This window comes from Falco cherrug, chromosome 12, assembly GCF_023634085.1.
Source record: "Falco cherrug isolate bFalChe1 chromosome 12, bFalChe1.pri, whole genome shotgun sequence".
In the NCBI taxonomy this organism is placed as follows: domain Eukaryota; kingdom Metazoa; phylum Chordata; class Aves; order Falconiformes; family Falconidae; genus Falco; species Falco cherrug.
In genome coordinates, this window is record NC_073708.1 from 9643428 (window position 1) to 9768420 (window position 124993).

A 124993-nucleotide genomic window follows, 5' to 3' on the forward strand; every position below is an offset into this window, starting at 1 on the left:
ATCCCCAGCACTGCTGGGACAGCATGCCGGAGGCTGTCACACCATCACCTCCTTCATCTGTCGGCAGCACTAGGTCCATCTCTGCAGCAGGAAACCATTGCCTTCCCATCAGCTTCTCCCATCCTGGGAAAACCGCCCCGGCAGCCGGCAGAGCAGATAAGTGGGGCCTTGCGTGCTGAGATTGAGCCCCCGCTGCGCTGTGCTGTGCCGCATCGCGCCAGAGAGGCTGGGATAAGCTGCCTGGCGTCCGACTCACCCATGGCCAGGCGCCAACCCTCCGCAGCGCCAGGCATCTTGTGTCAGCTGCGCCCACGGGGCTGCGTGCCGGGGGAGCCGTGGGGCTGGGGACCAGGGGACACCAGCCAGGAGGGCAGCCAGCTTGGCTCTGGGGCACCGCGGGGCTGGCCTGGCCGGCGGGATGAAGAGGTGGCACACAGGCTCTTGGCATGCCAGCATGGCGTGCATCCCAGCTGCTGCTCCTGTGCCAGGTGGTGATGCTCACTGGCTGGGGTGCGTTGGCTGGGGGACAGGAGCCCAGAGCGGGGATGATGGGCAGAACCACCCACTGGTGCGTGCGCTGGGTGCTGCAGGAGAGCCCTTGTCTCTGCAGCGGCAAAGCAGGCAGCTGTCCCCGGGAGGAGAGGCCTAGACAGAGGAATGTGTGTGGGGACAGGGATGGCTTTGAGCAGGGTTTATGGAGTGGTCAAGAAAACAAAGGAAATTGGCTGCAGCTGAGGGTCCTCCTGCCCGGAGTTTGCAGCAGGGACGGGAAAATAGACAAGTGATGTGTCACGGAGGCACCAGACAGCGCCTGATAGCGGCAAGGTACGGAAAGCCACGAAGGATGCCAAAGACAGCAGAGGATTATCCAGGTCCGATAAGGCTCTGGGCAATAAAAAAGGACTTTGGGCTTTTGGGAGCCAAAGACAAGGAACCGTATGGAGATGCCAAACCTGTAAGGAAGGAGAGCAAGGAAGCAGATAGAGATTGCTGAGCTAGAGCTGGACAAGGGATAAGGAAAATGCTTTCCAGGCCATTAGGAATGAAGGAGGATGTGAGACAACAGCTGCTAGAGGAGATATTTTAAAAATCCTTAAGCCTGGGTAACTCACACCCAGGGGTCCTTTCAGGGCCGGCTGGAGCAGCAGCCAGGATCTGCAGGACTGGGAGAGCAGCGATGCAGAGCTTGGCGTCGGGAAGGGCTGCGCTCCCCGGCACAGGGGTGGGAAGCAGGAGGGGCAGCAAATAGAGGGAAAGAGTGCAAATGCAGTTCACGTTAGCAAGCCGGCTTTGCTGAAGGTCTCGTTGGACCAATGCAATTTCTCTCCTCATTGCGAGGAGCCATTTGGCTGCAAGAGGTTGTTCCATAGCTGGAAGGGATTCCATGTGTTGTTTCAGGCTGCAAGGGGCTGTTCCATAGCTGGATTTCATGTGTTGTTTCACGGTGTTCAGATATTGGGGGTGGGGGTAGGGGGAGAAAAGTATCACAGTAGATAAAAGCATCACACTAGATTCATGCATAGTGTGTTAAATGGGTTGTGAACTGGGTAACTGGCCAAGAAACCATCAGTGAGCGGGGGTTCTGAGCAGGTTTGGTGTACAGGCACAGGCAGGGGCCCGGCTGTGCGGGTGGAGCAGGCCAGGTCCCTCCGCAAGGCCCGCAGCTGGAGCCCACCTCAGGGCCAGGCTTCTGCCAGTAAACCCCAGCCAAGAGGTGGCCTTCCCACCCCAGTGACCAAGGCTATCTCCCAAAGGGCCGCCTCCTCATGCCGGATTAACCCCTGGGATCGCTCCAGTGGTGAGCTCACCCGCGGGGGAGGCAGGCTGCCTGCGCCACCGCCCCTGGCGCCGAGAGGAAGGCGGGGAGCCGGGGGACAGGCCTCGGCTCCCATCGGCCGAGGAAGGATTTCTTGGTCTGACAGCAGCAGAGGAAGGATTTCTTGGTCTGACAGCAGCACGGAGGCGTTTTTCGGAAAGCCGAAGCGGGCTGTTGCTGTTTCCAGCCAGGAAGGGCGGGGAAGCGGCCGGCTCTCCTCAGGGCCTGCGGCCGGGCGGGCGGTGCGGCCTGGCCGTGGGGGAGGCGTGCCTTGCGGGGGCGACCGTCCACCGGGCGCTTCCCACTCGCGCGGGGGGTCACTTGCTGGGGGAGGCAAGAAGCGAGCTCTGCCCTGCAGGGGAGAACAAACAAGGGGCAGATCAGCGCGCTACGAGAGGGCATGGCGGCAAGGCGCACTGGCGCGGCGGTGCTCCCTCCCGGCCGCCAGGGGGCGCCGCAGGGGGCGGGCTAGCGAGGTTGCGGCCGACTGCGCATGCTCCCGCCGCGCGCCGGCGGAGGGCGGGAAGCGGCGGCGGGCGCGATGAGGCGGCGGCAGGAGCGGCGGGACCGGGCGCTGTCGGCCGCCGTCGGCGCCTTGTGCCGGGCCCTGCCGCCCCCCGCCCGGCCCGCCCCCGACACCCTGCGCCGTGCCAGGTTCGACCGGCCGCAGGCGGTGAGCGCGGGCCGCCCCGGGGCACCCCTCGCTGGCGGCCCCGGTTGTCGCCTGGCAGCCTCCGTGGTCTCGGGGTGGGTGGGCGGTGCAGCGGGCCCCGCTGGGGGGACATCACTGTGGGCGGGCAGGGGTCCTCCCCGTGTGGGGTCGGGTCCTGGGGGGGGACGGGACGGCGGCACCTAGGTGGGGCTTGGCCTTGGGACAGGGGCACCTGTGTGGAGCCAGGCCCTGCGTGGGGGGACCGTGGTGTGGGCCCCAGCCGGCGTGTGTTGTGTGAGTCCTGGAGAGCTCGCTGCGCTGGGAAGGGCTTTCTCTTACTGCGGTTTTAACGCAAAGCATGATACTGCACCGTGGTCTGCAACACCTTTCTAGTGCCGCCTGAGGTGTGCTTCCCTTGACTGTACACTTGCCTGGGTCTTTCTGTTTCAGGGCTTTACAGGGTGATGAGTGCGAGGCCTTCAGCTCACATGCAGGGTGCTCCACTTGCTCAGATAGCTATTTTAAGCATTTTACGAGTGTTGGCTGAAATTCTAGCTGTAAGAATCACTCTCAGTTTGTCAGCATGCTGTCCTTGTGTGGCCAAGAAATGATTTCCAGTTCCAGCTCACTGTGTGCTGCCTCTTGTTTGTGAGTTTTTGATACTATCATGGTCAGATCTTTATGGTGTCTTCAAGTGCTTGTTTGACTGTGGGTGAGTTGTGCCATATGTGGTTATATCAGAGCAGATATTTTAGAAGCTGTGGTCCTGGACGCATGTGCCTCAAAGTGGAAGTGCTGGGTCTTGCTGTGCAGCCAGCATTAGTAGCCCTTCTCTTTCTGCGTGCACCTTACTGTAGGTAACATTCATAACGCAGCTAATAGGTGAACTTGCCTGATTCTGCAGTGTTGGCAGGGTACTGGTGTGCTTTTCCATGTAAAAATATATGGTCAGATATGGGTTTAAATGTCTAGTTAAGACTAAATATATGACAAATATTTTGCCTACTGTTCTCCCTCCACCCCTCTTTTTTTGCAGACCCTGGATTGCTGGAGGCTGCTCTATGCTCTTCTGAAACAAATCCATGGAAGCAAGTGGACAGAGTCTGATGCCATAGGTAACCTAGTCAGTCTGGGTGACTGCGATCCCCATCTGTCCCAGGGAAGTACTGGGACTGGTCTTGTAGCACTTTTTCTTTTGGGCCCTTGCTCCCTGTCAGGAATGCTCTATTTTGAATACTTGTGCCACCAACTTACTGTTTTACAGCAGCTGTGCAGGCAGGTTTACTCCTCTTTGGCTTGCTTTGTCTAGGGAACTGGGATATTCTTGCATCTGCCAGGGACTCTTGCTTCTCTTTTGATGTTTTACCACAGGTAGATCTGTGCAGTGATCTTAGGCATTCTCATCATCTGCAGAGATAATTACAGAAATAGATTTATTTTTCCTTTGATTCCTTCTTTTCCCATTCTGTATATGACACGTGATTCTGTGGTTAATTTTCTATCAAGTCCTATATCAGGGCTGTGAATTACAGTATATGAACCATAAAGGCAGTGTTCTGAAGTTCTAGACAAAACAAAAAGTGTGTGTATTGTAGAGGGACCATGAATATCTCTGTGGACAGGGCCGCTGCACCAGAGGGAAGCTGAATGCCGGCTGGCTTCTCACAATGATGGAACACTAATTACTATTTAAGTATACATGATTCCAAGTATGATACTACTCCCCAGACTTCTCTCTTGAAAGATGTCTCTTGACCTCTTTCATTGTCAGAGGAAGTTTTGAGAATGGGATTGTCTGTGATGGATAAAGGTCTCCTCGGACCAAAACCACTTAAAATCCACTTTTGCTCTTGAAAGCAAAAAGAACCTAGATTACATTGTTTAACCCCCCGGAGAGCTGGGAATCTGATGGCTCTGTAAACAAGAGTTAAAAAAGGAATGGTGCAGTGTGGAGCAAAACTGCATAGTTTTGCTGGTAGCTCAGCAGGAAATTGGCATGTTTCCGTGTTACTCATAGTACTGCTATTTTTCATTTGGTTGTTTTTGCTTTTCTGCTCATCCACAATCTGCTGTGTATGGCAAGTCGATTTATTGACTGCCTCATACAGCTTTGTGGAGGTGGGCCTGCACAAGTGCAACCTCATTGAATCCTGGCTGTTCCCATACTAGTCGCTTGTAGCATTTGGAGACAGGATTTTTGTGTGCATGTGGCAGGTTGCTGGCTCTAGAAGAGAGCACACCCAGCCTTGGCTGGTAGATTGTGAAGTAGGAATGTGTGGTTCTGCTCAGAACTGCTGAGCTGATTTTTAAGAAACTTATTCATTAACAACTTGGTGATTAAAGCTGAAATTCAGGTTGGAGGGCTGTACTGTTTTTCAAATTACACTAATCACCTTTGCTTGGCCAAGTGAACGAGGTGTTTGCTGTGAACACGATCAATATTTTACTGCCTTCTCTGTCCCTGCTCTGGAGCACTTGTGGTCTTTCAGGTATTTATATAATGTAAATGAAGTGGAGGCCTTGGGCATAGGGACTGCATAATTTTCTCAGGTTTGTACAGGATCCTGTTGCACAACAAGGAATTGAAACAGATTCCTCTAGTCCAAGTCTAGTGCTTTAGTCCATGGATCAGGCTTTCTTTGCTGGTTTATGCAGCCTCTTAATTATCTTAGCTAAAACAAGGCGAGGGCAGCAGTTGCCAGATCCCAGAGGAAGGCTGTGAAGACTCCTTTGGAATACAGGTTACTGTGTGCATATGAACAGCTTTCTGGAAAAAAGCCATACTCAAATGGCCTTGTACCTTTTATTTTTCCAAACGAAACATTGAACTTTCACCTGCAGTCTGTGTGTGGTGTTGGGGTCACAGTGGTTCTCAACACCCTGTAGAACGAGATCTACGTTTCAAGGACTGCTTGCCAGATGTTGGGCCATTTGCAGTTGTGAGGCGCTAGAAGAAAGCAGTGTATTGCAAGGATAGAATGCTTTTACAGATTGGCCCATGGAAAAGGTCAGATTTTTCCAGAACAGTTTTCCTTGGTCTGGGAAGTCCTGTTTATCTAGTGACTTTTGAAGCTGCAACCCAGTGTGTATTTCTGTTTCAAGTTAGTAGTTTTCATTAGTCAGTTTTTGATCTGATCTTGTTGTGTCAGTGAATTTTATAGAGGAGATTAAAATTTGCTTTGATTAGAACAGCTACTAGTCATTTCCTTGTTATGTTTGTGATGTGACATTGTTTAGAAAAACTTTCTGCACCATGTTTTTGAATGGTAGATGTATTTTATTGCCTAGCTAGCAGAAAATAAAATATTTGAAAAATTACATAGAAAAAAATCCAGTTTGATGTTTTCAAAAATGTAAGAACTATTGTGTTCTTGCAGAAAGAAATGGGAAACCGCGCTGAAGCCTGCCGGTCCGTGGTTATAAAATTCTGCAAATGGCTCTTGGTTTCTCATTTTGGAAGATTTTTTTTCTTCACGCAGCATAAAGCACTCACTGTAAACTCCAGTGGGAAGGCGTTAATACACTCCAGCCCTGTAAACATGTTGGAACAATGGGTCTCTCGTCAGTGGAGCACAAGTCAAAGTAAGCTGTGTAATAGTACTCCAGGCATAACCACACTGATGAAGTCATGATTAGTGGTTTGATGCTGCTCTTTCCTCACAGAAGCTGAAAGCTGGCGGACTCGGTTAACAACCTAACAGCCACAGCACGTAGCAGTGCAGTATGCATTTAGATAGTTGGCAGAAATCTTTCTTTTCTGGAGTCGCAATTCAGGTTTTATAGTATGGGGAAGAAGTCTGGAGCTGTAATATATTTTTGTTTGTTTGACAAATGAAGCAGAGAACGTTCTTCTGCAGCAGTAGTTTCCCATAACACCACTACCTATGCAGGTGTTTTTTGCCTGAGTGCATGAAGTACCTGTGCTTGTTCTTGTACTTGATTTAGTGCCTTTCCATCTTAGCCTGCCAGGCTGATGCATAACCCTTACTTGTGTATCATGTTGTAATTCACTGAAAATGTTCTGCAGTATTCATAAAGTGGAAGAGCACAGCTTGAGTATAGTTTTAAGAGAGCTGAAACCCGAGGTTCATCCACAGCTTGGTCTTACTTGCCAAACATACTTCTATAAATAATGTGCATGCAGAAGGGGATTAGCTGGAAGGACTGTGTAGGTCTTTCTCTATAAATTGCCTAATCCTCATGAAATGCCATAAGAAGATGTTGTCAAAGAGGAGATGTTTGAGTGACTGGTGTTAATCTGCCGAGTGATGTTTTTTCATCTCTGAGCTGCATGTTATGAAGGAATCCATCTTGGTCTTGGGGTACTTATGTAGCATCTGCTGCCATTTATCCAAGCACTGTTTGCTTGTAAGCAGAGCACTTTAGAGATGAGGAAAACTGACTTCTCTAAGGTCATGGAAAGGCTCTTTGAGCCCCAGTTCTAGATCCATGCTTTGACTGCTCACCCATTATTCCTGCCTGATACTCACACAATCATACCCTCTTGTGTGAAGGCAGTGTGTTGCAGCGGGAGAGATGAAATAGGGTGAGAGAAAGGACCAGAGCAACACAGAATTTCAGGTGGCAAATGGCCTTGGTGGATCTGGTCCTGAGTGGTGTGTCAGAGCAGGGAAACAGTGATAAAGGGAAAAACCACCTGGCTTGCTCTCTATTCCTTCTCTTTGAGATGTTTTCTTAGGGAGCTCCCTGAACTGCAGGTGGCAGCATGTGATGCTTGTTTGCTTTGAAATAGGTGGAAAGTAAGTACTGACCTTTCCTTTTGGAGTATTTCTGCCTTTACCTGTTATGTTACTTCATTTCTTGACAAATGCACAAAGAAAAAGAAAGGGCAACATGAAAACCTAGCTCGTGCGAGAATGTTCAAGAGCGATCAAATTAATATCTCTAATATCTGAGTTCTCCCCCTGTGCATGAGGGAATGGAGTGCATATCTACAGCAAGATTTTTAGCAAACCATCGGCATTTCTGCCACCCTAGTGTCGTGAAGGGAAGCTGCTTGTTTTTACATTCACAGGTTCTGCAAAATGAGCAGAGTGATTTAGGGGTTTGAGTTTCCTTTTTCTCTGTAATGCAGAAACAAGCTAGGTTCAAAACCATTTGTCCAACTGTCATGTGTTTCTGCAGAAGCTCTGCTATGCAAAACACTAGTCCTGCAAAAAAATAGTAGCTCTGCACTATTGTCACCTGCTTAATCGTGCTCCTGATCTTGTTTTTTGTTCTTCAGTCATGGTTCATGCCTTTGCCAGGAATTCATTTGTAGCTTTCATGTGGCCAACTGTGTATTCCTGCTTCTACTGCTGAAGATGTCTAGTAATCTGTTTAGTAGTTTCAGCTGTGGATTTAGACTGAGGAGCACTCTGGAAGTAGGCATCTCCTTAGGGAGCCGCACTAGTTTCCCTAAATCGTGAAGCTGGTCAGACAGTGCAGACAATATACCTTCCTTTGGTCTGTTAAGGTGCAAAGGGCTTGGTCGCCCGTTGTGACTACCAGCTCCTTCCAGCCTCGGCAGAGCTGTAGCAGTGTACTGCTCCTGTAGGGTTACTAGCATAGTAGGAGCTTGTAGCTCCTCCCTGTGTCTTGGCTTTGTATTACTTTTGGTGGGTAAGACTCCTTTAGCTTTTTGCAAATGAAGTTAAATCAGCCACTCTTCGCTGTGAGAGTCCCATGTAATGAACAAAATCCTTTTGAGAGCAACAGGATTTTTTTCTTGGGTTGTGGTTTTTTTTTTTTATTTTGAAGTTGGTCATTATGTGGTTTTTGAGCTTCAGTGATTGATACCAGACAAAGAAGGATTATGATATGTTTCAGTGCTAGGGGATGTTTTTACTACAAGTGGCAGGGAGCAGGCAAATGGGCATGTAATGTAATGGATTGTTACGTTAATTAAGGACAGCAGTGACAGTCTCTGATTGTGAGAGGTTTGTGCTTCCTGTTACTTGTGTGTGAGTGTGTAGCTTTTTTATGAAACCCAATGGAGATACTGAAGCATTATGCTGGAAAAGGGGAGTAGCTTTCTTCCTTAGTATGTAGGAATGCCTAAAGTGGATCAAACTGAAGGTTCCTCTAGCTCCATCCAGCTGGGGCAGCTGTCAAAAGTAGATGCCCAGGGGAAAGGAAAGAGCAAATATGCTCTGATACTTTCAGGGGAGTATTCTTTCAACCTCTAGTAATTTACTTCTCAGACTTCTCAAACTGGAGAGCGTATCTTTGTATTTCATAAGCTTCCATGAACTCCTGTTCTGTAAATCCAGTTCCTCCTTGGGCCTGTGTAACAGTGCCCAGTGTCCCATGGCCAGAAATTTCAGAGCTTTACTTTGTGTGTGAAGAACATTTATTTAACTTGTTTTGACTTGTGTGCTTGCTAACTTTATTTGGTGGCTTGCAGTTCTTGTATCGAATGTTGTGCAAACAAATTATTCCCTGTTCACCCATTCCACAGCACTCATGATTTTAAAAGAGTTTTGTCATACCCATTCTCAGTCATCTTGTTGGCATATGTTGTCGGTTCTTACAATGAAGCTGTTCTGTACTTGTGATCATACTGATCTTTTATCTTCGTTTTTTTCCCCAAGTTTTCTGTAGCCTTTTTGGAACGGAAGAAATAAAACAACACTGAATTTGAGATGTGGGCTCACAGTAGATATACAAAACAATATAATGTTCAGTTTAGTTTCTTTCTAGATGTCTTACGTTCAGTTTGCCTTTGGATACCTGTGAGAACCAAGTGTGATACTGTCACAAAAGATCTTCATTATCCAAGATTGTGTTCTGAGTCCAGTGGTCAGCTCCAAGCCCATTGCTGTGTCAGTAAGGCTAGGATTGTTTTTTCCCTTGTGTGCATAGTTTTTCATTTTTTCTAAGAAGAATTTTATTATGTCATTTTAAAGATTGGGCTCATTAGGTTCTGCAATCCTTCATGATCTGCCTGAATTCCTTATACTGAGTAATATCACATCGGCACCAAATTTTCTGTTACTGTCATGTTGTCTGTGTGTCATTTTGAGTTGGTTGAACAGCAACTGTGTAGCACAGAGCCCTCATGAAACCACCATTTCTTCCTACCCTCTGGTTCTTACCAGCTAGGCACTCATCATTGATGCAAGGGCCTTCTCTCTCAATCGCAGTGCCTTAGTTTCTTTGTGCTAGTTGAGTCCCACTGGGAAGTCTAAATGTCCTGCATTGGTTGAGTCTTCCTTAATCGCTTGTTGTTGCCTTTGGAGAACTCCAGTAGCCTTTTGAGCAGGACTTCCTTTTACAGCAACTGTTGGTTCTTCCCCAGTATGTATTGTTTATCATTGTGCCCCCTAATTATGTTCTTTAGTATAGTTTTGGCTTAATACAGAGCTGAGGCTTACTGGTCAGAACCTTTTTTTAATAACAATTTTCTCTGTGTCTTGTTCAGTATTTTCCAGTTCTGTAGTGCCTGTCTTGTAGGTGTCAGGTAACATTTGCTGGTGTGAAGGAATATGGATCAGAGCATTCCTGAGAATTAAATAGTCTGTGTGGTGTGCTGCATTATCTCTGCCTGCTCACTGGTGCTCAGAGATTTTACAGCAGGCTGTGAAACTCCTATCTCTATATTTCAGTTTCATTCAGGAGTAAAGTGACCTGGAGTGTTTACTAATTTGTAGTATGCTTGGTGGCTCATAAAACACAAGTGAATTGGAGTCCTGTTATAGTGGGGATGGCTTTTTATCCTTTTTGTCTTTGTTAATCTCCTAGAGGCCATTACTAGTCTTGATCTCAACTTTGAATTTCTTCTTTTCCCTTAGCAGTAGTTCCTAAAGATCAGAATGGGGCAACGTAAGGAAGGTTTCTACCATTTACCTCCTGACCTTTATCAGTTGTTGATAAGGACTGTAGTCCCCATTGCCCTCCACTAATCTTAGGCTTCATTAAAAATCTTCCTCTCAGAGGAGGCAGCAGTTTTTGGAACTGAACTGGTAAATGCGTTGAGTAGTGCAGTGTGTTATTCTTAATTGTTTTCTTCTTTTCAGATAACCAAATTAGGTTTGTAAAATCGGCACTATGGTACCATGGCTATGACAGGCCAGAACTCTACCAGCTCCCCTCTGATGGCTCAGCGGGTAGTCGGGAGCTGCTGCTGGCGTTTTCCTGGCTGCTGCACAGACACAGCCTCTTGGAGCAGCTTTTGGCTCGGAACAGAGTAAAGACTGGGGATGAAACCTCTGTGTGCACGGTGAGCATGCTTGTATCCTTCCATTTTATCTGACCATGAGTAACATCTTGTGACAGCAGCTGTGTTATCACTGGTGTGTAATGCATGATATCTTGGTATCTATGCCTTACTCCAGCTTTAAAAAAACTTGAAGGGGCCAGCATCTGGAACCTGTTTTCTTTCCCTTCTCTGAACTTTTTGTGTGCAGGTGATCTGGATTCCTTCTCTTCTTCAAACTCCCACCTCTGCCTGAATTCCCTGATTTTTATTTCCTGTATAGGTGAGACCAGTGTGGAGGAATGCAAGTAAGTGAATGTCTTTGATCTCTGTGCTTCTGAGTTTTGTGCTTCTGGACTGTAGCATGTGTGGTTCTGCAGTCTAGGCAAACAGGTTAGCTGTGAATGCTGGGTATGTTAGCATTGGGTAGAGCAAATATTCCTAAGGCAAACTACTTTTTAAAACCATCAAGATCTCAAATGGCAGCTAGTGCTCTTGGGGTAACTAATGACCCTGTAGCCTTCTTGAGAGCACAGTGGGGTATGTTGTTGTTTCCATCAATAAAAAAATGTTAGCACATAGCAAGCCTGCTCTGAAATAAGCTAAGGATAGCTGTGTGTCTGCTTTAGCTGCAGTATATATGCATGATAAAAAAAAAAAAAAAAGCCGCCCCCCCCAACTCAGTGTAGTAATGTTTAGTATCACTGCTTTTAAAATCCATTCCTTGCATTTAAGGCCATGTGCACATGTTACTGTATAGACAATTGCTCTGGAGCATGGAGTGAGAAGCTTAGGAGAGAAGTTGATGTTTTTTCTGTTTATACTTTGTTTGTTGTGAGTAAACTGTCCCTGCTCTTAATACAACGGATGATGTAGGCTGAATTTAAACTGACCAGTGCAGTGTGTTAGTGTGGACGAGGCCTGTCTAGATGGTTGTGAGTTTGTTCTAAGTCATCTTCGTCTAGTCAGACTGATTCAAAATGACCAGCTCACAGAATACTGTTTATTTTTTTGGCAAAGGACATTGTAGGTCCGAAACCCTACCTGTGATAATCTCCTAACATCAAAGACCTTGTGGTCTTCATGATCACATACACGTGTTCCCCTAGACTGTAGGCTACCTGGTTTTCTAGAACCTTTAGGAGACACCAAAGCAGGAAAGTGAGTTTTGAGAGCTGCAATATAGATAGTGGTTTCAGAAGGAAAATATTTGTACAAGTGGAAAGCAGTTCAAAGGGAAGTCACCTTTAACAACAGTATTAACAGTATTTTGAGAAAACGGACCACTCTTGCTAGACTACAATTGTTTGCTGTGCAGAAGAGGGAGCACAAGAGGTGATGTTTGGTGCACTAGGTGTTAGTGGTGGTGCCTGCCAGTGATGTGAATGCTGCCTTGAGACTTTAGGAAAAAGACACTTCTGGAGAACTTTTTACTTTAAACTTCTTTTTTTTCATGTGTGGTAGCAGATTACTTTTTGTGTCCTTAATTTATATTACAAAAGAGTAATGAGTGAAGTGTGGCAGTGACAGGAATTCAAGCAATGAGGCAGTGCCTATGTTATTTTCTCTGAAGGTCTTAAGTTTTACATTTTCCAAAAAGAGATGAAAGAACTATTGTAATACAGTGTTATCACTTATGGCCACACAGAGGCATGCTGAGAAATGTATTGCTGCGCCTTTTACTGCTATTCTAACCTGCTCTACCTGTGTTTCTCAAAAAGTGTGCAATACATATTTCATGTTTTTATCCAATAACTTCGTAACTGTCTGGAGCAGTGTTTGGAAAGGTTTACAGGTCTGGAAAATTTTTTTCAATAGGCCACGCGAAAATTTTATACACTGGGAATTGGAGTTAGCAGTTAGTTTATGTAAAGCTCAATGTATTAATGGCAACGTTTCTTGCATGGTGTTCATCTAGCAAATTTTCGTGCTCCAATAAAAATGAATGTTCATAGGGAGAAATATGATAGAATGTAGTTGCAGTGTAACTGGTGTGTTTTGTGATTCTATATCATAAAGTTAAAACAAAACAGAATTTTGAGGGAGAGATCTTATCTTTTATTTGATTAACTGGGAATTAAAAAACAATTAAATTCAACCAGTAAGACCCAACCAAATGAAGATCTAGGAATGCATGGATAAGGACATAAGGATGTAATGGGTAAGAAGAGGACAGGTGGGTCACCCCCCACATTTTGGTTAGTAAGTCAGTTCCCTGTAAACCTCTCATGAAAGCCTGTTGTTTGTTGCATAAAGGTGTGATAGGGTTCTTGTATATTGTTATTTGATAGTTATTTTATGGGTTACCTTCATGTGGCAAAGTCTACTCATCAGTCGGTGTTCAACAGTGTAGCCCCTAAAATCATAGTAAGAAAGGAAGAAGGTGAGGTTGTCAGTTTGATACCTGACATCTTGTGAGTTAAAGTACAACTTGAACAATTGAAGTACTGGAATGTTGACTCTGGGAATGTTAAATATCAGGCATTTGCGATACTTAAGCTGAAGTGTTGGAAGATGTGTAACAGATTGTAAAGGCATTGCTACCTATGCCAGAGATGTAGTCTCTGCAGTTGTAACTCTCTTCTATTTAAGTAAATCAAAGTAGAAAGGTAAAAGAAGAAAAAAAGCTTCACTAGAGAAAGTTCTGTCTCAAAAAGGAAGAAAGAAAAGCAAATGCTCTTTAAAACACCTGAAATTTTCAGCTGAGAAAGAGCTTGAAAAATGTTCCACTGCATGGAGTCTTTTTTTCCCCTCATATCATTATAATAAATTGAAGATATTTTCCTGAAATGAAAATGTTGCAAAACAAAAATCCATGCAATAGCTTTTGGTTCTGTGCATTGCTGAGATCTCTGCCAAAGCAAAGCATGAAAGCCAGTACTTACTGGCAAAGCACGGGTTGGTCTACTAGTGAGAATAAATGTGAATAAAATCCTTACCCTTTATCTTAATCTAAAAAAATGGAGTCTCAAGAACTGTAGGCATAGCTGTAGTTCAAACTGGTATTCACGTGGTTTGCTTTTAAAATTTTCTCTGAAACTACAAAAGTGGACAGGGTCTGTTGCATGAAGAAGACAGAATGCAGCTAATCCCTAAATTAAGGATGCAGTCATGTTCTGACTATTCTCTCAGCCCAAGTTTGAAACAAAGCCTACAGCCTGCTAAATTGCCGATAATATGCCAAATACCCAACATATCAAGGGCCAATTAAATTAATTCCTTTCATTTCAGATTACTGCTCTCTGGCCTTTTTTTCTTTGCAGTTCCTTAGCAACACAGTTTTCTTCCCCTGCAAATTGAACACTTCCATCAGCTCTAAAGGATTTCAGGCTGGTTATTTATAGAGGGACAAGGGTATTCATGACACATGATGGACATGGAGCTCAGCTGCTGTGTAGAATTCATAATCATAAGATCCTGAGCTGGAGAAGGCTTCCACAAGCTTACTTTGACGTGCACTTATGTCTTCAGAATCAGAAGTTAAGGGATTCCTAAAATTATAAAACAAGCAGTGGTGAAAGCATGACGAAAGGGTTAAGGTGGTAGGAAGTAGTGCTTAATGTGGCTAATCTAAATAAAAATATAATCTTGAGGTGGTGTTTGGTAAGGACAAGTATGGTTAATAGCCTAGGATGATTATACGTGTTGACTGTTTTTGTGTGTTAGGTAAGAAAATCCTTCAGGGCAACTCATGTGGCCTCCAGCTGGTTTTTTTTTTGAAAGGGCAGTGCTGCAGTCTCTCCTGAGCCAGGGTACTGCGTGCCTGCTGCAGTACTTGCTCCAGTCAGCAGGACTGAAGGAGCCACCGCACCCTCTAGCCTTCCACCCACAGTGCTCTTCCAGTACGTGAAGTTTGTAAACTGAGCGGGCGAGACAGTTAAAAGAGCAAACTGGAACCCGTGTTGCTGAGCAGGAGAAGGGAAGAGGGGAGCCAGGGTGCATGTCTGACTCTTAATATCTGGCTGCTATAGTGCAGGTCCGTTCTCTGAATCTACTGTGCTGATTGGCCAGCACCTTGGTGACTCCAGAGGCAGTAAGTGAAAGTTCAAACCTTGCATTGGTCAATTCTTTAAAAAAAGTAATCTTTCATTCTGTTAGATCTATAAAGACTTAAGTACAGTCTGAATTGGAGGTTCACATTGATTTACTGAAGTGCCTACTTGGGAATTCTCACCTGTTGTTATTGCCTTAAAGCACTGGGCAATTAATTGATGGACATTGTCCTCAAAGGCTTTTTATACCCCTTGTGGATTTCTATCTCAAATATGCACTGCCATGATGTCAGTCTTAACGTCTTCTGTTGCTTTGGTGATTGTGTACAGGCAGATTATTCTCAAGTGCCATTCATTGATTCCTGTTTACACATGAAAATCCCAGAGTACAAAACAAATCTGAAAACCTGTAGGTGAAATGCTGTCCTTCAGTGAACCTGTAAGGCAGACCTGGGGAGTTCTCATATTCTCTGTCTTTCTGAGAAGCAGATAATTGTTTGATGTAAACCTGCCTTTTTAGCACATTCAGTATTTGACTAATTTTTTTTCCCCCCTTGCTTTTAAAATTTTAGTGTTATCATCACAGCTTTCTCCAGATCTGTGATGGTTTGTGGAGATAATAGCAATATGCTGGGAGCATGTATTATTTCTGTTCCCGGGGAGGAATACTGCCTGTACTGGTGTTATTTCTACAACTGAAATTAATCTGTGTCCTGTAATTTAATTATGTGTGGAGGCTGTTGAATTTTTAGATGGGGGTAGTGATGTTATATCCCTCATTATCACCAGAATGTCATACAAACACTGGTTCTTGGTTCCACTAATTCCCTCTGCCTGCTTCTTGCCCTCTGAGTAAAATTAGGCACCCCCCTCCTTTTGTGAATGTATATTAATCAACAAATAGAGCTATTATGGCTATTATAGTTGGAATTCATGCATGTCTCTCTCATGCCAAAGTGAACTCAGTTTAATTACTTGTGGTGGGGAAAAATGAAATTAAACATGCTTTCTGACTCTTACGTTTGCAATTTGATTAATCTTTTGTTTGTCACGGTCTGGTTTGGCTCACTGGCTACTTACATTACAGCGCAAGGCTTGTGGTTGCTCTAATCTTGTTGAAATGCCTTCTCTTATCAAAATCTTGACTGTCACTGCTGTTCCATAAACCATGTTATTAGAGGAAAGTGTTAATGTAACGGCCAAGCTTGATGTTTACCACAGCAGAAAACCAGGAAACCTTTGTCACTAGTGTCAGTAAATATAAATTTTCTGTGGTTTTTTTCCCCTCTTCACCTATTCCAGTGGGAGTGGAGGAGGGAATTTTATTAACCTATTGATTGTGACTCAGAAAGCATAATTACTTTCCAGATCTTTATAGGCTGTATTAGTCTGTCAGCTTTCATTTCTTGATTTCTCTCCCTTATTCCCTGTGCTTACACTTCTTTTCTCTTTGTCCTCCTATCTTCCTAGTAACTCTCACCATTTATCTTTTGCCCTTTTTTTTTCTACAGTTGTTGCTCTCTTCAGTATCTGCTAAGGAAGGTTTTTTTAAAAGCTGTCCCCGAAACCTAAGCAGAGAAGAAACCTAAAGTTTCTTCTGCAAAATTTCCCTTACACCATTTTGAGCAGCGCTGCTTTGCCTGTGGCAGCGTGATGCGTTTGGTGTTTGCTCAAGTGTTAATTTTTGTGGTTTTGTTTTTGTGTTTACTTACTGATACTGCCTGTAGGCTTAAACATACTTAGTGGTCAGATGTGGTTAAATTCAGAATATGTTTTTGCCATACAAGAACTGGAGCACATTTCAGTTTGGACTCTTAAAAATGCCTTTTTTTTTTTTTTTGTGTTAAAGCACAAGTTACAGGTGATAGCTGAAATTGTCTTAGCTGGAATTGTCTCTGTGTTGTTCTGCGTGTGGGGATGTACATGCTATTCCTTCTGATCTTTTTTGTGTTTTTAATTCCATGCTTTGGACTTGTTGTGGAACCTTTTTCCAAATGCAAAACAATTTCCTGTGCTGCACTGCACTGGAAAACATGGGGTTAACAACATCTATTTTTGCCTGACACAGTGAATACCCTTTAAAGAGTGGGTTTTTTTGGTTGTTTTTTTTTGACAGCATGTCAAGGTAAAATGCTCTAAAAAGGCAAGTCTGAAACTATCAGAAAGGCTTATAATTATTTGAATCTGCTGTTGCTCTGGTAATGTCTGAATTTCAAATAAACGCAAAATTCTTGAACCTGATGTTACAGCTGATGTGTTCTGGATGGTGTTCAGCCAACAGGCAGTGGAGTCACTTGAGCTTCCACATGAGGAGAGGAAGATGAGGTGTGGTGATGGTCATACTGGTGGTACCCTGCTGAAATTCTGTGTGGGGAGCTCCTTGTCTGTTGGGGAAGCCGAGTGACTAAGCTGTTTAGTGCCTCTCCTGCCCTCCAGCGTCAGGCAGCAGCCAGTACCTTTGGTACTTTCTGATTATCTTCACTGTGGCCTTTTGATTTGATTGAGAACATCCTCTGCTTTTGGTGTCTCACTTTAAGTGATCAGGGTTTAACTCTCATCGGCAGACCATTTGAAAGAATGCACTTCTTCCTCAGGAGGACAAAAGGAGCATGCGAAGAAGGGGCATGGCAGGCCTCCTACATATGGCAGGCCTCTGCCTCTCCTCTTCTTGGAGGGCAGTTACTGTTTCTTTGCCTGTGGCCTCTTGCTGCAGATTTGCTGCTGATGTAACTTGCTGCGTCTGTCTTTGCTCTGCTGGTCCTGTCCAGCTCCACAGTGGAGCATAATGGACGTGGACAAGCAGAGCTGCAGGCAGAGGAAATGCAGTGCAAGGAATTACCCATATTGCATTTCTTGAACCCTGCAAAATGCAGTGCTCTGAGTTAAGGTCTATCCTGCCATGTGTTTGTTTTAGTATATTGGTTTCTGTGTTTTGTCTGAATATGTGATGCAGCGAGCTTTGGGATTTAAATGTTATTTTGAAACCATGCAGGTCCAAAGATTAGGCAATGCTGCTGTGCTCTTTTAAAGGCATAGTGCTTTCACTCTATTGCAGAGCTCTTAAGTAACCTCCTGAATGAGTGAGGAGGGATGGGATAAGGGACTGATTTGCTCTAGTGCCTCAGGCCTGTGGCTACTGCCAGACAGGCTTGTTTGAACAAGGCACAAATGGGTAGGAGCTGTGTTCATGTCTTCTGTCTTCCCTCAGCACCTTCTCTTTTTCACTCTTTGCTCAGAGTGAGCTCTTGGGAGTGCTGTTGTGAGTAGTACTTTTTACAAAAGGCACTGAAATTGAAAAGCTAAAAGGCCTTGTGGAAACACAGGATTTTTCTTTTTTTAATTGCTGAATATGCTAGGAGCATAACCTCTATGTTGTGAGCACATAGGTTTGTAGAAAACATATTCTTCTGTGCAAATACCTGGATATTTAATTGGTATGTGCATCGTGTGGGAGTGGGTTCTTACACCATCTTTCTGTGCATATATCTAATCTGGATCCTAACTTGTCTAGAAGGAAATCCAATTAGTGTTGTTGATAGTGCTGTTAATGAAAATAGCGTTGTCCCTTTCACATTCATCTGTTCAGATTGTTCCTTTTCACATTTTCCCCTCCTGCAGATAGATATATGGCTGTATTAATTAAGAGAGCATGTCTGATACTGTTATTTCTGGCTATGGTGTTTAATTTTACAAAAAAATTATGCTCAGTTTAAAGATTTGTAATTACACAGCTTAACATATGTTATGTCACATCAAAACCATTGTCTGAATTATGAGTGGTTCAGAATGAGCGCTCAGTAAAAGCTGCAGAAGCGCTTTATTGGCTTGATTTATGTGATTGCTTTGCCTTTCCTGAGTCCTGCAGCAAGGGATCTAGATATGCATCTTCCCACCTTCGTGATACCAGGCTGTGTGCTTAGTGTAGTTAAGATTTGAGTAGTACCTGGGAGTAAATAGTTTCTCTCTAGACCCAGATTAACTCAGGTGCACGGGAGGAGTGGGCTGGGAGTGTGTGTTAGAGGTTTCAGCAGGCAGTTGTTTTATTTTGCACTGCTCAAGGATTAATGTCAGGGAGTTGACAATGCATACATCCATGGGTTAAACGTGTTAACCGTGTTCTGGTAGGGTTGCTTTTCCATGGGAAGATCAGCAAGCTGTTTGCTGGCCGTCCAAATACGGAAGCAGAGAATCCTTGGAGGGATTTAGAAGATGTCCGGGAAAAGGCGCAGCTCGCAGGGGCTGAGCCGGCAGCAGCAGGGTCTGTCCTTTTACCGACAGATGGCAGCTCCTAGTCAGAAAAGCGCATCTTTCAGGGAACTAGCCCTAAGATTGCATTGTTTTTGCAGCAATGCAGGCAGCATAGGCCTCTTCATGTCCATCATGTGTACAGGACACAGTAAATTTATTAAGTTAAGAATTTATAAGCATTAAGATACCTATATGAATTGGAAAAGTACAGAATGTGTAGAGATGTGGTAAAGTTGCAAAACAAAGGGTTTTCTTTGCAGTATTGCTTGTGACATATTTTGAGATCATCGCTGAATCTACAAGGAATTTTGCTTTAAAACAATTTTTAGAGTTTAATTCAAGGTGTATGAATAGAGCAAGGTCATTCTCATACCAGGTCACTAAAATCCTCAAGTGGACCAACTAATGCAAAAAATGTTTCCTTCTCACATGTCTGCAAACACACTGATGCTTATGTTTTTCTTTGATAACCAGTTTATATGATGAAGTACTTGTTTAATTTATCTTCATCCACTGTTAGTAGAACTGCTCTTCCAGTTTCCAGTAATGTGGGATTGCTTTATATTTCAAACCAAAAAGAGTTTTATTTCTGCTACAAAAGTTGAAACTTGTTAAATCTTTAATTCCTCTCTAACCATGTTAGATGCAAGTTGTTTGCCTAGATGTATGCAACGTAAATGAAAGTTGATATATTGCCATGTCTTTTTTCACACCCTTTCTCCCACCCCTTATTCTTTTCCTCTTAAGTACTTTTATATCTGGTGGCTTTTTTTCAGTTCAGTGCTTCCTGAACCTGACTTGTCTGTTCAGAGCACTTCTGCCATGAGAACTGTGTTGGCTTTTTTTTTTTTGCCCTTGCTGCATTGTCTAACCACAAGTAGATTCACATGTTTTGAGAATGATCCGGCATCTTTTTTCATAACAATTGGACCTGAAATAGCCTAGGGAGGAATGTTTGGGGCAAAACTGGTGTGATGTTGGAGGCTGAATTCTATGCTGCCTTGCAAAGATTTTAAAAACATGCTTTTAGGACATAAACCCTGTTTAGCTCTAACTAAGCTAGAGATGCATTTATGAGCTTGGGGTAGGTTTTGTAGTTTGTGAGCTACCTTAGTTGGGATGGTGATGCATTGTGTCCTGGAACATGTATTTATTATGGGGCTTAGCTGGTTATTTGCCTGGATCTTTTACCACAGGAGAGCTGGGTTTAAGTTCCACCTAAGTGCAGGCAGGGTGATAGCTCAGGCATTAGCTTGAAGAGAGTTCATGTAAATATATGTGTGTCGCTTTATCTGTCTTTGTTGCTTTTCTTAGTCTTGCCAATAAATTGATATTGAGGCTTTCTAACAGCAGTACTTTGAGCTTTTAGAACAGAAAGGCTTGTTTGGGGTGAGTTACAGTGGGAGTGGAATTGAGGGGTTTTGTTCTAGCTTCTGTTTAAGTTACACTAATCACAGGTGCTCTGGTGAGTCCACGTCATCCAGTTTGACCTGGCTAACTCTGATACCACCAGTGTAATGGGTAAAGACTTCGACACTGTAATGAGGGTATCAATACTGTTGATGTGGCTTTTGTACTACAAGCCTGTGGCACCATTCTGTAGCTGGAGTCCATGCGCCTTCAGAACAAAATCAAAGAGAAACAATAATTGCAGCAAACAGTTTACAAGCAAAAAGCTTTTCTGGTAAGTGGCTATGAAATGATCTTTTCCAGAGCTGGTGTGGAGCGTTCCAAATGTGGAGAGGCCATTGAGAGCCCTGGGTTGTTGCTTTGGCTGCTCTCTTTTGACTAAAAAATGTGCACTTCTGTGTCTCAGAAGTGAATGTAGGTGTGTACCCATATTGCTGCATAGATTAGATAAATTCACAGTGATATTTGAAGCAAAGGCTCTAGCTTGGGCTGGTATTTTAGTCATTTTTCTCCCACTGGGAGAGCAGTAAATAGTCTTAGATTGTAAAGATGGGACTAGAAATTGAGGTCATGGTGTAATATGCAAGACCTTTTTTCTTTTACCTTGTTTACTTTATGCCAGGCTAAGTATTTCATAGTAAAAGTAAATTTTTTGTTCAGTGTTTGAAATAAATAATAGAGAGATCTTGCTAAAAAATGCATCGGCTGGCTTCCTTATTTTAATATTAATAAGGCAGGTTGCTACAATAAAATTAGCTGTGCATGGTGTTTGTCACCGTACTGGCAAAGCAATCTAATCTAATGCCATTCCTTCCTGAAATGAATTCCCAGGAGAGCAGTGTTTGTGGCGTTCAGAAACCTCTAACCAGGGAAGTTGGAGTTGAACTGTAAATTATAGAAAATGCAGATTTTAATCTGGGAGTCCCAGGTCTGTCTTTGGCCTTGCAGCTTTCTGGCTGCTTATGTGAAATGTTTAATGTTGTTTACGCATGCATTTTCTCTGCTGTAGTGACTAATATCCAATTGCTTACCTCATCATGTTTATGGGCAACCTGGTAATCATATCTGTATGGTTTCATAGTCCAGAAACCTCTCCTGGTAGGGGCAAGACAATCAGAACCATGAAGGTACTTAGCTAGGACTGCAGTGCCCTAGGGCACAGTGCCTTTTGATTTAGGGGCATGAGGCTGAAGGCATCTGAGGAAAAAGTGACATTGCAGTTGGCACAAAGGGGATACTGTGGTTTGTGTGTGTGTTTGTTTTTTTTTTTTTTAAGATGAATCTGTGTCTTTAAACAGAAAAGCCCTTTACCAACCCTTTGCCCCTGTGATTTATAGCATGAGTTTATTTGAGCCACAGAGCAAAGGGAAAAAACTTGTAATCTTGATACATTTTATGTGACCAGAACAGCATTTTTGTGCTTATAAATAATAGGAACACTTATTGTATTAGAGGCCCTGTCAACTGAGGTGATGGTTAGGTTAAAACAAGCATTAGGGGGTTATTTGATCATGATTATAGATATGCTGCTGCTGAAATATGCATTTAAGGCAAGATTAAACTCTCTTCACTTTACAGTTTTCATTTTTAGTTTAGGATCCGAACTGGAATTACATTTAAGCTTTGCCTGCCAATAGAATCTTTATGAGATTATATTGAACATGGAAGTCTGTGAAGCAGGGAAACACATGTGTTTAAATACTATCAAGGTCTATGGGTCCAAATAGCTGCTTAAATGTTTTCTTGAAAACAGTCACGTTTCGAGTAGGCTTTTTAAATTTCTGCTTTAAAGAAATGTCTTGAAAGCCCAACAACTGGGACACAGTTTCTGAGCTGGCAAACACCTGTTCTGAATAACCAGACTTTTGCAGTTCTGTATTATTTCTACTTATGATATGCTGTAGTAAAAAATCTGGAATTGTGGATTATGTTTATTGTATATACTTTCTATAGACTAGATGAAGTTGACAGCTCAGCCTTACTTTCAGTGGTGTTACTGGCATCAGAAGCAAAACAACCCATGTCTTCCTCCCCTTTTGATTTGCAATCTGCAGGAGTCTTAGCTGAAAATGGAGAGAGATCTGTTTGTAAGTATGAATGATCTCTTTGTGCAAGAGGCTGTGGGAGGTGGAATTCCCCCCATGTTCCTTAAGAAAGATACAACAGAAATGTCTTGCTTGCTTTTATGCTTTTGGCCAAGCAGAAATTTCGTCCAGAAGATGAAGGTGGTTGTTTGGTTTTGGTTGGGTTTTTTGGTTGTGTTTTTTTTTTTTCCCCTGCAGCTGAAGGAAAGTGGGACAAGATGAACAAAAGGTAACTCTGCTTCTCCCTTCTTCCTTCCAAATTACTCTAGAGAAATACAAAACAAGGCAAGACAGATGGTACAACTGTAGCTGGGAGTGCCTCTGTGGACTCCTGGTCAATGTCAGCTGGATGATTGCTTTTTTTTCTCTAGCCTGCAAGAAGGGAAATGCTGGATGGAGAAAAGAAAGGAGCTGGGTAAGCACAGGCCCGCAATTTTGTGCCTATATAAGTCATTGATTTACAAAATAGGGTCACCAAATATAGCCTGCAGCACTTTCAGGAAGACACTGGAGGAGCTAAATCTGTTTATGTTCTTTGACTTATTAGAATCTAGTCAAAATGTGATTTTTTTTTTATTTTTTTTTTTTTTTCCCATCTGGGTAAAGAACATGCTTTTGCTGTCTCAGGAACACTGTGTCTTCCTGGGTACGGAAAATGAAAGACAGGAGAGGAGACAGCTCACTATATCATAGCTGAGAAGCTGGTATTTGTTCCAGACTTCAGTACTTGTTTAGGCTGTTCCCAGTCCTCTATTCTGAAAGGTTACAATTTCTCTCTACTGCTGGAACTTGCTTCCTTGTTTTTTTTTTAAAATCTTTGACCTATTTGCCTTCTATGTTCTTCACTACTGAATGATTTGAAAATATTGAAGCAAACTTAAAACCTTTTGGTATTCTCTTCTGCTTTTAGTGTGAAGATGATCTGCCTAGCAGCCAGAAGGGTACAGCTGAAATAGCACTTGAATATGGGCCAGAAGACAGAGTAGATGTTCGATACCTACAGTGGTTAAACGGGAGACTGAAGTTCCAGTGGCGGAGTTTGCTTGCTCAGCACCAAGAGCAATGCAAACTTTTGCACAAGGTAAATGATTCTTCTAACTCACTATGGCATTGTTTATTATTTAAAAGCCTTGAGCTAGTGCTAAATGTGCAAATTATTCTTGTTTGCTAGTTCTGCATTTTCTGTAGATAAGAGTGAATTACTCTAAATACCCCCATCTTTCCCCAGTGGGGCAGAGCCATAAGAAAATGAAGTAACTTCAGTGTTTGTAAGGTTATAATTGTTGAGTGAAAGTCTCTTGCAGGTTGGCACATTTGTCCCTTCTGCAACCATAGGCTGTCTTTTCATTTCTCTGAGAAAATGCCTGGTAGAAGCAAGACAGAGCGTTCTGGTCCCACAGACAGGAAGTAGTGATTCAGAACTATTAAGTTAATAGGAAATGTAGATTAAAAATATTGAGCACAGATGTTGAAAGTAATAGCAGCAAATAAAATGCAGTTTCCCAGTTCCTTGGGGAACGTCTGAACAGAACCCAAAATCGACCTGCTTTTAAATTGGGAATCAGTAGTGGTCTCTACATTGCTAAGATTGCAGTTCTGTTCCCATTTATGAATGATGTTTATATACCTGTCTGAAAACCACAGGCATCTGGGAGCATTATGTCTACTTAGGATGGAAACAGCCTGCAGTCCTAAAGTTGACAGTGATGGTGACTGCAGAGACAAATTTAAAAAAACGATTCTATAGATAGTCCTAAAAATTATTCAGTAATGTTTTCCCCTAGACCTCCTTTCTCCATCCATATCTCTTCAGGTAACTTATATGGAGCCACTTGGTATTGTACCCAGAACCTCCACAGAAAACCTTTTTGAGGCTAAGAACAGTTCTGAGAAATTTCACCTCAAAAGAACAACATTTGTCAGAAAGCTGCCAGAATTGGAACAAGAGAGTTTTGAATGAAGATGCCTTCTTGGTTTTAATCCTGTGTCTGACAGAGCAATGCTGAAAACTAATGAGGTTACATTTTGTTCTTTACATGAATTGATTGCTAGGGAAGATGTCTGATCGACAGCCCTAGGGAAAGATCAGGTGCTGTGTGTGCAGCATCTAAAATAACCTTTTGCTTCTCATTGCCCACTGTGAATGTGCTTTCCTGATCTGGGAATGAAGATAGCAATTCACCGTAAGTGCAGGTGCAGTCCTTGTCTTTTGCAGTGAGATTACAGACAGTGATGCTGTTGGGAGAGGTGGCTTAGTGATACAAAACTCAAATGAAATGATTGGCATCTTCTCCCCTTGATAAGCTACCTCTATTTAAGGTATGCTGATTTTTATAGTAGGTGAGGCAAATACCTCTGTAACTCATCATCAGTGCTCTGATTTATGTAGTACTTGCAGTAACAAATCATTAGGTAGCTTCAGTACCTCAGCTTACAGTTAATGAGACCAAGGAAGAATTAAGAGCAGGTTGAACCTGGGGCCTCCAGTACAGACATAGATACTCTCAATGGTCCAGGTCAGGCATGGAAATGATGAAGGGATGTGCTGACTGGGCAGCATGCTAAACTGGATGACAGGAGATATGGCGGCCTCCTACGGAGATTGTACTTTGAAATGAACTTGGACCTTTTTCCTCCCTGTGGTTGTCCAAGGAAAAATGTTTGCTAATTAGGACTGTTACAGTCAGATCAATATGAGGCAGGTTAGTTATGCTGTGACTCCCTGGACCACAATTTCCGGAATCTGGAAAAATAAGCAGGAGGGAGAATGTTTCTCTGTTCATCCAGTTTCCCAAAGCTGCCGTTATTGCCTTTCCCAGCAGTCATCACTGGACTAAATTGAAAGTGTAAGCAGTGCTGGTGATGATTCTTGTGATCAGACTAAGTTCTGCAGTGTATGTAGAGGGCTGCCATCATGGACGTATACATAAGAGAATAGATTGGAGCCCACCTCCTCCATGTGTGTTTGCACACTGATATTATGCATGCTCAAATATGTATGTGCAGCTGTGGGAGTTCTGTTCAGAGCTGTAATAAAGTGCAGTGCTCTGATTTATATTTCAGTCAGAATTAAAAGCAGGAAAATTGAAAGGTAAAAGTGACTTTGGAAGGGACTTCATTACAGTGCCACAGTAATGTTAACGTTTATAGTAACACAAAATATAACATGCTTCTACAATTTAACAGCTGCATAAACAATAATTGATATTTCCTGACTCTTTATAGAGAAACTTTCTGTGCTACTGCATTAATTTAAAACTTTGAAACTAGTCTATTAGAAGACTGAGCTGACCCAATATGACCTCTATATGAAGTGCTGCTTTTCTCATATAAACCACGAACACAATATGCAAAAGGCTAATAAGTGTTGTGTTTTTTTAATTATCCTGGCAGGTTTATGGAGGGCTTTCTCCACAAAATTATAATTATGGCTTTTGCTTGCTCTGTTTAATAACTTAACGGGTTATGTATCTCAACTGTGGAACAGTCTTATTTACTGGTGATCACGAGCTGTAATTTTTGCCAAGTAGTGGCGACACTTCCACAGATTTCATTCTGTGACTCACACAGGCTTTAAAATACCATATTCTCTATTTGGGGCTTTCTGAGAAAAACACATCACACTTGGAAAATATGTTCTCATTCAGAAGATGACTGCTTTTCCACTCTGTATGTTTTTCGGGTTTTTTTTTCCAGTATGGATATTGCTACAGGAAGAAAGAATTGTACATAGAGGATCCAGTAAGAGGCTACCAAGATAGTCAAAGACTAGCTAAGTTGGTATGACCTCCAAGAAGAGGTTGAGGGAGTTGGGCTTGCTTGCTCTGGTGGAGAGGAGGCTGAGGGAGAGGGAGGTCATCTAATTACCTGCCTTCAGCTATTTGGGTAGTTTATGAGGATGGTAGTTACAAAGATGTATCCATGGTCGTCTTAACAGTACCAGAAGACAAGGGGAAAGGGCCACTGATTATAGCTTGGCAGGTTCAAGCATATTAAAGAAGCTGCTTTGCGATGATGGACAGTGGTGGAGTTGGTCACCAGAGATGCTGAATGGTCTTCACCCTTGGAGGCTTCCAAGGCTCACACACACGAAGCCACAAACTGATGTTGGCAGTAGGCCTTGTCAGAGCAGGAGGTAGGACTGAACACCTCCAAAGGTCTTTTCCGTTTCTGTGATTTTGTGAAACAATTCTGAATCGCTTGGGTGATCAGGGACATGTACTTTCAGTTTGGAAGTGGTGACTCGTGTCTTAATGAAATAGTACTGTACTGCCTGAAGAAAGGGTAAGGGAGCAGTAGGAGGGAGATATGAGGGGGAAACAGGCAAAAAGAAATGGCTGTTCTTTCTCTAAAGTACATAAATGATAACTGAAACTGATTGCTGGGGCTTTCAACTACTCTGTCCTGCCCGCAGCCACCTAAGGTTGATGGTATGAAGTTCTGCAGTAACCATTGCAGGTTGCTAAAGAAGGAAGCCTCCCTGGAGCTACAGCCAGTCATGTGTTGGGAATTGCTTGTTAGGTGGTCTGACTGGCTGTTCCTCTTTGCTAGCTCTTCTGATGAGCTGCTTTTCAGTGACTTCAGCTCCCAGAAGGCACGTTGAAGCTTACAGTCACACATGACCTGCTGTAGGAAGACTACTTCCTCAGGGAAATCTTAACCTCTCTGTTGCTAAGGAATTTTGCAGCCTGAGGCTATGAGCTGTTGAATAACATTATAGTGGCTTCTCAATGTGGACAGGTTGGCCTGCTTTGAAAGTCTGATATAGTAATACCATCATAATTCTCTCAAAATTCTCAGTGGTACATATTTACCTGATATACCTTCAAATATATGGAAGCATGAAGTATAAAGTACTGTGTTAAGGCATGCCTCTTGGTTCTTTGTGTTCTATTTCTTCCTCTTTTTGTCAAGTGCCAGAGGAATATCTGTCTGCCTGGTTTTTGATCCCTCGTGAATTCATAGGGGAGAGCAGCTGTTTATAGTTAGGCTTTGAATTACTGCTTTGCCTTAAAAAGTCTGAATGAGAAGCCTTGCATAGTTTCAGAAAAACAGGTAGAGACCCCTGAATAGTTTAAAACTGGCATTGTCTTTTGGGTCTGTTAAATGCACTGTGCCACAGTCAGCAAGTGGAAAGAAAAAGTAAGCAAAACCAATGGATTTCCTATGGGTATATTCACTTATCCTCCATCCACTCTAAGTCTAGGACAGAAATTGTACCTGAAATGGGGGATTTAGATCAGGTTCAAAGGTAAACTTTGTTATGCAGGTGAACATCTGATTGTGGACTATGTGTATAGATTTGTAGGAATGAAATGGTATTAAATGAAGCTCTTGAAGGTAAAGGAGTTTAACATAATTGGCATTATCAGATCATGGTAAAATGACAATAATGTTTGTAATATGCTTGGAAACTGTAAGAGCAAGAGTCGTGTTCTGTCAGTAAGAATGCAGAGCAGCACTGGGAAATACCTCCTATGAACAAAGTGGTTTCTTGTGCCTCTGAAGGTAAACTATATAAAATAAAATGTGTTACAATGGATTGGACGGGTTGTATCTATATATCTGATGCTGAAGTAAAAGAGTAAAGGGACAAAGTCTTGATCTCTGAGTAACAGTGGGCAGAGGCTGGTGCAGAGCAATTACCTTGTTGTCAGTAATTTGGGTGAATTAACCATAATTGTTAGGCGCATCTGTATCTTGGTGTGAAGAATCTACCATGTTATTCTGTAAATTACTGCATTGGTTAATTATATCTTGAGATATTTGGTTTGAAAATCTTTGGGTTTTCCTAAAGTGCACTTGCCATTAGATCTCAATAGTGCATTTTGTAATACAGTGGTTTCTCCTCACTGTGCAAGTGTGTGTGTGATGTATGAACAAAGCCCCCTTTTCATCTTCTCTTAGGTGAATTAAACAAGCTGATCTCTCTGCGGGGTGTCTAAGCTCAAGGGCATTTAGGAATTGGTATGGGAAACTCCCCAGAAGGGGCGCTCGGTGGGGGGCTGTGCTTGTACTCTCATGCAAAGGTTAGTGTAAGGTTAATCAGACCTGCCTCCACCTCAGACCGTTCCAGTGCGGTGAAGCATATACACCCGCTCTGTCTCACCCTCTCACCTGCTTCTTTTACCTTGATACTGTTTCTCTCTCTAAGTCTAGCTTCATCTTCAGTATGTTGTGGTTATCACTAACAGATTGTAAAAATACAAATACTGGATTATTCCAGTGTTCATCTAGTCTGGTCTCAGGGGAACATTTTATTGCTCTGTTGTTACAGCTTTAGAGTATTTGTTTTGGGCTTTAGCCAGTGATGCTGCTGCCACATACTTTTGAAGAAGGGCTGAAATTCAGTCCTTGTGCTGGAGGCCCAAAGATTTGGCAGACAGAGTTACACAAGAGTGCAGCAGGGAGAGGAGTGGCAAGTAGAAAGGAAGAACATTGTGTCGGGAGGTGCTCTTTTATTTTTAAACTCACATAGCTCTGCACATGTGACAGATGGTTGTCACCAGAAATGAGTTTTGGCAAAGGAACGCTAAAATATTCTGAAGTTTCAGGGACGGGTTGATAATTACCCAGTGCCTGTCAACTTTAAAATAGTTGTCAATACCCAAGTGTATGATAAAGTTCATATTAGAATAAAGGAAGAAAAGCAGGAAACACTCTCTGTCTTCTGGCAGAAATATTAATGAAATATGAGTGATTGTCTGACAAATGTGCACTGCTATCTTGTTTGGCAGCTGCAGTTATTACAGTAACAAAGGGATCAGCTCTGAATAGGAGGAATTGCTTTTTATTGTTCCCTTGACTAACTTGGGAAGCTTTTTCGTCAAATAATTGATGATACCGTCACTAGTGCAGCTGGGACAAGGTCCCAGTAAGCAAAAGCCGACAATATATAGCACGAAAAGAGAAACTTACTGTAACTAGGTAGTATTTTCTGCTTTAGAGGAAGAAATAAAAAATTATTTTGAGAGTATCCTTCACCTCTGTTAAGACACTTGCTATCTGTGTAAATGGTTTCTCCTTTCATGCTATGCACAAGAGCATGTGTAGTGTAAGGAAAAAGACTTCAAGGCAGGATGAAGAGAGAAGTCTTTCCATTTTACTGTGGCAGCAGCAGTAGCAATTCTTGCATGTGTTTCTGGTAACAATACCAGATGGACCATTTTGTGAGATGATTGAGGTGCATGATCATAATTTGCTGCAGGCTGTTTTGAAAAGGTCTATTGTTGTGTTGGTGGTAGTAGTTACGTTTGAACTTGTCCATTGGGAATGGGCTTGTAACCACTGGTTCACATCACTGTTCCAATCCATGCAGCCATTAAATGGTAGTTAATGATGTTGCTAATGATCTGGGCCTTGTACTGACAAATATCTTTTAAATTAATCTATTCCAGATCCATTTATTCACCAGTGGCTCCCATACAGACCAGATCCTTGGACATCTTTCTGTCACAGAAACGGATCTTGTTAGGCAACCGGAGAACTACAAGCAGGTAATGCTTCTCCTGTAATTCTTGGATGTGCTTATAATGCTTTACACAAACACTGTTCAGCAAAAGACTGCACTCCTTGTAACGTGTTTTAAACTTGGTTTCCAAACAGAAGGGCTTATATATTGGATTGCCAGTTTCCTCTCTTATAACTTGTATTCACCAAATGGTTTCTTCTAGTTCGATGTAACACAGGCCCAAAGGTATTAGGCTAAGTTGTGTAAAAACTGGTAGAGAGGGAGTCGGAAGAGACCTAACTGAAACTGCCACTGAGGAAAAGACTCGCAGAATAAAACATTCTAGATCATCTGGCTGACTGCTCTTTTATACTACCAGTAACCGCATCTGGGCCAGTCAGGCAGAGTATCTGCCTGTGACCTTGCCTGAGTGGACTGCCAGTGAGAACATGGAGAGATCTGGTTTATCTCTCCTGGAGAGCCAAAGCACACCTGATGATTCCTGAGTTGACTGCCTTCTTGGATGGTAGTAAGGGGCTTTGTTTTGGAAATATTTTAGAGGCACAGAATGGTTGAAGTGGGCAGGGATCTACCCAGAACAGGCTGCCCATGCCCATGTCTAGATGGCTTTTGAATATTTTCAAGGATGGAGACTCCACAGCTTCTCTGGGTGACCTGCTCCATGCTCAGTCATCCTCACAGTAAAAAAGTATTTCTCTGTGTGTTCAGACAGAACCTTCTAGGACAGAATCATTTTTCCTAGTGTAGTCTGTTACCCTTAGGTATATATTCCTGCTGCTCTCAAATACCCATTATAATGTTTCAGTTTATTACTTGAAGTAGTACAATTCACTTGTTTTAATACAATGTAATACATTTGTTTTACCTATCACTTTGTAACAAAGTTCGTTCTATGTGAAAATGAAACAAAATTGAGGTTTTAAGCTCGTCCCTAACCAAATTGGTATTTGGCAAATTTCTGCTATCTGTCCAAATCTGTTTACTCAAAGATATTCTTTCTGCTGCCGCCTTAACAGAACTGGCCATTGTAAATACCATGCACAAAGAAATTCAGAAAAGTAGATTTCAAGGTGGGAGACAGTCTTATGTTCAAACTCCCTAAAGTAAAGCGGATGTTAATCTTTCATTACTGAGTATTCCTTGGATGAATGGTTCACGTTCAGCTGTTTAGAACGTTTTCTTGGGAAATTACGTTTTTTCTAGAGTAAATGGCTAAGTCAGCTTGAGATTTCTTTTCCATTTCTGCTTCACAGTCCCCCTCCTATGGTTTGCTCAGCAGCTCAGAGCACACAGCAGCACAGACCTCTGAAGCCTGTACTTGAGAGTCTTCCAGAGCTTAGCAAATGTCTAGAAAGGTCTGATGGGCTGGTACTAGAAACTGCTAGGCTGTGTAGAAGGACTCTGCAACCACCTTTTTCCAAAGCCTTACCCTGAGTATGACACTGGTCTGTTACAGTAAAGCAAAACAATACTCTTGAAGTCGGTTTGGTTTTGAGTCTGCTGTTAATGAATCGTTCCAGGAGTTTTGTTTCTTGCATGCTGCTCCCTTTGCTGGATGTCTGCTTCAGGTGTGTGCTTTTCAGTGGAGGCTCAAGATAAAATGGAAAGAATCTTTTTGTATTTTGAACATTGTGGTTAGGTAAAAGCACTATCGTCTAGAAGGTTTAGTGGGCAGCTGTGTGGCTTAGTTAAAATCTGTGGTGTCTTCATTCCACCTTTCCCAGGCTTAAACAGCAAATACATGAAACAAAGGGCACCTCTTCAAGGGTGATCACTGAGAGGGACGGAGGCAGGGTGGCAGAAGATGTTTTCCGCAAATAAATGAGTGGCCACAGTCACCATCTCTGGTTTCTGGGCTCTAACAGGTACAACCCCAAACAAACTGCAGTGTATGTGTGTTTGAAATTCTTTTCTCAGGTCACTTAACTGCTTGGACTGGTCCAGAATTGGAATTGTTTGGCAGCATAATCAGCTGTGAAGTTCTTGAAGTTCTCAAACCTGTTCAAGAAAAGGGGTTCCTCTAAGCTGCTCTCTTGTGCCCGATTCTAAAATAAACAGGGAAAAATTGCAGGAAATCATCACAACACTTCAATATACATATTTTTGAAAGATTTAAAATTCTTATTGCCATCATTTGAGCAATCTTTGTAGTTTCTGTCTCCCTTTACCCTTATTTCCCAAAAGCAGCTTCCAGAAGTCATACACTCAGTGTGTATGAAAAGCCTTATACAACAAGGTGGTATGGACTTGAAAAGGCAAGGCTGTTTCAAGTGTCAGTTTTCCAGATGGATATAATACTCAATATGCAAAGTGATGCTTCTTTGGAAAATGTAATAAAAAGCATCTAATTTTCAAATATCTTGATAAGATTAAGTAAATTATGCATATTTGAATAGCTTGGTTTTCAAATATTGGTGCAGATGGCAGCACTCTGCCAAATGTTTTTTCCAAAAACTGTGAAATAATTTTTTTCTCTTTAAGTAATGTGACATTTCTGTTAATGTTCCCTCAGATAACAACCTGCTACATGGATCAATAGAAAGAGCAAGCTTGTCAGTATGTTTTACTGTAATGCACCCCTGTTATTGGATGGTTTTAGGAATTCCTTCTCATGTTAGGCACCCTTCAAAGGATAGAAATGTGAAGTGGATTGAAGTGTCAAAAATTAGCTCTCACAGAGAGGACTTTGGGCTGTTTTTATTGAAGCTTAGAGTTCATTTTCATCAAAAAATATCCAACAAGATAAGTTGCTGTGATCCGTAATAAAACGAGATGTTTAGTCTGATGGGAGAAGTGTGATAGGATACAGATAGCTGTGAAGTTAAACTTCAGTTTATGAAATGGAAAAGTTATGCTACTCCTTTTCTCTAGAAGTTGCACGTTAACTTCTTTAAAATGTTCTTCCCTTGATTTTCTGACTATAAAAATCTTTTATTGCTTTTATGTACAGGGATTTTACTGGACATTATTATTCTTTTATCATCATAAACGTCTTTGTCAGATTCATAGAGCTGGAAGTTTTCCAAGCGTAATAGTTTTAATTATATTTTTCTCTAGTGAGGCATGATCAAAATTCCAACTTTTCCTGTGGTTGGCTTGGCTGTGGTTATATATAATGTGTGTGGCTGTGAGCTGCAGGTCACCATCGTGTTTAGTTCCTGTGCCGCCCAGGGTGTCAGTGAATAGGTGGTGACATTTCAGCTGGTGTTCAGTTTCCAGTTGAAGTACATGTGCATGCTCGTGTTAGCTCTTGACATCTACATGTATGTCCTTTCTTTCCCAAGATGCTGTCATGTGTTTTTGAGTACTCCCTGGCTTGCAGTGTGTTGCATGAGAAATACACTGATGGTCATTTTCTCAGCAGAAACACGTCAGTCAGGTGTTGCCATTTGACTGCAAGGCCATGCTAGAGCCTGTAAATTGGGGATGATTACAGCGCGACAGTGTGCAACAGCCTGTGCATTGCTCGGGAGTTTGGATGTTCATTGTGTCTTTTCTTGAAAACCTCTTGCATGTATCAGTGTGCTAGAACATAGTCTAGAGTGTCTTGAATGTCTTGCGTTGTGGTACGTTTTCCAAGCTGTTTTCGGGGCTGCTCATTTTTAAATGGTTCCCCTAGTCAATTGGTCTGGCGGGCTGCTGTTACTTGCCAGTCTGAAATACTTCAGGGCAGAGATGGAGTTCTGGAATCTGGCACTCTGGCTAGAATAGTTTTGAGGTGTATTGGAGAGAATGTGCAGAAGATGTGGCTGAGGGTAAGCAGCGCCTGCCCCAAACTTTCCAGAGCAGTACGGTCTGTCTCTGAAGATGTGGTCACATTCCTCCTTTGACTGTGAGGGCAGTGGTTTTGACATATGACCAACTAGGTAGTTTTTCATTATTGTGAGTATAATAGAATATAATCCCATGCTTGTCTGTGAAATCCATTTACCTTAATTCTACATTGCAGCGTCATTGGTTCTAATGTTTTACCTTGAGCTTGAAAAAAATGTATGTTGCACTTAAAAGTCACTAAATTATCTTTCTCATCAAATTGTTACCATATAGAGATCAATGAACTTTTGAAGCAAAACAGCCTAGTCATTCGGTTTCTTCTGCGTCTTCATATACTACTTCATATGTGTAATTCAGTCTTGCAGGTTTTGTGATTAGCAGAGATTAAAAGTTGTAGTCAGAACTCGGGTCATTGGTATAATGGTGGCTGGCAGTGCTGGAGAGATCATTGAAATTGTAATGAGTAAAGATGACACCTTTAAATGCCAGTAGATCAATTTACTGAGTGTTACAGCAAATAAATAATGCAGCTGTCTGCCAGATGGATGTGGAAAAAAATCTGTGGAATTTGGATGTGAATAGCTAATAACATTGTTTCGGAATTTTGTGAAAAATATTTATACTTGTTGATCATTAACACATTTTAAAGGGGCTTAAGGAACTGAGGTCCTTGACAGCAAGCAAATAGAAGCAAACAAATAGTCTGTCTGACCTAGCGTACATAATGTATGATCAATTCCATGTCCATAAAATCTTCAGGTGAGCTTTAGCTCTCCAAGCAGCAGGGATTGTGTGGGATGGGATAGGATGGTATGGGCATAGCATTGATCCGCTTTCTGGACTGTTCATTTATCAGGGAGGGAAGAGCCAGTGTACAGTCTGTGTATTGCTTCCTTCAGTCAGTCAGGACTCCATAACTTCTTACTGGGACATTCAAGGGGTAAATGATCAAGTTGTAAGATAAGTTGATTGTGGACCCTATATCTCATGAGTTTCCATTTAAAACATCTGTCCCAGATGGCCGTTACAGATGGGTGACACAACAGGTTTATTCTCTATGAGTAATAGCCCGTGGTTTGAATTCATGCAAAGCACTAAAAAGCTTCTGTTCTTTTCAGAACAAGTATATTCAGATTGGAAGCATTAGGAACTGATAGGATTTGAATTTTCAAATATGTTAAATGTGCATTTACTAGTTACTTTGCATGAAATTTCAGTCTTCACTTTGCGTCATGTGCATGCTCATGTGGGCTTGCGCACTTGTGTAAAGCCCTCCTGATCTGCAAGTATTTTATCTGCGTAGGCATGCTAAAATGGTAATATCAACCAGTATGTTCAGTGCACAAACACCAAAAATGTGAAGAGTTTTTTTGGTCCATTTCAGTCCAAGTGACAGCACCGCTTCCTGGAACATACGTCAAACAAAAATGAAGTCTTAATACAAGTTATTCAGCTGGTTACTGAATAATTCCTATGGTATTATATTATCTCCAGAAATGGAGCCGAAGTTGCTGACTGTCTTGGATGAAAGTGGTTTAACTATGGCCGGATAATTCCAGCTGTTGCCAGGCTATATTTGGTGCCCTTGTGCTGGTTGTTTGGGACTTCATGGAACGTTCCCGGGGGTGACAGATGCTGCAGGCAGATGCTAAATGAAAATAAACAGTTAAAACCCTGCTGCTAAGCCCGACACTGTGTCACGTTACTGATTTGACACAGACCTGTGCTAGTATTTTGTATTTCTGTAATCAACCCTGTTATGGTCTTGTATGGTGGGGTGAAGGGTATGTAACCTTATTTGAGTTTCAAAGAGCCTGCTAGGGGACCATCTGATATTTTCTGATGTCCTTCCATCTGCTGTGCAAGAAGCAGTTGAACCAACACATTTCTCAGTGTAGATACCAATGGAAAAAAAATCTCATTTATGCTATAGTCTGTGATGCTGCTGTGTAGAAGATTAATTCAGGAAGCGAAGGCTTGTGCTGCATGCAAATACCAGAAAAAAGATCTGTTCTTTTCTAAAAAAATGACCTTGAGCTTCAAGGACAAGCTGCCTTCAATGGTATAAGTTGTCATAGATTCATTATCTTCTGTGATGTTCTGACAACTAATTCTGTTTGAGCTGGCCCTCAATTTTTATACATTTGTTACTTCATTCCCTTGGTAAAAGCCATAGTTCTGTCATTTCTGTGATGGAACAGGATCAGTATTTCATGTTGTAACTACTGTTCTTATTAAGGACAGCTTTGCCTATTTGTCATCGTGTTTCAGTTTCTTGAAAGGAAAAAAATTTCTCAAGTGGACCTTGCATAAGAAATGATACATCATAAAGTTCAAGAGTAATTGCCTCAGAGCTTGTGAATATTGGTGAAAATGTGGGGGGGTTTGGTTGGGTATTTTTTCCTGTGCATGTTCCATCTGAAATCCCTCCTTGGCCAGTCTTGACTCCACAGAAATTTTCATTTTACTAGGTGTTATGCCAGGCTTTGTGTGATCTCTTCACTGAAGGATTGTAGCATGAACCAATTTTCAAGGTGAAAAGAAGACTGTGTTGCTGTGAAGGAGATTGGAGAGTTGAAGAACGATCTTCCCTAAAGTAATACAGAGGTCTGTGACACAGTTTTTGGAGCAATGGGGCAGAAGAAGTGGCCAGCTCCAAAGGATCTAAACACAATGAGATTTGAGACTTCACACTGCCAGAATATACTCAGTTTGAGTCAGTAGTGACTCCTGACCATTTACTAAATCTGCTCACAGGGCATCAGATGACCAGAGTCCTTGGATTCTGGCATTGCTGAATTTTCAGAACAGCAAGTAAACTGATCGATTCTGTATTTTTCTTTTCCTTTTACAGAACTTTTTAAAGGAACAGATTTTTCTAACCCAATGCATCAAAATTTTTACCTGTTTTTAAGCAAGTTTGGTTTTCATTGGTTGCTACTGGGTGCATCTGAAGTTCTTTAATGATGAAATGAGAAGAAGTTCTAGAACTACTGACCTTTAATAAATTTCAGGGTTCAACAATGAATTGTATGTTCGTGGACACACATGTTTTGAAAAGGTCAATTATGACAAGTTTTTTGAATTTGCATAATTATGCTTGCCACAGCACTTTGAATGAAAATTGCAAATGCTTTGCCCTTTTAAAGTATTCAGGTTTTCCTCTCTTCCCAGGTTTAATTTCCTTTTACTAAGCCATTCTAACATTATTCGTTGAAGAACACAGGGAACATGGACTGACTGTGTTAGGCTGGGAGCAGAAGTAGGGTTCTGGACAGGCAGAGGAAGGGCATAGGATGGACAGTGAAGAGCCTCTTTGCTCTGGCTGTTGTTCAGTGAAGGCAGGAGCTGGAAGAAACCCCTGGACAAGAGGCCTGCATGAGGACATTGGGGAGGCAAGGTGTCTCTGGTGTGAAAATTCAGACTGTCTGGGTGAAAAGAGACTGAGGCACTGAAGAATGGCTGTGGCAGGAAGGGCTGAATATGGGAGGCAGGACTGGGGAGGAGAGTTAGGGTGGAGCTCTGAACAGGGAAGATGAGTCTGTCTAAGGACTCAAATCACTATTTTGCTCCTTGCTCTGAGAAATTCTCTACTTGCAGGCAAATGTCATACCCCTCCAGTGATGGTCTGAGTGGACAACCTACTGTTGCTGCTATTTAGTTTATTGACCCAAGAGTCTGAAGCGTGTCTAGTATCTCTAGAAGTTATGATCTTGCAGATGTACATCAGAGATATCCATTGTGTATCTTTTCAGAAAGGTAATATTCCTCCTGCAACATCAAAGATATTAAGTCTAAATTGGAGTGTGATGTTGTGGTGTAATGTATGTTTATTAGGATATTTTATCCCAGAGCTGTTGCGTTGTTCAGAGAGCAGAGTGCCTTGTTTCTTGAGTCAGAGCTGTGGTGAAGAAAGTGATTCATGAAGGTGAAGAAGTAGTAGTAAGAGTGGGAGAATCATTGGAAGAGGAAGGAAGCCCTAAGTGCTGAGGCAGCAGATCTTTGTCCTGGAGAGCTGCAATACTTCTGTGCCTTTGGGTTCTCACGTTCACTGTGGCAAGTTACTTAAACTAGACTGCATGGTGGACTGCTGATCACATTTTTTATGTGTCAAATTTGATGCTCAGAGATCTGATTTCTGGACATGATGAGTGTTCCTAGCTGCTACTGAACTTGGTGGGACCTCTGCTTGGAGCCCCTCAAGAGTTTCAGCAGTGCAGACAGCATCACCTAGTAATGCTAGCTATAACCCCAGATGGTGTAGTAGGTCCTTGCAGCACACTGACTGCTCTGCTGAAGTATTAGGCTGGATCCTAGTCAGTAGAGTGGTGCGTGTTAATGCAGCCTAGGCCATCTGCCTAGTTTCTTCTGCTAGAGCTGATGAGCTGAGGCGGTGTGCCATGGCTATGTTGGCTCAGGAACTAACTTGGTGAAAACTACCTCAAGCATCTCTGCAAGTTGTTGCGTTGCACTGGGTATCCATGATCTGAAAAATCCAGTCTCAGAAGATTCAGGTAAGGCATCCAAAAGAAATGGAAACATTTTACTTTAATCTCTTTGCTTTCATTTCCCATTTGTAAAATGACAATAATACTATCATCTCATCTCACATGGGTCATTAGGAAAGATAACTTGTTTATGTGGAAGATAAAAATTCTGTCTTCAAAATGAGATTTGAATGATGTATGGCAAATAAGTCCATGGCTTCCCTCTGAAGAACAGACAGAATAATATGCAATTTAAAAGGAAAAGGAATAGCTTCTGGACTGAGCACAGTCATTCTGTGTCCTTGGTGAGGCAGATTATGAAGGGAAATATTTTGGTCACATAATTCTAGTTTATACACTTGGGATGGTCAAATTAGTGTTGTTTAGGCAGCTTGAATTCAGTCACTTTTAAACGTCAAATACTTCAGTTTCCAACCTTAGCACTTATCTTGCTGGATTGTGCATTAGAAGTGTAAAACATACTTACTGCTATGAGCTCTGAATAACACTGACAGTCAAATGCTTCCCCCCCCAGCCCCTGTTAAATTACTTAATGTTTTGTGTTATTGTTCCAGCCAGTTACTTAAGACATTTTACATGCATGGTAGTCAGATTGGTGAGAACTAACATGGGAGCTGACATTAATATTGCAGAAGAGAACAGATCTGATAACATACTGAATTATATATGGAGCTCCAGCACCTAAATGCAGGAGGCCTGGAGGCTCACACAAAGCTCGAGGGAGCTGAATGATCCTGAGTAATCTATTTTTGATGGTGGTCGTTCAAATAAGAAAGAGTGGAGGCTAAAAGGATTTAATATGAAGGTTGTCTGCAGGCTCAAACAAAATACAGTCTTGGTGTTGCTGTATGATGAGCAGGGTCAAGAGCATGTCAGTGATATTTGGCTGGTCTGAGCTGGTTTCCTGACCCTGTCCGAGACTCCTGCTTTCCCCTTGGTGCCCAGGTATCAGTAAGCAGAACAGCGGAGCAAGAACTGGCCTTAAATCCCCATGGGTTATGTTGCTTAAAAGATTCATTCTTTCTCTGTAGAAATCTCTACTTTGGTCTTTTGGTGGTGTAGTGTCAGGAGCAGAGTGCCTGCTGCAGTGCTGTGCGCAGTGAAATCTGCTGTACTGGGGTGGGTAGAGTTTCAGAGCCTGCAGGGATGATGAGCTGTACTGGGAAACCCACATTTTCCTTGTATGTGAGGATGTTCAGCATGATACGTTAAAGTGTTTTGGTCCTCTTAGCAGGACTGCCTAGATCACCTTTAACATGCAGAATACTTCCCACTTGTTGTTTTTCTGGGAGAAGGCTCTGTTGGTTTTAAGGTTACTGAAATTGGAAAAAGCTGTTGATTTTGTTTCTTCTGGCTGTGTACGTGGGAACCCCTCGTTACCCACTACTGGTCCAGTAATTGTACTGTCTTTGTACAATTTGATTTGGTGGTGATTTGGTGGTTGCTATGCTTTTCCTGTAGAGTAGGAGAGTGGTTACTGAGCAAAGAATTTAAAAATGAGATAAAAAAACCCTGTGATTCAGATATCATTTTTCCTTTTCACATTTCATTGCAAGGAAAGAATAAGCACTAAGAAAACAAAGAAACTGTCAGTGACAGCATGTGCTGCCCACCCTGTGCTGTGTGGCAGGAACAAAAGATTTGATTCCTGCTTTTTTTTAATGATTTGCTCTACAAAAGGAGAGGTAGGCTGCCATGTCGTTTTCCTTCTGAAATACCTTAGGCGATTGGTTTTCACTTCATTTGCTGACATTTATCATGTAAAACATGGTTTGCTATAGTAGTTATTAAAACCTGTTGGAAACATTGGATCAGGTACTCATTTGCAAAAATGAGGCAGAGCAGATGCAACCCTTGTTACCAGTGTAAAATCAGGAAGTATTACAGAGGTCAGATGGCTTCAAAGCTACTTTTAGACTGTCTCTACTTGTAGCAGAGTTCCTTATCTTTACGGAGAAAGTGAAAGGCTCCAGCCAGCTGTGCACTGTAGAAGCAAGAGCAATCAAATTGTGCAAGATAATGTATATTAGTATTTCTAAGGCAGATTTGAGTCAATTTTAGAAAGGATGTCTTTGGAGGAAAAAAAAATAATTACTTGCCTTTGGATGCTTTGTGTGATCTCCTGTTGGGGCAGACAGTGGACCAGTTGCCTTGGGTGAGGAACTCCTCTCCTAACTTCCCTAGTCATGCCTACTGTGCTGCTGCTGGAGGTTTTACCCCCTTTTGGAAGCAGCAGATCTTCCAGATCCTATCTGGAAGATTGACAAGGACTATCCAGAGCCAAGAAGCAGCTGGAGGTCAGGGGGGAAGTTTGGGGTCGATGGCAGGAGAAGGGATGAATGTGGGTACCTGTGCGGGAGTTAATTTAGGAAGACTGGAGAGGGTAGAAATGCATGGAGTGACTCTTCCTCATGCTGTAGACAGAAAGAAAGAAGCTTCTGCAGGAGCTAAACTGCTTTAAATATCAATGAATATGATAAAACAGTCTCCTCTGTTTCTCCTTCCCTGCAACTGCAGTGTCAAGCTGTTTTCTGCTCATCTGATGGCTGCTGTTACTGGCTGGTTTAGTTCTGCCTGCTCTGGGTCAGGCACTTTCCACCTCCGCAGTCCCCTCGGATCCTGCTGGTCATTCCCTTTCAAAGTAGTGTGGAGTATCCCATCCCAGAAGGAGCCAGAAATGTGTAATTAAAGAGCTTTGAGAAAGGCACACAGGGTCAGAGAATGTGCCTGCATTTGTATCACTAAAGGAATATCCTTGTAGCCAAGTTGGTTAGAGGTGGGCTGGGTAAGTGGGTGGCAGTGCCAGAGGAAAATGTTTTGGGCCACTGAACTCGAATTGGTGCCTGGTTGTTGTTGTAGCTCTCTGGGATCAGCTTTTGGGGCAGTACTGCTTAAAGTCTTATTCATGGCTTAAATGATGGGGTGGAGCACACCACCAGCAAGTGCGTGGACAGTACCACATTGGGCATAACAGTGGAGGGTAGTGCTGCTGTTCAGGGGGACTGAGGCTGCAGAAATGAGCCAAGAGAAGCCTCAGGAAGCTCAGTAAAGGCTGGTGCAAAGGCCTGCATCTGGGATGGAATAACCCCTTGGGATGGAACAGGCTGGGAGCTGACTGCTTAATAAGCAGCTTTGCAAAAAATCCTAACAAACAAAACCAAAACCTGCCCTGAACCCAATACCTTGGGGGTCCAGGTGGGCAACAGGTTGCCCAGGAGCCAGCAGTGTGCCCAGGCAGCAAAGGCTGACTGCATCCTGGGCTGTGTTAGCAGGAGTAAAGCTGGTGGGGCAAAGGGAGGGATCCTGTTCCTCTGCTCAGCGCTCGTGGGACCGAGTGCTAGGTGCCTGGTGTGGGCTCCCCACCACAAGGACAATGGCATACAGGAGCAAGTCCAGTAAGGCCATTGAAGTGGTCAGAGCTGGAGCATGGAGCAGGCTCTCTTCAGAGGTGTACTACAACAGGAGAAGGGGCAACAGACACAAGTTGGAACGTGAGTAATTCTGGCCAAATATAAGGGGAAAAAATGGCCATGAAGGGTGGTCAAGCTCTGGAAACAGATCTGGAGAAGGGGTGGCATCGCTGTTGTTGTTGTTCAGGACTTGCTGGACAGATCCCTGAGCACCTTGCTTTCAGCAGGAGGTTGGATTAGGGACCTCCAGAGGTCCCTTCCCATCCTTGTGAGTCTGCTGGGCAGCTGACGGTGTTAGCACGAGACCAGCTTCTTCAGCTGACAAGCGCTAGCTTGTCACCCAGCCATGAATCATTTAGTTGTTGAACTCTGTACCCAATTTTACTTTCCCAGTGCCCCTTCTTGGGAAGGATGCTTTATTTTTTTATTACTCCAGACAGTTTTAGTGCTAAAATATTTCTTCAGGTATTTTTTTAAGCAAGGTGGCCTCTGGCTGCAATTAGTGTCCCATTGGAAGAACTGACAGCATTATATAGCAATGCTAAAGCAAATCATTCTACCTCATGGCATTATTACCTTGATCTGAAAATTTCCCCAGGCTGCAATTTGTCACTAATATTACCTTCAGCTAAATTTATCCATAAAAAAAAAAGAGGAGTTAATATTGCTGCAGTTCTAGAGGTGCCATCACCATTTTTTGCGGATGAGTTATTACTTTGTACATTTTATTGACCAAGCATGTAGAGTTCTTGGTCCTTGAAAAATGATGCAGTGGTTCATCACGGACCCCCGTAAATTGTTGGACTATGTAGCAGCAACATCTTAGTCTCCTACACCCTAAGAAAGGAAGAAATCTAAACCATGGTAGATGCATACTGCACTGAAGTAGGAACTGCATTATGTGGATTGACTGATACGAACACTTGGTTGTGATTGCCAGTGACAGGAAAACTGATAAGATGATACTGAGTTTCACTGCTGCTCTTGTGCTTTTGCTTGTTTTATGCTGTACTTCACATAATTTGAATGCTGTGACAGTGACAATGACAGTGATATACTATAATATAATTTCACCTGAGACAATGCAGCTGGAATTAATAAGCTGGAGAGATAAGTCTGAGGTGCTTTGTCATCAGTTGGCATTGGATTTTTGTTTTTGGTGGAAGTGCTAAGAAATCCAGCGGCGGGAGGAAGCTGCCCCAGCTCAGGTGATGCTTTGGGGCCAGCACAGGGAGGCCAGGCAGGCTCTGTGGTCCCATATGGTGCTACGGAAAAGGTGGTGCCAACTTCATATCTGTTGTCTGTAAGCTGAATAATGAAATTCACATTTGTCAGCTGAGGCTGATGTGCAGGGGCACGCGTGGTGTGAAGTCTGTCTTGTCTCCATAGTCATATCAAAATAACCTGGTCATGCTGCCTCTTAACTTTCCTTGGTAGGAGGCTTCAAAGAGAGAGTTGCTTACTTGCTGCCATTCTTTGGTGTTGGACTCTGAAAGGGTCTCATCAGTCCAGCCCAGTGGATCTTAACCGAGGTATTGGGTGCTGAAGGAACAAATTAAATCTCAGGAAAAAAACTTTAAGGTGAGGAGCTTTAAAACTCATAACCAATTTCTTGAATTGTGCCTTGAAGCCAACAGTAGCCACTAGAGAGTGCAGAGCATCTTTGCTTGTGGAGTCTTTACTGTTGTTTTCATCTAAAAGTTATCGGTTATTAGCTTCTAACACAAAATGGACTTCAGGCATGTCACTCTTCTCTTGTCCCCAAATTATGGCTTCTGGTGAAGGCTGATCCTGAAGTGCCCCAGAGCTATGATGATCTTGTGATCCCTCGTTGGGACCTCTGTTGTTCTGCATCCACCACTGCATCAAAAAGACACTTAACCTGTCTAGAAGGTCAAGCAAAATGGGACCACTGCATTCTCTAGCCTCATGCTAATTAAAGAAGAAAACTAGTTAAATTCATATATTGCAATGGCTTTGGTCACAACTGAACTGTTGCTGGAAAGCTGAACTGAGATGAACTCTGCTTTTTAGAGGTGAGAATGCAGCTCAGATTGGGAGGAGACTGGCAGAGCTTTTTTTATAGCCTTGTAAAATTAAACTTTCTGTGCAACTGGCCCATAATGTTAACTCAGCTCTCCTGGCAGGTATTTTTGTTTTTTTAAATAGCCAAGGAAATAGAGTTATAAAATCAGCTGTTACTCATGCTTTGCAAGTGGTTTCAGTATTTGTGGTTCTTTTTAAATGTTTGTCGCTTAATTTAAAGGAGTGTGTTAAGAGACTAGCAAGAGGAATGAATTGACATAAGGGAGACTGTAGCAGACTTCAAATTAGTAGTTTCTCTAGTCAATAATGCGTTTTTTTTAAATGTGTGAAAATACCTGCATGCATGATAGGCTTTGATGGCTTGTCAAAGAAGAGCTAGGCTGGGAGGAACTGTATTCATATCAAGTTGGCAAGCTAAGATTAATCCACATAGCAAATGACTTTTTAAATTCATTTTTTAACTAACATGAACATTTGTGATAATTCTCTGTGCTGTTTGTCTGCAGTGGTGGAAGCTATCCTTCTTTGTGTTTGTTTTTCCTGTCTTTGGGTGAGAGCTAAATTTTGTTTAACATTTATATTTGTTAGTGCTTAGAGGTTGGGTTTCCGTTGCTGTGGATGCTGTAGAAGCCAGTCCTAGTCATGACGTACATCTGCTGGTACCCTGGGAGTGCAGGTGAAGCCATGCAGCTCTGTCTCTGATGAGCAGAAACTGGGGAAGCCCTGGATGTCACTGTTCATCCAGTCCTAGGTTAGGGACCACCTGGTCCTTACGGGCCAGTAGGCAAAGAAGGTGGCAGGGACCTGAACTGGCAGGCACCTGTGGGAAGGTCTGCATCAGGAAGGCACCTCCCTTGTGCCTCTGGGTCCCTCTTCTCGCAGGGAGCAGGAGAAGGAGGCCGGGGAGCCTTACGTGGCCTTTGGGACTGGCAGCCTGTGGTGTATGCAGTTGAGAATACGGAATTCCCCACAGGAGTTTAAGGCATCACTTGTGCACAGCTTGTGCAACATAGCCCTTTATTTTGAAGGGAAAGTACTAAAGTTCAAGGGGAGGAAAAAATAAAAAGCCAAGCCCTTGGCTTAGTAAGTGTTTGCGATATAGGCTGAATTTATTTTTTTTTAAAAAAAAGCATTCCTTTGCTTTTGTGTAAGGGTAGTGTTTTTGTTTGTTCACTGCCAAATGCAGGATAAAGATGTCAAGGAAGGACACAGTAAGTGGATATAATAAGCTGGTGGGAAGGATGGATGGAATGATAAAGGGGAGAGGGTAAAACCTAAACGGTTAGTTCCCCTGCTGAAGTCAGTAGTCCTAACACACACACAAATTAGAAATTGCTTGTTCATGTTGACCTGCGTGCATTTTTGTGGTCTGTTAAAAATACAGGAAAATGGGCAAGTATATGGGGGGGGGGAACCCCAAACCTGAGTATGGATAATGCTTTATTCTGTGTACAGAAACAGTCTGAATAAAAGCAGATGAATAATGGTCTTTTTTGACATCAGCTACATGAGGGTTCTGGTTGGCAGTACAATATGAACAGCTGTTGGGCAGTACTGTGATACAATTTGGTGCTTTCTTTTGAAATCATCTGGCAGGAGAGATATGTCTAAAGTAAATTGTGATTTTTGGTGCTTACTGCATGTGCTTTAACTGAGCATATATTCAGCAAAAGGTACTTAGTACTGCCTGAAAATTTGGCTCTTCAGGTATGCCAAGTTAGGCACCCAAAATCAGTGGTACCTTTTGGGAAGAAAACATGTACCTTCTCTGTTCTTATATGTCTTGATCTTGGCTGTTAGAGTATAAAACTCACACTTCAGTAGTCATCTTCCTGATCTTTTTTCCCTGTTCTAACATGTGCCATTTCCACAGGGAAAAATTCAAAGTGGTCCATTCATTGACCTGTTCGTCTGCAAATGAATGTCGTTGTTAGTGCATCCCAGTTCATTGCCTATCAATGTGAAAGCTGTGGTACAATTTTTACATGCCAAATGCCTCACTTTGTTTGCTTTACATTCTGTTTTCTTTCAGTTTCATTTTAAACAGCTGTTTTCTAAATCCCTCCACAAATAGCAATTAAGTTTTATAATGATGATCTTTGTCACTTAAGTTTTTAACTAGTGGTTTGATTCCCTGTTCTCAGCAGTGTAAAACTGAGATAGCTCAATGGAAGTTCAAGCCATGGTGGTATCAAACTGGTGTCAGTGAGTTGAAAACTCACATATTTTGTTTCAGGAGTTGAAGGTTTTGCACACATCCAGGCATCTGGAATTGCTCTCCTCCACCCAAAACTGCTGTGTTTTGTATTTTATGTATTTTACCTTCTGCAAAAGATCCAAGTCCTGTTTTCCCTTATAGTCTGCATGACAAGAAAAATACCATTACAATTCCGAAAGAGATGATGCTCAGCAGGCACAGAAATACCTGCTTCTGGAGCTACAGAGGGACATTCCCCATCTCTGCTGGTGTTTTGGTCAAGGTTGCTGTGGGGTTTGTAGCTGGTACTGGGAGAAGTTCTCATCCACTTTCGTCATCCAGGAGCCTTTCTGATCCCCACCCACTTTGTGATGGTTGAGCTGTGGTGTTTCTCTTGCTCTGTCTCAACCCACAGCAGTATTTCACAGGCAGTGAAATGAAGAAATGACATGAGTAGATCTTTCTTTGCCTTGAGGCTAGGAGCTGCTTATTGGTCTGTTGGGTTTTGCTGTTTAGCTGCTTGTACTTCACACAACTCCAGCATGACTTCCTAGTTTTCAGGACTCTATTTTTGCTTCAGCCTTCAGGGGATAGCCAGCTCTGCCTCGGAAGAAATCAGTGTGGAACTGAATTTTGGAGCACTGAGTATGTCCACCTACACCATTGTGTGTTTGTCCAGCCTGAGATGTTTATGATATCAAGATTTTTATCTGTCTTTTGATGAAGGGGTCTCAAAACTTGGTCCTATGAAAGTGCAATTTTGGCAGTATGTGCTCTTTTAAACCAAATGTCATCTGCCTAGCAGCCTGCCTGCTGCAAGGCTCTCAGTTATCAAGGTTTGCTTGGGTTTTTTTGGTAAGGGACTTTTGTACTGGTAGCAGAGATGAGGTTGTGTTGTAATTTATTTCATCGGATGCTTGGTTAGGTCTCTAAAGCCTTAATCCCAGTTATGGTTTAGTACAGATAATGTAAATTGTGTAACTTTTTCATGAGTGTTTACTCCTTTCTTTGCATTTTTTGGAAGGAACTTCTCCATTTCTCTCCTGTGATTGTTAGATATTCATAACTAGTATTCATATTACCAAAATTCAAGTTGAATAAAGCAATTTCCGATTGAATAAAAATATGAAATAGTCTCTTGATAGTTTTGTCATATAAGCTTTCACACTAAGCCAACCCTGTCTCAAGCGTTTAGTCGTACTTCAGAGAAATTTGCATTTGGAGTGAGATTTGCAGTGATCTGGAGTCCAGTGCAAGTTTTCTATCTACAGTCATATGTGAATAGGTGATGAATCGGCAGTATTTTGTCTCCGAGCCAAGAAACATAATTAATTGCTGAAAGACCATTTTTTGTCTTGACAATAGGCTGATTTTCTGAATATTTAGGCAGAGCAGTTTTTGATTAAAAATACTTTGCCAGTGATGCGGTAGTTGAATTATGATCTGTGGGCACCAGAGTTTAAATACTTGTTGCAGTGAACTCTCTGGAACTGAGCCTATGAAAAGGATGCATTATGCTGCAAATTATTAAATATTGATTTCTGTAACAGTCTACAGGCATCAATGAACTTAGCAATATGCTAGTAAATAATATGAAAAAGATTAATATCTCAACAGAAAAAGTAATTACAAAGATGTTTAAATAATGATTTTGATGCAAGTTAGATTTGTGGATAACAGAGGACTCAACTTTGGCCTCTTCTTGGTTATCTAAAACCACGAAGATGATAATGTCACCTTGGACTTTTGCAGCTGAAGTTCCCAGAAGAGCTTCCTGAGGTGTGTGAGCCGTGTTTGAAGCTGGATGTTTGGCTTTGGAGGTCACAGCCACATGTCAGAGGGAGCAAGGCACATTCTTTACAGAGTTTGCATTCTTCTGCATCACTCTGAGGTTTCCTGGCATCCTACTCTGAGACAGCTCAGTTAAGCACAGTTTAGCCACTATAACAAAGCTGTTGCTTGCAAGTCATTTGCACCAGTGATGGTTTCTTCATAACGGTTTACAGAAGTTGTTACTGCAAAGTGTTTGCTCTCGGCATTCATTATGGGATTACTTCTCCACAGAGATTAGCAATTTGAATTTGTCATTACTTTTCTGCACAGTGTTAAGTATTTAGAGCAATAACTTCCTCCAGAAGAATGAAGGAAATGGATTTCCTTTTTAATTTTGTGTGGAGGGAAAGACAGTTTTCATGCGTTATCCCTAAGTATCACTTAGATATTCACATGGGGCACATTTTTGACTTGCTGCTTCACTTTGTTCATCAGACAAAATTTATGCTCTTCTGCAGATGTTAGTCTTTAAACTTCAAAGGCATGGCAACATCTGGGTCCTTGGGTCACTGAAAATGAGCAGGCAGCTTTAGTTGCAACTTGTGAATTTCTTTTGCATTTTGAGAGGTTTATATATCAGTGGAAGTGGTACTGCTCATCACATATAAAGGGATCTCTGTGTGAACTGTTGTTATTAGTAAGTTAGAAAAGGTACTGTATTTGGGGAAAATGCAGAGGTACAATTTGGGCTTTGGTTTCCACAATTGCAGTTACAGCTGTAGTACCAGCTGAGGTGTGACTGCAATGAGTGACCTGAGAAGGTGTACACCATCGACCTCCAAGTCACAAAATGTGTATTTTGGTTAAAGAACAATAGATGCTTGTGAGAAGCTTGAGTAAAAGATGAGGTTGGGAGAAGGAAGCTGGCTGATACAAATAGCTGTTCATTCGCTAAGTACAGGTATGCCTGAGTGAAAGCCTGTCACCCCTGGGTCATATGGAGACTGTCCTTGTGACCAAATTCATGGCATGCAGACATGCAATCTCTTGTCCCGTCCTTGCCTTGAACGTTTATTTGCTTTTATGGTTTTTGCTAAGGTATCTCAAGGATATTTGTAGTACATTAGTTTTTATTGTGTTCTGCTTTATTCTCCATGCTGCAATAACATCAAGAGTCTTGCAAGGTCCATATATTGGATGGCAGAGAATGTTGGTGTCCAGGAGCAGTGTCTTAAGAGTCCCTCAGGGCAGAAACTCCAATGTTGGCTATTGCAGGCTGCCTAAGGCTGTCATCGCGCGTTCCAGCAAAGTTGAAAACTGTCCTCCTAGGATGAGCGGTGTAGTCAGCCTATTGCTGATATATGACGGAAACAATGTAGCACACAGTTGTGGGTATTTCCAAGCGTGGTAATGCTTTAGTAAAAGGTGAGGATGCGATAAGTACGTGAGTCAGATGAATGCTTTCAACTGAGCTGCTCATGTTTTGTATAACTAATGGAGCAGGCTTTTTTTTTTTTGTAAAAAAAAAGGCAACAAAAAAAACCCTAAAATACCAAAGACCCTGGAAGGCTCGAGGTTAGGAGACTGCTCAGAAAACTTTGATTGCTGTTAAGGTCAGTTAACTCCAGCAGATTATTTACAGGTTTGTGAAGTTTCAGAACCATATCCTTTCAGTTGTGGTGTGAAAGCAAGTGGCATATGGCGCTTTTAACGTTTGGGAGCTCCTCTAGTGAGACTAAAAGTAAAGATGGTGACTATGGTTTTTACTAAGATTTTTTTTTTTAGGCTTAGAATGAAAAGCTCCCCATTTCAACCTTCATCTCTCTTTAGCTGTCACAAGACATGTTCATACTGCAATCACACACACCTCATGACCACATTACAAAGCTACTTTAAAATCAAGTAACTTCACTGTTGCCTGAATATTTAATCAACTTCTTGGCTGGGTTTTATTGGCAGCACCAGATCTCATAACGTAAGCAGTTTGTGCTGTAGATATACCTATGAAAAAAAGAAGAGAAGAAAAAAGGAAACAAACCCATTCTTCCACCTTTTATATATACCAGCTGAGCTTGAAACTAGCAGAGTCATTAAGCATAATGCCAAATGTCAGTTGTGCGAACAAACGTGTAATAATTGTATTTTGGATCCAGCAGTGTTTTAGAGCAAACTGCTTATAATTTCCAGCAGTTACTCTTGCAAAATGCCTTCCTTTATTTGATTTCTTTATCTTCAAGTTATATCTGTAGAATAAAATTGCAAAGTCAACTCATGCTTCACAGTTACTTAAATTATATTTTATGTAGTAAGTAACTAAACCCAACAAAGTTAGCAGAAGATATTTTTCTGTATAAGGTGGGTTTAACTGGTACTGATCTGGTCCTTCTCATTCTCTTTGAGATCATACACTATTTGTGTGTCATCTTAAAAAGTTGCCTTTGGCATCAGTTGGTGTTAAAATTGTTCATTATGGCAGTACATGGCCAGTACTGAAATTGTTAAAGCTGGTAAGCTCTGATTTATACCTAGTTTGCTCATCTATCATTCTTTCCAAGAACTTTTGTTTTACTGATTTATAAATATTTAGTCTTGGAACGTCTCTTTCTCCATATACATGTGTGCATATATGTTACGTATATATTCATGAAAAATTTACAATTCCTTTAGCTAGAACATAACCTTTATCCTTCATGTGCTCTCAGAGGGAGGGATTCCTCATGCAGCAGATCAGACAATTTATAAAATATATAACGCTTCTTAGAGGGACGACTTCCATGCTGTTTTGGAGCATCAGAGACCATCTCAGTTTGAGTGATCTGAAGAAGGGATGAAAGGTTTTGGGGGAGGAGGTAGAGAGGACTGGAGATACTGGAGTTCTGAGTTTTTACAGGTGTGGGAGCAGCATGAGAAGGAGATATGTTGGAGTAGTAGAGGTACCTGTATATCGCAGTTGGGGTCATTACTGTTGAATATGAGGAGACCCAGTCAAAGCCCAACTGTGTAAGTTTTACCTGAGAGAAGGCTGTCTATGACCTGGAAGAGAAGGTGTTTAGACCTTACAGCCTTGATAAATATGAGTGAATGTATAGAAGGAAAAAAATACTCTTGGAGAAACATAGCTTATTGTTGTAGTCAAGAAGCATAGAAGATTTGAAGGTGGTCATGCATCTAGGCCTTAATATATCAGAATTATGGCTCTTTGATTCCTCAAAACAGTATGGAAACTCATTTATGTATATAAAAGCTGATGGTCTTTGTACATGTGAGGTGAGGAGTAAGTTGGTGATCCTGGGGAAGGTGTTTCACATCACACTTCCACAGCTGCTTTTACAGTATTCTTGTAAAGTAACCCTGTGTTACCCTGTGTACCACTGACGTTCTTTTTATACTTCAGACCAAACATGTTTTCATTTAGGTCACAGGTGAGCAATGTTACCTGATTTTCTTTCCTTTGTCTCCTTTCCTCTAGCTCTTACAGCTTCTGGAGTCTGAAACCATGCAACTAGAAGCCTTTCTGGAGTGGAAGCGACTGGAACCAGTGTATTGGCAGTGGATGGTAATGCATCAAACTGATTTTGAAGGGTGCAGCTTTTTGACTCTAACATAGCTGATCACTTCCAAAGGCCCCTTCCCACAAAAGTAAACGCTGCAAACCAGCTGTTTAACAGCACCCGAGAAAAAGGAAAAAAGCCTTTAGTAAAGTAAGGAATGTTTTCTTAGTTCTTCATCTCTCTGTTTTCTTCAGTCAGGCTCACCCAGCTAAGCTGAGGAATTGCAGCGCAGAGTGGCAGAATTTCATATAGTTAACACAAATGAAAATGTCTGATCTTCATCTCTTAAATGTTTTTTAAACATAGCAATTGTACGTTTTCTTAAAATTAAATGGCTTTTCAGAATAGGGCCTCTAAGCTTTATTGCAGACTTGAGAACAACTAAATTTGTGAGCAGCTGATACTGAAAACATCTTCATTTTTCCCAATCAAATAGTGTGTTGAAATTGCCAATTTCCCCTTGAACTGTGTTGAATGATCATAAGAAAATCAATAAGCCTTTCTCTGTGCATCTTACGATTTCTCAAGTGAGTGTAAACGGTACCATCCATCTCACTTCTCTCTACAACTTTTGCCCGTTCACAGTTGCTGAAAATAATTTTTTAGAGCACCACATTAGCCATATGAGTTTACGAAATTTTGAGAATCAGTGAGCTGACTGTTAATTATCCATATGCCTTGTTCTGCACTAAAAGCAAGGCAAAGGAGTAAAATTACCTGTCTTGAAGAGTGCTTCCAATGCAAAGCCATTCAGATTGTCACTAATTTTATAGTGGGTTTTGCTCTTCATGTCTATCATCTTCTGGTTATTCGGAAAACATCAACACGAGCATAAACCTGGCTCCAAACAGGCAAAATGTAAATGCAAGTGTTACGGCATTTCAGGGTATCCACCACCATTTCCCTCTGACGTGTTGAACAGTGTGGGGACTGTTGTAAGTATTAGTGTGCTTCCTGGAGTTAAGTCCTAAAGAAATACTTGCAAAAAAACTGAGGAGCACGTCTTTTTAAATCGTTCAGTAGGCTGGATGGCAAATTTGCCTTTCTTTTGTTTTGCTGCTGATGGTGGTTGTTCCCGGATTCTGTAAGATGTATGGGAATGAGATGTGCTTTGAGGTACAATAGTTTTCTTTTTCCCTTTAGCCTATGCTTTGCATTGCTGATCTGATGGATCGGGTTGATTCTTGCATAGCTGCTGCTGGGTCTTCCTGATGGTTATGGGCAGGAACATGATAGAGCATGACGTAACTACAGCAACTGGAGTGACTCCAGTAATGTTACTTTAAAATTCTGTCATTTAATGAATTTCAAATAAAACCAGAGCAAAACCCTAAAACCCCACAAACAAACAAAACTTCCCAAAACAGCTTTGTTTTATTTCCATGCAGTTTGTTAGGCGGTTGGTGCCCAGAAAAACGTCTGCATTGTCATGAGCTGGGCTTTTGGTCAGCATGAGCTGCTGGCCTCCGCGCTGTTTTGTGCCAATTTGCAATGCTGATGCTTGCTGAGAAGGAGGTTTTGTAAGGGTGTCTTTTGCTGTTTTACAAAGCTGTGTATTGTATAAGCCTAAAAATCTCTTGCTGTGAATCAAGCCAGAGTTTTTAACCTACCTGCAGAGAAGAGAGAGAAAGAGGGGGGCATTCCTATCCTCTTTATAATGATCTTTATAGAAGTGAAGGTTGTTAGCATGTCACTGCCTTCCCAGTCCGTGTTTCTAGCTTAAACAAAGCTGGTTCTCTCTGTCTCCTTGTAGGCCATTCATTCAAGCTTCTGCTGGTTGCTGCTGCTCTCGTATGGGACTTTCTCTCCCATGTGTCTGTGTTTTACTTCAGGTGCCTCACCTGTATGTCAGTGCTACAGTCAGCACTCTTCTATCACAGAGATTTGTATTTATACTTTCTAAAATGGTACTTGACTTTAACAGTGTGACGTTGGTGACTTCTGGTTTTCTGACGTCTCTTCCAGCAGTGTTGCTGCTGAGCCAGTAATTACGCATCTGGTTTTTTCTTGCCTGTGTGTAGACCATGCTGCTCAACTGCTGAATTCCCTCATACTGTTTTCACATTACTTCTCCAATTTCTAAAGATAATACTGAATGCAAATTATGTCCTTAAAAGAGATTATGACCTCTCCTATTTAATGTCGCCTTGATAAGAATATGGAAATAAATATTTAATATTCTTTGAGCGAGGAAGCCTGGGTCCTTTAATTATGCTCTGCTACCCTGGCTTGAAAACTGTGTTTCTACATAATCTGTGCACCATGGTTTATAGGTACATGCGTTTCAAGGACCCCAAAGTTATTTGGCATTTTTTTTTAGTATTTTGGATAATTGTTGCTATCTCTGAAGGTAGTTGCAGAATTAATTATAGACCCAGCTAGGTGGCCATGGTCAAAGAGAGCTGACAGAGCTCCTGACCAGCCTGGCGCAGAGATCTCTTAGGGTTCCTCAACTTGTAGAGGATGGACACGGGAGAGCCTGTGGGTGTTGCAGCTTACTGTGCTATGTAGCACATGAGGCTCTTCTGAACAATGCAAGCATGTGCCTCCTTCCTGGACATCACTTTGTTGCAAAAGATCATAGAAGTGCATTCAGCCTCAGAGTTTGAGGGGAAAGGGCATATCTGGAGCTTCTGCAGTACTGATGATCTCTGTACCGTGAGTGCTACTTTATTATCCTTTAGTGCAGTGGAGAGTAGCTGACAGTATGCAGTCCTTTCTAAAATAAGCTAGGTTAGCAGCATAAGTTTTCTGTTAACTTAGAAATATGTTAGTGAACTGAGGGGGTTATATCTTAAAATAACTGAAATTGTAGAGCAACTGTACACTGAGATATGGCAGCAGTGAATTCCTAGTTATGAACTACCAGGAAGATGTGTGTGTGGGGGGAAGCACTTTAGCTTCTGCTGAAAAGTAACTTCCATTGTTGTTTTCCTTTAGGAAACTGTGTTAGATAATATGGCTGAAGAGGGAAATAAGTGTGAGTCCCGGGATGCTCATGTAGAGAAAAGCAGGCTGCCAAAGGCGACCTTGTGCTGTCCCTGGGCTGACAGTCTGACTGGGCAAATTGACAGATTATCCAGAGATCTAATGACTTTCCGTGACCAACTGCATAAGCTTGTAACTCGTCGAAAGGCTGCATGGTGTGAGAAGGTAAGGCTTTGGGTGGCATTCTTGGATCATTACTGACTTTTAAGTTCCTGTATTTTTTAGTGTTATCACTATGGCCCATCCTAGGGCAGCTTCCCTGTTGCTGCTGTGTCAACCTTGCTGAAATCTTGATGACAGATCTGCAGTTACTTGTCTGTTTATGCCCACAGCATCCCAGGTACTCTTTCAAACACAAAGTAGGCATCTCTCCCAGAGAGGCAGCATGCTGAAACAAAGCAAGTGTTCTTTTGGAAGGGAAGTCATCAAAGGATAGGGGAGGAGAGGAGAGAAAAAGGAAATCATGGCAGCCCCCGGAGGGGACAGAGGCAGCAGGTTGAAAGCATCAGTAATGGTTATAGTGAGAAAAATATAGATAGACATTTGCAGGGACGGGAGGGTGGGAGAGGCCAGAGCTTGTCATCTTTCACTGAGTTAGTAGTCTTTGAAATGTCTGATGGGGGGAGGAAAAAGAAGGATTTCAAGCTTGTGAAGTGAGAGAAGGGACTAAGCAGAAGATCTGGTGGAAGAACAGACTGGCTGTGGGAGGCTGGCTGCAGAGGAAAACAGGTGATACGAAGGAAGCGTACATGGTGTTCACTGGCATAGGGATGGGGAGACACTGGGAAGCACCCAGAGGGGGCGGTTGGGGCATAAATAGAGGAGCTGTTGATGTAGATGTAAAAGGTGAATGTGAATATTAACATACTGCCAAAAGAAAATACGATGAAGATGAAGGCATGGAAGCTAGTGATTTTTTCAGGCATCAAGAGAAAAGAAGGGTACCAGGGAATCTATGAAACCTGTGGATGCAGAAAAAGTGAAAGGAACAGGTGGGGCAGGTAAAGCAGTAACAAAAATGCTGTATTGCAATTTTACGCCTGTATTAACTAAGGAGAGGCATTTTTTGATTTGTTTTTTTGTTTCTTTTGGTTTGTTGGGTTATTTTAGATAGGATTATAGATCATTTGACAAAATGAAAAGTGGCAGGTTGTCAGATCAAGAGATCTGACAAGTCAGATCAGCTCTTTGCCCAAGAGTTCAAAAGGATCTGGCATGGGAAAAGTGTGTGAGAGCTAATTGTTCTCTTCCACTGTAAGGATAAGAAACTAATTGGGATCAGTTGGATAGGGACAGGCACAAGGAGCTGCCGTGCTGCTTCACACAGGGTACAGAACTTCTTCCGACAGGACACTGTGGATATAACCAGTGTACATGGATTTGAAATCTGTTGGACACATTCTTGGAAGATGAAATCCAGCAAAGATTATCAAATATACAGATACAAATTACAAACTTAAGTAACTGCACGAGTACAAATCATTGCAGGTTGGGGGAATATTCCGAGGAAGTACCTCTGTGTATTTGCTTTCGTCTTACACAGTCTTCTCTGGGCACTTGTTGTCGGTCACTGTCAGTGGTGGGGTGCTGGACTAGGCAGGTCTCTAGCATCATCAGATTTGGTCGCTTTTATGGCAAAATGGGCATGACTGTTGCAGGACAAATCAGACATTGAATTCCAAAAATAAAATTTCCAATGCATGATTTCCAAAGCAAGATATACTCTGACTCCTCTTATATGTATCAACATATATGCTGTTAAATATTATATAACAATCACACTGAAGGTTGTTTTATGCTTAAATTTGGACATGAAGTCCAAAAATATTAACTGATGAATTCTTCATTGTACTTTGAAATAGATGCTGTGATTGGATTTGAATGATGGTCAGTCAAATTCCAGTGTTCTGAGATTCACTGAATGTCATGCGAGTTTATGACTGTGGGTAACAAATGCAGTGCATCTTAAGTGTGCTCTTAAAAGGATGGTTTATCACAAGTGCCTCCTCTTCTATGTGCCCTGGAACAGAATTGTTTTGTAACGCTACATGACAGCTTTTGGAATGCTGGGGGTCAGATGACTCTCCATCAATCCTCTTTATATCAGCCTTTGCTTTGAGCAGTGTTGCTGCTTATGTGATGCTTTCTGCCTGCAGTCCGTCTTTTCTCCCCAGTCAGGATGCTTGCTGAATGCAGGCTCCTCTATCAATTGTATGTTTCTGCCCCCTTCTGTCTTTCCCCTGGAGAAATAAGCTTATCAAATCTTTCCTTCTATATATTTTTTTTAGTCAAACAAAGAGAAAAGATCCAGCAGTAGCTAAAGTGGTCATTATCTCTAACTCTTGTGATACTGAGACATCTGGAAATTATCTTGGCTCTCACAATTGTGCCCGGCTGAGGGACAGTACAGTTTATTACAGCTCTTGTGCCTACTACCTTGTACTTCACAACAAATGTGATAATCCACAGAGTAATTATGTCTGTTGTTACCAGTAGGCCTGATGTTTGTGCCAGGCAACCGAGTAGAAACTGTTCTGAAGAACAGAATGGAGGGCACGTGATGAAATGCGATATATTGGGGAAGAGACAGTACGAGTTTTGCAGAGAGGAATCATGAATATAAAATCGGTTGGAGCTTTTTGAAGGGACTGGTGAGTGTGTGGGCAAGGGAGGTTGGATTGACGTTATTTAATTGCATTTATAAATGGTGTTTGATAAAGTCCGTAAAAATTCTCCACAAAGATAAACTGCCCACCTGTCTGTCTTTCTCTTACCCTCAAGCACACAGCAGAGCAGGAAGCGGAGAGGCAGTGGCTGTCGTTGGTTTGGGGAGGTGGTCACCCCTGGAGCCTTGGGGGCCTGTGCTGCACAGCATGTGTGTAACTGCTCTGGGAAAGGAGGTGCATAGCAAGATGCCCAAGTTTTAAGATGAGACTAAATGCCTGAGAGCACGTGAAGGACAACAGCAAAAGATTGTTGAGGGTCTTTGTACTGAGTAGTGAAGTGGTAGAATGTCAGATAATATTGCGTGGAGATAAATCTGGCAAAATGCATCTGAAGGGAGAATCATAATTTTACATGTTTGGTATGACTGTTATAGCATGTGAATGAGCTCTTGGGGTTATAACAGTGGTTCTGTGGAAATGTCAGTGGTCAGAAACAGTGAACTGAATCCTAAGAATTGTTAGGAAAGCAGAAGAAAGCAAAACAAAATATTCCCATCTGTTCCTGGAATGCTGTGTGCTGTTCTGGTCCCAGCATAACTTTAAAAAAAAAAAAAAAAAAAAAAAAAAAAGTTGAGCTGAAAAGGCACAGGGATGGGAAGCAATGGTGACCCAAGCTGTGAAAGGGTTTCTCTGTGAGGAAATCTACTACAAGGAGCCCCTGCCTAGGTAAAAGAGGAGAGAATGAAGAGGGGCATCACGCTTCTGATGCTCCTTTTCATGATGGGTGAACCTTGAGGGAATTACTGGGCAAATTAATGAAGAATGAAATCATTGTTAAGCAAGAAATACGGAAAGTATTCTCTGGTCAGGAAAGTCCTTCAGTCGCAAACTACTGGAGTTCAGGAAGTTGTGTCTTCTAGTGAGGTACTGTTCCATGTTTGTCTGGTCCTAAACTTATTCCCTAGCTGTTTGCTATTGAAGACTGTCAGACATACTGCTGGGTTAGAGTGAACCTTGATATAACAAGGTACAGTTGCTCTTCCTTTACATCCAGTTTTGAGCATCATAATTCAGAAGAGAAACTGGGGAGAGTCCAGAAGAGAAAAATGAAAGTCATCATAAGTCTGGAACATAACGTCTTTATGTTAAAAATGGAAAGACTGAGGTGAGGTATATGGTTCTTTGGATATGAAGAAGTTTTCTCTGGGGGAAAGATTTTTATTTTTTTCCCCATGTCCTCAATGAATGGGACAAGACTGGATGTAAACTGCAACACAGACATTTAAATTAGATACTAAGGAAAAAAATCATACTTTTTTTTTTTGTGTGCAGACCCTGCATAAAACAGATCATGCAAACATCTGTCAGGGATGGCTGAAGAAGAGTTGGTTGTGGTCTAAGACTGTGGCTTGGGCTTGAAAATCTGTTGAAGTCTCTCACTTATGCAAGCCTGCGATGGATTGATTTATTTTGGATAGAAATATTTCAGGTGTGTTACAGTCATTGCTGTGCCACAGTGCCTGGTTTGTACCACTGTACACAGCTGCTTGTTATTCAGGATGTGGGGTTAGAGTTTATGTGTCTATTTGTTGCAAGCTTGATCATTTGCACACTGTGATTCTAGTAGTTAAAATTATCAAAGTTTTTTAAAATTCAGCAACTTATTTTGCTCCTTTTCTTTTGCTTCTTTCTTTCTTTCCTTATTTTTTTTTGTTTGTTTCTGCCTGCCTCTGCTCTTTCTTTGGTTATGTGCTTAGAATGACCCTGAAACCATTTCCGCTTTCAGGGACATTCACTAGAAGACATCTGAATGTTGCCATGGGATTTGGGTGATTTGTGAAACCCTGATTAATGCGACATTTTAACTGATATCCATCTCTAGGCAGCAATGTGTTCAGTATCTTGGAGGAGAAAAGGCATATGACAGAGGTGTGATCTGAATATGTGGCTTTCTTATTGTTAGCTTTGTTCTTTTCCATGCAGTACTGGGCAAATAATTACCATTTCTTTGACACTTCGGGGATTTGTAAATGATCAAAAAGTTGAGTGAAATAGTTAAGCTTTAAAAATGTTTCTCCTCTTAGAAACAAACTTAACTGTAAAAGATGAAATCTCCTAATTCCAGAAGAGAACTTGTTTGCTTGTTTGCTTTTTTCCTTTCTGAATATTCCCTGTTATTTACCTCTCTATTTGAAAGGGGGATTTGATTTCAGTCTGTTTAAACATTTGGCATCCACAAGCTGGAATGCAGAGTATTTGACTTCAAATGGTGATCACTTCAGTTTTCATCACATAAATGCTCACACCATACTGGGCTTTTGTTAAATTTGGGGTATTGTATTTTGTGATCCTCTGTGTTGACTAGCATTTGAAAGCAAGCCAGATGCCTCTGAGATGGCAGTATGATGGGATGGAGTTTGCTCATGCATGCCCCTGTTAAGCATGGCCCAGAAAGGTTTAGAGCCATTAATCTGAGCTTAAATATGCGCTTTCCACACCACAGTCCTCTCTAGAAATAGTGGTGGCTGTGCTTGCGTGCTTGGCTCATGTTATGCCTGGAGTACCCAGAGCCGACACTTCAAGAGGTTGTAATCCCTGGCCAATATCAGACTAATTTAATGACGGTGGAAGAGCATGCTGAAACCTGCATTTTGTCTTTATTTCTGTGTTTTTCTCCTGATCAGTCACCTCCCCTTCTGTTCAGTAACCTCTAACCTTCCCAAACCATTGCACCTGAGTCCTTGGTAGGGCTGAGGGGATGCAAGGTTGCCCGTTTCAAAATAAATGCCCTTTGGAATTCTAAGGTGTTGGGAAGGGGCTGTATGGGACAAGGATGTTTTGTTTTCTCTTGTTAGGGAGAGGGTAGGTGCAGAGGTGGTCAGTGGTGGTGGCAGGAATGGTCTGGGACACCCCATCAAGTGTGGATGGTGGGGACTGAAATGTAGAGAGGCTTTCATTCCATCCCAAGAGTCCTGTGCTTCACTCAGACTTTTTGCTACTACCAGCTCATCACAGCACACTGCTGGAAACCTTGTAGAGTCTAATAAAAGGGGATTATTTTTTTTTATGGTAAGGATCTTACATTTATAAAAGACTGAATCGTTTTTGATGCACTTTGGTGTAAGGCTTTACTATTTGAAGTAGGGAAGCAGCTCCAGAGGCTGATGCTGAAACATAGTCCTACATCCTTCTGGTTTGGGTTGGTTTTTTTTTCGTTTTTCTTACTGAGGTTGAGTTGAATTTTATCTACCCAAACAAGTACACTTCCACAGTTTTTTTCTATATGCCTCATAAGGAACTGGAGGGGAGCAGGAGGAGCTGTGGGTACCCTAGTAGCCACTGCTAGTGCTTGGTGGCCATGCCATGTGACTAACCTGCATGAAAATAAAAACTTGGTGCAGTGTATGCATGTGGGTGAGGGAAGTAAGGCTCATTGTTTTCTGCACTGTGTGAATGCTGAGGAGCACTGGTGGGGGCTGGACTGGCTCCTGGTGTGCTGTGTTCCTCCCTGCACCGGTGCAGGGCTGGGTTGTGTTTCTGCTGCCTTAAACCCAGGAATTGTGGCAAAGGGACAGCTGAGCTCTCACCGAAGAGCTCTCTGAAGGCTTGTCGGTAGCTCACTTTTTTAAGCAGACTGTTCACGTTGCATTTTTGCTATTTCTGCTGTTCATTCTAGTTCTTTGGGCTTTCTGCTAATATGAAGATGTTAGTGTAGCGAGTAGTTAATTATCCAGGCTGTCTGGGGTGCAGGAAGCGGAGGAGTGGTAGGGAACAGTTCTGTGCTGATCTATTTCCTCAGTCAGCACGTTCCCTTCCGCTGCCCCTTCCCCAGTCCCAGAGTGTGTCTGTGTTCCACTTTGTGTTTGCAAACCTCCATCTGGAGCACTGAGCAGCTGTCAGTAGAGCTTTTCATGCAAAAAGAAATTGAAGAACTAGCAAGGCCAGAGAAGTAGCTTTTGGAAATGCATGGTTGGCTGGACCCGGATGCCTGGGGTAAGGGGCGCAGACCCAGAGAGATCAACAGAAACATCCATCAAAAGGAGCAATGGAGGACATGGGCACAAGGATGGCAAGGACAGACAAGGCTAATGCCTTTTATGTGTAGTTCTTATTTAGTTAAATGTAGGATTAAATTTGTTGCTGATGGAATTGCCATGGTATTAGCAGATTTAGGTTATTGGAAAGCATGCATCTGCTGTAAACAGTAGGAAGTAAGATCCTAATGCTTCTTTTCGCTTTTTGCCCCTGTATTTTCTTACATTGGTTTTTGTCACTCGTCAATATCCCTAGCAGGAGATCTGAGGCTGCTTACTTTTGGTAAGTGCTTGTGGAGATGCAAGTGATTGTTCCTGGAGGGCAGTGTGCTCTCTCTTGTGCTGGAAGGAGGAAAGAAACCACCTTCATGCATTGGTTCTCTGAACAGCAGGATCTTGCATTTGTGTTAGACCTGAAGCCCCTAGTTACTCTGGTTTAAAACTGGCATGCATGTGGAAAATTACTGCAGGTAAGCAGAGCCGGGAGACTTTTGAGAGAATCTTGCTTCTGAGAACTCTGTGCAGGTTGGTCAGACTTGAATAGTCAGTTAAGCTTGCAGCGTACAGGGAGATGAAAAAGATAAGTATTTATTCTGCATTTGCAGATGCAACTTGCTGTGAGATTGCTGAATGAGTGCTGAACTGTGTGAGAGATGGAGAGACTCTGTGTACCAGTTGCTACATCAGCAAACTGATTTCAAACACACAAAAACTGTAACTGAAAATAAATTACCTAGCCTGACATTTTTTGTGGGGCTTATGTATTCTAAAAGACTCCAGGCTCCTTAGGGAAGAGAGAAACATTAAAAACTTGCGTGCCGTCTCCTGTTTTGTATGCAGAACTCTGGGATTTGAAGTAAGCGTGGGTGAAAGTTTTTCTTGCTTTCCAAAAGATGCGGTTTTCCCTTCCTTTGTCGAGATACAGAATGTTTGCTCAGGTGACAGGATCAGTTCAAGTATAATCAATAACTCGTTTTAATATTTTACTCACATTATTTGCCAAGATGTTGGATACTGACCAAGGCAATGAAACATGTAGTAAATGCAGCTGAAGAATTATAGTAAAATTTTAGATGAGCTTTATTTAACAATAAACTGTAAAAAACCCTATTCCAATGAGAGAACGTGTTTTGTAGCCACTGTAAATGTTTTAGTGCATTTTAAAGAAATAAGTATAGTACTTAGGTTCTCACAGTTAAAATGCACAGTAAAACAGGGATGAAGATGAGGAATGCCTGTGGGGCTCAGATGTACAAGGTATATAAGATTGCAGGTCCCAGCATTGCCTCTGTCTTTTTGAATGGGAAAAGCTTGGAGGCTGATGGGTGGGATTTGAGGTGACCACAAGGTTGCTGGATTAGGAGACTCTTGCAAGGGGTGAGCCACTGCAACAAATGTTGTCCTCCACAAGGGCAGTATTTTGGGAACATAGCTAATTCTGGCTGACAGAAGCCATATTAAACACCATAGCCAGTGGCTGTTTTTCAGAGCAGCTCTACCTGAAACACTGTTACTGTGTTTTACAGAACCTTTCAGAGAGGGTTTTGGGGACACTTAATTTCCAGGAGGTATCTGACTTGCTTTACAGCTCCAGGCAGACTGTTGGGACAGGTTCCTCCTCTGACAGTAGGAATTAGAAGCATTGCATACTTTGCAGTACTACCTGATTTTTAGGTAAGTTGATAGAGGTGCTTTTAGAAGGACTGTTTGCATTCATGCATTCAAAGCTTAACCTGAAACGGCTTTTTTTTTTCCTTAGAACCTTGGCCTTGTTCTCTCAGTTGTCTGCCCTGAAATTGAGTGTACTTGATCGTAAGAGAAAAAAAGCATCCAACTCATTTCTGTGTCTTTGTCCCTTGTACTTGTAGAAGAGCTGACATAAAAGTGTATCTGTAATTTAGTATTGTCGCATATCTTCTTCCCAGCCAGAAATGCATCTAAATGAAGCTTTAGTACACTACTGAGCTCAGAATTTCGACTTTTAATTCTTCATTTCGTCAGCTCTCTCAAAGCCCTGAGAGCTGTTTGTTCCCGGCCCCGCCCCCCCGCCCCGCCCCCCCCGCCCCCCCCGCCCCGCCCACCCCCCCCCCCCGCCCCGCCCCCCCGGCTTTGCAGGCTAGCCATAGGACCCAGCCTTTGCTGCAAGAGTCACAGTGACCATTCAGGCAGTTCCACATCCACCTACAGCTGCTACTCACTGTCAAAACTGTGAGCTAATAAACTGCTGAATGTATTTTAAGAGTAGTGGCATTAGATAAGGTCTGCTTTTTCACTGAAACTCTGAAAATGTTTTATGTAGACTGTTCTCCAGCTGAAAGTTAAAACTTCCTTTGCTAAGGTCTGCTTTTTCACTGAAACTCTGAAAATGTTTTATGTAGACTGTTCTCCAGCTGAAAGTTAAAACTTCCTTTGCCTCCTCATGCCATAGTTGTGGATAGGCTGGGTTGCTGGAGTGACCTTTGCTGCTCTGGGTGCACCATTCCTGCCTCCCCCAAAAGCAGGGAGAAGAGCTGCAGGGCTGGGTGCTGGTGGAGGTTCTGCAGGAGTCATGCAAAGCCCCTGGAGGGGACAAGGGAGTGTTTTCTAACTGAAAACTAAACCAGTTTTGGGGTGAAGAAATTCCCTAAAAGTTGTGGTTATGAGTTTTTCATTTTTGTTTTCATTTTCCTAGTAATTTTTGCTTAAGAAAGACCTTTTCCTGAAAATTTGTATGACTAGGTAGTAATACCTTTCTCTCATCTGTGTGTTCTAGGAGTGTTTGTATAAACGTTCCATTGTTTGGCTGTGTATACAGGAACTACCTTGTTTGAATTTGTTTCAATCCTGTTCTCCTAGAGCAGGGCAATACAGAGAAGTGCAAGTCACAAGCAGCACTCTGTTCCTAGTGAAAGTGGCTGCTTTCATGTTGCACAGTGATAAAGCTCTGCTGAACACAAAGTGGGACCCTCCAAGCCTCTGCAAGTCACTTAGATCTGAGATGATACATCATCAGTGTTTGTCTCTGCTGCCCAAGATAAAAGTTTGGAAGAACAAATTGAAAAATAAGTGAGCAATTTATTATATGAAGCAATACATGTCTGTTGCCTTCCTTTGTAATTTGTAGTTGTCAGGGTCTTTTTCAAAGTAGCACTGCAGCCTTTTTGCAAGTGTCTAAATTACTTACACTGACATACCCTGGTTTTCATATCGTGTATTTTCAGTATGTGCCTATTAGTGCATTAATTTGTGTGATCTTCTAATTCAAAGATTTTGAAAAGTCTATAGAGATAAAACTGCAGTTAAAAAGAAATGCATTATAAAAGGCTGGGCTGTTGGAATGGTATTTTTTTTTATTACTGTAGAATGCTGAAGACTTATAATTTAGAGGAGGAGATAGGTATTATCTCTTATTCCCTGTGGTGTGCATTGGGAATTGTGTAGCATTTGGACCTTCACAAGTCTGAACTGTGTCTCCTTATAGTCAATGGTAAATTATCTGCAAGTGTGATGCTCCTGCCTGGAGTTATCCCACCCTCCTGAGAGCAGCAGGACCATACTGGGTGGCCAGATTGCATATCTTCTTGGGAAGTGGCTGAAGAGGTTTAGATAAGCTCCTGGCTCCAGAGCACGGTGATTCTGGCCATCTTGTTGTATGCTGTTGCTGTTGCTTCACGTCTGCTCTTTTTGTACTGGCATCACTGACATCCTTTTTACCTGAATAGAAGTAATGCAGAAATTACTGATTTCTTTGAAGACCATTTATTATTTTAAGACTTGTCCCTGGCTGGTTCTTCCCACAGAGTTGCTGCAATACAATAATCACATTATATTTCTGACTCCCACCTGTTTTGGGTTTGTTTTTTTTTAATTTGAGCTTTAACCACTGGAAAAGCAAATTACTCATGCCAAAACCTCAGGAACAGAGAGTTCAGAAAATATCCATATGACAAGAAACTTTTTTTGTAGCTTTGTGGAAAAGGGATGTATCTCCTGGTGCTTTCAGCCTAGCTGCCTTCGTTCTGGGCTGTTTGCCTCGGATATGTCCTTCAGCAATCCAACCCAAAGGCTGTCCTTGAAGCAGCTGCCTCTCTGTGCATCTCTTCAATGTCAGGATCCAGCGTAGTTCTGTCACACGAGGAGAGCCGGGTGAAGCCCTCGCTGTAAGCAGGTCTGCTCACACGGGCTCATAGCACAGCAGTCACAGAGTTCAGTTGCTTTTAGGCCTAAGAGGATTAATTTCTCTTTTGCTTTGCCTGTGTGATAGATATATTTGTAGGCTCAGCAAACAGGCAGTGGTTTTATCAGTCATGTGCTTTTGTGCTTTGTGTTAATATTTGGAGGTATATTTTGTGTTTTCCTGGTAAAGACCCTGAAAAATCTTTTATGTTGTTCTTTTCCTGTTTCTTAAACCTATATCCTTTTTCCTTTATCTTAAGCTAAACTGATTTTTCTGACTCCTATCAATGTGGTATTTAGATACAGGAGTCTAAATACAGATCCATTCAATTATCTTTTAAAAAAAACAACCCAAAAACAAACAAAAAAAACCCCCAACACAACCCCCAAACCAAACAAAGCCAACAGATATGTTATCCATTCAGTCAAGATCAGGTCAGTCTTTTTTATGAAATTATCTCATTCTAATGCTTTAATTAACTTCTAACTTTCAATTACTATGCTTCCTCACCATCTAAAAGCTTTCCATTGGAGGACAGCGTGGATGTTGTTCTGGAGGCTTACAAAGCGCAGTATTCAATGCGTGATAAAAGGAAGCACAGAGCAGCAGTGCCCTGCCAGACCGTGGTAGCCGTTCTCGTTGGATGCACCTATGTGCGTTCCTGGTATTAAAACTAGAGTTTTTCCTCAGAGGACTCCTCCCCCAGTTAAAAGATGACTTTCTATTCCTAGATAAAATAGGTAGTTGCCTCTCTGTGGCTTCCCTGTCAGTTTGTTTTGGAATGACAATGGGTGGGCCCAGGAGCTAGCATTTTGAATAGTGAAAGTCTTTAAAATGCATAAGATGGAGATGCATACATTCCTCTCTAATTGCAGGAAATTGCGAATCCCAGCGAAGTTTGGAATGCAGCTGCTTGTATAATTACATCTTCTGTCAGTTGCTGTAGCTCAGCTTTACAACCCTTCTAAAATGTCTTCATAGTTTATGGTACAAATAATGCCCTTTATTAATATTACTTTGGGATCACCCCTTTCGTTTATTCACCACCAATGGCAAAGGCCTAAGATTTTTCCTCTTGTTGAACTATAATAATGAATGTTAGAAATTATTATTTAAGGTGACATTTTTCTCTAGCTGCTATAATTGTTAAGCCAAAAGAAATTATTTAAGTTTCTTACTATTGCTGGGGTTTGGGTTTAATAAGAAACCCCCATGCATGTACCTCAAACCGGTTTGATCTGCCTACAGCATCAGATTTTGGGTATGTGCAAACCTTTCCATTTCATGTTCTTATGAAATAGAAGGTAATGGTAATGGGTCATGGAAAAGTTGTTAGGTTATTGGCAGCTAGGTGTTGCTGTCTGCTACTGGTCATAAAAATACAGATAAGATACAGATCACAGTTCAGAGCTTAATTAAATGTGTCGGCCCCACTTACACCACCATTGCAACTGGAAAATGGTTGAGAGGTTGGAAAGGATTAAAGGAGGGGTAATAAAGGAATTACTTGATCTGGCTTCTTGAGAGGTCAGAAAAGCATAATTTAACCAAGGGAATGTTATAACTGGATCACGTTCCGCAAGTTCTGAGACAGAAGAGGAGTTCTGAGGGTGTAAGACTTTAGGTGAAAGATAGTATAAGAAGACCCAGTGGCTGAGGTGGGACTCACTGAAAAGGGGCATATTTTTAACCATAAATACATTTCACTGCTGAGATAACACAGTGGTAAGCGTAATATCTTAAACTGCTAGATCCTGTGTTTAAAATACCAAAATTGTATGTTTCTAAAAGAGACCCTGTAACTCGCTAAAATGTAGTAGAACACCGCAGAAATTACTAGGTGAGATACTGTAGCCTGTGCTTTGTGGTTAGGTTAGGCTAATCAAACAGTTTATGACTTTAAATCCATAAATGCATGAGCATTGCTATTAAATGGGCTATTTCAGAAGAACATCAAGTCTCTTTGTGTACAATCAAGGATCTCACAAGAAGAAAGAGACCTCATTTAGGCAGGACAGTGTGGGAAGTGTTCAGCTATTAAAATAGAAAATGATGGTTTCCAGCGTTTTTAACTGGTTACTCTTCAGTGTGTAGAAATTGCTGCAGAAAATTAAAAACCTTGAAAGCTTACAGCAAAGAAGCTTGATTCAATGAGACAAGTTTTATAGAGCTGCAGTACTAACTCTATAACTTTCTTGGAGGTTTGAAATTGCATTTGGGCAAGTTAGTATAAGACATGAATTTGAAATTAGAGTCGGGGTTTTTTTTATAGTAAAACACCTGCTTACTCAGTGTTGTATTGTTTGCAGAACAGCTGATTGCAGATATTGCTTTTGCTTTAATTTGTGGTTTGGTTTTTTTTTTTATAAGCAGTAAATGCCTTTAGGTGTTTTTCTGAAGGTTGGGGGTCTGCTTTTCTTGGAAGTCACTGTTCTTCGTAGGCTCTGCAGGGTCCTGTTCCCCCCTGCTCACTAATTATTCCCAGAAGTAGGAGCTGCAGGATCCGAGTTTTCCATCACTTAGGCATTCACAGCATCCCTTGAAATGGTGCCTTTCTCTGCTTCTCTGAGGTTGAATGGGTCACTGTCTATAGCTATGGAAGGAAAACATCTGTCATACACGTAACCATGATTGTTCAAAAAAAAAAACGGCAAACACTTTTGTTAAAAGAAACTGGCCCCCTAGCCAAACTATTACTTGTTTATTGTTACAGAAGTGTAAAGCCCTTGCCATACTTATGTGTGAAAAAGGGTTTATTTTTATGCCTTTGGGGACACACAAGCACACAAAACACTTGGGTTATTCATAACTGTTCAGTTCTATACAGAAAACAGTGACAAACATGGACAGCAACAGTGTTGGCTTGTTCAGTTCTTGCTACCTCTAATGATGTTTGAAACAAACTCTGCTTGGGGATCTTCTTTCACAAACAGGCCATGGTGCGTGTTTTTCAGTGCTGCTCTGTGTGCAGCAAGGTACAGAATGCATATTGTATAGCCAGGAAATTGTTGTATAGGAGCACAAAGAGGTTGTGGGTGGGAATTGTGGGATCCCTATCCCTGTGGCTATTTTTATTTTATTCCACTTCTATTTAATGCTTGCAGATCTTTATGCTATGCTATGCTTATAGTGGACTCTGCTTTTCCCCCTTCTGTGTTATTGATACATTTTGCTTATTATTTTATTTTGCTCTCTTCCCTTGTGTACTTGGTGCTGACAAGGAGAGCTTTCTTAAAAGTAGACTGCAAATCCTTCTCTGTCCTGTTTTCTGTATCCCAGATAGACTGTCAGCTGGAATTGCAGTTCTGTAAGGTTTTTCTCAGGGGGTGGGAGGTGGCGGTGGTGGGATAAACCCTAGATACAAACTAAGACAGAAAAAGGTATAAATAACAATCATTTATGAAGTGTTATTCAGGCTTGTACTGATTAAAGACAAGCGTTTGCAAGGTTCAGCCCCTGGACTGATCTGGAATCCAGTCTGGAAACTTAAAATTCCTAAACTAGCCTTAATTTGCCACGCCTGGTTTCCAGCACTCAGCTGTCAGGATTTCTGCGTAGCATCCATGCTGGCAGTCTCCGAGCGATGCCAGTATCTCTGTGCTTATCCTGCTTTCATTTTTTACTTATAGATCTTTATCTATAATTCGTGCTTGTCTGTTGATTGGGAGTCTGCTCATTATACATGGAGACTGAGAGCTCTGGGCAGCTCCTCTAGCCTGGAGAACATCTCTCAGGGCTCGTGCTTGGGATATTGCGATGTGCTGGAGAGCCATTTGGAGCCAGGCAGGTGAGTGCACCAGCTGACCTGGCAGGTCTTTTCTATTTCTGCAGTCTGGCCCCTCATTCATCATACATTTCCAAGCATGTAATATTTCACTGCACCCTTTTCAACTCCCTAGGTACAGAGGGCCATCTTAGATGTGGTAGCTTTAAAATAAAGCTTGGAAATGAGCTTAGGAATAAAAGAATTCTGCAAGTCAAATGCTGTTTGGCATTTTCAGAGGAACCAGATGAGTTTATGAAAGGTGTTGGGTGATTATGCCATGATAGCAAAGGCAGTATGACTTGGTGGCTTGCATATTGCATCCATTTATATTACCTAATTTCCTTTCATTCCCGAATCCAAAAAGACAAGATCTGAGATTTTTCTGTTTGTTCCTTGTGACTCAGAGAACAAAGGAGCAGGCTGCACTGTGTTTTCCAGCAAAGGCAGGCATTGCAGTTTGTAGCATCTGTACAGAATGGCAAGAATAATTTGTATTTCATGCTGTATGCATATGGGGGCCTGTCCCTATTCGTAAGAGAAATACAAAAGAGAATGAGTGGACAGATAGGACTGGAGGCAGAAAATGTGCCATTTCTAGGCTTGTGTAGTTTGTTTTTCTGAACAATACTGTCATTACAGCCATTTCTACAAAACTCCTAGAAGAAGTTGAAGAGACTGTGATTTAAATATAATGACATGATTCTGGTCTTTATCATCCACTTCAAAAGGAACTCCAACAATTTGGTTTGCTGCTCCTTACTCGAAGCTGGCAACAACGCGATCATAAAATGGAAATGCTCCTGCTGTATTTTCTAGTGGCTTCCTTCAAGTATGTAACTGAGAGGCAGAGCATTCATTTGTTTTCCGAGGCTTTCAGGTTGACGTGTGAAGTTTTAACAAGCTGAATGTTGACTTCCAGTATTTGGAAGATTGTCACTTTTGTTAGGTCATTGCTGGGAATGATTTAAATAACGTGATGTGGTTATCTAGACCTCGTAGCACCTCCTTGGCATGTCTTGCATGTTGGTAAAATTCTTTCCAAATATGTTTGCATCCAGCTTGCTTCTTAACAGAAAAAGAACAGTTTTGTGAATATTTTTACTGCACTTTTCATTAGTGAGCTGTTAAAATTCTGAGTCAGATTAGCCTCTTGGGGATGTTTGAGCCATACAGAATGAGACATAAGGCTCTGGGAAGCTTGTTGCCAGCAAGGTGCAGGCAAATGTGAGGGAGCTGAGGAAACCACAGTGGTAATTATGAAGGTCTCCTCTTTGAGGAGAGATCAAATGAGCTACATGTGTAGGTCATATAAGCAGTTGATAGAAGTAGACCTCCCCATGATGGGCAACTGAAAGACTGGGACTGTCGATGCGACAGAATTAGCACATGCCTAGAGGAGGTGAATTTGCGTAATACTGTTCTGGCCTCCAAACTGTGAAACATGCAAAGAAACTGGAAGGCAGCTTGTTTAAAATGTGTGACACATTACCTTTTCCATGATTTGCCCATTGAACTCATTGGTATAAAATTTGTTTAGCACCAGAAGGTTCCCGTGACTGAAAACAGCTGAGATAGCTGTCTGGATGAAAAGAACAGCCAGTGGTATCTTCAGTTAGAAGACATTTCAGAGAAGGTGGGGATGAGGAAGTGCTGGAGAAGTTAATCATGTATGTAGGCATTTGCTGGTTTGAAGTCTCTCTTGTGCATCAGTGCATAAGTTAATCCTCCATGGAGGGGACGGAGCCAAGGTACCTGCTCAGCCTGTTTTTCGGATATGCCTCACCTCATTGCCCCTTTCCAACTCTTTTCTGTTTTGGCTGGGCCGTTTTCAGCCTGAACATTTTTGGAAATGCAGCATCGGTGTTGGCACTGTCTCTGGGGAGGTGGGAAATCCTTTCCACACTTCAGGGATGTCTTGCCTGGCTTAATTCCGCCATGTCAGGAACTGGAGGACACCTGTCTCCTCTGCCCACCCTCCAGCCGACGTTGAAGAGATCTGTTTTATTCTAGCGCTTAGTAGTTGGCATATTCCTGCGTGTGAATCTGCCAGCAGCGTCTGTGCACACTGCAGCCCTTCGCACTGTGCCACGTTTGGGAAGGGCAGCACAGGCTATCTGTCACTTTGGTCCCTTTTCAGTCTGTGATTTAAGATGCTGTACTCCAGTCTGCAACTACACTAGCTCATTGGCTTCTGCTTAGCACATGAAAATTATTCTAGTTTGCCCTTTAGCTTTTAGTTTTAATTACCTTTTGAAAACCTAGGGTGGTCTTTTGGTAGACTTGAGTTATTTTGATGGAAACCATCTAGGAGCACTTGGGGCAGTTTGGCCACTGTCCTGTCCCAGACAGTGGTTGGTGACATGGTGAGGTGAAGAGCTACAAGGAACCCAGTAGGAGTGTTTGCCTCGGTGTACACTCATGGCATCTGTCCATCTGCAGCCCTCATAAGGCTGATGAGGACACTTGTGTGCCATGGGAGGTTCTTGTTAGCTTATCAGTCTTGAGAGTGTGAAACCTGGTAGGGTACACTGACCCTGGAGAGTGTAGAGGGACAGCGTGCTTCCATGAACTCAGTTACAGTGCCTGTGAGTGACTGCTCCGTTGCGCTGTTGTGAACAGCTAACCAGATCAGCACTCGCTGCAGAGCAGGGTATGTTTCAGTTTGAAGATGTTGATTCCTCATCAGTTTATTCTGTCAACGTTTGGTGTGGTTTTTCGCAAAATGCATGGGATCCTTTTGGGATGAGGTTGGTTCTGTGGAAGTGGAAATGATGATGTTGTACTGATTCAGAGAGGATGTGCAGTGGCTGTCAGACGGCACTATGCACCTAATTGGGAATTCACCTTCCAGCTGCTAGATTGAGACTGAAAGGTAGAGCTGTGGGATGGAGATTGGGCAGGCACAAAATGCTGAGGTTCCTAATTACAATATGTTTGTTTGATACAAAGTGGTCTGCTGAGATTGTTTTGCAGTGTAGAATAATCATTGTGTGCTGACTAATGGGAGACAGCAAGCTGTTAAAGAGCATCAATTAACCGTACAGGAAGAGGTTATTGAGTATTTTCACAAGTGTTCAGGATGTGAAGAATAAAGAATATTACTTGAGGGTATCCCTCAGAGATTTTTAGCTATTGAAATCTACAAACCACAACCAGAGTATCTGTGGACAGACATAGGTTGCAGAGCTTACCAGGAGGAACACTGGAAAAAGGAACCTGGAGCTAGCTTTCCAGCTCCAGATTGTGCTGATACGAAATAAAGAGCGCTTTGGTAAACTTGTTCTCTTATTTCATATTCATTACTCTGAAAATTTCCCCTGTTAAATTTGTTTAATGTTGTCCCAGGAAATATTAGTTCTCTTTACAGAAGATAGCGTGTGCAGTGCCCTTCTGATACTCAGATGTCAGAATTTGTTGTATTTCTGCTTCCCCGAGTGCTGAACTGCAAAGCTGTTGTGCTTGTTCTTACAGCTGCTCCTGCTTCAGCGTAGTAATTCCTGTTCCTGCTATTGCTATGAGTTAGAACTCAGTGCACTTAGTCCTGAGAGGAGCATGCTCTTCCATTATGTGTCCTGCACAATGGATAATAAAATTCTCCAATTTTGGCTGTTGGAGAGTATGAAAACCTATGTTTCATTAGGAATACCTTTATACAGCCCTACTAGTATTCTGCCTGAGTGTAATGCAAAAAATAAAAACCATTGTGGGCTCTGTTTGCTGAGTGATTTTTTTTTATTTTTTTTTTCCCCCCTCCTGGATTCCACTGTTAAATCCACTTTGTGCAAACATAATTTTCCATTTATTCACTGGGAGTGGGGAGACCAGATAACATTGAATCTATTTATTTTTTCAGCTTTGTTTCTTCAAAAGTGGTGTTGGAGAATTTGGCCTCAGATATTCTTGTAGCCAGCAGCCAGAGAGGGATGTCCTGGGGTTCCTTGGGGATTATGATAAAGAGGGACCCTTGGTTCTTGGACAAGGGCAAAGATAGACTTCTGTTGGCTTCAACTCTCTATTCACATGCCTTAATCAACAGAGGTCTCCTTTAACAGATGGTTCTGCATCGATAAAGCCTTTAATGTGTTAGGGAAAATTCAGAGAAATTTACTCCTTTTCTGATTTGATTGATTTTCTTAATCTTTTTTGAGTGGGGGTGGGGGGAAGAATAACGCATCAGAAGACTGTTGAGAGGATTAATTGCTTGGCTGCAAAACTCACGAAGATACTCTGCAAAAAGATGTGGGATGAGTGAAGCCCTGGTGGAGTTGGTGTCAGTGGGGAAATTTAACTGTGACTGCAGCCCCCATGCCTGCGTGTTTCGCACCGTAAGAGAACATAAGTTTGGTCCCCTGTATGTCATAAGCATCTGAATTTGTTTCAGTAGTGAAACCCTCCCTACTGATCTGGGGGGAGGGGAAATCCTTTTTTCTCCAGATACGGCAGCTGGTTTGACCCTGAGCAGTTGTTGCTCTACAGTGGCAAAGGCGGGGGGGCTTTGCTACCTTAGGACTCTTGTCCTTGCAGCTGGTGCTGCTTTGAGCTCTGATTGATCTCTGGTGCTTCAGAGAGATGCTAACGTATCCCTGACTTTACAGCAAACTTGTCAAAGCCCTAATATGTGAGACACCAATATCTCAATGCAGATTTAAGCCCCAAGGAGTTGTTCAGCTTCACCCACAGCCAGGGAGGGGAGGGTTGCAGAGCAGTTTCAAGGCTGGAAGGGGGGTGTCATTAGCACTGAGCTTGACCTGAGCTGAGCTTTGGCCAAAGGATTCATCCCTGGAGCTGCAATGAAGCATTTCACGGTTCATTATCCTCACAGTAGGAAACAATGTCTTATTCTGAAGCTGAGTATCTCACTCAGATTTTCATCCATTTGATCTTCTTACGGCTTTGTGGGCAGAGTTTGGTCTCTCACCACTTTCTTTTAGGATCTAAAACAAATTATATATGTGTCTCCATGAATGGATTAGTTCGAGCTCTTGATGTTTCATACTATAAGGCTTGTTTTCTGGGCTGTGAGTCATTGGGTGACCTGCCTTTGAATCCTGTTCTCTGTTTCCCTGTGTTTTTTTGAAGCACAAACTCCAGAACTGTGCACAAGTTCCAGGAGAGCTCTGGGATTTGTGCAGGTTGCAGAGGCGGCATCGCTTTTTTGAAACTGCTGCTTTTTGGCTGAGCTGGTTTGGCAGCTTGTTGCCGTAGCAGAAATGGAAAATGCCATTGAACCAAGAACAGTTTCCCTGAAGGACTTAGCAGGGCAACTCTCCTTATGGATGTTTCCTCACCGACAACTATAGTTTTAGATGAGTCACTTAATTCATGTTTAATCCACTAGTAAAATTGGCAAGGCAATTACCATCTTGCAAGTTCTTCAAATCAAATTGTTAGAGAATATGAAATCAAATGCTTTGGAGAAATCCCAGTGTACACAATGGCTTTTATCACTCAGACTGTGATTCTGTCACAAGAGAAGCTTTGTTTTATTGGGCCCTATCTTCAGTGAAAGTGTGCTGCCTGGTACTCATTTTGGTCTTAGCCTCTAGTTCTTTGTCTCTGCTCCATTATTTTCCTTTCTCTATTTTGTAACCCCATAATGAGAATTGAGAATTAAGGAATTTCTAGCTTACAGTTGTCATCCCTACTTTTTAGCATTGCCAAGTACCGAAAGCATTTGCAAACTGAAGTAATACTGTTAATCATGAGGCAATTAATCTGTTATGACAGCATGGTGGCTTAAAGCACAACGGTGATGAAGGTCACTCTGCTGGATCTCCCTTTTTGTTCCATGTGTTTTGCTTTGAAGTCAAACCACCCACTCCTCGGTAAGGGAAGTGTGCAGAGCCCTGTATTAGTCATCAGTGGAGAGGGGCTGGTAGACTGTGAATCTGCAAACAAATGGCTACAGGCAGCTTTTTGGTCGCTAAGGCTGGTACCTGATAGAAAGCACATGTTAGCTTAATTCAGTTTTCACTGCCACGCACTTAGGTTTATACTAGCAGTTGGCTCTCTTCTCTTTGGTACATGCTAGCCCAAACATGACATTTTGTTTTGTTTCCTGGCAGGAGGATTTTTTCACAGAAATCTACCATACTCTTCCCTCCCTCCCTTTTTTTTTCTCTCTTCTCTCTGCAGGTGAAAACAAGAGAAGAACTACAGAAGGAGGGGTTCTCTACTGCTGCTAAAAAGATACAGGAGAGTGCTGAACTAAAACTGCTAGATCTTACATGCCTTTGTGCTCCAACAAAAAATAAGATGCATGGTTTGTGCAGACTGGTGTTCAGAAGCAAACATCCTGCCAGCAAAATGGGCTTCAGTAGGTCTGTATCTAAGGAGCCTGTTTCAGCTGTCAGTGCTACAGAGGTGATCAGAGACCTGCAGATGAGAGAGGCCAGCCTGGAGAGAGAGCTGAAACAGCTGCAGGAAGAGTGCAGACAGAGGCTGGATGAAATTGCAGAAGGGTTGGATGGAGTGATTTGTATCTCCCCTTGAAGAGATAAAAGCTGGACTGAGAAGAGCAAAGGAATAGACTGACTTGATCAGAGCACATTGTGCAGCTTGGCATGGGGGAGTACGAGGTGAGGAACCAAATATAATTTCCAATTTTTAAGCCTGGGAATCATAACTTGTTACGGCTTTGTGACTTGCACTGGGGCCATAACCTTGGTGGTTCTTTCTGCAGCCCCTTTATTGCTAACCTTGCCAATTAAATTCTGCAGCAGGCCTTGGTGGGAGTGTGTGTAAATCTCCCTTTTATCTTTCAGTTTTCTAGTTCTTCTGCCAGGCACCAGGCAGTTTTACAGTGCTCAGCTGCTAGGCACAGCACTGAAGTACTAATTGCATTCAGTATTTTCCAGCAAATGGAAGAGTTCGTTAGTCAGAAAAATCCAGGTATTGGAGAACATGCAAAGTACCAAGGCTTAGAGAGATTGGAAGTGTTCGAGAAAGTGTGCTGGTTTAATTCAGCTGGTTTGCATATTTGTGGCAGCTATAATGCAGTCACCATAAGGAAAAACAAATGCCTAATAATAAAAAAAGCAGCACACTGATTTCATTTACTGGTGTGATGCACTTGAAGTAATTGGGTTCTTGAAGAGAACAATCTAGAAACTCATTCCTTCGAGTTATGAGTCACAATGGGATAACTTATGGATCCACTATAGGAAGTTTCTGTAAAATAGAAATATGACCTTAACTTACAAGCTTGAGGAGTCTCCAACTTCTGTCTCTGGAGGCTTCTTCCCCTGGAACATGTGAATTACACTTTACACTCCATTTCCTACCCTTTTCTGTTTTGCTTTCACCAAGGAATTTTTTTATATTCTGGTTGTACACTTTCAGGAATAAATAAATTCTAAAAAACCAGCTTTCTTCTCATTTGTGAATTGCTATGAGCAGTGGGCTTTCCTCCATCTGGATTTCTGTCTACTACCCCAGCTCAGTGGTGTTGCTAATTACCAGCCGTTCTTGGCTTGCGCAGCAGCCAAATGTGAGGAACCTTTAAGGAACTCTTTCCAGGCATCAGTACGACTGCTGCTCTGCAGGGAGACTGCGGGTAGGAGTGGGTGGACACAGCTCAGGTCTCCTGGTTTCTGCTGCACCAAGTACAATTTGGCTGCTTCCAGACGCTGCTCATCTGTACCGCTTATATTGGTTCTCATACAGGTTTTGTAGAAGGGACGGGCAGTGCAAGCGCCAGTGCAGAGCCATGCAGGGAGGGCTAGTTTGCCCTGGTTTCACCCAGCTGAATGCAGCACTGCTAGCAGCCGGGAGTATACAAGCTCAGTTTAATATGGGCCACATTTCAGGCAGCCTTTCCTCTGCGTGGACCTGGTGGCTGGTGCAAGGAACAGGCTTGAGCAAGGCTGGTGCGAAGTGTGATTCCCAGGTAGAGACCTCAACTCCAGTCAGCCCTACGCAGACGGGACAGCCCCTGGGAGTGGGCTGTTTGTGTGCACTCACTGACCGGAGGCTGTCAGGCATAACCAGCGTGCCTGCTGTCAGCTGGCACCCAGGGTGACAAACATCATCCTGGGACACACAAGCCTAGTGGGCTGGTGAGATCCATCTCTGGGGAAGGTGGCCTCAGGCTGCTGTTCCTGGAAGAATAACCCTGGCCTTAAAAAGCCAATCCACACTGCTCTGATTTTCAAAATGCTCTGTAGGTGCAGGGTACCAAGTGCTGAACTGTTTCAAGCTGCTACAGTTTTGGGGGGGTGGGGGGGTGTTGGCTCCAGGGCTGCTGGCATTCGGTGTGCAAGAGGACTTACTCTGACACAGGTTTCGCAGAAAATTATTCATGATTGGGAAAGAAACAGTATATCCTAGAACTAACAAGAGTGGCAGCACCAGTCTCTCTCTTGGAGCATTTTATATCCTCCTTCAGCTTTTACACAAAGGGATTTTCGTACTGCATCACATTTAGGTTTAAAACATTGCCCTCAAAAAATCCTTTGTTCTTCTGGAATTTTCAGCAGAGGAGAGCGGGCAAATATTCTTGATCATGGTGAGAGCACTCAGATTCGAGTGCAGGTCTAGCTCATGCCTTGCTGTGGCTTCTCAGGGTTGGCTTAATGGTGAATGCCACGATGCATTATGCTGCTGTCCACTTAAACTGACAGTAGTCACTCGTGGGATTACTTACTTCCTAGTATCAAATATTTGTCACTGCACAGCACTTAGTGCGGCATGCTTCAGTATTCATCCAAGGATCTTCGCTTCGGCGGAGACCACAACTGGCAGCGCCTTTCCCCTGCTTGACCCTGAAGAATTATTTTTCTCTCTGGTGGAATGTAAAAAAATGATGGTGCTCAGTATGTCTGTATATATGCGTGTGTGATGTATAAAAGTGCCTACAGTGAACTCTTTGCCATGTGGCACGAATCACTGTACCGAGGTGGCCGTGTGGGAAGCCGTCAGGAGAACTGGCGAGTTGGAGCCGGAGCCGCTTGTCCCGGCATGCAGGTTGAGAGGAGCTGAAAGCAGCTGAAAAGATGGCCTTGCCCCCCGTGGTGCTGCGCTGGCGTCGAGCACTTCACACACCTCCTGCGAAGAGCATAGGCAAGTACAGTTTTTATTTTCTGGCACTGATTTCCTACTGCCTTTTGTTTCAGGTACCAATTAGCAGTTTAAACCAGAGCAGATATTCCACGGTCCCCACTGAAGGTCAGTGGGGCGTTTTGAGCTGGCAGCGGTTTTAAAACCAATACCTGCAGCCCCCTCTTTCCTTTGCCCTTCTCAGTACAAAACAGAAGATGCTTTAAGGGCTTGGCTGTCATGACCAAATTTTGGAGGGTGGTTTTCCTGTGAAGGCTGCATTTTAAAAATCGCAGCGCCTCCACAGGAGTTGGGCACAAAGGGACCAAGCTGTGGTCAAGCCTTGGTGACTGGTCACAATTTCTGATTGCTTTTGAGACATATTGATGTGTCTGAAATACAGATGCTTTCCAGTCCTTGTGAGCTTGGCGAGCTGTCAGCTGTCTCTCCAGTGCTGCTGGGAGGTGCTGTAGGATAAACACCACTTAAAAGCCTAAGAGAATCATTCTTGGATTAACACCAGCTGCAGTGAGGGCAGGAAAGTGAACTGGGTGATCACAGTCACACTTCACAGGATATAACCTAGGAACAAATAGATGTCACCTCATACCGTAACTGTGGCATTTGAAGTGTTTTCATTTCCTTGTTTAGGCTGACTTCTCTCACCCACCGTCGTAGCCCACTGGTTTTGAAGGCTGCAGTGACCTTGTCTGTCATTGGGGCTTGGCCCCATGTCAGCAGTTGAAGATGCTGTAGAAGGGGGAATGGCTGTCCCGGGAGATGTGTGGCAACCAGCAACCTAATGACTGGCTGGTCTCTGGCAGATGCTGCGCCAGGCGGAAGATGACTCAAGCGGTATGTTTCATCCATGGGCTGAAGCATGCTCAATAAATGTTAAGTATTACTTCACAGAAATTGGAGAGTGTTGTAAACAACCCACTACAGGCTGAAAAGCAAAGGTACAAGCTGTTACAGGGTTTGTCCTTTGCAGTATCGCCACGCTGGTTGTCCTTTTCCTTGTGAAAGCAGGGACCTGCCCTACAGTTGCTGGAGTTGAACAGAGAAGAGTGGGTATCGGCTGGAGAAGCTGGTGGAGAGTGAGTCACGCGCTGTGTGCAACTGGTTGCTAAACTCTAGCGGTGGGGGAAGGCTGGTGGTGATGCTGTCCTAACACCTAGAAGAAGCAGCAGGTTTTGGTTTGTTTTTTGAAGAGGCTACAGCAGAAGTTCTCCCTGTGGTGCATCCCGAAGGGAGGGAGTTTAGGCTGGGTTTGGATCCAGGCTTTCTAAATGATCTCTGGAGGAGAGGAGCATGCTGGAGGCAACAGCCTGTGCTGGAAAAGCAGGAAGCCAGGGTTATATCAATACCTGCCAGAGGTACTGCACGCGGTCGTGGGGTACACCTGGGCAGGGTCAGGCAGTAAAGAGCTGTCCCAGAGGTTCACCTGGGGACAGCTGACAGCAAAGCCTGTCCGCAGGAAGCCCCCCCAGCAGCTAATCCTCCTCACGGTGCTGGGAGTGTGTGGCCTTTTGCTTCATGCTCTGGTAATGCTTTGCTGAAGACAGGCTGAGTTACAGCTGCAGTGTTTAAGCCACGCTCTCTGGTGATGGATTGCTTTCAAGTGCAGCCTTAAGAGAAGCTTTTACAGGACTTATATGGGTGTAGCTCCTGGCAGGCCAGCATGGAGGTGATGCAGAAGAGCACAGTTTAGCCCGTTTCTCTGATGTAACCCATACTTGCTTTCCGAACACTTTGCTAGGGAAATGGAATTGGCCATAAATACTTAATTGGCTGGTAAGTCTGGCTTTTGTGCCGTGTAACCAGAAATATCCCTCCCCAAATAACTGAGCATCAATCAGCTTGCAGTCAAAACAGGAGGTTTACTTCACAAAAGGCAAGCAAGGCATCTGCAGTCACTGCTCCTGACAACATTGCGCCTGCTGGTAAATAAGGGCTGCAACCTATGTTTAAAAATAAGAGCTGCTGGGAGTAGTGATTTCCAGCCTGGAGAGTGTTGGGTTCCCTGTGGGATTCCTCCGCCACCTCCTGCAGGAGGATGAGCTGGTAGCAGTTGGTGTGAGCATGTGTGTGTAGCAGCGTGGTGCACACTCGGTGGGAGTTAACACATGCCTGATGATTGAGTTCCCTCTCCTCTGACCCTCGGCCTCTTGCAGCAAGAGTTTCGCATCTTTCACCCTCACCCTTTGCCTCCTGGAGCCGATGGCTTGCGGGGAGCAGTCTGCCGGTAGCTGCTCCTTGGGAGCAGTCTGCCAGTACCGCTGCTTCTCGACTGACAGCCCAGCCCTGGTGTCCTGTGGCCTCTAGGCTGGGCGCTTCTCATCCTCCCAGCCCCACTGTGCCTGCCCTGTGTGCCAGCTGCTGCGCCATGGCCAGATCGCTAGCCCTACGGGATGCTCTGAGATGGGTGAGGAGGAAAACGGAGGTGTATAGCCCATGGGGACTGTGCGAGCATCCAGCCTCGTGTAGTGCAAGCTCCTGGCCCGGGTCCCAGCCCTGGCTTCTGGGTCTGATGGGCTTTGTGTACACGAACAACTCCACCAGTCTTGCAGCAGCATCCCCCAGCGACAAGGCAGCTGTGCCCCGCTGAGCCAAGGGGCTGCAGCAGTCAGGTACCCTCACTGTTAACGGCGTGCCTTATTTCCCAGCATGGATCTTAGGGTCTGCAACCAACCCTTCTGGTTTGCTTCCTTCTGCAGGGCTGGAGAGCCCATTAGCCACCAAGAAATACTCCTTGTACAGGTCCATCTAGACACTGAACATAAATAAAGGGAGCGCGAGTGCCTTGCAAGCCTGGAAATAAGGAGTTACCCCGAGTTTGAACATTTCCTTGCCCCTTGGCTCTCATTTGTTTCACCCTTTTAAAGTGAGAGGCAGAGGGCTCACCTCTCTTCGGTCCTGCAGGACCCCAGTAGATGCCTGTGCCTTGGGCAGCTGCCAGCAGCTGGGGAGAGCAACCCCCAGCCGCTCTGGGGTCTGAGGGGCTGCAGGGAGCCAGGGCAGAGGCAGCCGGGTGGGCAGCCGGGGCTGGGAGGGAGCCGTGCTCTCTTGGTGACACAAGCTTTGATTTAGCATTAAGTACAGCTAAGAAATGTTTTGAGTGTTGGCTTTCTAGCGTGGCTGACTGCCTCAAAGACAAGCAAGTCAGGAATTTGCCAGGGCAGTTGTCAAAGCAGGCTCTCGGCCCCTGCTAATGCTCTCCTTCTCCCATCTGACCTTATTAACGCAGCCTGGTTGTTTGGCGAAATGCCTCCTTTGCCTCGCAGCAGCCCACGGCTGCTCTGGAGGGTGCGGAGCTGCGAAACCTCTGGAAGGACTGAATGGCTCAGTGAAGCACGACCGGAGCACCAGGAGGGAGCGGGATGTGAGGGGTGAGCCAGTACGGCAGGACCGTGCCTGCCCTTGCTCTTGTCTTGCAGGAGCCACCTTTATGCTATAAATACAAATCTGAGGTAAAAAAAATGGGTGTTTGTTGCTATTCTGACTGCTCAGCTGGCAAAATCTTCCCCAGCATTTGGCGGGGCAAGTAAAGGATTTTGCTTAATCATGCCTGGCTCGCCTTCCATGTGGGATTTGCGGGTTCCCTGGGCTGTGTGCTGATGGGTGCCAGGGCTGCGCTGGCAGCCAGGTGCCATGAGGGGTCTGGCTATGGAAAGGGAGCAGGCAGAGTTTTTTTCAGGATGCATTTACATGAAGTGTCCCTGTTGCACCAGGTTGGTCATGGAGCATAGCCGGCGGGAGCCGGTGGGTCCCCCAGCCCCCTGTTCTCCTGCTGCCGCAACCCCCTTGCATCCCTTGCCGGGGAGGGATGAAAGGCAGGTAAAACCTTGTGCTTTTTCTGTAAGCACAGAAATCGCTGCCTCTTGCGCTGGCCCAGCCCCATCACTCGGCAGCGTCAGGCCCCCGTGATGACTCGGCTGCTCCAGGTACAGGTTGCACCGCTCCTGCCGCGGGCTCGGCAGGGAGCTGTGAGAAGCCTTAGGCTGATGGTGAGCTCTGAAGTGCAGTTCATCCTGTGTCTGGCACCGGACGGTTTGTGACTCCTGGAACGGGATTAGCCCCCAATCCGAGCTGGGAGGGGAGGGTGTCTGGATCAGGTGTGGGAAGAACCTGGATGTGTGAGGTGCCGACGAGCCATGAGCCTGGAGAAGTTCAACTCTGTGCGAATGCTTCATGGCCCTGAGATGTGATATTAATTCATTCTTACCCTCTAAGTAAATGAGCTTTCTAATTAGCTTTTTTAAAGGATTTTTCTTGCTTATGCTGATTAATATTAAAAATGCTAATATGTGTTTTATAATGCTAACCACCCACGAGGAGACCGCGCTGTCACCCTTGATTAATGCCAGCTTTCATGGCGCTGACATAACGCCTTCTCTCTTTGCTAACTCCTTTGAAAAATGAAAATAATGCTGTAAAGGCCCCAGCCGAGGGTGCGGGCTGCCTGTGGGGCTGGGGGAGATGTCTTGGCCAAGGCTGCGTGCCCATCCCCCTGCCGGCTGGGTGCCACGGCGGGGGACAGGGCAGCGTGGCCAGGCTGCGCCAGGAATGCTGACGTCCCCCATTAATTCCCAGCTCCCCACAGTTTCAGGGCACGCATTTATTTCAGGCTCTTACAGGTTTCCATTTGTATTCTCCCTTTTTCATTGCTACCCTCTCGAGGCTAAGACCAGCAACAAAAGGCATCATAACAATAAAGCTTGATTGCAAGTTATTTACTTGGCATCGCTGCATCTGCCAAACAACAATATTAATTTTGTCTCTCAATGTAGGAAATATTCTGCTGATTAGCCACGGGGGCAGCATTTGTTCTAGAAAGCAGCCTTTAATAGGCCTCTATATCATGCTGTAATTCATATCACAAAGTCAAGAGCTTTTCATTGACGTGCTTGGGGTCTGCACCTCCGTGGCGCAGCCGTGGCTGGGCAGGGGGACGGTGGCTCACGGCACAGGAGGGGCACAAACCTGCATTGCCATGGAAAGTCAGCCAGCCGTGATTTGGGCTGTAAGTGCTGTGGGAAGGGAGGGGGCTGCAGGGTGGGAAGGGCAGGACTGCAGCGGGGAGGGACGGACGGCATCCCCCTGAGCTGCCACCTCTGTGAGGGTGCTGCTGTGGCCAGCCCAGCCGCAGGGGTGCACAGCAATGCCGCTCCCCTGGGAGCTGCAGTGGGAACGCGGATGAGCTCACAGGGCTGTGAAACTTCCCAGGGAGAAAATTGCAGAGTCCAGGGGACGGGAGAGCATGCTTTCTGCCAGAGCACACCTCTGCCCACCGGCCATGGCCACGCTCCAGCCTCTGCAGCCGGCAGGGATAGGAAAGGGAGTGATTTATAGCCTCACTGCTCAGCAGGGATTTTTTGCAGATGATGGTGCATTTGAAAAAAAAGAAACAACAAACTCTCTCTCCTACGCTTGAAGTGATAACCTGGGGCTGAAGTTTCCCAGTGCTGTCCAGGCAGTGCTTACCACAGTTGTGCCGTGAGCAGTTCATGTGGGGCGCGCCGAGCCAGCACCGAGGGGCTGGTGGGGATATTCCCTCCTGTTCCAGCTACAGCCCAGCATTGCTGCTGCTCTCCAACGCAAGCCCTGGCTAGATGTGCACTTGGCCCCGGGCTGCATTGCCAAGGGTGGATCTGGCGCTAAACCCAACCCCCCAGCAGTGCCACACGTTGCTTCTTTCTTGGCACCATTGTCCCAAGTGCAACCGTGCGGCACTTGGCTTTGAGCGCTGTTTTTCCGGCAGGGATCCTACGGAGCACCATGGTGCCTGTGGGGGAGCCGCTTTCCTGGGGACCTTCCCCGCCCCCACATCCCAGGGCACTTTGAAGCAGCAGCCTGGGGGTCCTGGCGGTGCGGGTGGGAGCCAGCTTTCCTCTGCCAGCTTCTTGGGGGAGGCAAATGGCCCCGGCAATGCTGAGGGAGCAGAGGGGATTGAATTTCTAAGGGCAAAGATGCTTTTTCAAAATATGTTTTTGCATCAATTGCTCAGAAATTGTCTCAAAAGAAATGGGTTGGAACAGAGGAAACAACAGGGGTTTTGCTGTTTTGGCTACAGACTCTGTATGCTAATAAATTTTCAGAAGGGCCCAAGTCCTGCTAAAAGTCCTGCTCTACGAGATGCTCTGTCTGCCCTCATCCCCTCCACTTGTGGCTGTGGGGATGGGGTCTCTCACCGTTTCCCTGTCTCGATAGCAACCCAGGTGAGAAAAAGCAAGGAGGAGCCCCCCCCGTCTGTCGCTCCTCACCTTTCACATGTTGCTTGGGGATGAAAACCAGGGTGTGTGCTGCTGTCCCGGACCACGGGCGATGCTGTGGTCTTGAGCAAGGTGAAGCTGGGCAGACCTGGGGGCCCTGCCAGTGGGGCTGGGTGTCCAGGGGAGGATGGCACAGGATGCTCCAGGGCTGCATCTACCTGTTCCATGCTGGACCAGCCCGACCCAGTGAGGACGGAGCTGCTGGCCAGCCCAGCTGTGGCCAGCCCATCCGCCCTCCCGCTGGGCAGCAGCCAGCAGCGACCCTTGGGGTGAGCTTGGGGGGGTTTCGGGGCCAGCACACGGCCTGGGAGTCTTGCTGGCACGTTGGGCTGCTCCCAAATCGCCCTCAGACACCCAGGGAGAAGTTTGCTTTCAGGTAGGGGCTTGCTAAACCTGGGGTTGAAACATTTCAGCTTAGCTCAGTGGAAGCCTTTCAGCAAGATGTGGATATTTCCCCCAGCTATTCCTGAGGAACGGCTGTGACCTAGTCCTTGAAATTAATATTATATTCACAAAATTATTAATTCATAAAATATTTCTTTACTGCTAGGAAGGTTTAATGTAGTTTCAAGGGTGTTTCTGTGCAGGGTATCCACATATTTAGGAATGCTTATTTGATAACTTAAGGCATGCTTATCTGATAACCTAAGACCTTTCCCCGTGCACAAAATCCCCGTGGCCGTGTGCCGTTCCCAGGCAGTCACACAGCGTCATGTTCATTTGTTTTGAAGAGGTGATACAGAATCTGTACTGAAAATTAAGTGGTGTCAGCCTGCCTGCCTAATGCGGTGCCAGTTCAGCTCGCTGGTTTATCAGCCTCCTGAACAATCTGTGTTTAATTCCGCTTCCCGCCTCCCTGCTGACCTTTGAGACCATCTCACATGGCTCCTAATCAAAGGATGAAAGAAATCAGAAATTATTGCAGATGGGTATGTAATGAGTATACAGATGAGGTATTTAATCATTTCAGTCTCCAAAATATTCTCTGGAGGGTCTTCTAGATAACATCCCCAAAATACGGTCCAGTAATATGTAATCAAGTAATTGGGTGGGGTGACCTGTTTTTTCAGGGTTTCTTCCCCACCCCCCACCCCAATATTGCTGCTGTCTGTGCATCCCTCCCAGTTTGCACTTTGCGTGGTGACACACAGACAAAGGGAAAATCCACAGCATCTCTGCCAGAGCTGCACACCCCCAGTGCCCTTTGGCTTTCAAAATAAACTAATAAATGATAAAAGGGAATTACTGGTCTAATGAAAAGGATTATTTTTCTGCAGGACAGGCCATGCACCTTCATCCCTGTTACACAGAGCATCTCTGAGCCTCACCAAGTGTCAAATGAAATGGGCTAATGAAATGGATTAGGATCTTAATAGCACATTTGATTACTGAAGCTCTCACCTCCGGGCGCTCTCTCATGTGTGTTAATGGGCGCTGCGGGGTGCGGCTGCCTAAATGAGCCCATTAATGGGAAAAAGCTGATGCAGGCTCCCCGCCACCCCCTCGCCCGGGCTGCAGCCTGAGCCCCGGGCTGCCCACCGTGTGTCTGTCCAGTGTGGGGAAGTGCTCTTCTGTGCAGAAAAGGCTGGGGGGAAAGGAAAAAAAAGGAGAAATAATATTGGTTTTAATTTGTTGGTGGAAAAAAATGACTGGTCTGTCCTTAAAGGACATCACTTGGAGGGGCTAACCTTTTGGGGTGGATGGGGATTTACGAGTAGAGCTGCTGTGCTAGAAGTGTTCGTGGAGCCTGGTGAGAACGTACCGTGGTAATTCCTAAATACTGGCACTGCACCCATCCTGCCCAGCGTCTGGGCATGGGGAGAAATGCCTCTGCGTTACTGGTGCCTTCTGCTGTAATTAATGCTTCCTAGAGCAGCGCAAGGGTGAAATCGGTGCCTTCCGCTAATGAAGATGATTATGCACAGTCAGCGCCTGCTCCTGCTGTCCTCCAGGGCCTGGAGGAGGATGGGGGCTGCGGAGAGGGAGGGAGGGACCGCTACTGTCCTGCCTGCAGGTCGGCAGATGGAGGGTTAAATGTGTTAGAGGGATGTGAACACCGGTGCCTTTCAGGCTGCAGCCAGGGCACCCCAGTAATTCCTCAACATATTTTCATAACGTTTCTTATTTCAGTGTCAGGCAGTAAATAATACAGCGCCGTAAACAGCTAGGATGCTGTAGAGAGCCAGGGGTTATAAACTGCTGATGCAATAAGCCATCACGTTATCTTAAGTAAGGGATTTAAAATATATAAATGAATAAACAAACAGAGCTAGCCTGTTTTTGTTTCAGATGTCCCCAGGATCCAGCAGATTACTGAGAAAAGGAGTCGGGGAGCAGTCAGCCCTGCACACGCCTGCCGGCTGCTGAGTGCCAGAGTTTCATCGTCCTGTCCAATGAGTTGCCTCTGGCTGGGACCTTTTTTTATGGTATTTGTCGTTTAAAAGCAGAATAGTTGAATAGCTAACCCCCTGACTGCCTTTCACATCAGCTGTTGTGGCAAAGTGCCTTCCCCCCCAGAGTTTTTCCTTGTTCTGAAGTCTGATGAAGTCTCTGAAACTACTTACCGAGGGGATAACCACCATCCCCCGGCCCGGACACCCACATGCTGCAGGATGGCTCTGGGTACCATGCTCCTCCCTACTGCAGAAACAGGGTGGAAGGTGCCCAGGCTGCCCTTAAAAGTTTTGGGGAAATCTCTAAATTTAACAGTGTTGGGAGCCAAATAAAGAAGCCTGGCTCTGCTTTGGCAGAGGTGACTGCCACCAGTCCGTGGTCACCCCCTCTGGGTGCCTGGGCTGCCACCCCAGCTGTGCAGCATCTTCCCCTGCACACCAGGCAGCGACGGTGCCACCAGCCCTGCTGCAGTGAGGTGCCAGCGAGAGCAGCCCTGGAGGCACTACCCAGGCAGCTTAAACAGGTACAAAATGGCTCTTGAGGAGCCTCAGAAAATTAGGATTCAAAGTAGAAGTGACCCGGAGCCCAAACAGCCCCTCTGTGCCCCACATCCAAGCCCTGGGTGAGGGTCCCCAGCTGTCCTCTTCCAGCCCTGCCTGGCATCCCTGCAGGTGAAGGAGACTTTTTGGCATCTGCCTGGGATGTTAGGTATGGATCTCTGGGGCCTGGGAATTGTTTCAGTAATTGGGCTCACCGCTCATACTGCAATTAGTCATTGGTTAGCCGTGCCTGATGTCACCGCTGTTTCCATGGCAATGGGCAGATTCCCGAGGCCGGCAGGAAGCGTGCATGTGTGTGTGTGAACACGCATGTGTGTGTGCACAGGAGCTATGGCATGGGGAGCACAACCAGCCCCAGGCCAGAGCCCGGAGCCTTCCGAGCAGCCCAGACCCTGCCAGTGCTGCAGCCCTCAGGCTCCCCTTTGCCCGGCTCCTCCGCAGCAAAGCGCAGGGGGGCTTAGCACCAGTGTTCCTACTCCATCCCTGGTGGTGCTGTCCCTGGAGAACAGGGCCATCTCAAAGCAGAAGAGTCCCAGTCCGTTTGGTCCTGTGTCCCTTGCTGGCTGCTAAATGTTGCATGGGAAAATTATGGGAGGAGAGGGAATAAACCCAGAGCAGTGACATTGCCCACGGAAGGGGAGCATCTCCCAGGTGTAAATTCCTGCGGGAGGGATGTCCTGTGCTCTGCTGCAGCAGCCCGAGAGCAGAGGGAGGCGACAAGCTGCTTATTAATGACAAATGTCATTAGAAATGATGTGAAATACAAGGTCAGGTGAGTTATGGCCTAACTTGTGTCATATTTAAGTCTGCCAGCTTTATAAGACTATTTATTCTGCTCTTCACCCGAAGGGCTAGGTTAGCACCGAAGCCACAGCTTGTTGTCCGCAGCTTGCAAGACTCCAGGCATCCTCTGGGTACCTGAAAACCTGCCGGGATGGGAGCAGAGCCAGGCTGAGCCTCACCAGGCAGAAACAGCACCAAAAGCCCCGCTTAGGAGCCAAGAGTGCGCAAAGGAGCGTGCTCCATCCCTGCTTTGCTAGCAGTTCTGCCCAGTCTCTCCGTCTTTCCTACCCCCTCTCCTTGGTGCAGCTGAAGGGGCTCCCTGCCCAGCCTGGCCAGGTCCTGATCCCCCCCTGCCAGCCTGCCAGTGTTAGGGCTTTGGGAACCCTGTGAGAGCCTGTTTGCATCCCAGCAAGGTATGACAGGCAGGGTGGCCACTTTTCCACCGCCTGAACATTGAGATCTAATTCATGTTGAGGGCAAACTTAGTGAGCTGGTGGAGAGCGTCTGTCGGCAAGGTACGATGAAGGGGGGGTGCGTAATGCAATTGCTTCATTTGAAGCAATTAGAGCGGAGCAAAACCATGTTTTTATAAACGGGCTCGATATTGGTAAGTGATGCACGGCTGCTTTTTGTTAGCACAGAGTTGAAAAGCAATTTTGCTGTGTGTTAGGGGCAGCGCAGAGGTCTAACTCGTTTGTGGCGAGGGCCGTGGTGGGAATTTTCGGTCTGCATTGGAACAAGCTGCTCCGTTTCCCGGTGAATTTAGGAACAAGCTGCGGGCAGGAAGGGGGGACAGCGGGCAGCTCCCAGTGATTGCCAGGGTCTCGATGCAAGGGGACACTGGTGCCCATGGGGGCGCAGCACGGGGTGCTGAGGGACATCACTGCATGTCATTTAGGTCAGCTTTTGGCGGAAGGGTTGTGAGGAAAGCTGCTAGTTAATCCCATTAATCTGGCCTCGGTATCAAGGCTAGGAGAAGACAGCGTGATATATTCAAGCTGCGTGATATATTCAAGCTGCAGATGAGGAGATAGCGGCAAGAACAAAACAGCGTGAAAGCGCTGCCATTTCTTCTGTCCCTTAGCGATGGGGCCAAGGGAGCTGATACCCAGCCGAGGCCTTTGCACGGCAAAGACGATGCGCAGGAGTTGGGGAGGATTTAAGATGTTGCCACAACAGCGCCTGATAGCCCAAGGTTTTTCTGTACCTGTAGAGAAGAGAGTATTAATAATAACAATTAGAATAATAATACAATAATGATATAATACAATAATAAAAATCATAATATGACATTTTAAAAGTGAGGAACAGGGAAATTAATGATCTAAAATGGACTGCAAGGCTGATTCTATCCCTTGCGGGGATGGTTTCTGCCCAGTAAGGTTGTGGACACGTCCAGCTGCCTGCAAAGCCATCACTGCCTCCCCCCACCTCCCCCTAAAGCACAGCCGACATGGTGCCAGGCGCAGTGGTGTGAGCTGTGCCCCTAAATCTGTATTTGAGGGGTGGTAAACGTGATGGAGACTCGGCCTTGGCGAGCTGCAGCTTGGCCAGTGCCTTGGTGGGCTTGTTCGGCAGGGCTGAGCCGCACGGCGGTGGCTGCCCTTTCACAAGTGCACAGAATTATTTTGCAAGGGGCTTTGTGTTTGCAGCTGGCAGAGTAAAGAGCTTATTGTGCACAAGTCACCCCGCCACGGGCTTCTCCGTGGTGAGAGTGACAGGTGAATGTCTGGAGAGCATCAGCTGTGAAGGAGGAAGGTGATTGCACAGCGAGCTCATCAGCTGGAAAGGAAAATGGGAAGCAAAGTGGTTTATTTTTGGGGACCTTTTCTGTGCTGGCTGCGGGCTGTGGGTGCGCTGCATGGGGCAGCAGCTTTGCATGGCGGTGCCGGTGCCTCTGCAGCGTGGCACGGCACAGCTCACGGCCCGTGTTTCCCCCAGTGTGGTGGATGCACCGTGCCGGGTGAGTTCGGAGCTGATTTGTGTCAAGTGTCCCCGACCCATCAGCCATGTCTGTGCCAGCTGCGCACAAGGGGATGCGGAGACAGAGCTGAGCGCAGGGCAGCCCCTGGGTGCCGGGGCAGTTATGGCACCCTCGGGGCTGGTGGGCAGGCCAGGCACGGTGCAAGGCGTCGGGGAGAGGGTTGGTGTCCCTGGGACACCAGCATTGTGTGATACTTATCCAGCCTCTTTTGCTCTCGTCCCAGAGCGCCTACACTGACAGCCCTGGTTTAAAAGTCCCAGGCTGCAAGATTAATTGGGCTGTCAATTCTTTTTCCAGCAAATGAACTATCCAGAGAGTCTTTTCCAAGGTCCTGTTTTCAGTGGGGAGAAATGTCATTTCACTATTTGGGGAGAAATATAGATGGGAGCTTTTATATCTTACAGGAGAATTTACATCTTCCTTGCTCTGTTTTAAAGCTGAAGCTAACTGGGGCAAGCCTGCATGGCCAAGGAGCCGAGGTGTTTGGCTGAGTGGAATTCCTCCACAGCAGAAGGGTAAGCTGAGCCCTAATCGATGCACAACTTTTCCTGTGGGCCAGGGGAGTGAGACCTCGCACCCAGAAAGAGAAGTGGGCTCTTTGGTGTCTAATATACTTTAAATTTAGGTCAAAACTTTTCTTGCCTCTGGGGTCTAAATATACCAACCAACCAACCCCTCCTTTGCATCTGCTTTCATGCGCCTGCTGTTCGCCCTGTGGTGGGCTTGTTGTTCACCCCCAGCAGCGTCTGGGGGGGTGGTGGGGGGCTGTGCTGAAAGGGGGGGTCTGGCTCCCCTCCCATCGCCACTGCCTTCACTCGTACCCAAGCCCGGCAGTCAGCCTGGCTCATCACATTCAGCCTGTTAATATCTAACTAGAAATTAAGCTTTATTAACCTAAATGCATTTGTGTTTTCAACAGCCCACTAACCTTTTCCTCCTGAATCTTTGCTTATGTCTTAAAAATCCAGTTTCAGTATAAGACTGTCAGATTTAATCCTTCTTAAATATCCTTTTCCCTGGTGAGGCAGCAAGGTTTCCCAGGCAGCCCTGAAACTTGCAGATAAGATTTTACTGGAATAAGACATCGGGATGAAATGAAGTCTCTATTTAAAGCAGCCTTTTGGGGGGTATCCCACTTTGTCCGTGTTTGTCTGGAACTTTTAAGCATCTGTTTTCTCACAGGACTGCTCGTTTAAACTTGGCTGGACAAATATAAATACTCTTTCTGCTTTACAGCCGAACCCCGTCCGGTGGGCTGGGAAGCTGGTGGGTCTCTGGCAGCCACCCGTCCCCGTGGGGAGGCTTCGTGCCTGTCACACAGCTCCAGCAGGATCTGCTGGGAGCTCCTGGGCTTTTCCCTGCTGAGGAAGCCGGCGGGGAGCCAGGGGCAGACACCTGCAGCACAGCCATGCCAGCTGCCTCCGCTGGTGAACGAGCCCGTGCTGGTCACCATCATCATCTTCCCCAGCCCCACCAGGGAAGCCACGCCGGTCCTGCAGTTTTATCACCATGCAGTGCATCCCATTACTATTATGGTCTGGAGCATGTGTTCAACCCAAGCGCTGGGACTGATCGTTGCTGTGAGCACCCGTGGGCATGTTGCACGGCCCGCACACAGCGTGACGGGACAGCTGGGCAAAGTCACCGTCACAAGCGCAGGAAGGGGAGCGGTTTGGCCGAGCTAGGCTGCTCTGCGCTTATGAGAGGGAGCAGAGCACCGTACACTGACGGGCTTTTCCCTCCTGCCTGTGCACCCCTGTACACCCTGCAGGGTGGCTGTGGCCCCGGGCTGGGGCCGGGACTTGGCTGCAGAGGCAGGGAGGGGTCTGAGCTGGGGGGCTGGGGGTCCTCTGTGTCCCGTGTGGGCTCAGGACGTGGGGCCTCAACAGCAGAAAACCAGGCGGAGGCAGCCAGCCGCAAACGGCTCTCGCAGTCAGTGGGACCGTGAGCCAGGGGGTTATTTTTCAAGGATGCATAGGTTTGCTTGGGGGTTTTTATTTGTTTTTTTTTTTTTTTCTTAAATTAATTTTATCGCCATATAAGTGTATAACTACCTGCTTCTGGTTCACTAAAAATAGCCATAAACACAACACTGAACAAGCAGTGAGCAGGTATGTGGACGCGTGCCTGTATTTCAGGGACAGCATCGCCATTTAGAGGTACAAACCATTGTTAGATTAAAGGCTTAATGGCTGCAATTAAACTTTCTGCAGTAATGATTTACTCGCTGAGCTTTACCTGGCAGCAAACTCTGCGGTGCCAGCGTTCCCAGAGCAGTAAGGAGGTGCAAAGGCAAAGCCCAGCGCCAGCCCGGCCGGGGGTGCAGCCTCTCGGCCAGCGGACAGGATTGATCCGCGCCCCTGTGCAGCTATTTCAGCGGGCGTTTCTGCTGCGTCTCAGGGCTTAACTCGGGTACTTTGCAGAAAGGGTGTAAGGCAGGGGTGAGAAAGACCAGCGGGCAGGTGGCAAGGTGCCATCAGGCAGCACTCGGCTCGGGAATAAATCCACCCACTTTCAGCAGCGCTTAGAAAAGCCACTTGAGCAAAATGAGGACACAGTTCAGCTCGGAAACGGGGAGAAGGTGCCCAAGAGGCGCAGGACAGGCAGCAGACAGCAAGCTTGGCCTCCCCAGCAGGCAGCCAGGCATTCGGGGTTGGTGCTTTACAGGCGCCACACAGCCTGTGTGGCTGCCTAAGCTGAGCCATGGGGTAAGGAGAGTCCCCTGGCTGGGCAGCATCACAGGGCTGTGCCCTGCCTGCATTTCCCCAAGCATCAGACCTTCAAAGGCACCCGCATTGTGCAGTCCGGGATGAAGAGCAGCCACTCCTGGGGCAACAGAGACCTCCCAGCAGCGGCTCCTTTAACGCAGCCTGTGCAGTGAGTGTTTCATCCCAATCAGTCCTCATCCCCAGGGACACAGAGACAAGAAATAGGCTGTCCAGAACTACTAGTGTGAGACACCAAGGTTTATTTAACAAACCACATTCGCCCACAGAGATGTAACTCTCTGGGGTGTTGCAGGGGGAGCTGCAGCAAGGCCCCACATTGCCCCACAGCCAGACAAACGAAGTCCTCATGAGCAGGACGTTGCCATTTTGACTCAGCCCCCCTTGGCAGGCTGGTGCTGCCCTGTTCAATGCAAAGAGAAGCGTTTTGCCTTCAGACATGATGGCAGCTGAGGGATGCCCAGCTCGGGGGTGACACCAGACTCAGGTGTCCAGGCTGGTCCTGCTTCTTCCTGTTGTAGGATGCATCTTCTTGGCGCATAGAGCTGCTCTGATGGGTTTGAGGCCATTCGGGATGTGTTTGCACCACCTCCTGGGTTTGCCCTGGCCTGGGCTAAGGTTTGGCTCAGATGATGCCGTGATGCTCAATCCCCCGGGCACGACAGGGATACAGGACATGTTGCAGCAGGGTAGCAAGACCTTGGCTCCAGCCACCTCTGCAGCACCAGGATGAGCCAACAGGGCACAAAAGCCAAACGGCTGCATTACCCGCCCCCTCAGACTAAAGCCAACTCTACATTCAATGGGAAGACAAAAAAGAAAAAAGAAAAAGAAAACAAAAAAAGAGGAGGGCAGTGGCTGCAAATATCTTTGCTCAGCCAGGTGGGCACAGGCACATCCTCGAGGAGCAGGAGAGACGGCAAGTCTGATTAACAAGCCGGTTTGGGGTAGAGAAACACAGCAAAGAAAGGGAAAGCCATATTTCTGCTCACTTCTAAAAACAGGGCCGCTGACAGGGAACTCAGTTGTAAAGCACTTTGCTGTCCAAGAAGGAAAATTGCTAGATGAAAGCTTTGTGTATTATTTTTGCTTCAAGTACAACTGTTATCATTTAAAGTGATCTTTAGTGCCTGCTTCTGACATCTTCTTTTCAACCTTGCAGACTTATTTTCATTGGCTTCAAGAGTCAGTCTGGCCATTTCTAAGCCGAAACAATTTTCTGGTAGAAATCGCGGCAAGGTCAAAATTAAGGCTAATACAATATTGTTTGCAACTGTTATACAGAAATGGTGTTCAGATGAAATCAAACGTAACAAGGGCCCAAGAAAACCGCCAGAATGTTATCGCACCAAACCACTATATTTTTTCATTACCACAGCAGCACTCCCTTTGAGCTGGCCATAAATTTAGGAATCTTTAAAAGGAAGAAGAATAAAGTGAAAAAAAAGGAAAAAAAGAATCAATTAAACAAAGGAATGAAAAGCAGCAGGACAGGGCTCATATATAGGTTAATGTCCGTCTCTCAATAATTACACCTTCACTGCTGTGGCACTGGCAGGGTTCAGGAAAAGAAATGGCAGTTAACTCCTGGCTGCTCTCACTGGGATCAGAACGGGAAGATCTAAACCAAAAGTAACACGTGATCGAGTTGTTCTGGTCCGAGGGCAGAGCAGGCAGCCCAAGAGGTGACTCTGCTCTGCAATTAGGAGGTGATGCCCCTGGAGTGCCAGCAGCTCTCCACGCTGTGCTTTGGCTGGCTAGGCGGCACATCTGCTTTTCGATGCTTAGATGAACGTGAAAATCAGGGCAGAGGGTGTCTGTGGTGCTTTCTTCCAGAAAGCTTCCATGGGGGAAAGGGCAGTGAGATACTGAGTGGGCACTTACTAGAACAGCGGCTTCCCTCAGGTGAGCAAAACTGCCTGGAGAAGGGTGGGCGAGCAGCGCTGCTCCCAGACAGCCCATCGGCAGCAGGTCCTGCCTCCCCAGACAGGGATGCTGCTGCTTGGCTGAACCGCCTGGCCTTTCTTCAGGGAGACATGGCCCATTGCACCCAGCATTACCAGGCTGCAATAGACCCAAAAGCCTTCTCCAGTTACCCTTGAAGTTGAACTCGGATCCAGTAAGTCAATAATCAAGGCCATACCAGGTGCCTAAGAATCGGCACGCCGAGCCTGGTGGGGTCTTCTCAGCTCCCAGGTGGACACACAGCTTTTGGCCCCTTCTCACCCCATCAGCAGGCACTGGGAGCAGTGGGCACTGGGATCAGTGGGCACACAGCTGCTCTCATCACTAGCATGGGGCATCAGCCCTGTAAATCACGGGGAGCGGGAGGGCAGTGGCACCACCATGGCTTGGGCACAATCCCCATCGCCATCCATCCCTGGATGGTGCTCGCACGCCCCTGGTTTCCCTCCCTTTTCACACGCTCCAGCCAGGGAAAGGTGGCTCTACTCTGGTTCAGCTGCGAAGCGGGGCAGGGCTCACCCAGGCAGTGCTGCCGGCTCCGGAGAGGCAGAGAGGTAGGTCAGCCGAGTTTAAAATATGCCTCCTTAGTGCAAACAGAAGAGAGAGCATCCATCATCTTCAGCCGGTATAAATGCATGCCCTCCTTCTTTCAATCACACTTGCCTGTTCCTTCCAAACTGCAAGCCTTTCCTGCCCACAGAAGGAGCTGCTTTCTCTTTTCTAACTGGGTAAATTCTCCTCCTTGGAACAGTGGCATCTATACCAACATTGAAAATTTCCCTATTACTTTGTTTCTCATAGCATCTTCTTCACAGACACCTTTCCCTTCCTTCTTTTCCAGCTATTGTTTACTTATTTTTAACAACTGTCAGGCTAAACTTCTGACAAACTTGTTTCCTTTACTGTTTCTTAAACACTTCTTAAAGAGCTCTTTAACTTGCCATTCGCAGTCATTTAATTCCTGGTTTTTTCCACCCAGTCAGTTTTGCTGGTAATTCCCCCTGATTTATCGCAGCCCTTCTGGAGCGCCTAGTAGCTGCGTTACTGGCTGGGGCTGCCCTCTGTTTGCTCCTACTGACTATAATCAGATGGCGGTTACTACTCCCTAAGCAATTACCACTTCTTTAGCAATTAAATCATTGCAGCAACGCAGCATCCTCTTGCATCTGGCTTAACAGTTTCGGTATCAGGAAATGTCCATCTGAATCCTTGGGAAACTCTCCTGACACTCACCCCGGTCACCCACAAATTCCCAGTGGAGGTTTCCCCACAGCATCACCACCCGGACCCCACAGGAGAGAGGTTGCTGGGACCTGGCACCCATCTCTACTTTAACTCAACAGACATTCCCCACCCCCTCTTTTCTTTTTGTTTGGAAAAAAATAATATCCTAAATTGCCTGATGATGACACATGAATGAATGATCAAAAGGTTATTACAACACCCGTCCCTCAGGGTGCCCCCAGCACGTAGTCCTTGAGGCTTTCAGGCACCACCTCATGCCATTTGCATCATCTTCATGACATTAGCTTGGAACACAGCAGGAGCAAGGAATATTTCCTAGCTGCTCCATATTCCTCCTGCAACTCTGACAAGACAAGTGGCTGGGCCCCATTTGCCCATTTACCCTACATCAGCTGCAGTCCCCAGCCCAGGCTCCGGCACTGATATGGCACAGAACGGCTGTTAAGTATTTTCGCTGCAAGAAGAATGATTTATAGTTCAGGGATTTAGTGACATCTTTTGCTTGTTAAATCATCTCTTTCTCACCCGAGGTGCAGGACTTGGTGTCTTTCTGACAAGAAAAAAAATATCTGCTTTTTGTCTTTCTTTTTTCCAGTATCATCTTACAAGGCTTTTTTTCTTTTTCCTTTTTTTTTTCTTTTTTTCCCTGTTGATCCTTCAGCACAGACTTCTGCTGCACTGAGCAGCCCAGGAAGACCAGCTCCTCAGAGCTGGGGGGGAAAAAGCCTGGTCCCTTCAGACTACTTCTCCCTGCCACCATTCTCAGACCCTTTCAAGGCTGGAGATGGCAGGGGAAGGACCCAAATCACCTTGTTTTTTACAGCATCTCCTTTCACAGTGGCTGGTCTGGCTGGATCCACCAGCTCATGTGGAAACACCCCACGGTGTCGGGGCATGGCTGCTGGGGCTCGCCTGCATCCCACCCACAGCACCCCAAGGGCTGCCCCAGCTCTGCTCTGGGCAACCCCCCAGGCAGAGGCAGCCCCAGCCCTGCTGCCTTTATAGCTGGGAAGAGCCTCAGCTGGCCCCAGGGACGCTGCCCTGGGGTGTAACGAGCTGAGCCTGGCTCCAGCCTCTGCAGCCCTTCCCTGCAAAAAAAAGGTAGGTTTGCACACAAAAAAAAGACTTTGCAGGAAGAAAAATAAAATAAAAAAGTGTCTGCTTTGCCTTTCTGTCCCAATTCGAAGCAACCTTTAGTTTTAAGAACAATACTAAATCTGTATTTTTCTCCCCAGGAAAGGCTTTATGCCTTGCCCTGGTACCAGTCCTGGTCCGGAGGTTTTAGTCCCAACCCTTTGCCACGGTTCCCCTTGTCCTGCTGCCTGCATGTGCCCCAGGGAGGGCACACGGGAGCGGCTTCACAGCCCTGCGAGGGTGTCGGGGGGTTGCTGCCGCTTCTCTCTGCGGCGTGATGGCCGGGAGGATTGCTGTCATATTTTACGCATGGCTCAGTCTGTATCTGCCGGGTTTTGCGCTATATATTTTCATTACTGGAAAGAGCTGAGGGCTAAGGATACTTAAATTGTAATAAATACATAAATTGTTGCTGAAGACTCCCAAACACCGTGATGGAGGCCTGGGGAAGACACAATTACCTTACAGTGTAATTGAAGCCCTCAGAGAGGTCACTTTATTTCCATAGCCCTTAATTTTTTATGAAGAATGGTTCCTAATATGTGCCTGACAAAGATGCTCATGGAGTGTTGCTAAGTGAGACCACGAGAAAAGGAAGGGAATGTGATTACCGTGCTGCACGGAACGACATACCATCTTTCATGGCACTGCTGCTGATGCCCCCCCGTGCCAGACCCACCCTGGGGCTGACGTGGGCGAGGGGCTGGCTATGTGGAGCCGGACCCACCCCCCATGCCAAAGGATGCTGGCAGTGTGACTACACCTTGTACAGCCAGCTCTGGGGACTCTGAAGGTTCCCTCCTGGCAGGGGGACACGGGTGGGCAGTGGGTGCCCTGGGTGGCTGTGGGGTGGCTGGCAGGCAGCGGTGGGGAGGCAGCCTGCCAGAGCCAGCTCCTGGCGGTGGCATATGCTCGCCCAAATGGTCCCTTGAAATCTTCCAAACAACTAATTAGTACAACCTGGAACGTGTTTGTTGCTAATTTGTGAATGGAGAGAGGGAGGGGAAAAGGAAAAGCGAGCGAGGGAGCACCAACCCAGCCGGGGGATGGACGTGTGCCCTGGGTTCCAAGTGATGGGACCTTTCATTTTGGCAGGGGGGAAAGCTGCTGGCAGAGGCTTGCGCCTCTGGTAGGTTGGCTCCAGCCCCTCCGCTGTCCATGCCCTGGGGGGTCCCATGCACCAGAGCGTCCACCCAGCACATCCTGGCAGGTGTGGGGCGGGTCGGAGAAAACCTCTTCCCTTGCAAGTGCAGAAGCTGCTTTTGCTGTGGTGCTGTCTCTGCTGCATTAACTCTTTGCGACTACAAAGTTACTTAGCTTTGAAATGGAGCTGGGCGTCTGGATGGAAGGGACTGACAGCTCAATTTTTCAGGAATTTATTGTCTCTAATTATATGACCTGCTTAGGTTGCAAGCTTTTATCTTTGCCTGCTACTCATTTTGCTGTAAATCTCTGTCCAGGAGTTTTGACTCATGGGGTACCATATAATTTGGTTCTGTATATTCATTAGTGCCTTCTGATATCGCAGTAAAACCTTTTTGCATAAAAGTGGCTATTCATTTTCCTGCAGTAAGTTTAAAAGATTACCAATATTACCGATACAAATAGCAGTTTATTTCAGCAGCCAGTGTCTCCGTGGAAAGCAAAAGCATCGTTGCCAGGCCAGCTGGCTGGCATACTTAGAAAGTGACTTCTTACAAGGAAAAAGCAAAGTCCTGAGTGGGTACTGCTCTGTTCTTGTGCAAAGGGGATGGCTGGCATAGGCTTAAGAGCACCCTGGGGACCCGCCAGCCCCCATCCCTGGGGACCCTGCTGGCCTGAGGCCCAGCGCTGCAGGAGCAGCGGCATGTCAGGATGCGGAGTGCAGGAGCTGAGCTTTTCTAAAACCGGTGCAAATGGACAGGTTTTGTTTGTTTTTCCCCTCCTCACCCTGAATAAACACAATACGGTGTGTCTTCAGGCTTTCCTTCATGCTGTTGTCATCTCCTCCACCGTAACAAGCACTTTCCATTTTATCCCCGCTAATAGATGACAGACTCTATTACTGGGCTCATTACCGAGGCGACTGGCTGATACTCGCCGGTGTATCACCGTGCTCCTCCTTAGGCAGCACCACGGATGCTGCTGGCGCGGGGTCCCAGCAGCTCCTGGGATGCAGGCAGCCCCTCTGCTCCCCAGCTGCAATTAGGCATTCAGAGAGGGTTCATATCAGAGAATGTAATTCCATTCCCACATGTTCCCCAGAGAAATGAGAGTTAAACAATGAAAAGATTGATTTTCCAATGAATGCCAATTTGTTTTCTAACCAGAATATCAAATTACGGAGGGCTGGGAGGAGGGGAGCATGGCACAGTGCAAGAGGGGACTTGTTTTAAATGGGCAAACAATTAATTCCCAGATTCATTACAACGATTGTAAGCGAGGGTACATGAAACAGTAAACGCATTTAATTTGGAGCCTAGCATTTCCCCTGATGACATTGAGAGCTTCAATATGCTCTTGCCATCGGTGAAGCTTCCCTTCCCCTGCAAAATTTAATTACCTCTTCATTACTTCAGGAAATTGATGAGAGACTGACGTGAGGCTGGAAACTTCACACGATGCTCCCCAAATTGCCTACCCCACCATGCTCCAAGGGCTGTTGAAATGGGAGTGGATGGGACCTCGCAGCCCCCCCAGCACATCTCCCTGTCCATGGGGAGAGGCGTCCCCTCGCTCCCCTGGGTGTCCGTGGCAGCCCTGTGGGATGGAGACCCCAGCTGGACCAGGGCTGGATGCTCCAGGCTGCTGGCAGGGAGGCAGCACACCCAAGCTGGCCTTAATGTGGCAGCAGGTGGTTGGGGTGCACAGGATGGGGGTCCTGGCAGTAACAGCAGCAGCTGGAGCACAGGATAAGACCCCTGCACAGATGCTACCCTGCAAATTGGCACAGGGAGGACGGCTGTGCTCATCCTGGTGCTGCTCTCTGCTCCACCAGAGCAGCTCAGTGTCTCCTGATGCAGCTCCTGAGGATGCTGGCCACTTGCATCCTGGCTTGGGAGAAGCTTTTCATGGATTGTGGGCCTGAGAGAAATCAGCAGCGTGGGTGTGCAAAGGATTCATGCAGGCAAATGCAATTGACTTTCCAGGCAATTACCTAATGACCAGCTGAGAGGAGCACAGCAGATACACCACCAGGGTCTCCAGGAGAGCCTCTTCCGAGTCCTTGCACATCCCAGGTGAGGTGAGAAGATCAGGTATGAATGCAGCAGATTTGGACCTGGCCGATGAGGCAGGCTCAGAGGGCAACGCTGAGTGGGGATGCTGGCATCAGCGTGGCAGCAGCCACCCCTAGACATGTAACCCTGCCAAGGGCTGGTAAGGATCCAGCTGCCAGGGACTGCTCTCCAGCAGGGACAGCCCAGGTCCCACTCCCAGAGCAGGCAGCACCCCAAAGGGACACACCAACCCCCTGACACCAGTCAGCAGGGACTGGTTTCATCCCAGCAAGGGATCGGAGAGTGGGGTCCCTGGTCTCAGGTGCTGATTAACAGGTTTCAGGGCTGGGTGAGTGCCTGCGGTTGCTGTATCTTTCCTACAAAGCCCAGGCACTACCTCCAGTGTTCTTGAGGTGCTTTTCCTGAAAAGTCAGCTCCAGACAGAGCTGTCAGCAGTGCTGATGCGATAACAGCTTTCGTTGGCAGTGCTGGTAAACAAGTGCCTTGGAAACCCCAGCTGGAAATAGAGTTGTGGCTGTCTCCTGCTCTCCTAAGGAGAATAGAGCATCACCCCCGCCTAGGCACTTTTTCCAAAAAGTCTCCACATAGCTCAGTCTGCTGGTGAAAATGCAGCAGTGATGCGCTCTGGATGGGGCTGATGGCTTGGAGCCTCCCCCCGGGTCCCCCCGCACGCCCCAGTGTGCAAGGCAGCCCTCCGCCGAGCTTGCAATTACCTGCCCACGCCTTTTAAGACAGATGATCCATTTTATGGGCTGCCATAAAAGTGCAAGGAAACTCACACAAATCAGGCAAAACTGCCGTTTCCCCGGAATGATCCTTTCTTCTCTCTGTGACAGGGACCTGCGTGGAGTGCATTAGCAGCACTTCCCAGACCCCCAGTGATGCTGGGAAGGCTGCCAAAGCACACAGCCCACCGCGGGGAGCCACCTGGAGAGGTCCCAGCGTGGTGGCTGTCCCGGCAAATGCAGCTCCCCAGGCCTGGCAAAGCATCGTGGGCAGTCTCTCTGCTCCGCTGGGAGAGCCTTTGGACAAGGTTTGGTCTCCTACAAACAGATCTTTGTCCTACAGAATGATCCTCTGGCTGCCAAACTACCTCTCCTGTTAAAATGTGTTTGAGTTGTATACAGTAAGAGGAAAAAGGTACAGGCATCTGGGGGATTGGATATTGCCCAGGGTTTGGGGAAAGGGGATTTTAAGAATTATTTATTTTGCTGCAAGGCAAATGGTGAAGTTGCCCCTGAGGTGCTTGCCTTGGCTCCCTCCCAGCTTTGATTTTATCTTCCAACACCACTGGTGCATTGAAACCCTCAAATCTGAGGCCAGCAAGATATGATTCAGCAAGAATATTACAGCACCTTTTAGGTATGAAATTAGGTATGTAATTAGAATGGCAATAACAAGAAGTTATTTAATAATTCATTGCTTCTTATGAATTATTCAGTGTGTGCTTAACTTCAGGGCTGATGTGTTATTTAGCAGAGAACACCCCCGGCACCCTCTCGGGACATGCTCCGGCTGCTTCTGGCACTGGTCCCTGCTCCCTGCCAGCCCCCCGAGGGCCAGAGGGGCAGCACCGCGGAGCTCTGGGCTGCTTCTAGAGTTCCCCAAGTGCATCCCCAAATGCAAATCCTTTAAAACACAGAAAATCTCATTTCAGGCAACATTGCAGCTACAAGACACTTCTGCTTCTGCAGAGGGAGGAGAGCCCCGTCATCCGTATACCCTTGTTTATGGTTTGAGCCTCCATTTGCTCCGGTTAACTCCAAGTTACTAAATTTACAAGGAAGCTAGTAAATCAGCCCCGGCCCTTTGCAGCGGCGCGAGACGTTATCTGCAGGCTGGGTTATACTCACCGAGAGTTGGAGCTCAGCGCTCGGAATAAACGAGCTGTGGCTGTAGCCAAGAGCGTCTGTCCTGCCAAGCCCAAACCCCAGGGGAAACGTGGTCCTCGGGACTGGCGGGTGCTGCCTGCTGATGCCGCCCCTCTCCCTGCCCACAGCCTGGGCATGCCCACCCTCCTGCCCAGCCCTGCCAGCTGCCCCAGGCTCTACCGAGCATGACCTGGGCTTTCTAAGCCTCTCGGTCCTATTCCTTTTGATGCTGGCTTCCCGGTGAGATGCTGGCACTAGTAGGACCGTCTCTGCCTTGCTCCCTGCGGTGTTTTGCCTGGCCTGGTTAGAAACCTGCGTCAAGGCTCATCTTCTCTGATGCCAAGCAGCTTCTCCTGGGGGGCTTGAGTAACACCATTAAAATCATCCCCAATTACCGACTCAGCAACACCAGACCTATTTGCGGCAGGGGCTGGCTGACCACATCCACTCCCCGCACTGATTAGACAGTTGGCTCAAAAGATTTTCCCTCCACCAGAAACCCTGAGCCCTGGCATGCTGCAGGCTCTGGGCAATTGCTGCTTTGCATGGCCAGCTCCAGCATCTCTTGCAGCACAAGGCAGGTGTCCCTCACCCCATGTGCTTTTTTCCCTTTACACCAGGGGCACAGCCTTTCCATGCAGGCTAAACCTCCAGTTCAGGCTCTTGGCACCTTGGGATGGGTTCGAGCCACTGAGACATCAAAGGCAAGATACTGACAGGCATCCATGTCCACCCAAGCGTGGGTTTTGCTCCATCGGTGTCACCATCCTCATCGTGTTCCCTGCTTCGCCTCTAATGGCTGCTCAGCTAGCTGGAGAGTCACACCTCCCTACCGAGCACAGATGTAGCTTTGGGGGGACGTTTACAGGGCTTGCTGGCTTCTTCCCTCTCCCTTTTCCTTGGCCCTGGCCCCATGGTCATTTCTCCCCGCTGCTCTCCGTGGCGAGGCAAGGACGACGTGCCAGGACCGCATGCTACTTGCACGTGCCTTGAGCCGCTTGGCTCCCACACGGCTCATCCTCAGCCCTCTGAGGAAACCTCTGTGTCTCCAGCCACAGGCGTTAACCCAGCGCCTCCAGGCCTGGCCACAGCTCCGCAGAGGTGTTCTGGGTGGCTGGAGCAGTTTCCACCCTCACATCCCTCTCCCCCTACGTGCATTATCGGACTGTGGGTTTTTCAGCAAACAGCCCTGTGCTTAAATCTGAAGTACCGTGGACTGACTGCACTGAAGTTTTGGGAGTTGCTCTCAGGCACATCCATTCTGCAGGACACTCCTCATCCCTGGAGCATCTTTACTGCTGCTGAAGTAGCGAGGGAGCGTGTCCACCACACGCCTGAAGATCCAGGCTGACAGAAGGAGCTCAACGCTTCAATCACAAATAACTTTAAATTCATAGCTTTTTTTTTTTTTTTGCTTTTTTTTCCCCGTGCATGCATGTTACTGAACAAAACCCCCACAGTTTTTCATTGCATAAGGCTGTTGGCACGAAGCAATCAACACACTTCAGCCCTTGCTCTGCCTGGCTGGACCCCATGGAGAAGATGAGTTTGGAGCATGGAAATGCTCTTCTGGCCCACAGTGGGATGGCCAGCACGGCACAGCGTATGTCTGCTGGAAACGCATGGCTGTGAAGTCCCCATGATGTCCTGAGCAGCTTCTGTCTCACACAGGCGTGACTCACCCATACAGCACGCCAAAATCAGCTCAATCAGTTCCTGGGGTTCCCTCCTTCAGGTGTCTCTCCATTTTTGGTGCTTTTACAGGGATTGCAGGCGGACCATTCACTTCCTGGCCTTGCAAAGTGAGTTGCGTTGGACATTTACACTAGGATATAATTATTTCTGACCAATATGTTTTCATTAAATGGAATTTTCCTTTCATTTTGCCTTCTTTGGCTGATCAAGAACAACACTGAGAATCCAGATAAACCCAAGAGAAAAAGGTCATTTCTAAAGAAATAATTTCTCCCTCCCCACTTCTTTCCCACTGGCAAGGATTCAAGCAACCACCCACAGGCTGGTTTCGGTTCGAATTTAACCAAGTGCCAGCGAAGTGCCTCCTCCTCCTCCTGAGGGACTGCTCTTGCTGCTCCAGCAGGCGTCTGTGCAGTGAGCCGCACATCGCTGCCCAGGCGGGATGCTGCTGCCGGGGGAGCCGCGTGGTCCCAGGTGGGCACCCTGGTGCCACAGCACAAAACCTCAACCCTTGCCATATTTTGCTCCCTTACCCAATGCAAAATCCTGATACAAGGCACCTGGCAGTAATTCTCTAAATACCAACAGAAACATTGATTTTCGGTATTCAAAAGCACATCTCTCGATCTCTCTCTGAGGGAGTGCAAAGGGCGATGCATCCCACGAGACCAAAGACAGCGGCTAAATCCACTCCAAGCGCAGTTAGCTCCTCTGCTTCTGCCAGCCCCCTCAGCACTCGCTGCTGTGCCGGGCCTGTCCTGCCCTCTGATTCCTGCTCTGCCATCCAGTTTGTTTTCTTCAGGACTCCCTCCCAGCAGCGTCCTTGCGAATGACTCTCTCATGGCTCCTCGACAGTGTTACATTACAATAAGCTTTCCTAAGCTACAAAATGGAAAGGGTTTTCATTTCTGCTCCCGCCCCCCCCCCCGCCCGCGCCTGCTGAAAGCCTTTTCTTGCAGCATCCTGTTGTTCCCTTCCTCCCGAATTTACGTCTCAGTGACTGTAATAAATTGCAATGGAAATATCGCTCCGTATTTCCGGGAACTAACCAAGCGTGATTGTGCAGCAGCAAAAAGCCAGGACAGCTGCTTGGAGGAGCAAATCCCAAGGGAGGACCGAGCCGTGCTGCCCAGCGCTGGCCGGTGCATCCCCTGATCCTGCCCAGCTCGGGGAGCGGGGTGGGTGAAGGGGGGAACGCCGGCTCCCCCAGCCTCCATCCTTCCCCCGCTGGTGGGGGCTGATTAACCCAGCATCTTTTAGCATCAGGTGTTGAGAAAAAGGCTGCCTTTCATTCAACCCATTTTTTAGCCATTTGGTGAAGCTGGTTGCAGACCAGACTTGGCTTATGCAGGAGGAGTCACCCCACGGTGAGCCTCTGAGCAGAGCTTGCCACCAGCGAGCGGCTAGTGTCAGCACCGCGATGGAATGATTTGGCAAGTTATGGTGTACGTTGGCATTGGTCCTGTTTCCCTTTGGTGCTTCTCTCCCTGCAGGGAGGTGCAATAAATCACATGCATTTTCTGAGTGCAGTCCCGTGCTGCCTGGCCTTGGAGGCAGAAGACAAAGCCTGAACATCACACGAGTGGGAAAATGCAGGTACTCCTATGGACATCAAAGAAAACACTTACCTGCAGCTGGTGTAAGCCAGCAAATCCAGCCATGCCTGATCCGACCCAAGATCCCCTACAGCTGAAAAGAGGCTTTCAAATGTCCTGGGGAAGCAGCAGCGGTTCAGCTCGCTGTGTCTAAATCCAGGATCATGTATTATGTATCTCTCACCAGAGTTTGCATGAGATCAATGAGGTTGCCTCCATCGACAGCCTGCTCTTTGATGAACGCCGTGGTGAAGCCCGAGTGCAATGGCAATGGCTGGTACTGAGAGCGCGGGTCACGGCAAGGCACAGCCCAAAGGCAGAAGGAGCAGAGGGAGAGGAGGAGGAGGAGGAGGAGGAGGAGGATCGACCCCAAAGCTCTAGGCAGTCACTGCTGTGAGTTCATCACAGCCTGGACGTGGTGATGGTTCCCTGGGTTAAGGTGCAGAGCTGCATCCCTGCGACTTCTGAATGTTTTGCTCTCATTTACCCACTCTTCCCTACACGCTCTTATTTATACACACAAATAAAAGCTAGGCAGTGACCCACTGCTTTATGAAAAATCCCATCATGCCCATTTTAAGTGATTTAGTGTGTGCTAAATAATTTCAGAAGATAGGCTTGGGACTGCTTCACATCTCTCTTTTTGTGAAATACAGCACTTTCCTGGACAACAGCAAACCGCCTTCCCTCCAGCTTCCCCTTTGCCACAGGGAATGAATTTCAGAGCTTTTCTTCAGCTCATTATTCTAAGCATTTCCCGTTAGGTGTCTGATTAGCGTTTCACAAGCTGTGTTGTGCTATAATATCTGGTTCTGACATGGGCTGCAGCAGCCAGAAGAGAAATCCATTGCATTTTAGATTGAGATAACAGTTTAATCTGATCTGCACTTGAGAAGGAAAAATCTCCCAGGGAAAGTCCAGGTCCCTGAAGGCAGCATACAAGGCAGAGGCACTGCTGGCTCTAGTAACCATCCTTGCAGAGAGGTGACCTGTTCTCAAAAGAAAGTGCTGGGAGGTCTTGATGGCCATATTTCAAGCTGTCTTTAAGCCCTGCAATAAGCCCCACGAGCAGGCTCTGTGCCATGAAAGAAGAGAGAGAGCAAAGCTTTCCCTGGCTTTGCAGAGGGCTTGATACTAACAGGGAAACCTCTGGGCACTTGCAAACACAGCAGAAGGAGCAGCAGAAGAGGGTTGTCCTGGAGAGGAACATCAGCCCGTGCATCAAAACAGGGCAAGGGCTCTGCCTGGCCAGGAAAAGGATTCTCCCCTGCCACGTCACATCAACAGCTTGCTCTCTGCTTGTCTTAAGCACTAGCACACTGACGGCAGCCTTGACACCTCGAAGTCAGATGTCATTTTAAGGTGAGGTTAGTCAAGAGCAGCAGAAAGATCTGTTCCTGCTTGTAGTCAAAAGTTTATAGGCCTGTTCCCGCACCCCGCACTCCCCCCCCCCCCCTTTTTTTTTCCATACTGGCTGCACTTTTGTAGAAAATCTAAACCAAAAAAGCAAGCAAGTTTCTGATTAATCATTTCTTATGTTTGAAGAAGAAATGCTTTAATTTTGAGTTCTTCTGAAAACAGAGCCCTTCCACGCTGGGCAGAGCTACCCAGCAACAAGGCAGGGAAAAATAAAGGGAATGGGAGGCGCTGGGGGAGAGGAGCAGGGCCCGTGTTCTCCCCGATGTCCTTGGTGGGCTCTGCGCGCAGAGGCCGGAGCTGCTGCACCTCCGGGGCCATCAGCCACCTGCTTGGCTGGCCACCGTCCTGCTCCTCAGCGCTTTGATCAGAGGCTGCTTTGCAACGAGCCCGCTCCTTGGCAAGGCGTGGGGACAGTCGCCAGCCACCTGGGGATGCTCCTTGCTCTGTGGAAGGGCACCTGCTCCAAGACACCCAGCACTGGGCACTGCTTAGATCCCCCCACAGCATCATTTGCTCCTTCCAGCCAGCTTAGCAAGAGGTTTTACCTGTAGCTACACACTGGCTCTTTAAAGAGTCGTTGAAATCTGGCTTTGAAATGCCTGATGATGGAACAGCTTGCCTGGAGTTGTGGTGGAGCATCTGAGGGTCAATTACGTTCCCTGCATAAAAACATTAGGGCATCCTGTCCTTAATCTTTTTTATGGCTTTGCCTGCTGGATTTAAGAGCCCTGTATATAAACAAGCCCTGTAAATAAATAGAACTGGAAGCATAATCTCCTCACATAGATTCTTACAAAATTGTGTTCAAACCATCTCAATCTTCTGACAAACTAAATGGATTGAGACCATTAGGTTTCTCCCTGTAAAGTGGCTTTTAGAGATGACCCTTCTCTGAGCTCTCTCGGTTTTCCTACATGTGCTTTTAGATGTGTAGGCAAATCAGTAAGTGCCAATACTAGCCCATATCTCTGCTTTGCTTTTTTCTTTTTTATTCGTCCAAGGATCTCATCAGTCCATTTGTGCACAGCATTAAACTCCCCATGAGCACTCATAATTCCTCTGCCTCCTGACAGTGTCTTCATCCACAACTGCACAGCACTTTGGAAAAATTACACTGTATTTGCTACCTAGCTGATCATTGTGGCCCTCGATCATTAATAAAAGCCTGCATGATCAATGCCCCATTGAATCACGAGTGAGATATTTTTAGAAGGATAAGCCTCCAAGAGAGGTTTTGGGGCTAACCTAAGCTCACCCAAGCACCAGCTGGAAGCCATGAGCTTCTTATTCCTGACCAGGACAAAGTGTTGCTTCTACCCTTTGAGTGTTTTTTGCATTAGAGAAGTTGTAGCAGAGAGCCACGGCTGGAAAAGGGGTCAGGCGCATGATCTATGACATAAGTACAGTTCATTGTAACTCCAGCTGGCAACTTCATAAGCCAGACATAACTCATCTTTCCATCTTCTGGCTGCTGGGAGCGCTACTTAAAGAGGAAGAGATTGCACCGGGGGAAAACCAATGGAGGTGTACCAGGAAAAACCTGTGTGAGGCACTCTGCCAGCTCGGGAGGGGTGGGAGAGAGGGAGCACAGTGGTGTGGGGATGGTGGGAAGCATTGCATTTCCTTCGGGTCTGTTCCTCGGGAAGCTTTACTCTGAATTTCTGTGTTGCATCCATCTGTCCCCTGCGTGGCAGCTGCAGACAGCAGTCTCACGCCCCAAGCCTGCATTTCTGTGTAGACCTGGTGCTTTTGGCCTCTCCTTGCCTGTCGTGGGCTCTGTCCACCTCAGCTTCTTGGTGGCCTCCACTGGCCTCACCCTGGCATATCCATAGCTTTCTTGCACTGCTTGTTTTTCTTGCATGCCCAGGGTAGAAACAGGCGTTTTGCTCCTCTCTGAGCTCTGCAGCACTGCGGCCAGGCCTGGTTTAGAGATGAAAGGCTTTCCTGAGAGCCTGCCTGCCACTGCTGCTCCTTAGATATTGTTGTGCCTCCTTGTGATTGAGCCAATATCAATAATCAGCCAAGCTTAAGGAGAGGAAAATCATTACAGTGCACCAGTTCCTCCTCTCTTTTACTTAGTGAAGAAAAAAATCGCACTGGCAGCAGATCTGGAAGCGGCGTATGATGTACTTTTACGCAGAGACATCAGCTAAGTCCTTTGCAGGATGAGAAACAGCCCTGAGCATCCCAGGGCAGACGGCCAACCCAAGGACCTCAAGGCTCTGCAGGGGCAGGGTTTACAGAGTCTCCCCAGCAGGACCGCGGTGGGGACAGGACAGCAGCCGTACAGACACACAGGCTGCTAGGTCACTGACCTGCCTGGACCAGGCTCCCTGGCTGGCCACCCAGCCACCATGGCTGGCCGCACAAGGATGCCAGCGAGCAGCCTGGGTTAAATGCTCCTGAAACAGTCTTGGTGCAAAGCACATAGCTTTATCGCAAGTGTTTCAGCAGGAACTGAAGTCCACCGCAGGTCCTCTCCCCAGCTACCCTGTCCCAGGCTCTGTTCCCTGCATTTATTCTCTTGCTGGTCCCCTACACCCATTTCTTTCTCCATCTCCCTCCCAAAGGGCAGGTAACACCTTCCTATTGTGTTTCCCTGGTTCCTTTTCTCAACCTCAGCTGCCTTACTGGGGTCCATCACCTGCAGAGCTCTCTTGGTCAGGTGAGCAGGTACTCACCAGCCTGACACAGTATCTTATCTCCAATTCCTTTTAGCATCTGCGCATCTCCCTCTCTTGCCAGCCTATCTAATGGCCTGAAAGAAAAAAGAAATTATCTTTTCAGTCCCATGGAGCAGGCTATGCATTTGTATGTAGGCCTGTATGCAACGCAAAAGTCATTATTAGCCTAATTCATTAAGCCATTAACGATGCTAAAGCATGCAAAGTACATTAAAAAACTCATCTTAAGCAGCAAATTCATCCCATGGCTTTTAGGGTGAGTGCAAATTGATATGCATGGCACTAGTGCTGCTGCAGGATTTAAGAGCTCTTGCAGAGCGCTGGCCAGTGCTGCCCTCTCCTCCCCATCGCAAGACACAGGAACCTCTGACCTGCAAAGCTGCCAGAATGGCTCTGAATTTCTACAGCAAGCTGCCCTACATGGCATGCTTGGCCAAAGAGATTTATTTTTTCCTTTCTGCGGGTGACAGCTGTTAGACACAATTTATGGTGCCAGGCCAGCACACGGAAATGCAAGAAGCATCACTTTCACCTGTAGCTCGGATCCAGCTGAAGAGGTGCTGTGGGTCACGGAGCCCGCATGCTGGTTCCAGACACGTCTTCAGCGAGCACCGTGCTGCTGGGGGTCATCCCTGATCCCCTGAGGGCAGGAAGGGGGCGCAGGGCAGAGGCTGGGATGCCCACAGCAGCAGGAGCAGGTGTGGGTAGGAGGTGGCTGCAAGGTGCCCACATGCCCTGGGAAGTGCCAGGCTTAGGGTGGAGCCCATCAGCTGGGAAGGAATTTTCCAGAGGGCTATGCACAGCATGGGGGTGCATCACGGGCTGCACGTGTCTCCATCCGTATTTGATTGTGGTTCTTCTGGATGAAGGCACGTGCATCCTTCTGAGATGCTGCTGCTCTTCCACTGGCTTGATGTGGCAGTTACCATTGGGTCCACAGGCTTTTCTGGAGAAAGCAGGTTGCCACCTTTGAAGGACCTTTGGCTTTTGAATTACTGCTCAGCAGAGTAAACCCCCACCTTCATCAGCCAAGGAAATCCAGCCCCATCCTGCAGCTTCCTCTTGGTATAGCACTGGGTGCGAGGGCGCAGCAGGAGGAGGCAGCAGGTCCTTCTGTAGGTGAACTTTAAGGGTCCCTCTGAAGTCCTAAGTAACTTGGTGCTCTCCAGCACTCCAACACTGCTTTCCCCGACATTTGAATTTACGTAAACCCGGGCACTTCAGTAAATAAAGGGGTCTGTATCAAAGGAGCCGTCTGACAAAAAAAATTGAAGAATTCAGTTTCATGGGAACAATAAGTATACCATGCCACGCTGCCTTTGGTGTCCTCTGTCACAGGGACCCGTGACAGGCTCTCTGCTGCGATATTGAGGTGCTGCGATATTGAGGCACCTTATCCCATTTTCTCACCTCCAGGATTTGAAAGGAACATCAAATGACAACTTTTATTCTGCTCGAGAACTGCAAATTAGGATGTCTTCAGCACACAAGGATGCAGCATGGGGCTGGCAGGGCTGCCACCGCTGAAGGAACCGGTGTTCACTGTTGCTGCCCTCTCCTTGTCCCAGGGCACACCTTCGGAGCAAGCAATGGGAGGCGAGAGGACAGTTTAGCTTCTGCCACTTGTTCCACCCTCAGGTAATGCTGAGATCATTTCTGCAGGGGTGCACAGCATCCCAGGGGGGTCAGGACCCCACATTTCAGGCTGAGCATCACCTCTCTCCTGGAGGCTCAGCCTCTGTGCATGGTGCTGGCCAGCCAACATCACCTGGCTCCAAACCCAGCTCCTGAAGCAAGCACCACCTCAGCGAGGCCTCTGCAGCTTCTCCAAGCAAAAGATAAAAGTGGTTTATTGCACAGCACTAACAATGTGATTTGCTAATACATTACCCAGGGGTGGCACAATCTGTACTGGTTAAAGGGAAATGTTAAAACTGTCACTTCAACAGGAGACATTCGAACATGCTAAATGGGTCATGCCGTTAAAACAAATATTCCCAACCTAAATGTATGAAGTACTGTAAAGGGACAGTTATCTGAATGCTGCGGCATCCAGAGCCTCTCGCAAGCTGGCAGCCACGGCATTGCTCAGGTGCCACTGCGTGGCTGAGGCTTCTTATGTGCAAAAATAGGAATTCCCGTGCAAAGCTGACAAGCGCACTGGCAAGGGACAGGATGGTTACGGCCGCTTGCTGCAACCCAGGGGGCAGGTTGGAGGGGTCTGACAGCACCGAATGGCAGAAGCAGATGTGGGATTTAGGGGGCTGCGCTTGGCCTGGGCAGGTGGGGAGCAAGTGGGAGGGCAGGGGCTGAGCCGCCTGTGGGCAGGATGGAAAGCAGGGCTGCAGAGCCTTCCCCCAGGGCTGGAAACCCAGGACTGTAACCTGCACAAAGTGCCTGCCCTCGACACCGCAGGATTAGGGAGCAGAAAGCTGTGCTTAGCCCTCAGAATACATTACCCTGCTAGGTGCAGAGGGCCAAGCATCTGATTTTCCTGGGCAGAAACCCACACAAGCAGCAGGCAGCTGCCTCCCACTGCCGGCCAGAGGGCAGCTGGGTTGCAGGGCAGGTTCAGCCCTGATGCCCCGTCACCTGCCCCAGACTGTTTCCAGACCCTTAATCTGTGGCCCTTGCAGCAATGTGGGCAGGTTCCCGTGGCACTTCAGGGTTAAGCCAGCTACAGAGGGTGCACCCAGTTGGCACCAGCCTGTGGGACCCTCTGCCAGGCAAAGCAGCCAAAAGAGCAGAGGAAGAGAAACAGCCTGTCCTCAGAGCTGCCCCAAGCAGGGCATCACTTCTCCAGGTGGGAAGGTGGTGGCCAAATGAGCCCATTTAGTTACCAGTCACCTGGTGTGCCCAACATAGCACCTCCAGGAGTGCAAGTGCCACCTACCCAATGCTGGGTTGATAAGCATGGCCAGGGCTGAGGCAGCACAGGGAGGGCACCGTGGGTTTGGTGCTTGTCTTGCAAGGACACGGCAGCAGGTGTGTGGTGGCAGGGGGTGGGTTGTTCCGATGCGCTGCACGTTCCTGCTGTAGCTGAGAGATGCTCTCCGAGACAGGCGATGTCTTTGTCTGCATCTCGAAAAAGGCCCAAAGGAGTGTCCTAGCAAAAATGAGAGCTTCTTATCAACTCTGGTGGAAACATTTTGCAGGGAACTGGGCTTGCAGAAATGACATTGTTTTCACCAAACACAGACATGAGGAGGGGCTGTCAGTGTTCCCAAATTTTCATTTTCTTCCTCATCTATTCTGTAGCATTTTTCTTAGCTGGCCATGGGAAAGAAAACTTTTGAAGCAGTGTCAGAGGCTGATGCTGGCCTGGCCCGTGGTGCATCTCACCAGCAGGAGAGCAGAGACCCAGCCCCGAGCCTGCGTGAGCCACCCTTGCCCTCTGCTCCCAGCGGTTCCATCCCTTGCATGTCAGCTCAGCGGTGCTCCCACGTTTAGCCCTTGCTGCCCATCCGTTCAAAAGAGCAAAGAGATCTGTGTGTCCCCACGCTGTCTGCGAGAGCCACGCTGCTCTCATCTCAGAGAGCTGCCAATGCTGCCACCAGAGCTTCGGCCAGCAGCGCTCTGTGATTAGGTGGGAGCAATATGGGAACAGCAGGATTCCCCTTTTTCCATGGATGGGGTAATGGGATGAAGGGTTCCTCAAGGTTCCCTTAGACTTTCCGTTTGCACAACCTCCCTGGCATCTGAGGAAGGCACTCATGCTCCACCATCCCCTCCAGGTCCCTGCTTTGCTTAAATTAAAAAGAAAAAATATCCATCTGCCTCATGTCCCAGTTGCTCCAGGGACAGCAGCTTCTGGGTGCAGAAGCAACAGTGTCTTCCTCTGCATCCAAGGGGTTTGCCTAGCTCACTGCCCCCAGGGTGACTGGGAACTTCTGATTTCCAGCCACTTCAATCCATGTTGGACCCCAACAAGGGGGAGGAGAAACTTTGGACCCCAGGGAAGGAGAAACTTTGAGCGCTGAAGGCCCCTGCAACACTAAGGGACCTAGGGATATTCCTTCAAGAGCTGCTACCAGATGGCACAACTGAATTTGCACTTCTCCATCTTCTCCCTCCCTTGTTTTCCTGTATTACAGCTCTACTATCTGATCTTTTCTTCCTTGGACACGCTGATAAGCACACAATGAAAATGCCTCCTGCACTGAGTAGGAGCACAGTGGAATGCACACAGTGGTTTGTATCTTGCAGTTACCTTTTCAGGCACTCTGCAAACCCTAGCACCTGTCTCCAATTCAATTACACATATTTTCCATTCTGAAACCATTAGTTGCAAAGCAAGAAGCTTTATTTTTGCTAACAGGAGGCCAGGGGATAGCGAAGAATTCCCATCTTTGATGGAAGAGCAAAAAAAAAAAATATATTCAACATTGCCATGAACTCCAAAGCTCTAAAATAATGCAGTAGCAAGCCAAGCGAATATACTGCCTCTTAATATAATATAAAGCAATCAACAGCAATAGAAAAGTATCTTAAAACTAGATATTGATTTCCTGTCCAATAAGATACATCTCAGCCATTTCCCAGCCTTGCTGAAGTCACAGCTGTGGGGCTGGAGCCCCGTGCTCTGGCTGGCACAGGCAAGGAGAGCCTTGACTGTCAGCAAGACCTGGAACCACCCCATCACCTTCCAGAGAGCTTAGGACCAAGTCAAACAGGAACAAATGGGATGAGGTCTGTTTCAGAAGCATCAGAACCAGAAGTCTCATACTAACAGACAACAGTCTGGAAACATTTTAAATTAAGAGCCATTGCCTAGCACAGTCCCCAGCTGCTTTCTTATCTACTGTTCTCTTCTTTCTGCCTGTAACAGAAGCATCACCACACACCTGCCTGTCACAGAGGTCTGGAAACACTGCAAATACCATCCCTTCGGAGAAGTCTCCTTTGCAGGGGTACCTGTGCAAGCCCCAGGCCTGTGCATGGGCAGCTCGCTGCAGGGCAGCAGCCAAACTGGCACAGAGATGCTCCTCCAGCCAGTGACCACCACCACAGCAGAGTCAGGGGCAAGGCATGGAGCACCACAGAGCACAGCCACCTGAGAGCAAAGCCAGCCCCACTGCTACGTATGACTGTCTGTGACAGGTTTATTTTCAATTAATTGCCTAGGGACTTTTCAAAGCCATGCAGATGCTTAGCACTCACTGCACTCTGTGACACTGAGGTCCATCCTGTAAGTACAGGCAGGACACAGAGCCACTCCTGAACCGTTTGTTGTTGTCGTACCAGTACAAAGCAACTATTTCTTTTGGTTGTGATCTTGGGAAATCAGGAGAGGACTAATGGACCAGCAGAAAATGCCAAGGGACTCATCTGCTGCCCATCATATTCTTATTCCTGACCAAACCATCCGCTCTTCTGGCTGCTTAGGGTGGCTTTCGGCACAAGCCTTGGAAACACCCAGGGTTGGGCTGATCATGCTCTGCTTTTCCTGGGATTTGCTACCAAGGCTATTAACCAAAGGAAGCATTGGGATCTGCTCTGCTGCCCACCTGTCACTCGCACCCATGGAAATGCCTGCCGTCATTGCAGATTTGCAGGCAAACAAACCAGCAGGGATCTTTCTCTAGGCAGAGGGAGATATAATTAATCGGCATGATTAATAGCATAAGGTCGGTCTTTGGTTTATCAGCCCATTGATCAGAAAATGATTCCTAGCAGATATAATCTGTGGGTTACCAGCATGCTGAAAACAGGAAGGAACTGACTTTTCCAACTTTGCCCTTACAGATAAAGATGAGCACCGGCTGGATAGTAGCACCTAGGTGCATAAAACCTCCGCTCAATAAAGGAGAAGAACATCAAGGTGTCCCAGAAAAGCAGGGGACATTGAAGGGAAGGCTGAGATTTTGCTCCCTGCTCCGCCCCCCCCCCTTTTTTTTTATTCTGACCAGGGGCGTATTAAACTTTGGGTTGGGGGTGATATAGCATACTCAAAACACATTCCCATAGGCAGATGGCAGGTGTATTGTATTTTATTGTATTTTCCCTTACAGAGCTCTCTATTTGGTAGCAGACGTTTGTGTATACTCATGTAAGTCAACATGGAACAGCTAAATATAGTCATCTCATCGCTATTATCTTGTTAACAACCAACCTATGCCACTCTGGCTCTGGATGACATGGTTCTCCAGAACCCCCACGGCGTTACACTGTCACTGCAGGTCACCGCTAAGACAGCACAACAAGGGGAAAGAAAAAAATAAAAAACAGTGGAGTGTTTTCACTGGCTGGCCCCTTAATAAGAGAAAGGCAGAGCCCAGGCTAGGCTCCCTCGCAGGGCAGAGACCATGGACCTCGCTGTGCCAGCGGGTTCCCGCTCCCGGAGAGCCCGCTGGGACCTTGGCCAGCCCTAACGAGCGGCGCCAAGGGAAAAATGGAGCTCCTCAGCTCTCCTGTGATCCTGGAGGCAAATTACTCAGGCTTCAGAGTCTGCTGGGGGAACTTTATTTTTAGAGGAGCCTCTGGAATTATGCATGAAACATAGGGAAAGAAGGTGGCCTTTTATAGGAAATTGTAGCATGGGGCTGCATCAGCCCCTTCTTAAGGGACACTTGGGGACTCAATCAGGTGCCTGCACAGAACACGGGACTGCACTGGCAGGGGCTGGAAGGAAAGATTTTCAGCAAGCCCACCCTCCAAAGCCATGCCAGCCCCAAAGCCAGCTGCAAGCTCGATTTAAAGCACCAAAAAGGTTGGCAGGGAGCTATAAAGGATCATTGGGACCCAAGTGCTCAAGTGCCCTTGCCACCAGCCCCACGCAGTGTAGGGGTAGTTCCAAAAAACACAGCACTGGGATGCCACTGAGCATGGTGCCTCCAGGCAGAAAACTGCCAAGGAGCAGCTTAGCGAGGCGCTGCATGAAGCAGCACGGCGCAGGGCAGCCCAGCTCCATCCACCAGCACTCACCCTGGCCCCCCTGGGACCCCCTGCTCAGGGTGCCTGCACAGCTGGATGGAGGGGGCAGCTCCCAGCAGCTGTCAGAGGTGGCTCCAGCTGCTGCCCACCCACACAGCCATCCAGCAGCAGGGTGGGCTCCGGTAGCTGCCAAGCAGGCTGCAGGGATGGGGCAGGGGTGGAGGTACAGGGGGAGACCACAGCTGGGAGGTGCTTGCAAAGCTCTTGCTCATCTGCTCTCCCAGGGAAATGACCAAACAAATGAGTTTGCTAGAACAAGGCAGAGGTAATTTAGGGGTATTTTTCCCCCCTCTTAGCTACACTATTTGGAGAAGCGCATCCCTGCAGACTCGCTTTCCTTAATCCTCCTTGCCTTGCTTTTGCAGAGGCAGGAAAGATCCCAGAGGTCTCAGAGAGGTGACTCGCAGATTGGCACACAGCACATCGGGGCTCTGGCAGCAGCTGATCCAGCCCAGGGTAGACAGGAGCATCCACAGGTTAGCACTGACTGTTCCCAAGACTGCACCAAGCCTACAGGTTTTGCTGTTAGAGTTTCATTCCAGAGCTCCAGGCAAACCCTTCCTATCTCCCCCAGCAGAGCTAGAGGTAAGGGCTTGGCCATGCTGAGACACCTGGCTCTGGGCAGGGGGGAGAGGGGCCAGAGACAACTCATGCATCCAAGAGACTGGACAGGGATGGCGATGGAATAAGTAAACACGTTGCTAGGAGACACCAAACTTGGGATCAATAATTCATGAGATCTCTGCAATGAAGTAAATAATTTAGGGGTGTGGGAGGCAGGGAGAGGAATGGGGAAGAGGCTTAGAAGCCCCCCACCCAGCCCACGACTTGGGGCAGGGAGCCTGGCACCCAAAGAGCCAGTGTGGGGCTGGGGGTGCCCCCTCATCAAAACTGGCCACCTCCTCCCAGCAGGATGCCTATCATCCCTGGTCCCCTGCCTGCACATTTTGCCAAAACAGTGCCCAGCCTCACATGCTCACATGGACAAAGAGAAAGACCTGGGGCTTCTCCATGCCTGGAAGAAACACCCAAGACCCCAGCTCAGCCTGGCCATCTCCGCATCACCGGACCCCAAACAAATCTCAGGAAACACAGTTAGCTGTTTAGAGGCTGTTCACCGTTTCAGACTCACCTAAATGACTATATTTAGCAAAGTGTTTTTCCTTCCCCAAAATATTATGGTCTCCAAGTCATAATGTTAAATAGAAACAATCCTGAAAGGCTCCAGTGATCCATTAGAAATGTTTCATTTAGAAATCAAACTAAATTTAAATAAGAATGGTAAGTACTGCAGAACAAAACCAAAGTGTTTTCTTTTGAGTTGAACTGAGTGCTTCATTCAATGTGAAATAAGTTGGGTGTTTTTTTTTTTTAAGAAGCCAAACAACTCTGGTCATTGAACCAGTAAGAAAAATAATGTTTTTTGCAGACTGCTGCTTGAAATGCATCTCTGCAAATGAGTTCAGGGAAGCAACTTGGCTGATAACACGTACACGTTTGGATGCTTCCCCAAATAAGAGTTCAAGGCTTTACTTACCTACCCTCTTGCAGGGCAGAACCCAGCCTGACATCCAGGTTTTCCCCGCAACCACACAAGTTCACATCAGCTTCCCTATACATCCCTCCCCTGTTTGGAAGTCACAGGGCTCACGGGAGGATGGACCGGCTTCTTTCCCCTGGGAAAGGCAACATGTCCTTGGGAGTCTCAACACTGTGCAGAAGCATGGCGGGGGAGGAAAAGGATACCAAAGCTCGGGGAGGAAAACAATTTTCCCCCACCTCCCCTTTAAGAAAACCCAGTACATTGAGTCTGCTGGGAAGATCTCGGATACCTCCAATATCTCCGATAGCTCCGTAAACCCCGGTATTCATTAGCATTCAAGAACAAGAACATTGTTTGGAACGGCCTCAGCTCCTCACAAGCCAGAAACACAATTGGAAAAAAACAACCGGAGTTTGATTTACTCTGAAATGAAATGGACTTTGGACAGGGTCTGGCTCCAAAATTGCCTGGTACTACCCAAGCAGTAAAAGCTGAACAAGCGAGCTGTTCACCAAGCAACAAAGAGGGTTTTTTTCACCACAGAAATACCACTTTGCCACTAGCAAAGACTCTGTGAGCAAGGAGGGTCAAAGGTATTCAAAAGTCATGTGGATGTGGTGCTCAGGGGCATGGTTTAGTGGTGGGGTTGGCAGTGTTGGGTTAACAGTTGGACTTGATGATTTTAAAGGTCTTTTCCAGCCTGGATGATTCTACAATTCTGTATCCTACTGCCAGGTTTGACAGTCCTCCCAATAGCAAGGCTTTCTGCACCCCACAGCTGCAGGCTGAGCACCCCCCGGGAAGTGCCCTGGGAAATGCCTGAAATAGAGAGTAATGAATTACTCAGAGCCTAGCAAACAAGCCAGTGGCCCGAGGGGGTTTCAGTAACAGAGAAACCAATTCTACTCTAGCTGCAATATTATACCCCCTTGCTATGGGCTTTATAAAAAGTGCTGGGCCCTGAAGAGCTGACCTTTTCCTCTGAGCGTATTTCAGGGGATAGAACTGTAAGACGCTCCTTGCAGGATACTGAGCGTAAATTAAAATAAGTACTGCTGTGCTTTTGGATCCGAGAAGACTGGGAAAAGCTGTGGCAATAACTCCAATTTGCACAGCTGATGGGAGAGAAAGGGCTCAGCACAAGAAGCCAGCCACACCCCCATCTCGTCCAGCCTCCCCATCCACCACTGCTGGCAGAGGCTTGCGAGCATCACTGAGCTGTCAGAGGTCTTCAAACAGGGACATAGATCAGCTCACAATTTCTAAAAGGACAAAGCTCAGCTGATCTCAACATCCCTTTCTTGCATGCACGGTACGGTTGTAAGACATAGTCACATTACAATGATCTACAGGATCTTTTGCTGGAGTCTTGCCACCTCCTGGCTGGGTTCCCGGCGGAGCTTGTGCGCCCTGCAGAGGCAAAGGCTTCAACGCTCTGTGGCCACATTTCCCTCTCCCCATCAGACCCCATGTTCCTCCTCCCCAGACGCATTCATTGACACGCTGCAAGTAGACATCTCTTTTTGGTGCTGCATCTTGTGCTGCCAAAGCAGTGCTTTGCAGCACATTCAACAGCAAGGGGTGGTGGTTTTACTTTCACAACAATAACTACTCTGCAAGGCGCTTGTCAGTTATTGTGCTCCATGGTAATCAAAACCTCCACTTTAAAAATACAGGGCGTATTCCAGTCTGCTTGTGCTCCGTGTGGGAAGATCACTCATTCATGGCTCTGTCTTGCAGCCAAGTCATGACAGATGGGTGGGCTGGAGTGAAATTTGGGACTCTGTGACTCATGAAATTGCTCCAGCAGCTCAAGGGGTTCAGTTTCCCTCCCAGCACCCAAAATTGTGGCCTGCCTGCTGCTCCCTGTGCTGCATCCCACCTCCCCAGGAGGTATTGTCCCTTTTGCAGCTTCTGGGCCAGGCACTCTGCTGCACCCTGCTCCTACAGCACCTCCTGCGCAGGGCTGGGGGCTGCAGGGGAGCCCATCCATCTCGCTCTGACAGTAAGGAATGGGAAGGCGTTGCTGGTGATTCATCCCCATTAAGGGAATGCAAGCAATCCTCACCTGTCTAACTCCACAGCTGGCTTCATTAACTCCCAGCACCCTCCGTCATCAGATCAATCACACAGTAAAGCTGCACATCAGCCCTTGGCACTCTCCTGGCCTCAGCCCCCTTAAGCTCCCACACAGATGGCCTGACAGAGCTGGCTGAGCTCAGCCACTCAAGCCATGCCCTGGAGACCCTCCTCCCAGCTTAGGAGGGGCTGTGTGGGGTACAGTGAGGGTCTGTGTGCCATGCCAGCATCGGACAAGCAGCCACCACTGCAGCTTGCAGGTGGCAGGTCCTGGGACGTGCTGCCAGGAGACCCTGCACTGTACCAGCAGGCAGAGACACCAAGGAGCCACCTGCCGTGGCCATTGCAGCACAGGCTGAGACCACCCCCTGCCCCCAGGACCATGCATGCAGCATGTGTGACTGTGGCCCAGTATGTACGCTGCTGCCCACTCCAGCTCCTTGCAGCCCTGGAGATGTTTGTATGAGCCAAGCATTTCCAGCAAGGTATGCTGGATGCATGGATTTCCATGGATCCAACTTTTCCAGCCTCTGGTCTTGGGGCTAGGAGTTTTAAAAACACAATTTTCCCCAAATCCATGGTTGCTGCTATGGCCTGTTTCGGTGCCATTGAGTGTTTGCTACCAGGATGGCGACAGAAAATGTTTCCTGATCAGCTAAACCTTCAGGCACTTTGGCTGAAGGAAAAGTGCCTGAAAAAGGTCAAGTTCATTTGGTTTTGGTTTTTCTCATGCTGCAAAACTGCTCTGCAGGGCATGCCACCTGGACCTGGTGTACCAAGGGCTGCAGTAGGCATGTGCCCTGGGAAGTGACATAATGTGTGACAAGTTTCAGCCTGAGAATTGGTTTGCTTGAAGGGCAGAGGCTGCTGGGGCAAGGGGAGCACCGGGAGCAGAGCCCAACACAATGGAGCAGGCAGAGGCGACACACATCTCGGCTGTGGGAGCATGTAGCAGTGCCCTGCACCGTGGCCAAGGGATGCAACGCTTCGCTCTGCCTCTCCCGGAGGGACCCACAGGCGGGGACAGGAGCCTAGCCCTGAGAAGGGGGCACAGCACGAGGAAGCCCAGTGAACCGGGGCAGCCATCTGACACGGAGCCAGGCAAGAGCTGTTGAGCACAGCAGTGGCATCTCTGCCACAGTAGCTAATGCGCAGTACCATGGCTGTCTGGCTACAGGTGCCTGAATCTAGTTAGGTACTTCAGCACAATGACCATTTTAATTAAGTAAAGCCAATTGCCTCTGATGGATGCACTAGCATATGAAATTCCCAGGCAAGTTGCCATTTCATGTCCCCCCTCTGGAGTTTGTTTCCTCTGCTTTGTAAACAGTTAGTTTGAACAAGAAGCCCTTTTTTTTCCCCAGGTACAGCACAACAAACCTAGGCCTCCAAACCAGGCAGAAGGCTCCCCAAGGCAGCAGGAGCGGGGCACAAAATGTACATCAAGCACTGTGCGCGCCGTGGAGTGCAGGCAGAACTCTGGTCCAGGCTGGATCCCCCATCCCACTGACCGGAGGATGGGAACACAAGGGCAACCTTTAACCAACAGCTTCAGCTGCAGTGGATTTCCAGCTTTAAAGAGGTTGTCAGGAGCCTAAACCAGACCACATCTTTATGCGACAGCGAGAAGCCGCAGGAGTTAGAAGCATGAAACACAGGCCAAGAGCATAATTCCCTTCTCCTTTACAACTGATGAAGAAAAATAAAGTAAATTGCCAAAGCAACCACTTTAAGGGGTCAGGGTAGTCTGATTTCATTAGGGGCTAAATCCTTCTAACATGCATGATACATCTTATTTAATGTATGTACTTCCACTGCATACAGAGGCCCCCTCCATCACCAGACAGCAGGTTGCAAGGGACCCCAGGAGCCATGCTGTGTTTTGGGGGCACTAGCAGAATTTGCTGGCTGTCCCACACAGCCCTTCTCTGGGAGCCTCCCCACATCCAGGCTCACCCTAACACAGCAAGCAGCTCCATCCCTGGCTGCTCCCTCACAGGGACCCAGCAGGCTGCTGAACCCACAGGTACTCACCATTGCTAGATATCATAGGAAGAAGCAAACCACCATCTTCTCCCCTGATAGCATCCCAGAACCGGTGCAGAGACCTTGCAGCAGCTCCCAATTCTTCTCAAGAGCCTGTGCTATATCCCCAGCCCTTCTCCAACCCCCAAAAACTTTGCAGGAGCCTGGAGCTGCCTTTTATCCCCCAGCAGCCCTGCCCCAGGCTGATTCCCATCACCTGGCAAGCTCCCTACCCAGGGCCACCCAGTGCCGCCCAGGTGTGCTCAGCAGCTGTGGTCCAGCCCCAGGAGTGGGGTAGGATCAGGGACAGGAGGCCAGCCTTCACGGGCAAGATCTGCCTCCAGCTCCATCGCTCCCAACCACGGGAAGTCCCCAGGGGCCTTTGGGAGAAGTTTGGATCTGACCAACCCAGTGTAGCTGGCCAAGCAACCGCGTGGGCTCCCGCCCCTGCTGCTCTGCAGGTTGGTCTCCCAGGCAGGAGGCATTTTTCTCCCTAAAGGGTTGTGCCCAGTGGCTCTTCCTGCAAATCCCCATCTCCCTGTGCAAGAGCAGCAGCAGCTCTGGGAACTCAAATCTGTCAGCTTCTGGGGGAATAAATGATCCACAACTAACAGTTTCTTCAAGAAATCAAATAGAACAACAATATATGGAAAGACCACATGCTTAAAAGGAAATCATTGGGGCTGCTTAATTTGTGAATCCAACCCTACTTAACATTTTTTTAATTACTCCCATAAAGCCAGCAGTTTCAAGCACACATGGAATATTGTGAGCAGATTCAAATCTAATTAGCTGTGTTCCTGTTAATTAGATTCATTGTGTTTTTGATGCTCAGCTCTTCCTTCAAGTTTTATCTTGCAGCATGTGTTCATAATTAACCCAAATTTAGTGTGTAGTTAAGGCCAGTTCTGTAGGAAAGGCTCTGCTTTCGCTTTCCCGATGGACAGCCCCTCGCATGTGTTGCCTAGGGGCTGTAAGGGATGCAGGGAGCTGGTCCTGCAGGGAATGTGGCAGAGTCATGGCTCTTTTAACCTTCAGAAATGTGTGATTTGGGGCTCCAGAGAGATCTGAAGTGCACAGGGAAAACATCAAGCTTAATGAGTCCAGCCAGTACAGCCCATAGCAATGAAACCAGGGGAGATGCTTGTGCCTCTGGGTGATGCATGGGGGCTGAGCACCAGGACAGATCCTGTTCTGTCCCTGCCTGGAGCTGGCGCATTCTGGCTGGGCTCCCAGCAGTGCCCAGAACTCCTGCTCCAGTCCCCCCAGCCATGGCTCAGATGGCTCCTCACCAGCACTCTCCTTGCGTGGGCTCCTACCCATGTCCCTCACCGCCCTTCATCCCCAGGGCTCGTTTGTCCCTCTCCATGGGTACATGCTGCTCCTCTGTGGGACCCTTGTGAGTGTTACTGGTGAGAACCGGTTGGGACACCTTTATTGTGAAGCAGATGTGAGGTCTGTAGTCAGAAACCCCCAGTTATCCAGATGAAACGTTGCAGTTTTTATCAGCACACAGCTTTTGCTTTACTGTTTGTGCTCACAGAGTAGGACCAAGCAGAGCCACGTGCCAGAGGTGAGGTTTGGGAAGCACAAGCCTTTCCAAGGCTGCCAGAGCCAGAGCACCCTCATTAGCCAGACCTGAGGCTGCCCTACAGCTGGGCAGGGGGTCCGTGTGTCCTCAGGGCTGGCTCTGCCGGGACAGTGGTGGCTGTGGAGGGAGGTGATGCAAACCGCCTTTCTGCTGTGAAAGCAGGTGATCGCTGGGTTTGGGGCTTAAAGTTGTGTCAAAGTCCCTTGTGCTTGGTCTCCAGCTGGCTGGGGTCCATGGCCAGGCAGAGGTGCCATCCTGGGGACACGACAGCTGCATGAGCTCAGAGAATAGCATTGGCTTTGGGAAGGATGTCATTTGTATAAAGCCTACCTGGCTCTATTTTAAACAAGCTCTTTTTTCCTTGCCTTGATTTCACCAGCTAAATATTTGCTTTTACAGGACACTGGTTATTAGATTAATGTGTATTTCTTGCTTATCTGAGAGCAGGTTCGGTAGGCATGGAGGTTCCTCCAGCATGTGTGCCTTCCTGCAGCCTCCAAGAAGCAGCAGTGTTTCCCCAGGGCTGGCTGGGAGAGGCTATGGAGGGGCTGGAGGGGCTGGAGAGGCAGCACTGACAGTCCGGGAAGGCAGCTGTAAAGCTCCCAGAATCACATTCCCAGCCAGGGGTTCCGTAACATCATTGCCCAGGGCCAGGGGAAACCTTCACCCCAATGTCTTAGAGGATAATTTGGAAAGTTGGATTTGCCTCCTCACCCCCCAAAAAAAGAAAAAAAATGGTAAAGTGTTCAGTTGAAAATCCTGGCCCCCCTCCACGTATTACATTCTTCTTCTTTTATAATTTGAAACAACAGAAGTATTGGTTCCATTCAAAGAAAAATGTAAAGTCTAGTAATGAACCATCCACAACTGAAAGTCTCTCTCATATGAGATTCAAGGAAATGCTTTCTTGCATAATGATAAATGACATTATTAATTTATTTGGTATTTCCGAGCCACCAAAAAGTCTGAAGAAGTGCTATGTTGTGTTGACACTGACACAAAATAACCATGACAGGTCATTCCTACTCTTCAGAATTGTCACAGGAGCAAAAGAGCAGAGATTTGTTGACTTGTCCAGCTCTGCACTCAGAAAAACTAGGGTGGTGGCCTGGCCCTGTGTGCCATCCCTGGGTGGGGGCAAAGCACCTCTCTGAAAAGCAGTTTTTGAGAACACATTACACAGAACAAAGCAAAAAGCACTGACTTCTACACTGTTGGGGTTTTTTTGTTTTGTTTTTGTTTTTTTTTTTAAACAGGAAAAAAGCCTTGTGGCTTTCTTTTTAAGAAGAAAAATTCTTTGAAAGGACAGCCCCTTTATTTTTCTTAAATATCTACGGTGATACCTTCCAGAGTTCAAGGTATTTGGCTGCTGACAGATTCAGGATGTCAAATGGAACACTTGCCAGCTGGCACCGTGCAGGCAGCCTCGGCTCAAAGAGAGATGAACCGTACCGCCGGGAGTACCGGGAGCTTGATGGGCAGGGAATAAACCCTTAAGACAC

At 46.1% G+C, this 124993-nt stretch overlaps 1 protein-coding gene across 4 annotated transcripts; it reads left to right on the forward strand.

The window, feature by feature from the left end:
• Positions 1-2354: 2354 nt before the first annotated feature.
• On the forward strand, positions 2355-76104 carry TEDC1 (tubulin epsilon and delta complex 1). 4 transcript variants are annotated; one of them, XM_055724695.1, is made up of 9 exons: positions 2355-2489; positions 3505-3583; positions 10487-10689; positions 23310-23480; positions 29797-29895; positions 51048-51134; positions 54070-54282; positions 68603-68760; positions 74875-74988. In XM_055724695.1, exons 1-9 carry the CDS (start codon positions 2358-2360, stop codon positions 74876-74878), a joined length of 1146 nt encoding a protein of 381 aa, XP_055580670.1. In that variant the 5' UTR covers positions 2355-2357; the 3' UTR covers positions 74879-74988. The 4 variants fall into 4 exon arrangements, with proteins under 4 accessions (XP_055580670.1, XP_055580668.1, XP_055580671.1 ...); XM_055724693.1 differs by lacking the exon at positions 68603-68760 and having other exon boundaries at positions 74875-76104; XM_055724696.1 differs by lacking the exons at positions 54070-54282; positions 68603-68760 and having other exon boundaries at positions 74875-76104.
• The last annotated feature ends 48889 nt before the right edge of the window (positions 76105-124993 follow it).

Excerpts from the sequence above, each read along its gene's own strand:
- TEDC1 (XM_055724693.1), top strand. The coding sequence starts at position 2,358 with ATGAGGCGGCGGCAGGAGCGGCGGGACCGGGCGCTGTCGGCCGCCGTC. Across the intron at positions 3,584-10,486 it reads GACAGAGTCTGATGCCATAG|ATAACCAAATTAGGTTTGTA; the intron begins GTAACCTAGTCA and ends TCTTCTTTTCAG. Across the intron at positions 29,896-51,047 it reads AACCGGAGAACTACAAGCAG|CTCTTACAGCTTCTGGAGTC; the intron begins GTAATGCTTCTC and ends CCTTTCCTCTAG.